The sequence below is a fragment of the Carex rostrata genome, chromosome 24 (genome assembly GCF_964058835.1).
Source record: "Carex rostrata chromosome 24, lpCarRost1.2, whole genome shotgun sequence".
Lineage (NCBI taxonomy): Eukaryota > Viridiplantae > Streptophyta > Magnoliopsida > Poales > Cyperaceae > Carex > Carex rostrata.
In genome coordinates this window covers 5,744,461-5,858,981 of record NC_135941.1, presented here as the reverse complement: position 1 = coordinate 5,858,981, position 114,521 = coordinate 5,744,461, and the positions used below count along the sequence as shown (strand labels likewise).

Sequence of the window (114,521 nt, the reverse complement as noted above, 5' to 3'; positions counted from 1 at the left end):
AGATTCTAGATCATTCGAAAATAGTGATTTTTTATCTATCTAAAAATATAGTAAAAGAAAGATCTACAAAATGTAAAATTTGGTCTTCGGGTAAATTTTTATGGAGATCATACAGAATGTTTCTAAATCGACTATTTAGATTTTGAAAATATATAAAGATATGAATTCACAGTACAGATCAAAGGATGCTATGCATAGTACCGTAGTCTCACTCTACATTTCTTATTGGATTAACCTTTTAAAGTATAAATAAGCTCTAATTTTCTAGTTTACCAAAAAAAAGTGCTGACATTACATAGAATTGATAGAATCTATACGGATCAAAGTATCTTTCGTCAAGTAATATAAAAATTTCACATCATTGCAATGGTGAAATTAGGAAATTAGATCAAGTAGTGTCGTTTCCTCGGAGAACAAGGCAGTCGGGTTGACGACAACATGTTCCAAACTATACTGTATATGTACATGTCTTGTTTAGTTTAGTGAGATATTAAATAATTTAAGATGAGAATTTAGACAAAGAAGAGAGAAAATATAAGATTATAAGAAAACATTTCATATATTATCCAAAATTTAGTCAGAAGAAAAAGACAGCATGCAATCTCTTTTTATAATACATCTTTCACATAATAAGTAACTTGAAAAAACTAAAAATCAAACTTAAAAACTAACAACACATAATAACTTACTATTGAAAACTCTAACAAAAATTCAGTTATACTAGATTTTCATCACGGATCTAGCAAAAATTCAGTTATACTAGATTTTCACAAAATCAACAAAAAGTTTGGTTTTTTGGTGGATTTGTTGCTTTGTCAGTATTTTCTGCATGAAATACTAACTTCCTATCCTAAGATAGATCGTAATTCGATATTTGAATTTTTGCATTGATGGAAATTTACTTGCTTATTATTCTTAAGTTTGTGCCATTAATTTTTTCTTTGTATACTTTTTAATAGTTTGTAAATGTGTCGAACCTCGTATTTATCAATATTGTAAGTAATTAGATGGACTGAAATATAAAAGGCCATCATCGAAAAACTATAAAATAGATTAGTAAATATGCTATTTAACACTAGTAGAGAGGCATTATAAAGGGCTGAAATGGCTTGATATATTGTTTGTTTTTTACAGCTTTGTAAAAGTATTTACTAAAGATAAAATTTCATTCGATGTCTGGTCAAAATTGTCTGATTTGTATTAAGATCTGTGTGTCAGTTTAGATCTATGGATTGAATTTTAAAATAAATCATCCATACAAATCATAAACCGAATCAAATAACTCTAATTGGATCAGTTCATTATGTTATTCATTTTGTTTAATAAGAATGTTTAAAAAAAAAAAAAAGAGCTGTTATTTTATTTAGTATATATATATATTTTGATATATTTCTTGAATTTCTAATTGGGTATGTATTTCTTTTGCGTGCCTCATAACTCATAATTAAGACATAACAATAGCGTGACTTGAGGGCACTTACTCGGAGATAGAATGAAGACCATACGTTAGCTGTTGCTTACCTGTATACAAAACACAAAAAACATTTATAAAATATCATAAACCGATGAGATTTATTTCGTGCAATATTAAATGCGATTTATAATCAATTATGTGATTTTTTTTATTATTAGATCCTGCAATATGTGGTACTTATTCTCAATTAATTTATATAACGTTTGTAAATTTGTAATAATTAAACCAAAAAAAAAATCTTTATTAGTTAGTAATAGCTGAGTCCGTGTTCCCCCAGGTATATGAGGTACAATCTAAAAAAATGGACGGTCCAGATTAATCTCAGCTGAGTCCAATTTGATCCGGTGCTTATGAAAATGGTACGAGTATGCTTTGAGATTCGTGCCACATAAAAAGAACGGTCTAGATTTAACACTTGCACCTCAGATACCTGGGCTGATTCGGATTCGTAATAGCTGGCCCATTAACGGCCCAAAAAAGTTGCTTCTCTTCTTCTCAGCAGCTTGTTTCTTCCTCGAATAGTGAAACCGACTCCTCACTATCCCAGACTCTCTCTTCCGATCATAAACCGCTCCGTCTCTGTTTAACAGTAGGGAGGTAGGGTTTTAGAGAAGCAATTTTTTTTTTTTGGGGGTGATTGTGAAAGACAACCACTTTTGATTAAAATCGTGCTTTTGTGATTTAGTCTTCGGGGCCTGTAGAGAAAATGGAATCAGGGGGCACATTTACATTGCACCAGCCTTCTTCTTTTTCTCAATCAGTGATTTTTAGAACTGGAAGGGATTCTGTTTTCTTGTTATAGATTAATTTGGATGAGTGTTGCAATATTGAGCTGAATTTAGTGGAAAGGAACACTAAATTCAGGTTTTTTACCAGTTCAATTTTGTGTTTACCCATCTAAAATCTGAAAATACCTGAGGACTGTTTATTTCTGAAGTTTTTTGAAATAGGCCAGATAGGTGATACTCCCAATGATTCCTGAGATATTCTCTTTTAGCTAGGGATATATATGAAAAAATTGGGCTTTTTGCTGGAGGGCAGAGGGTTATATAATTATTCTGATCATTACTTTCTTTTATTCTTTTCTGTAATATGTTATTTGAGATAATTACGCCTTTGATAAATTCAGTGGGAATTTGTAGGTCTGCAATGGGAAGGATAATAGATGACGATATGGGAGAGGACTTATGCTTTTCATGCAAAGATGGGGGGGACCTTCGTGTGTGCGATTTCAAGTTATATTCTCTTTTATTTCCCTTTTTTTTGGAATAAAATTGTCTTCAGTAAGTGTCATTTTCCATGTTAACTGGTTTTTGCACCAAATCAAATTGTGGGCTTATCATGTATTGAGACCTACGCCACAAAAATTCATGTTTTTAATAATTTGCTGTATCTTGTTAAAGTAATTTTGATTTTTAAAAAAGGTTTACCCCAAAAAGTTGATGATCAATGTTTATATTTTAATTTAATTTTCAGAAACTGTAGAAAGGCATACCATCCTAACTGCGTACAAAAGGACGAATCTTTCCTGGTGGATGATAATAAGTGGGAGTGTCGTGAGTAATTGTGTTAATTTCATTTTTTTTCAAGAAAAAAATGTGAAGTTTCGTCTTCTGAATTTGCTAGAAAGTTGGCCCTTCAAAAGAGAAAGATAAATATCAGAAGTACCCCTTAAAAGCATGGACAATATCTCTAGTAACCTCCTTGCTTGTTTTTAAAAGATGCCAAGACGCCCCTCCTTTCTCGTTCTTTTATGAAGAGAGGAGGGAGACTGGTTTGTTTGGGCATCTGTAGAGCAAGTTGGATTGGAAAGGCATGTGAAACATTTGTGGATACATTTGATATCTCTCTTTTTCAGGGGCATATTTATTTTGATAATTTTTTTTATTGAAACTTTAACAATGGTGTGCTCTCCTATTTGCCAACAGCCTGGCATTCATGTTCTATTTGCAACAAGGAGGCGGTTTTCCAGTGCTATTGCTGTCCCACCAGTTCTGTTTGCCGTACCTGTGTCAAAGAGGCTGAATTTGCACCAGTCAGAAACAATAACAAAGGTTTTTGCAGAATGTGTCTCAGACTCACCATTCTTATTGAAGAAATTACAGATAACAACTCTGATGGGGTAACCCTTTTTTTTTTTTTTTTTTTTTTTTATGTTTTGTATAATTGTTTACTTGAAGGTTGTAGAATTGTAGCGTAAGAATTACTCACAATGTAATGGTGGTGGTTTCCTTTGTTGATTTTTCTAACCTAGTGAAATTGAATGTATAATCAGTCAATTACTAAAGCAACTGCATTTACTGTGGCACTTCGGTCTGGTACACTCAAATTAGAGATTCCTATTTTTTGTTTTTTTGTGCTTCTCGTAGTTTTCTTGGACTTCGAGTGCTCATTTTTACTAACAAAAATAAATGTTTGACCTAAGGAAAAGATATGCCATCCTGAGCACCATTACATGCTCGCAAGGTTCACTTCTTCTATCGCTAACCTAGTTGTTGTTTACTTTCAGGAAAAAATTGATTTTGATGACCCAGAAAACCTCGCTGAGAACCTTTTTAGGGACTACTGGTACATCATCAAGGACAATGAGTTACTCACTCCGTCTGACCTCAAAGCAGCCAAAAGAAGATTCAATCAAACAGGCACTGAAAATAAAAGCATTTCTGAGGAGGATTATGATCCCACGCCAGAGCCTGATTCTAGTGCCTCCTTTTTGCCAGAAGAGGAATCCCGGAAACGAAAATCTAAACCCAAATTGAAGGTGGACTCTTCCTTGTCAAACAAGAAATGCAAGTCGAAGATGAGGAGTTTTACTAAGTGGGGCTCAGAAGAGCTAATTGGTTTTCTGGTATCTATTGGTAGGGAAGCCGAGGTGCCCTTGTCTCAAGGGGATGTTGAGACGGTGGTGAAGGAGTACACTCAGAGAAATAATCTGTATGAACCTGGGAAGAAGAAGAAGAAATTTGTTCTGTGTGATGAGAGGCTCAGAGCACTCTTTGGGAAAAGGAGAGTCAAGTTCAATAGGATTTACAAAATGCTGGATAAACATTTTCCAGGAGGCCAGGATGATGTAATACTATTTTCTGACAGCGATGAAGAACCGGAAGAGGAGTCTGTGTCTTTTAAGAAGAGGAAGGTCAATATGGGAGGGACTACTCGTTTGCAGCATGTCAGGTGTGTTGCTGTCCCAGTCTGGTATTTTGCATGATATGGGTTTCGTTTTGTTATATACTGTTTCTTTTAATTTTCTGGTTAGTTCTGTACCTGTAGTTGAGACTTGTGCTCACCTAGTCAGGTAAGATATCAATACTATAATATTATGGTAGGGGCGAAGCTATGGTACTATGCATAGCGCACTTGGTTCGTACTATGGATGCATATCTTCATTTTCAAAGTTCAAATAGATGATGTGTTCCGCTCACATAATCTACATATGAAAATGTTCTTGGATGCCAAATTTTACAATTTTTAGAATTTTTCTACTATTTTATTAGATAGGTAAAAAGTCACTTGATCTAAAGATTCCAGACCACCCGAAAGTAGTGATTTCTACATATCTAAAAAAATAGTAAAAAAAGTTCTAAAAAATGCAAAATTTGGTCACCAAGCACTTTATCATATGGAGATCATGATGAAAGGTTCGGATCGACTATTTAGACTTTGAAAATGAAGATATGAATTCGTAGTACGGACCAAAGTGCACTATGCATAGTATCATAGCCTCACTCCAGTGTTTCTTTTAATTTTCTGGTCAGTTCTGTACCTGTAGTTGAGAGTGGTGCTTTACCAGTCAGTAGGATATCAGTACTATAATATTATGGTAGATAGTAGCAAAATAAAATACAGCTGTTACTGTTCTGGTCTGGTAGGATATCTATACTAACCAGCTTGTATTACACTTCACTGGTCAGGTATAATCCCTTGAGTAGTGGCTTGTATAGGGATAGGAGTTTGCTGAAATGGAACAAAATGGTACAGAGCCAAGCCAATTGACCTAGTTTGATTTTTGATTCATACTGCTGCTAAAATTGTATATTTGTTATACCCTAGTTAAAAGGCCACTATGCATTGGCACTGCAAAACTCAAGGTCTAACTGGAATTATGTGGACTGTAGGGAACAAATTTCAGAAGATAAGAAAGCTTGTACAGCAACTCTTGTCAGAGGAAACATCAAGTTAATATACTTGAGACAGGCTTTAGTTCTACAATTTTTGAAAAATCCTGACACATTTGAACAAAAAATCATTGGATGCTTTGTGAGGGTCAAACATCACCCGAAGGAATTCTATGGAACCCCACCTAATCTGTATCAGATTGGCCAAGTGACTGGTAAACACACTTTTTAAATTATTCAGAAGTTTTGAAAGATATTGTGAGGCACTTATCCTCAAATCATTTAACGCTTCGTTTGACTAACGAAAAGAAAATAGAAAAAAAAAGCTCAGCTGTAATATATGTTGATTGAGGCTGGCCAGGCATTTAAGAGGAAAAAGACTATATATGACCAAAATATATTAAATGAGATGCTCTCAATTCTTAAATCAAGGAAGCTTTACAGCTATACTCAATGGTCATGCATTACAATGATGGAAGGGTCCTTTTATATAAACTAGGGTCTTGTCTGGACTCAATATATCTAAATCTCACCTAACTCTTGTGAGATATTATTTCCTAATAACTATATTATAATATTATAAATAAATAAAGCAAGCAACCAATTATTCTCTAGAAGATTCAACTAAATTTCGTCTTGATTATTCTTGATATGCCAAATATTCTCCAAACCTTTTGTGTTGCTTGGGGAAGAGGATTTGTGTGGTATCATATGTTGAGTAAATGGCACTCCTGAGTGAGAAGCCGGCGCAGTACCAAATATAAGACCTTAATGATTGGTCGAAACGAATCAACAATTTTGGTGTCAGTTAATTACAAGTCCTTTTCCGCTTTTTCTTCTTTTTATATATACATCACCCCCCAAAAGTTCAATTGCTTCCATATATAATAGTATTACTTTGTAGATGACCAGTTGATTCTTGTAATTATGTCAGATGTGAAAAAAGACACAGAGATGTACCAGGTTGGAGGCATGAGCACTGACATTGTAATACGTGTCTCCAATATTCATAAGGATATAAAATTATCGTCATTGGCTGATGACGATTTTGGTGATGTACTTATCTATCTATAGATTTTTATTTTATTATCGACCTCTTTGCACCATATTGATAAATAGTTTCAGTTCCATTCATTATAGATGTTCAGAGATCATTTGTAATTCTTGGTTTTGTTGGTGGCAAATAAAATATTGAGGATTTTTGATCTATATTGCTGTATGGTCCATCTTGGTATACTTAGCATCAAACTTTTATTGTCTTTATTGGCATAATGAATATGCAGAGAAGATTCAATGTAATAATTATTTGGTTGTTCATGTGCTGACATGGCAAAAACACACCCTTTGTTTCACAGGAAGATGTCGAAGATCTTCGGAAATTGGTTCAAAAGGGTCTCTACAAAATGCCTACTGTGGTAAGTTATTTTTGTGGATTTAATTTGACATATATTTTCTTATCTATTTACCAGGATTTATCCTTGAAAAGTATCCGTTATGTTTATGGTGAAGTTTTTTTTAGAATTTAATTTCATTTGTGGAGCTCATATACTGTCTGAACTACAAAACTATAATTTTTGTCTGGCATTTTTACATTCAAGAATTTAGTTCAGCTTATATACTGTCTAAACCTTAAAAGAAGCCCAAATTTTTTGCTCATCTTTCCAAAGTTGATAATCTGCTAGAATATCCAACTAGGGGTGTTCATTGGTTCTGGTTTAATCAGTTTTAATCCGAACTGAGAGAGTTTGGTTTAAACGGTTCGGTTTGGTTTGGTTTAGATATTTAAAATCGGTTAGATCGAATCAACCGAAATTTTTAAGCCCATCCTCCGTCTGAACCAAACATTTAAAAAAATTTAAAAATTACAGCATAATGTATAGTGCTTGGTTCGGTTTAAAACCGGTTAAACTGAACCAAACAAATATTTTAAATCCATTTTAAAAAAATTAACAAATTATGTTTATTTTTATGATTAATATCCTATTTCGGTTCAACCAAACAAACCGATATTTACTTCGGTTTGTTCGGTTCGGTTCTTATTCGGTTCTTATTCTATTTCGGTTCAGTTCGGTTTGATTTTTGAAAACCAAATAAAACTTTGGTTTGCCTATTTTAATTCAGTTTGGACCAAATCGAATCGATGAACACCCCTAAGTTGAACCTCCAACCATATATATTCATGGTTTGTCTTTCTCCTCAGCCTACACCTTTTGGCCTTAAAAAGAAGTTGACTTGTTTAAAAACTTGTTGTCTAGCATAGGTTGCACTATCTTTTGGCATGCCTTTTATAAAAGTTGAGTCCCTTTTGGCATTCCTCTTTGATTATTACAATGGTTTTTTTTGGCAGGGCGAAGTGGCTGAAAAGCTTAAATATGTACATGAAGACATCACAGGCTATGTAAGCATGAACAAATTTAAGATTCTTGTCTCTGTTTGTATTGAAATTATGAATGCCTTCCAGATCATATGTTAGTATCTAGGCTATCTATCTTGGATCCCTGTATGTGACATGACACATTCTCGCTAATACTTTGCAGTGGATAGAAAAGGAGCTAGCGAGGCTAACAAAATTGAAACAACTAGCAAGTGAGAAAGGGTGGCGCAGAGAATATCCTTTACTTCCTGATTTGTGATTAGCAAGACTGTTTATAAGTTGAGAAATCCGCAATTAAGCCAAATTTAATGCCTTATTTTTTTGTAACTCAGCTTCTGAATAGATGCTTGTTGAGCTATAATTCTGCCAAGTCCTTGTTGATTTCATTAGCTCAATTAATCCTTAAAAATGCAGTTATGCCTCGATTGAGGGTAAACTTAGCATCAATATATCTGTACAATTAGTGAACCTGCAACATATAGCTATAAAACATAATATCCTTGACTCTTTCATTTGTGCATTACAATGTTTGAATATATTAGTAGAATAGACTTGTTGCGAAAGCCAGAAGAACAGGAGCGACTTAAGAAAGAAATGCCACTTATACTTGCTGATTCTGAAGAAGAAAAAGATGAGAAGGAAGAGAAGGAAGAGGCAACTATCACCTCTTTATCCAATTCTCTGGCACAAAGTAAAGGCTAGTTTTATGGCCTTCAATGTTTAGCTTATTTTTTATTTCCAGTGTGAGATAGGTATTATGCCTTGTTTTTTTTGTCCTTGAACTTGATTACATTCTTAGAATAAGGTACGATAGATAGGGGCTCCCTTACAGAAAAAGTATTATTTTTTTATTCCCACTTATTGCCAGTCTGCTTTATCATTGTTTTTGTGTTTTGTTAGTTTCTTTTGTTCTTAGTTGTATCTTTATGAATGAGTTTACGAGTTGAATACAGAAATAGTGAACACAACAAACTGAAGTTAGCAAAAAAAGAAGTTTTTAAATTTTACTTGATGGATTGAAGGTATGGTAGATGTCAGTCAGTTCGTACTTTCATTTTTATGTTGGATATCTGGGTTAAGTTCACAAATAGAAAACTAGACAAACTGAAGTTAAGGAAAAGAAAATTCAAAATTTAATATTAATGTTGCACTAAGAAGGGTTTGTGACAGGCTGGTACTAGATCTGATTGTTGTTATAACTTGATTTCATTAGATGCAAAAACTGAAGCCAATCATCAAAAGCTAGCATTAGAAGGTAATTGTTTGATCAAATTTGATTTCTTTACAAGTTTTTTGCTTCCTCTTTAGGACCATGGACTGTGCTATTATACCAAACGTGATAGCATTTGGTCCTTATTGTATTAAATTTGGTTTTATATCCTGTAGCTCTTAGTTAGCATTGTTTGGCTGCAATATTATCTCATAATTTGCTTTCCTTTTTATTAAATTAATTCACACTGAAGTTTGTATCAAATTATAGTTTGCATAGCTGTTCCAAAAAGGGAAAAAGAATTGTACCTGCACCATACCGTAGCATATAGTTGCTGTTTTGTGAGCAGGAACCTATTATTTGCTCTAAAAGTTAAAATGCTCCAGGAGGTGAAAATGCATGGATTGCAGATAATGTTGGCATAGAACCTGAAACAAGTGGTAAATTTTCTTGGCAGTTACATTTTATACTTTATAATATTATCTTATGAAAGCTATCAGTGAAGGTTACAATGTAGATACATATAAGGACTTGTCTGGTGTATTGACAATTTCTTGTTTGAACCAGTTGCTTCTTGTTTTTTAGCTTGCTGCGATAGTTTGATTTTAGTGAACTACTGTTTTCACATGTGCATGTTTTTGGTGCCCATCATGACCATGCCCTTTTTTTCCAGTAATAATTCAACACTTAAATTCAGAACAAATAATAAGAATGTTCGTCTTGTTCTTTTGTAAAAGTAAACACACCAAACAAATAATAAGATTACACTTGCATTGCCTTTTGGCATCTCTAAATTAATTTAATATTTTCCTTAAAAGAAGAAACTTACCTTGCATTTGCTCTAAAAGTTGTTAAATGTTCCAGGAGGTGAAAATGCAAGGATTGCAGATAATGTTGGCATAGAACCTGAAACAAGTGGTAACTTTTCTTGACAGTTCTATTTTATACTTTGAAATATTATTTTATGGAATGCTATTGGTGAAGGTTACAATGTAGATTTATACAATGACCTGACTGGTGCATGACAATTTCTTGTTTGAACCAGTTGCTTCTTGTTTAAATTTGCTGCGACAGTTTGAATTTAGCGAACTACTGTTTCCACATGCGCATGTTTTTGGTGCCCATCATGACCATGTTCTTTATTTCCAGTAATAATTCAACACTTAAATTCAGAACAAATAATAAGAATGTTGATCTTGTTCCATCTTAAAAGTAAACACACCAAACAAATAATAAGATTACACACTTGCATTGCTTTTTGGTATCTCTAAATTAATTTATCTTTTTCTTAAAGAAGAAACTTACCTTGCATTTGATAGTGAAGTAAAAACAAAGTAGATACTAAGTCGCTTTAAATCATTCTTGTTTGGTAGTAATGAAGTATGTAGATACTAAGTTGCTTAAAGTGCACTAGTTTTTTTGTCTTTTTCCGGGAGATGAATACCTGGCAAGTCTAGAAGCAGTGCTTCTAGTTGCAATTCAAGTGCACTTTACCTTTGGTTTGTTCATGTGTTACTTGGTGTCTATGGCGTTTTGTATACATTCAAATCTTATAAACCTTTTTTTCACTATTGAATGCTATTTTTTGTAATCAACAGGCAATGGTGCCAGTGAAGTACCTGTGGAAGAGCTAGACTCTAAAGAAAGAATAGGTTTGTTTTGATCTTTTGCAACCTATTTTTTCTTTTTACCTTTGGCATTATTTTTACCTTTTAATCATTTTTGCTAGTATAGTGCACTTGTCATTAGCTGAATGGTCATCATGTTAATGATTATTCTAAAATATTGGGTAGGTATTGATGTTGTTGCACAATTTGAAAGTACGTGTTAGATGTTATTGCAATGATAGAAATATTGGGTGTTATTTGCAACTATGCTTAAAACATGATTATATTTTGCATTGGATAGCTCAGTTTGTTTTGTAAGGCTATGTTATAAATGGAAGAAATTGTATTTTAAGTAACGAGGTCTTGAATTCAATGATCATTTGGCTCTTGAGTAAAGTGCACTAGTTTTTTGTCTTTTTCTGGGAGATGAATGCCAAGCAAGTCGAGAAGCAGTGCCTCTAGTTCCAATTCAAGTGCACTTTACATCTACTTTTGGGAGGAGTTTTTTTTTGTTCATGTTAAAGAGGATTATACAGCAAACTTTCAAAGGGCTTTCGTTTTGTTTTTGGTCTGTTCATGTGTTACTTTGTGTCTGTGGTGTTTTGTATGACTAAATCCTAATATGATCAATTCTGATAGAAAATTTGGTGAACTTTCAAAGCTTATAAAACTTTTTTTTCTCACTATCAAATGTTATTTTTTGTAATCAACAGGCAATGGTGCTAGTGAAGTACCTGCGGAAGAGCTAGACTCCAAAGAAAAATTAGGTTTTTTTTATCTTTCTCAACCTATTTTTTCTTTTTACCTTTGTCATTATTTTTACCTTTTAATCATTTTTGCAATTATAGTGCACTTGTCATTAGCTGAATTTTCATCACGTTAATGATTATTCTAAAATATTGGGAAGGTGTTGATGTTATTGCACAATTTGAAAAATACGTTCTATATGTTATAGCATCGATAGAAATGTTGGGTGTTATTTGCAATTACACTTAAAACAAAATTATATTTTGCATTGGATAGCTCAGTGTGTTTGCAGGGGCGGACCCATGTGGAACCAGAGGGGGGCAGGCGCGCCCCCCCCCCCCCCCACCCCCGGATTTTGAGTTTTAGTGGTGATTTGTCGATTTCGATGGGCTCTGCCCCTCTCTGAAAATTTTTTTGCCCCTCTTTGGATGTTTAATTTCTAATTTGGGTTAAATATAGGGTTAAAATAAAAATAATTTTCTTAAATTATGATTGGTAATTAGAATTATAAGTTAGACGATCAGAAATTACAAGTCAGATTATTAGAAAATATAAGTCAAAGTATTATTTTTTATCAAGTACCCAATTAGTTAATGGATTTAAACCCGATTCGATAATTTTTTGCCCCCCCTTGATGAGAATTCTGGATCCGCCCAGTGTTTGTAAGGCTATACATGGCAGAAATTGTATTGTAAGTAATGAAGTCTTGAATTCCATGAGCATTTTGCTCTGAGTAAAGTGCACTTTTTTTTTGTCTTTTCCGGGAGATGAATACCAAGCAAGTGTAGTAGCAGTGCCTCTAGTTCCAATTCAAGTGCACTTTACCTCTACTTTTGAGAGGAGTTTTTTTGTTCATGTTAAAGAGGATTATACAGCAAAATTTCGAAGGGCTTTTATTTTGTTTTTGGTTCATGTGTTACTTCGTGTCTCTGGTGTTTTGTATACTTTCAAAGCTTATAAACCTTTTTTTCACTATTAAATGTTAGTTTTTGCAATCAACAGGCAACAGTGTAAGTGAAGTACCTGTGGAAGAGCTAGACTCTAAAGAAAAAATAGGTTTGTATTGATCTTGCTCAACCTATTTTTTTCTTTTTACCTTTGGCATTATGTTAAATTTTTAATCATTTTTGCAATTATAGTGTACTTGTCATTAGCTGAATTGTCATCACGTTAATGTTTATTCTAAAACATGGGGAAGGCGTTGATGTTATTGCACAATTTAAAAAAAAAAAAAAACCGTGTTAGATGTTATTGCAATGAGAGAAATATTGGGAGTTATTTGCAACTACGCTTAAAACATGACTATATTTTTACACAACTAATTGTTCTACACATCTATTTTGCATAATATTGATCTCATGTTCACACAATCACCTTGCAGAGGTTGGGTCACCGGGCTCGTTAAAATCTGATTCTAGCAGGGGCAACCATGCAATAGAACAACCTAACAATTGCTTTGAAACACCAATTCAACAACCTATCCAGCCAACCAAAGATGTGAAACCCAACACTGCTATGGCACCAGTTATTGACATTTCTGATTCAGACTCAGAGGATGCTGGGTCTGCACAGATGCCTTCTGAAAGTAAAACGGGATGGTACTACATGGACCCAGAGGGAAAGCAGCAAGGTCCCTTCTCCATGAACCTTCTGCGCGCTTGGGAACAAAAAGGCTTCTTTGATGAAAATTTCAAAGTCTGGCGGGTGGGGCAGTCGATTCAAGATGCCATATTGCTATCCGACATAACACAGTCTATATTTTACCCTGGTGTGCTATGAAGGGGTGGGAAGGCGGGGTGGTAATGGCAAGTTTGGTGGGACCGTCCCATGTTATAAGTGTGTTTGTGAGATATGTGGTTTTGTGATGGCGCTAGGTATTGGACATTTTGTTGCCCTTTCTTACTGCTTAGGCTCACAAGGTTGTGCTGGTTTTAAATCTCGTGCGCTACACTGTGTTGTGGGCCCTGTTTTACATTTTTGTCACAGCAGATGTTGATGGTAAGAGTACATAATATTTTTGGTAACTGTAAATTGGAGAGCTATAAACTTTCTCTGTAAACTTTGCTACTCAGCTAATTTAGTGCATACCAGTTAACCGATATCATTTTGATGGTATTTATATGTTTTGTTTGTAAGAATCTCTAAAAAGTAAGTGAATCCCTGCCTGAAATATCCTTCTGTTGAGTTCCTTCCAAATGGGTCCCCTAAAATAATCCTTTTTGAGTTTGGATCCCCTAAAGCATCCTTCTAAAAGTTAGTGGATCCCCTAAAGTAACTCAAAATTTGAGTTCGGATCCGGACCGTGGTGATAGAATTTGCGGGACCCTTTTAATATTTGTGCAGATACGGTTCGAATCCAAACTCAAACCATTTACTTTAGGGGATCCGAATTCGATGTTTGAGGTGGAGGCAAACAATGAGTCCAAAACTGTCTGTCTAATATGATGGTACCAGGGGCACTGTTCTAGTCATAGAACGCTGCAGGATATCCCGGTACCAGTCAGCGCTAGGTTGCTATTGTAGCGGGATAACAGAGGAAGAGTTGTGTGGTGTCATGATATTTTAATTTTCTACATTGTTATACTATCTTTCTCATTCACCTCATCTAGAGGCCTATAGAAATATTTTAATCCAAGAAAACTATTGGAGCTTCAACAAAATATGTTTAGCCTAATATCCAATTTATTATAAATGAGAAAACTTCCGTCATCAATTTATAGAAATATTTCGTATCTTTGCTTTACAAGATTATTAATTATGAAACTGATATATGCTAGATTTGGCCGAAATTTTTATCAATAGGAAATTAATTAAATAAATATCGACAATGGAGAACGAATCTGAGTTTTTTCGAGATATAGGAAAACTGTGATAGTTTATAATGTCCTTTGGATGCTATAGACTATCATGGTCAAGATTAACCGTAAATCTCCGCACTTACACTTAGTAATTAACTAAAAAAGCAAAAAAAAAAAAAAATCACTGGACGTGATTGTCCAGCAGGACTATGCATGATTTCTCATTTCATTCAAATTTTGAAGTGCAGCTGCTGGACGTGATTAATAATCACCTCCAGTGATTTTTTTTTAGTTAATTAATAAGTGTGTTAATTAGTTTATCACTAATTCTGACCGTGATAGTCTATAACGTCCAGAGAACGTTATACACTATCACGTTTTCCTTATATCTCGAAAAAACTCAGATTCGTTCTCCATTATCGATATTTATTTAATTAATTTCCTATTAATAAAAATTTCGGCTAGTTTTGGAGTTATTTATGAAAATACATAATGCTTATGATTATAGAGGATTCACGTATGCAACAATTTATATAATTTCTTTATTTAGGCTAGGTTATGCAAATTATTATTCATGCCATAATTATCTTATACACCCGTTATTTATTAATCTTAATAGATTAGACTAATTTTTAGTGATGAAGTGTAGAATACACAGAGAGATAAATTCTTAATTAATATAGATATAGATTTGGAAATACTTCCATTCGACCAATATTTGTTGACACCATAAATAAAATCTAAAAGTATTAAATTTTATCCCAATAAGATATCGGTGTGTAGATCACATTAAGATGACAATTCGGATCTTAAAATTCAATATTTGAACAATTGGATGCTAATCGCTAGGGATGCACAAAAAATTCGTAGTTTGTGATTCGATTCGAGTTTGATTCGAAAAAGTTCGATTCAAAATAATTCGAAATTAATTAAAACAAAATTCAAACTGGACCTGGTTCGTTAGAAATAGGTTCGCGAACTATTCTAGTTTGAATCTCAAATTAACGTGAACCGTTGATTTTCGCTGATGACTTAAAAGTTAAAACATTAGGTCGCTCAGCCATAAATCATAACTCGTAAGTCGTAACCCTCGTTGTCAGTTCTAAAATCCTAGACGACTTTCACCTTTCGCTTTTAGTGACTACGATCACTCTTCCTTGTCATAAAATAGTTCGTAAAATATTCGAAATTGAGTTCGTAAAAAATTCGATTCGAAATTAATTCAAACCAAACTTAGTTCGAAATTAATTCAAACCAAACTCAAACTATCATGATAGGTTTGGTTTGGTTCGATTCGTTTGTAGCCCTACTAATCGCACACAATTGCTTTTTTTTTTCTTTTTTTTTTCTGTGTATACAATGGTAGTTACGAAGCAAACTAGCACCAGTGTGTACACACTGGTAGTTGCAGAGCAATTGCGGCCATGTGCAGCGGATCATCAAAGAATCACGGCAGATCACGTACCATTCTAACCGTGACCTTCATTAATCATTGTAATTCTTACTAGTTAATGGGGCTTAATTTTTCCTTTCTATTATTTCAATCAAACCATCCAAAGAATGTCGTTAAGTAACTTCTTCACCACTAGAGGTTGGCAAAAACCCGGGTCAGGTATACCCGCCCGTACCCGCCGCCCGGGGTACCCGTGCCTGAGCCCAGGTATGGGTCGGGTACTCGGGTACGCGGGTACAGGCAAAAACCGGACCGGACCCGTTATTTTGGACCAATACCCGACCATACCCTACCCGAGTTTACCCGTACCCGACTAAACCCGTACCCGTATACCCGACCACTGTTCATCCCATTTCAAAATTAAAAAAATCTGATTTTTTTCCCTCCCAAACCAACAAAAAAAACCAGAAAAAAATAGAAAAAAACCAGAAAAAAACCAACAAAAAACCAACAAAAAAAAAAACAAAAAAACCAGCAAAAAAAAATACCCGTACCCGCCCCCGCTTTACCCGTCAAGGGTACACGGGTAAGGGTATAGGACGGGTAGGGTATGGGTTTTGAAAATTATACCCGCCATACCCGTACCCGAATACCCTTGTACCCGAGTATACCCGTACCCGAGACGGGTATACCCGGGGTACCCGTACCCGCCCGAGTTGCAACACACTATTCACCACTATGTGTTGTCACAAATTCCAAAGGATGATATTCTATATTCTCTGATAGCAGGTTTGACCGTTTATTCCGGTGCTCATGTTTCTTTATGATATAGATCTCAAGCAAAATGTTTAACAAATGGAAAAGAGCACGGAATGGCTTAATAAATTACAAAATTAAAAGTTAAAGAGGAAGGTGCCAAAGCAAATACGAACTTGAATATACATACTGAACAGAACATGAAGCCACACTCTGATAACCACAGAAAATCATGATTCTATTGGCGGTGTTATTATTTGCATTTCTCAGACCTTTCGGTGTAATGTTGGTGGCCATTATTTACGGAGTACATGTTCTCATGCCCTCTCAGACAAGTTCCAGTTGACTTATGCAAGAATCAAGTTATAATAATTAGCTTATCAAGTATATTAGTCAGATATTAGATACTAAGTTCATTTTTTAATAACACCAATTAATGTCATGTATGTATTTGTTGATATTAAATATGTTAATTTAATTTTTTTTAGTAAGTTTTTCTTTGAAAGAGTAAAATCATGTATGTATTTGTTGATATATATAGATACTAGCTAGTCTCAGCTTTGTAAAATAATATAGCAACCTAGCTTACTTTGCTGGACATATATCATCATTTTAAGAAATGCGAAAGCAGATATATAGCTTTAGTGACCTTTAAAAAAAAAGACATATAGCTTTAGTGTCTCTACATTCACCATTGCTCTTTAAATTTTCAAAGAAAACCACAAATTGGACCAACTTGAATTTTTTTTTTTTATAAATCTGTATTACTATCATCTCATAGGATTCATATGTACGATGAGTTATAGTTCGCAGAACATAAATTTATTGCTTCTATTATGCATGATCATCATTTTAGGGAAATAAAATGATTGTATGTAAATTTTCAAGAATATAATTGGGTTAATAGTTATTTGTTTATCCACTTGAGTGTATTATGAAGTAAAACATGATGATTCTAATACATGTCTCAAAAAGAAAGAGAAACAAAAAAAGAAAGAGGAAAAAAAGCAAAAAAAGAAGAGAAGGTTCAAGGTTGCAAATACAAAGATTGTAACAATTTTAAGAGCCCGGCCCAAATATTGTGTAGTTGGTAGGCCAGCCATTATAAGACATTGCATGTTTATGTGAAAAGAATCAATGGGAAGGAAATTAAAGAATAGCTAATTGACCTTAATTTATTGTCTTCATGATGATATTCTTTACCAATTCACATGGCCATTGATTTTTCTCATTTCTTTATTTGTAGAAGAGAAGATAGCGGTTTAGTCAGTTAGAACATCTTGCATGTATAAAATAGGTACTTGGTGCTAGTCTAAGGCATATCAACAAACATATTCATTCCTTGTTAAATTTAACTAATTGAGAAGAGATATGGAGAAGGCAATGAGATCAGCATTACTCCTGAGCTTGCTCCTTGCATTTGTTCAATGGAGAGGATCAATGGCTCAGTGGACATCAGCCACTGCCACCTTCTACGGCGGTGCCGATGCATCTGGGACCATGGGTCAGTATATATATATATATATTTTTTTTTTCTTTCTTCAATAAAACCAAAAACCATCAATTCATATACATCTATGATGCTCATGCCAAAGTTTTCTATTCTGGCAATATAATGCAGGTGGAGCATGTGGCTATGGTAACTTGTACAATGCCGGCTACGGTGTTATGACGACAGCCTTGAGCACGGCACTGTTCAATGATGGCGGTATGTGCGGGGCATGCTACCAAATTACATGCGATCAGAGCAAGTCTCAGTGGTGCAAGGCTGGCCAGTCAGTCACTGTCACCGCCACCAACTTCTGCCCACCAAATTACAACCTACCGAGTGACAACGGTGGCTGGTGTAATCCACCCAGGCAGCATTTTGATATGGCGCAGCCTGCTTGGGAAGTCATCGGAGTTTATAGTGCTGGAATCATCCCTGTTCAATACAGAAGGTACAAGCTCTGTTCCTATACACAGGCCCCTCACCTCCACCCCCAAAACAAAAACAAAAAACAGAAAATATGATTAATGTAAACAGTAATTATTAAATGGCAGGGTGTCTTGTCAACGGTCGGGAGGTATCAGGTTCACAGTTAACGGCAACTCGTACTTTGAGTTGGTGTCGATTAGCAATGTCGGCGGCAGTGGTGTTATTAGTGCAGTGTGGATTAAAGGCACCAACACAGACTGGATGCAAATGTCAAGAAATTGGGGCCAGAACTGGCAAAGCGGTGCGTACCTCAACGGCCAGAGTCTCTCCTTTCGCATCCAGACTGATGACTGGAAGACGGTGACCGCCTATGATGTGGCACCCAGTAATTGGTGGTTTAGTGGTACCTACAGTACCAGCTGGGTTAACTTCTAGCTTCTAATGTATATTGAAGTATTTATGTCAGGTGTTATGTTTGGTGCCGGGTCAAAATTTTGATCATTTTGTATAGTTATTTATGGTTAGTGTATTTCTTTACTTGGCGTTTGGAAAATATAGAATCTTTTTCCTTGACGGAGGAACTATTTTCTTATTCTTCCTTCATTGCGTTTTAAGCAAAATTTGAAGGCCAAGAAGAATTAAAGCAGAAATATACAGGGCCGTAGGATGGCAAACTGGCAAGCAGAAATATTTTGTTTTTGTTTTTATAATTATGACTATCATGTTTTCTAATTATGGATGCGGCTTAGATATCTGTTTATAATGGGCCCTCCTTGTAATTCAGCATGATTTTGTACCAACATTTGCAAGGGAAAAAAAAATTAAAGTTCACAGTACAATTTTTTACGCTTTCAAGATTGTTCTTCTAAAATAAAACAAATGTCCCTGCAAACTCAATATGATATTACTCTATCCTATTATAATTAGAAGAGAACTAGGGTGTTCTTTAAGTTCACCAAAATTCTTAATCAATTTAACTTTAAAATTTATATTGATTTTAAACGATGAATTCAAACCATTAAAACCAATCTATTTCACGAACAATACATTTAGATACAAAATTTATTAATTTTCGAATTAATTTAGTATAAAGTTAAGCGGTCAAAAAAGAAAATTTATAAGTTAATTTTAATACATTCATTTTTTTTTCTTTTTTTTTACAAACTAAATTAATTTGAAAATTTATAAATTTTGCATGAATGTATAGGTATCACTAGTATTGAAGTAGATCGGTTTCAATGATATATATTTGTTATTTAAAACCAATCTGATAAATTTTAGAATTAAGCTCATTAGTCATGTTTGGTTGTGGAGTAAGAGGTGGAGTAAACCCCTTACTCCACACTTAAGTAGCTAAATAAGGAGTAAAATAGAAGTAAGAAGTGACATAATCCGGAGTAACTTACTCCACCTATCTAGGTAGATTAACTTACTCCACTTATATGATCCACTATCACAAAAAAATAAAAACACATTTTCCAACATCTTACTCCACCAAATAGAGTAATTTTAAGTCATACCTTCAAATCTCCAACTATCAAACAAACTGTAAAATACGAAGAGTAACACAGAGTAAGCAATTTAATCTTCATTAATTTTACTCAACCAAATATGACCATTAAGTTAATCCGATATGTTTTGAAATATAAGTTCACCAAACCAATCTGATAGCTAAAATGATAACATATAATTAGATGGTTCCAAAGAAGTAATATGACACTTATTTTTGTAACACAATTCTTAGTTCTCGTTATGATTGTGACTAAATGAAAAAAATTGTTACTTCTCATTTATTGAAGTATTTTTTCATTTGACTTATAGTAGAATGGGTTTTTTAAAAAAAAAAAAAATAGAATCAATTTTAATTATTTTAACAGAACAAGCACCATTGAGTTGATTTTTATAAAAATTAGGTTCAGTGGAGGGAAGAATAGCTAGAAATAAACAATGCAGATTTCGTAGAACAAAAATTAAATTCTCCCTCCACCTAGAAATCGGTGGAGTTGCTTTTCATAAAAAAACAAATCAATAGTGTTTGTTTTATTAAAATAATTAAAATTGATTCTATTTTTTAAAAAATCGTCCAATGGTCTACAAAAATTATAAGTTCACACAAATTTATTTTGTAAATATAATAGAACACGCATTTAGATCCCTCACTATGAAAAATGTAGTTATTAAGTAATTTGAATGTATTTCTCAGTGTTCTAAATAGCGCGCTATAGCGTTTTTGGAGACCAAACGCTATGCTATGGCATTAAAACACGCTATTTGCGCTACAGACGCTATAGCGGTAATAGCGGTCCGCTATAGCATATAGCGTGTAGCGCAAATAGCGCGCGCTATGCAACATTTGCTCCTTTTTTTTCAATTTATATGAGTTTTAAAATAAATAAATTGTGAAGATATTGTTTAATTTTGATGAATATTACATTATATCAAATTCAAGTCCGCTATAATAATTTTTTCATTTTGCTCTTGGTTTTTTTTAACTGATGATAAATCAAATAAATAATTTCTAAATTATGAAAATTTTAGGGACTAACAAGAATTTCTTCAAGGATCATCTGTTTATTTTACTAGAAGTATGATTTTTTTTTTCTTTTCAATTTCTAGGTTATTTTGAAATTTAAATAGAAAAAAGATAAATTATGTTATGATGTTGAAGATATTTTAAATAGAAAAAGATCGATAGTTTATGATATTAGTATTACTATAGATATTTTGAGTTGCAATTTGGACTTTGTATTGGTTCAATATGAATATTATAATTTTTTAATCAATTTGATATTATTTATTGTTCTATGAGACTAAATAATGTTGATTTTAGTACAAATATATAATATAATTTTTATAAAAATAAAAAACGCTATTTGGAATAGCTTTCGCTATAGCGTCGCTATTCGCTATAGCTTTTTTTGGAGGCTCCCCGCTATGACGCGATAAACGCTATTTAGAACCTTGAGTATTACTATAGATATTTTGAGTCGCAATTTGGACTTTGTATTGGTTCAATATGAATATTATAATTTTTTAATCAATTTGATATTATTTATTGTTCTATGAGACTAAATAATGTTGATTTTAGTACAAATATATAATATAATTTTTATAAAAATAAAAAACGCTATTTGGAATAGCTTTCGCTATAGCGTCGCTATTCGCTATAGCTTTTTTTGGAGGCTCCCCGCTATGACGCGATAAACGCTATTTAGAACCTTGAGTATTACTATAGATATTTTGAGTCGCAATTTGGACTTTGTATTGGTTCAATATGAATATTATAATTTTTTAATCAATTTGATATTATTTATTGTTCTATGAGACTAAATAATGTTGATATTTAGTACAAATATATAATACAATTTTTATAAAAATAAAAAACCGCTATTTGGGATAGCTTTCGCTATAGCGTCGCTATTCGCTATAACTTTTTTTGGAGGCTCCCCGCTATGACGCGATAAACGCTATTTAGAACCTTGATTTCTATTTCTAATTAAAATTGATTTCATTTGATATGTCATATATGGAACTTTGAGAATTCGATGTTTCTGATTTAAGAAAAATAGATACGAATTAATTTTTGTTAAGATTCATTTACTTCGTTGTATAAAACTATAATTTCGAAACAAAAGTATGTCAGTAACTTATTGTGAAAGACCGAATAAATGAGCCGAAACAATACGAAATCCCACCTCAATTTATTTATATTCAGATGCCAGGGAACAAACAATAATAAAACAAACATATCGAATCGGGTTTAAATAGTTAATCAGATTTAAATCCATTAACTAATTGGGTACTTGATAAAAAAACAATGATGACTTGTATTTTCTAATGCTATGACTTGTAATTTCTAACGTTTTAACTTATAATTTTAATTAACAATCATAATTTATGAAATTTATTTTGATTTTAACACTAAATTTAACCCGAATTACAAATTAAACATGCAGAGGGGGGCAAAGTCGATCAATACCAATAGATCATTACTAAAACTCAATTTCCTATTTCAACTTATTTTGCTATCAATTAAAACAAAAAAGAGATTGACAGTAGAGAGTGTTAGGAGAAGAGCGAGCTCCAAGATAGATATCTAATAATATCCATTCTGAAGCTCCCTCTTCTCCCTGCTTTTTTTTACTGTTAATCTCCTTCAAACTTCTAGGGTAGAATCTTATATATAAAAATCTCTAATGCTTTTACTTATTCCTTAGTCCAGAATCCGGAATTCGGAATCCGGACATCAACATTTTTTTTATATAATTTGAGATGATTACGAATCTTAAATCTCAATTTTTTTTAATTATGATACAATTAATAAAAAATATAATACAATTTTTTTTTACGTAACGTAACATGATTAAAATAAAAAAAAATTATATCAAATGAATAATAACATCACGTGTGCTTATATGATCACATATTATGTGATTAAATATAATAAAATTGACACATTTAATTATTTTCCCAATATAAAGTTATTTATTAAAAAATTAGAAAATATGAACAAATTAAGAAATTAAAATAAAAAATAATGTTGAAGAAAATAATATCACGATATCTCAGGTAACATGATCAAATCAATTTACATAACGTACCATATCGTTATTTTTAATTGAACGAAAATTAGGGGCGGAGACAGAAATTCATGGAATGGGATCAAAAAATTTTTTTTAATAAGAATGATGAGTAAGAAAGATAATATAAAATAAAAAGTGCCATATGTGAGGTTTTGATATATATTTTTTCATTAAAGAAAGTTTTAAAATGCTAGAAATTTCTCAAATTATACACAATTTTTTTTTTTTAAAAGAATGGAAGTCAATAGTATAAAATTTCAAAAAAATATGGGGGTCAATTTCTTATACCCCTAGCATTTTACTATAATTTATATAAGAGAAGTATATTTTTAATAATAGTTTTTGAAAAAAAAATAGAGGTCAATCCATTTTGTATAGTAGGTCCGCCCTTAATGGAAACACATCACGCGATACATGTGTCATTTTACAGAGCCAGAGCCGCTCAAGGGCTTTTTCTCGAAAAGAAAAAACAAAACATAAATAATTTCCTTCACCGTAAATGGGCCGAATAAGAGCGTCTACATCCCAACAACTCAAATGAATTTTTAAATAACTATTAACTACTTTTTATAAATTATAGTCTCCAAATTTTCTAACTCTCGCATCCCTAAAATTAATTTTAAAGTTTTTATTAAGTCATGTCAGCAATAAAATTAAAAAGAGAAATAATTTCAACAAATTATTTAGCTAGCATAGAGTTTATAAATAGTTTCTTAATAAAAAACTCTCATACATAGTTTCTAAATAAGAAATTCTTCCACATCTCTAAAACTGAATTAAAAACCGCCACGTCACATTAAAAACTTTGTACTAGGCTCGGAGGAGCTGTTACAGCTCTATCCTTTTAAAGCGTGTAATATCTCGAATCCGTATCTCCGCATATTAGGATGCAATTAGAAAATCTTAACCTTTCTCGAAAAAAGAAAGAATGGGAACCGTTCTCTAACTCTGGCACGAATTTCAAATCGATCCTTTATAAAGTTCTTTGACCCTCGGAGAGTAAATCCAGACCGTTCCTTCGTAGTGTAGCCTCATGTACGGTACATGATGTACCTGAAGAATACAAATCCTAATATATTTATATGGATCCGTATCCTCCCAGGTACCTGAGTCAACACAATTGAAACGGACCGTTAAGATTTACTCTCAGCCGGTCAGGATTCGGGATAACAGAGGGGGCAGGATTATTTATGCTTTGAGATGCGTGCCAATCCATTTTCGGACCGTCCGATTCAATTCTGCTCAATCAGGTAACCTGAGGGGATACGAATTCTATTATATATCCCCATACACACTACAACACTTCAGTGTTTCTCAGATTGTCCCTCGAGTCTCTCGAATCTTTGTACATCGAAACCCTTCTCTCTTGCGGGAACAGCGATGTCACAAGAGAGAGAGATAACGCACGGTAAATTCTCTATCATCTGTCACAGAATTGTATGTGATTGTCCATTTAGAGACTCATGAAAGGCAAATTTAGACGAATTGTTTGCATTAGGCGAAGCAATTTAGGTTTCTGTGACTAATTTCGTTGATTTGGGTCAATTTGGTGGTTTGCCTGTCTGTTTGTTCTCACGATATCGATTTATTTCCATGATCGGTTATTAGATAGGTTTGCTTAAATTTGTTTTCAAAATTTTCTAGGTAAAATAGTCAATTTTAGGGTTGATTGATTGTGTCCATGGTTTCGTGAAGGTGGTGTAATGCCCTGTATGGATTTTGCTTATGATCAAAATTCAAGTGCACTTTACATCTACTTTTGGGAGGAGTTTTTTGTTCATGTTAAAGAGGGTTACACATTAAATTTTTTCTAAGGGCTTTTGTTTTGTCTATGGTGTTTTGTATACTTTGAAAGCTTATAGACCTTTTTCTCACTATTAATTGTTAGTTGTTGTAATCAACAGGCAACTGTGTTAGTGAAGTACCTGTGGAAAAGCTAGACTCTAAAGAAAGAATAGGATTGTTTTGATCTTTCTCAAACTATTTTTTCTTTTTACCTTTGGTATTATTTTTACCTTTTAATCATTTTTGCAATTATAATGCACTTGTCACTAGCTAAATTTCATCGTGTCAATGTTTATTTTAAAATGTCAGGAAGGTGTTGATGTTATTGCACAATTTAATAAATAAAACGTGTTAGATGTTATTGCAATGATAGAAATATTGGGTGTTATTTGCAATTACACTTAAAACATGATTATATTTTGCAAATTATAATAGATAATTTAAGAAGTTGACATAATATTGATCTCATGTTCTCACAATAACCTTGCAGAGGTTAGGTCACCGGGCTCGTTAAAATCTAACTCTGGTAGCAGACCTATGCAGCCAAACAAAGCTGTGAAACGGGTTACTGCTATGATACCAGTTATCGACATCTCTGACTCCGACTCCGACTCCGACTCAGAGGATGCTGGGTCTCCACAGATGCCTTCTGAAAATATAAGGGAATGGTACTATTTGGACCCAATGGGAATGCAACATGGTCCCTTCTCCATGAAACTTCTGCGCACTTGGGAACAAAAAGGCTTCTTTGATAAAAATTTCGAAGTCTGGCGGGTGGGGCAGTCGATTCGAGATGCCATATTGCTATCCGAAGCCAGTCGTAACACAATGTAAGTTTACCCTGGTGCTGTGAAGGGGTGGGAAGGCGGGGTGGTAATGGCGAGTTTTTGGTGGAACCGTCGCATGTTGTAAGTGTGCTTGTGTGATATGTGGTTTTCTGATGGTGCTAGGTATTTGACATTTTGTTGTCCTTTCTTACTATTTAGGCTCACAAGGTTGTGCGGGTTTTTGAATCATGTATGCTACACTATGTTGTGATATGTGGTTTCTACTAATGATATTGATAGTAAGAGTACATTATGCTTTGGTAACTTTAAATTAGAGTGCTATAAACTTTCTCTGTGAATTTTGCAACTTGCTAATTTAGTGCATATCAGTTAACCAATATCATGTTGATGGTGTATATATGTTTTGTTTGTAAGAATGAGGTGGAGGCAAACAATGAGTTCAAATGACCAAGTCAAAATCAACCTCTATCACCCCCAATTCTATTCCCGTTCCTGACACCAAAACTGTCTGTCTAAGATGATGGTACCCCCGTGCAGTATTCTGGAAGCGTATCCTATGCGGAGTTTTTCCGTGCGGAGCTTTTAATCTGGTCCGTTCGTTTCGAATCGGACGGATCAGATCAGATCTTGCCCGAATTTAAAAAAAAAAAAAAAAATTTCTCAAAATTTGCGGAATTTTTAATCCAATCCATCCGATCCGAAACGAACGGACCAAATTAAAAGCTCCGCACGGAAAAACTCCACAGAGGATATCATTTTGCAGTATTCTAGCATAGTGTCTTTGGTTTAGTCAGCAGTGAGCACTGCGGGATATCCCGGTAGGTACTAGTCGGTGCTAGGTTGTTATTGTTGCGGGATATGAGAGGACAAGTTGTGTGGTGTCATGATAGTTGAACTTTACTCTTAAGGTTGTACTCCAGAAGCGAGAGAGAAAACCCCCATTAAAGAAAAGGAAGGGGATTGATTGGAGGTGGCTTCACCTCCGAGCAGTGTTTTTACATCCCGATTTGAGGTGATAAAATTTGGAGAAAAACAACACTTTACAACCTTCTTCTTCTCTCCGAACAGTAAGTCTTCACCTCCTTTCCCTCTTCTGTTCACCTCTTCTGGAGCAGGAGAAATTATAGGGTAGCTACGGTCTGGAATGAGATTCTCCTCCGCACAGTACTTTTTCCTTTCTCTCTCTTCGCGTAATTGGAGCACAGCCTAATAGTTATACTCTCTTTCTTATTCACCTCGACTAGAGAGGCCTATAGTCTTTTTTTTTTTTGAGAAAATCATGGTAGATGCTACCAGATGCAGAGGCCTATAGTCATTATTTCAACAAGATGGAAAATAATATACATAGCGCTTTCTGAGTCTTGATATAAATCTGTTACGTGTTACATTTTTTAAGCCAGAATCGATCCAATTAGTAAAACGGAATTAATTTCTTGTGTCATGGCACAGAAGCAAGCTGAAGAAAGCTACGAGTGTCGAATGAATTCTATTGAAATTGACATTATTTCCGTTTAAATTCTAAAGCATTTCAACGGGAGAAGCAAGTCAAAAGGAAAAGTTGGATCAGAAGCGACCCAACTAATAAAAGAGTAAAACGACATAATACTTATTTATGATAGTTCCAAAAAAAAAAAAATAAGCAAAAGAATCAGGAGATCTTGTCCATCTGTTAGTTCTTTTGCGTTTTTGAATTTTTTTTCTCACAAATGGTGTCTTAATTTCTCCAGTTTGAATTTTTTCACGTATGAAATGACAATCCACCTCAGCTTTTTCATGAAATACTTGATTTGAGGTAATGTGTCGTGCAACTTTATTATCGCAGTGCATTTGCATCATTCCTTCACATGAGATCTTCTTGTCGCATAGCAATTGCTTGAGCCATATTACCGATTTTTTTTAATATCCAACATTAAATAAAAAAATATCAAATACATCCACCTTTGTTGAGTATTTTTAAAAATATTCAGATCGGTCATTTCTTGGATGTATTTGATATTTTTTATTTAATGTTGGATATTAAAAAAAAATTGGGCCATACTAGCTCACTTGTATAGCATCTGCGCTTGACTTGCGATTACATTTTGCTTCTTATTTTTTTTTTCATGTCACGAGATTTTCGCCTACAAATGTATAATATTATGTGGTTGATTTTCGATAAATATTTTTCAGTTCAATTTGCATAGAGTATGCGAGAATGTTATTAGCATTATTTTTATTCATCCATATTTCTTGTCCAGAAGATACCTTTACGTACATAATGAATCTATATGAGTAGTTCTTGGTGCATATATGAATATTTGACTTACAATCGGAGGCGGATTCAGAATTTTTGTCAGGGTATGACACTAATCGGGTTCAAACCTATTAACTTATCGGGTACACAATTGCGACCCAATCCCTATAACTATGTGTATTAAAAATATGTTATAATTATGAAATCGATTGACACCGTATTGAAATATTTTTTCTATGCTAATTAAAAATTCGTTTAGCACAGTTTAAAGTAGAACTATTCTTAGCAAATTAGCAAATCGAAGTTAAAACTTAGATAAAAATCTAACCGAAATATATGTATTGAATAATAAAATGTTCAAAAAGTTCTGCCAACCCATTTTCTTAGAATTGTAATGATAGTTTTCACCGTCAGACATTTCTTGTTCTCTTCTTCTCCCTCATTATATTTACAAAATAGAGCATGACAATCATAAAAAAAATATATGCAAAATCGAGCAAAGCACGCAAAGGAATCGGTTCAAGAATCAGACTAGCTCAGGCCAGAAGTAGGCACACTGAACAATTAGTACTAGATTGAAAATAAAAATTCAAATTCAGAAGTAGACACTTGCCTACCCCAATTCCTTCATGGGTCCGCCCATGCTTAATTACAATACCAATCTTTGATATTGCCATGTCTTTTAAAAGTTCACTACTTTATGTTATGGTTCAAAGTTTGTTGTTGGTACCCATAGGTATTAGTATAATTTAAGTTTACATGTCTTCTTTGACCTGTGTATTTTCTCGAGAGAAACAAAGCTTCATTTGAGTGAGCAATTACAAAAATACTTAAAAAAAATTCCTAGTCTTTAATATCAAATATTTCTTTTAAATATTTGTTTATAATGTTGATTATTCTTTATTATTGTCGGAAATCAATTGCACTCTTAACAAATTGTAGAAGTAAAAGAGAGTAGTTGAATTTTGTGTACCATGTTTGAGGAGGAAATTGTTTAAGTTCATAAATTGATTTATTAAACTTGAATAATTAGGTGGTAGGATCATACACGTTTTTTCTTAAAAATATATATATTTTTTTTCAAAACAAGAAAGTAATAATAATAATAATGAATTTAACTAATTTGTATTATAAAAAATTTAGTAGAATACAAAACTTTATTGTGTCATGTATTATCTTCATACAAATATATATCTATATATATAATTTTATTTTTAAAAATTATCTTATAGGATAATGGGTGAGATAATGAAAAAAAAACCTTCATTCGCAAGCATAGCATTAGTTGATATAGATGTCTAATCATGATTGATTTGAGTTCTCTGGAAGTAGGAGAAGATTTGTTGGAAACTGAGGCGTGCAAGGCTCACATTTCTTATGTGTTTACGCTTTTCATAGAAGCAAAATTAATTTATAATTATTTTTTCACCATATCTGATATCTCCCCCAACAAAATTTATTCCAAGACTCTCGCTCTGTATATATTCGCTAGGAAAACGAATTGAATATTTAATTACTAGATTATTAGTTATTAACATTTTTAAAGCCCGTTAATTTAGACAACTAAATTTTCAAGGGTTGAGATCATTATCTTTTGTTAAAAATAACATTATATTAAAAAAAATCATATTGAAATGTAAGCCATATTAAATCTATAACGTACGTTAAGAATTTGAAGGCGTGACCTCCATCTGATGTCCATATTAATTATATACCAATTTAATTTTTTTTAATTTTTTTTCTTTATTTTCTTTCTTTTAGTTCATTTATTTTTGTAAAATTGACACTTCTGATATCCATTTTAATGAAATTTGCAAACGTGACCTCCATCTTCTCTCAAAAAATATATATCATACGTCAAGCATAATAAAACTTGTATGAGGAGTTAGGCTGGGGTGCTATGGATAGCATAGAGGCCTCTATGCTACGGCTCAATATTCGAGTTTTCAAAATCCAAACGGTCGATCCGAACCGTTCATCTTATTCTCCATATTAATATCTGCTTGGAGACCAAATTTTACATTTTTCTGAATTTTTTTACTATTTATTAAGCCACTTTGAAAATCGCTAATCCAACGGTTTTACTGTTTTGTGCAGCCACCGTTGGATCAACAATTTTGTAAAATATTTAATAAATAGTAAAAAAATTCAGAAAAATGTAAAATTTGGTCTCCAAGCAGATATTAATATGGAGAATAAGATGAACGGTTCGGATCGACCGTTTGGATTTTGAAAACTCGAATATTGAGCTGTAGCATAGAGACCTCTATGCTATCCATAGCACCCCAGCCTAACTCCTTGTATGAGTATTATTGTTCGTCGAATACCTTGAAACTTGCAACAAGTTAATTATGTTTAATAACTTTTAATGAAATATCAAATACTACTATAATTTAAAAAATTATCATGTACAACCAACCTATAATGCTAATAACATGCTGAAAATATTTGTTTTTTTTGTTTGAAAAATACTATGAAATAAATATTGTCGAATTTTATTTAGAAACCATAAATAAAAAAATAGATTTTATCAAACCAATTTGGTTGCTTTAGTTTTTACAAAAATCATAAGAACCGAGATGTCATTTCGGTTCGAAATATTTTTTTTTTCAGACCGAATTGTCATTTTGGTTCGAGCTGTTTTCACAGATTTCGAAAAAAAAATGATGTTATAAAACTTGTGTAAATACCTTGGACTAAATTGCCATTTCGGTCCCGAAAAGAAAAAAGGTTCGGACCGAAATACCATTTCAGTTCTTATGATTTTTGTAAAAAAAAAAAAAGTGATCATGTTGGTTTCATAACAAAAAGAAAAAATTATGGTTTATAAAAAAAGTTCAATATTGTCAGATGAATCTCAGGCCCGAGTGGATTAAGGTCAGTACACATCAAAACGAAAATCATCCCTGATCAGCTGTATCTAAATTATAAATATTTAATAAGAAGATTTCATGTGAAAATTCTGCATTTTATATACGCAATCAAATGAAAAAATAGGCAAGACAACAATCCACGATGTTTATTTCCGTGATAATATTTTTGTATAATAGATATATTAACTGTAATGGAAAAGTTTAGAAACTACCTGTTAGCTAGCTTTGCTCATTATTATTTTTTAGGTTTGTTTTTTACCGGGCTCGCATCAAATTAGGCGCGCTATTTTCCAATAGTATATTGGGTGAGATTTTTTACATTGTGAGGATTGCTAAAAATTGTCTCTACCGAGCTTTAAAAAAAAAATTGCTAAAAAATTTCGCGAGAAAATCATTCGGTGATCATCGATATACCAAAAAGTCACGCGCTTTTTTATAATAAGAAAAAAAAAATTGGCACATTTGAATTTGTACATGTTTTTTTCGACAAATTAAAATTTACGTTAACAAACGTAATGCATCAATACTGGTGCCAGCGCCTGATTGAACGCTAGACTATTGTTTCTGAATTCAGATCCAGTGCAAAACCTGACCGTGTAGAATGAGATCTGAGTCGTCTGTTTTAATTTGGTATGAATATCAAAGCATACCTATATTTCAAATAGATACCGAATTAATTTTGACCTAACTGTAAGTTTTCTACAATTATATATATTTGTTTCTTCTGAATTTACTTGCGTTTTTTGTACATCAATTTATTGTAGATATTCTAGAAATAAATCTGTTGTTATTCTGATGGAATGTCAGGAACCTGTTATTTCGATCCCAACCGTTGAAATTTTTTCATGCACAAATCTTAATGAAAATCGACGGTTGGGATATGAATAACAGGTTCCTGTTATTCCTTGGGAATAACAGCAGATTTATTTCCAGACCCGTAGGTCAAGGTTGTATATATATATATACCCTATATATGATATACAATATGTACAACAGAGCAAAACATAGCAACTAGGAAAGTTAGAATGAAGATTGTTTCTTTGCTCTCTTCCTATTTCTAATCTCCATTATCTTTCTTGTATTTCTCATACTGCCTCTTCTCTCAATCGAAAAATCAACAAAATTGGTTTTTCTAAACTTGTAAGTACTTGGTACTACTTTTATCAGATATTATTTTCCTATTTTGCTTCTCTATTTTCCGATTGCAAAAATATCTATTTTTTTATCATCAAATTAGGATAAAACCTATTTTAAACCTTGTCTCCAATCTCCAACTATAGAATTCCTTTGATAAACAATTACTCCATTCTATAGTTTCCTTCAAGTCACAGAAACCAACTTCTCCAAATTTCAAAAAACATCAAGAAATGTCGAAAATGGCAATGATCCTCGTAGTAGCTTTTCTCTGTCTCTCATACATCAATCCAGTTTATCCATATAACGACAATATAACAGTTTATGAGATGTTAGAGAAATATAATTTCCCGAAAGGAATACTCCCGACCGGTGTTGATTCCTACAGGCTGAGTCCAAATGGGGAATTTGAGGTTCTACTGAAATCAGATTGCAAATTCAACGTCGGAGGTTATTTGCTGAACTACAAGAACAGAATATCTGGAAAGGTGGAATTTGGAGCATTGAAGAACTTAAATGGTGCCAGCGTGAGAATTTTCTTCATTTGGATTGAGATAAATGAGGTGGTAAGAAACAATGCTGATTTGAATTTCTATGTGGGCCCGTTGTCAGCGTCATTTTCCGCATCCAGTTTTGAGGAGAGTCCTCGGTGTAACTCGCAGTTTGTTGATGGTAATGGTGGTGTGATACAGACTATTTAATTTGATGCTTTAGTTGATATTTACTTCATTAATTAGTTCTTAGTTCATTTGTGTATGATAAACTTCATTAATTAGTTTTTAGTTCATTTCTGTATGATAAACTCGAGGGTATGTTTGGTTGGATTGAGAATTGGCTATTTTGGCATTAGACTATTCGGAATAGCCTATTTGGTGTTTGGTTGGATTATAATAGCTAGAATAGTAAATCCAAACTTTTTGTCTTATTAGAATAGACTATTCCTAAGAGTTTTGAAATTTGGCTATTCTAATAAGACAAACAATAAATTTTTTTAATTTGACTATTCTAACTATTCTTATTTTTGAACCAAACATACTCTCTAAGCTTTTGTTTTCCTTTATTCCTCTTCAATTTCCTTATACTTTATGCATATGGTTTGTGGTTTTTTATTCTAAAGGGGTAGTAGCTGTCATGTCCCGTGAAGACCATGACTTAAAATTTAGTTTACGCCTACTCCTAATTGAAAAGTGATAGAAGGAAATTTAGCTAAATTGCAGAATAATTGAGAACAGTAGAGTAAAAACGATAAAACTAAGAAGGAAGACAATACATTGACTCCTTTATCCATTCTCCTTGTATAAGAATATAAGAAACAACTTCAAAACTTGATTTCAAAACAGCCCATTCAATATCTATTTTAGCACAAAGTATTGAATTTGAGATCATGACAGTAGCCTTTGAGGAGTTGCTTCTCTTAATTGGCTGTGTTAAAAGTTAAAACCATAAACAGATATGGAATAAAAGGAAGATGTTTCCTTCAAATGAAAAGAAAATTCACAAAATGAATAAGAAGTTACACAAAACAGAACTTTCATAGAAGCATCCCATCATGGATTAGAGCATGTAGAAGTACTACAATGTAACAATTTAAAAGGGACAACTTGGGTGACCAATTAAGAGCATTAAATAGGCATAAAAGAACAAATACATGAATTGAACAATTTCTAGCACAAGCTTCTTTCTTAGGTTAACTTCAAACGTTCACACATCTCATCAATTTTCAAAAAATTGCAATACTTTACAAAATCTAGCAAAAGAAGAAAAAATATTGACGGCTGACATCATAATGCTATACAAAACTCCATTCATTTTTTTTTCCTTTTTACAAGGGAAATAACTCGAGGAACAAATTGCCTGAATGACCACTAGGTTATATATCTAGAAGCATCAAGAAGATGTTATGAATTAATCGGTAAAGAGACTCATAATTACACTAAACTTCTTAACAGCATGAAAAAGATCATTCAAAATGGATATAGCATTGGAGATCAACCCCTCCTTTGTCGCTGGTTTCTGAAGTAGCTTAAGAGAGCTTGCGCCTACATACATCATTTAAAAATAATATCAAAACAAAAGTTTAAAATTACAATTTAAGACAAAAATGTGGTTAAGTACCGCTTAGAAGAGGACTGCTTTCTTGGGTCCCAGTACCACAAACCAATTGGGTACAGTAGCACTATGTATCAGAGTCTAATAACAGCTATGAGCTGTGCCAGGATGCATCAGTCAGTTATGGTACAATTATATGCAAGGCCATGTGCGATCCCAGTATAACCACTAAAAAAATCCTAATTCATTCAACAAAACAAATCTCCAGTACAGAACTGGTAAATCCCAAACCATGAAAAAACCACAACACACACATACCTTCTCTTTTGCTCGTGGCGTACCGGACTGAGAGAGTGCAACCAGAGGTGGTACAGCTCCTTCCTGTAGCACCTGGCTACAAAACCGGTTACTGTTGGTACAAAGATGCAAGAGAGCTGCAGCTGCATTCTCCTTCCCTCTTGCTGACCCCAACTCCACCACCTCAACCAGCAGAGGTATGCCATCATTCTGGCCTATAGCATTACGCCCCTCTGGTATGGTTGCGAGGTTGGCAAGCACAGCCACTGCCTTGTCAACCATACCGGCAGCAGGATCCATCAAATCCACCAAGTGTTTCACTGCACCAGCTTGTACAATTCTCGCCTTATTCTCATGAAAAATCGAGAGGTTAAACAAAGCTGTGGCTGCATCTTTTTTGCCACGTGGTGTACCAGTTCCCAGAAGTTCAACCAAAGGTGCAACTGCGCCAGAACGGCCAATCCGTACCTTGTTTTCTTCAATAACAGAGAGACTAAATAGAGTCGCAGCTGAGTTCTCTTTTGCTTCGGAGCTCCCGGTTTGTAGCACATGAATTAAGGGTTCGATTGCATCAGCACTGGCAATGGCAATTTTGTTGTTATCATTAATTGACAGGTTGAGGAGTGCAGTCACAGCATGTTCTTGAGTGCCTGGATCGGAGGATTGAAGCAGCCCCACAAGGGGAGCTATCGCACCACAGTTGGCAATCACAATCCGGTTCTCCATATTGTGCTTGGCAAGGAGTCGCAGCTCCATTGAAGCAGCACGTTGAATATCCAGTGAGTCGGATTTCAACTCCTCAATTAGTTTTCGCACCTTGGCCTCAACCTCTGCCAGATCAGGCCGTGATTCAGATGACGGGGATGGTACGATGCGCGGTACCAGTCTGTCAGATGGGCGGGGCCACATGATGTGGCCTCTAGAAGAACCTGATGTTCCAGTACCAGCTGCCACACTGCTACCTTGCTGTGTTTGTACTGGAGGTGTTGCAGTTTGAGTTGAGTTTGTTCTTTCTTGGCTTGCTTCTGATGAGACATCACTATCGGTTGAGACCCGAGATACTGAGTTGACCCCACTACCTGATTCCAAGAGGCCATTATCATTTCTTGAAGCCAAATTGGCTGCATTGTTACTTGAACTTTGACCAGTCGAACCCTTGTCTTCATGGGTTGATGATGAATTGGATTCTGTTCCATTTACTGGTATGCTGTTATTGTTATTCTCACCCTTGGGGGAATTGGGCTTAGGGTTTGAATTTGAAGAAGGGGGAATAAAGATTTGAGGGAAATTCTGGGTCAAAAGAACATTAGGGTCTGGCAATTTAATGTCATTGGACTCGCACCAATTCGCAATCAGCTGTTTCACTGTGTAATTAGGGATCAAATTGGTGTGGGCAAGGGTGTTACGGGTCTTGGGACAGACTGTGTACCCCAAATCAAGCCATTTTCTAATAAAGACTCGTTCGTAGGTCTGACCTGATGAGACTATAACTGGGTCTGACATGAGGTTTAAAGAGAGGGGGCAACAGAAGTCGGCTGGTATGGGTATACCTCTTAGACTATGGGGTTGCGTTGACTTAATTAGTGTTTCATGCATTTGCTCAATTAGAGATATCACTGGGGCAATTTGATCAAAGTCTGATTTTGACTTGAGTTTCTCTAGGGCAACAGCCTCCATGAAGAGTTCAAGATTTGTCGAGAGATTCAGGGAGGTGGAGGTTGCTGCCAGAACTTCAGGGTTTGGAGCTATTTTTGATTCTACTTGTTTTGATGCTTCTTTGATGGAGTTCTTAATATGGTTGTACTTCACTTGCTCTAGTTTCTGTGGGCAACCAACACAAGAAAAACAATTTTCAAGGAGGATAACTAAAAAAATTAAAGGTAAAATTCATACAAGCTTCCTGCAAAGAAGTTTGTCTGGTTGAAAGCATGTTTAAAATAGTAAAAAATGACCTTGATTATGTTATTTAGAAGTATAATTAGAGGAACGTTCGCATCTTACAAGTGCAGTTGGTAACAACAACAACAGTGTATCTCGGTGTAAAACTTTCCTTGTCATGCACATGTCTATGTAATTGCAACTGTGTGTTGTTTATTTAACATTTAACAAAGAAGAAAGCTCTAGATGTTATTTTCGACCAAATCTTCAGTACAATAGTTATCTATGCAGGTGCGCATTAGGAAAAATGAAGTTTTATGCAAGTATAGGATTGCATAAATGGTGAAACAACAGATGAATATAAATTTATTACCTCAATTGAAAGAAAAGTATCGCTGGTAGCCGAGGATTCAGGTAATGATGCAATTGCTTGGCACAACTTGACTGAATATGTGTGAATATTTTCTACTAGTGGTTCAATTTGGAAAGCCTGCAAAAGCACAATATAATTTTTTCAATAAATGAAATGTATTGTATGTTTAGAATTTACATTATCAAGCTAGAAATAAGCTTTTCATAAAGAGAATTTCATCCAACACAAGATTTAAATTTTGGAGAACAATTTCTTACTGGGGCCAACTTCCCCCTAGCTCACCCACTAGCAGTTTACAAATTCTATTGTTGCTATTATTTCATATTCATGCATAATTTTGAAGAAACCAAAAGTAAAGATGGAAATTCATTTTGTCAGAACTTACAAAATAAATCTTGCTCATCAGAGAATTCCAGCTGCCAATAAGTTCTCTGGCCTCACTAACTACAGCTTGGAGCATTGCCACCTCTTCATTCAGCTTTTCATCAGGAGAAATTTCTGGGTCGATTTTGTCCAAAACAGGTTTCAAAATAGACAAAATATCACTTATTTCTAAGCAATATTTTTGAATAAGGTCAGTCCTTGCATTTTCACTAGAGCATAAGGATTCCAATTTTGAAATGGAGTCTTGTAGTTTGTAAAGTGCAGACAGCTCCATCCTGTTTGGTAAAGCCAAATGAGAAGTTTCTTTTAGTATATTTTCTTAGATGCTATTTTCTATAATTCTCCAACCTAAAATTAACAGAACATTGGATCTCATGACTGAAACACACCGCTCTACTAATGCTATGTACTGAAGCAGATGAACTAATGGTGGGTTTTCATTCATGCATATATTCATTTTATCTTTCTTTCTTGCTTTCTTCCACGCGGCTTAATTAGTTGGTTGGCATGCAATTTTAGCACAATCTAAAATTCTTTTTCCAGTGGTAATCCAAGATGTTTATGAATAGATGGTTCACAAGCATTGCTGGTACGGAACATGTAGTATTGGCAGGAATTGACGAATTGTCCGGTTATCATTATATGGTTCAGAAAGAATAAACAAATCCAAACTCAAATAATATAAGGGCAAAGTTCAAGACCATCCAATTTTGATAATGATGATCTGGCCTGAATAATGGTGCATTTCCCTATCAGTAGACTAATTGTAGTGATCAGGTACATGTATGCTATGGAGTATGGAATGAAGCATATAAAATTCAATTTTAAATAGAACTATTAGGGAAAATAAAAAAAGTTCGGTTATTGAAATCAAACATAAATCTCTACTTCTGGATATGTGCAACTTTGGCTCTTAGTTGAAACCAGAAACTAATCAGAACAATGGTGTGCAGAGATGGAGCGAGAGCCCCCCCTCTTCTCCCCCATTCCCCATTGTATAGTTTATTAAGTACCATACTTAAAGTTATGACCTTATAGCATTGGCATGCAATAGTCCATTGTTGCGTAGATACCATGGTTTGGAAAATCTATCCAAATTGCTAAACTGACTGGCCACATTTTGGGCGAAAGAACGCTTGATTCGGAAGAGACTCGCTGTCCGAGTTATGCTGATTCTTCCTTCTGGTTTTGTTTGTGACTAAACGATTCCTCGGATTTTGCTTTCTTTACCGATTCGAAGTATGTGTCGTTAATTAAAAGGAGAAAGAAAATGGGTTTGGGTTTGTCTGGTGGGATCCCGTGATTTCTTAACCATTTTTGCTTTTAATTGAACATTGAGGTATAGATTGAATTCAGTTAACGAAAAGAACAATTGAATTGAGCTAATACCTCATGCCTTGAAGAACCACCAGTAGAAAGCCAACTCAGCGCGATCGAAAGAGAAAGGTCAATGGGAGAGAAAGTTGTTGAGAAATTTGAGAAAAGAGTTGGGGTCAATAGTGTAAATGAGATCTAATTGGTTTATCGATTTTCCAAGGTTTCAAAACCCTAGACGAGGAAGAGAGGGATCCGGTTGGTTGGTGAGACCAGAGAGAGAGAGAGGGGGGGAGACAGAGACAGAGTCAGACTATTCGTTGGACTTGGTGCACCAGCTGTGGTACTACAGAAAATAGAGATGGCTTCAAAAATCATTTTTATTGTAGTTTGAAATTTTGAATAACTGTCTCAGTCAGCAAACAGATCATTTATTACTTTTGTTGCTAATATCGAAATACAGTTTGTAATATATGGATGTCATAAGAGGCGGAACTAAAAAAAATTAATAAAAAGAGGCTAAAAATTAAAATACATAATATAGCTTGTGAATAAAGCTCTAACCACTATACTATAATTAAATATTTAATTATTATTGAGAGAGCTATACTATATAGAAAGTTCTAAAAAAATAAAATATAAGAGTGACTTAGCCACCTTTCCAATACAGTACTGAGATTTATCCATAGATGTCATTTATTTTTAGTTAGCAATAAGACGTGTGAATAGAATATATAGGAGACAAATAACAAATAATCATCCTTCTGTGTTTATAACATTGTAAACTTATGTAGAACATGTTGTCCCCGCATTTGTTTACAACTTTACTCAGAAAAACTAGAAAGTTTTGATTCTTTTTCTTCTTCCTTTTTTTCAGAAGGAAGTTTTTTTTTTCTTCTATTTCCGCTTTTGTTCCTAGTTCTTTTTTCAAGTAATTATTTCTCGACATTTTATGTATATCTTAAAAGAGTTTCAAAATTTATGAAGTTGAATTTTTAAAGATATCCAATTAAAAAATTAAGAAGTACACTAAACTAATAAAGAATTAATTTTCACTTGATTATAATATACATATAACATACTTATGTATGAAACATATGCGAACAACCTAGCCAAATGTATATCACGTTTTAAAATACTACTTCTCACATAGTTAAAAGAATAATTAATATTTTTCAACAAATTTGACTTTATTATGTCAATCAATATTGCCTCGTAATTTCCAAGTATTATCTAATTGAGCGAATCCGTCAAGTAATGTGTTTACATGTTACATAGTACTTGAAATTTGAACTCATTGATTCTTCAAAATATATTCATATAAATTTATTATCTCTAAGTACATGTTGTAATTCGTCAACCGTTTTAATTAAAAGATAAAATTTTGTCCTTCGATCAAATATTTTATTCTATGCATCTTTTTTTTATGTGTAGAAGTCTAAATATGTACTCGTCACGCATACTCTCTACATACAAATTGTATCATATTTCTGATTGATCATGATAATTGATTGGTTATGTCTTCATTTCTCAATTGTTTTATTAATAACATTAAAATCAATCAAATTAAAGAAAATAACATCACTATTTGAAAAAAAAATCCAAATATGATATTTCTGTTGGATTATCCAGCATAATTAATGGCCAATTCTGTTGAATTATTCAGCGGAATTACATGGGCCCAATTCCGCTGGATTATTTAGCTAAATTAGTTTTTTTTTACCTAATTCTACTAGATTATGCAGCGAAATTAGGGATTTTTTTTGTACTAATTACCTTGGATTCCTACTCTTAAAAAAAAACTAGTTCCATTGTATTATGCATCGGAAATGTTGTTTCTGGAAATTCCAAAAAAGTGATATTATTTTTAAAATTTTATTGATTTTAATGTTATTAATAAAAAGTTCAGCTTCATTCTTTTGATTTTTTATATCATTTAAAAAATATTATTTGTCATTTAATATTTAATATGTAATTTTGTTTGAGATTTTTTTATAAAAATATGTCAAAAAAAAGCTATGTCATTTAATAAATATTATTTACGTGTAGATGTCATTTAAAAAATATTATTTCTCATTTAATCTAAATTTTTATAAGAATATATCATTTTATATGAGATTTTTTTTATTCTCTTATAATGCCAATTTTTTTAATTAAGGTAATATTTTATTTGTTGAATACTTAGAATTAGATTTCTATGAGTTGCATTAAGAATTATATAGGTCTTACTTTTCAGAGAAAAGACAAATTTAGCGAAGCTTTTATATGTTGTAAAAAAAAAATACAACGAAACTTAGAATAAATACACATTTAATTAATGAAAACCAATTGATAATCATTCTTTGTAAAATATCATTTGATTTGTACTTTATTTTATGGTATTTTTAAATAAAATTAATATATACAAACTAAGTTTAACGTCCATTTTAGTTTATAAAGTTTTATGGTTGACCACATACTTCTATTTAAAAAAATTTATATCTTAAAATACCATTACAAGACATTGACTTTATTAGATAAAATTCATGCCTTCGCTCTTGATGAAACTTTATAAAAAGAGGGTTTCGTATTCTCTTGACAAGCTACATTTCATATATAAAATGCATGTCATTATGTTCAGGGGCGGATTTAGAGTAGAACAGAGGAGCAGTCGCCTTCCTAGATTTTGAGTTTTAGTAGTGATCTATCGGTACCGATCGACTTTATCATTTTCTGTAAATTTTTTTGACCCCCTCTGGATGTATGATTTGTAATTCGGGTTAAATTTAGTATTAAAATCAAAATAAAATTTTTAAATTATAATTGATAATTAGAATTATAAATCATAGCATTGAAAAATATAAGTCAAAGTATATATATTTTTTTATCAAGTACTTTAAGTTTAAATCTGATAAATTATTTAAATTTGATTTAATATTTATTTGCCCGACGAAAATCGTGAATGTGCTCCTGATCTTGTTATAGAGTTAGGCTAATATGACATTGGTGTTATTTGAAACTAAATAACACCAAATCTTAAACCCTTAGATCTGCTTTAAGATTCGTACAAAATAAAGTGCTTGAACAGTAAAAGCGGATATTACGAATCTTAAAGCAGATCTAAGGGTTTAAGATTTGGTGTTATTTAGTTTCAAATAACATCAATGTCATATTAGCCTAACTCCTTGTTATATATGGATAATGATAATAACAACTTAACAAGGCTTTCATATTAAAAGCACCGGAAAGAGCGCTCACTAGTTTTCGGAATAACAAATTCACGACCAATTCAAAAAAATGAAAACCATAAACGGACCAAGTCCAGTAGTTTTGTACGGCGGCACGGCTCAAGAGGGAGAACGCATATAAATATTCTCTCTGGATTTGGAGCATAAAATAATATATAGACCGCTGACTCCTCTGGCTGGCTAAGTCCGCTTTAAACTAACGATAACAACTGGATTTTACATTTGTATAATAGTATGGATCATTGGCAATTCAGCACGTGTTTCGCTCAAATACTTTACTGGTCTTAACGGCAGTATAGATCCGGTAATTTTTTTTTCTAAAAAATGCAAAAAAAACCCATTTCATTGCTGAAATATAATAATTATAAATATTAGTTTTTATCTATCCAGCATAATGAGTTCCTTACAAAATAAAAATTGAGTAACATACAATATAACCACCAAAACTTGCTATTAGCAAGGTACAAAACATATGCTAAATTTGCTAAAACTAAGCTACAAAGTATTGGCTAAGGCTAAGTATAACTATACGACAAAATTGGTGAAGCATCTTCATTTTCCACTATGCAATATAGATCCGGTAATGTACGATTAAAATACTACGATTTAGATTAGATTAGATAATTTGTTTTTGAAAGGAGAAAAAATGTTATTTCCCCCCAACATTATTTGTCAGATTCATCCTCGTATATTTTTTAGAATCAATATCTGCTGTTTTTTTCAAAGAAAAAGCAAGAATCTACTGTTATTTTTACTCTTTATCTCTCACTTCAAAAATGAGGGAAGAAAATAGAGAGAAAAGCAGGGAATAATTAGAATTTGAAGAGCAGTTGATTTCATTTTTATTTTTTAACCAACGTCCTTATTTTTGACGATCCTTTGTCTTTATATTTGTTTGACACTTCTTCTTTTTTTAACGGACGTCTTCTTGCCTTTCTACCATTATTTTTAATTTTTTTTAACAAAATACTAAAATTTTAGCTAGTATAAACATCTGGCATTACAAGTACAAACAGAGGCGGATCCAAAATTTTCGTTAGGGCAAAAAATATTGAATCAGGTTTATACCCGTTAACTATTAGATACTCAATAAAAAATAATGCTTTAACTTGTACTTTCTAATACTTTAACTGCTAATTTCTGATTCTCTAACATATAACTCTAATTATCAATCATAATTAAAAAAATATATTTTAATTTTAACTCTAAATTAAACCCGAATTACAAATCAAACATTCAGATAGGGCAGAGAAACTTTCAAGAAGAGACAAAGTCGATCGAAACATCCAGATCTATACTACTTGAGTCCGCCCGTGAGTATAAACACCTATTTTATAATACAAGCATCGTTTCTGTAAGCATATACCCATATTTTATATGTTAGTATAAACACCTGTTTTTTTTAACATGCACAAATTTTTTTTTTACATGAAAAGATGTTTGTCTAGTACAAATACACATCTTTTTAAGAGAACGGATTTAAGAGAGATGAGAGTTGGACAATATATTGTTCGACGATATATTCTTTAGCCTTTTAATTTAATCCTCTAACATTTATAGTCGCTTAAAACATATGATCCTAAGTATAGATCAAGGCTATTTTTTTGCACAAATCTTAATTCCTTCCGGGAACCGAATCTCCTGCCCCCAGAGTTACTGCGGGGTGAGACCAGTTACTGTTAAAGAGTTTAATTATTGTTACTGTTTTTAAATTTGGGCCCACCCGCAGTGACTCTGGGGACAGACGATTCGGTCTCTTCCTTCCGTAAGGCGCTTCTGTGCTTGAATTAAAAGCCTCTTTAATTTATACTTGTAAAATAAGAAATTTAGATCCTCTAAAGCAACTCAAAGTTTGAGTTTGGATTCGGACCGTCTAGATCAGCTTTGACATAAATATTAAAGAGGCTCCGTGAATTTTAACTTTAACCTGATTAATTCGGATTCTGATCAAAGTCTGAATTCAAATATAAATTTTGAATTACTTTAGTGGATTTGGGACCTAAAATAAAGCTATCGGACCTTAAAACATCTTTGACTTTACATTAAGCCTTTTTTTTTTTCCCTTAACGGTCGTCAGCCAATAATTATATTAGAACATAAAAAATTGTACATTACCACATCCTAGTTCTTATGGGCGGATCTAAAGATTAGTCAGAAATAACTAAGGTACCTCTATAATTTCAATTTTCTAATTATATTTATTGAAATTTAAATGAATTTTATTTTCCTAAAGCTTTTCATCTAGTCTAGCCTTTTTCATATAAAATGTTAAATATTTACTTGTAATCTAGTGGTTAGAGTTCAATTTTATGAGTGTGAGAACTTGAATTCAAATCTCACATACCGCATATTACTTGTAATCGGATCTAACTAAAATTGTTTTCTTACTCTGTTACACCAAAAGATATAGTACAAAGTTTCAGTACAACAAGCTGTACTTTTTAACCTTAAATACGCTTTCGATTCGAATTGCAAGTGCACAATCCTATCATGTAGTATATCGTCGGGTATCGATCACAGGGACGGTTCAAGTCTAAACCAGACTCTACTTAAATCAATTAAAGACTAGAAGTGAGAAAATGTTGGTTTTGGTATTTAAGTTTCCTAAACAGTTCAATAACAGTAATTAAATAAAAGGAAGTAAATTAACATGGTTTAAATCAATAATAAAAGGCGTTTCCAGGGATTTCAGACTCATCTCAGTTCTGCCTCTTAGTCCTTGATACGGGCCGTGTAGTTTTCTACACGGGTCGTGTCAAGTTACACGGACCGGATACTTTCGTACACGGGTCCGTGTGGACTTCGAGTTAATGCACCAGTTACTGTTTCTTTGTATTGTTCCTTTGTATAGGGTTCTACTGACCAGACCTAATGTTCCTAAACCTCAACTTTCGTATATTGGTTCATAAAACTTGGTATGGAGTTGCAATATTTACCCTCGTAGGGTTCTAGACCACAACTTTCATGTTGGTCCGAATTACCTAGTTGCTTGTTTGATATTCTAAAGGTATTCTCTTATCTGTCGATAAGAGGAAATGTTCACCTTTTGGATCACTAAACCTACCTCATGTACTTAGCTTTGGTTGACATATTATAAAGGGGGAATGCGCTTTAGATGTAATCATGCATCTAGTGACAAACCAATAAAAATCAAACAACTTAATCTAAGCAATTAAAATCAAACACAATCAAACAAACACAAAAATCCAATAACTATCATGCAAAACAAAACATTCGATTACATCTTAACCCTAGAAACAAAAAGATCTAAAGTAACATAGATAAAGAGAAAACAAAACAAATAGAGAGATGAAAGAAATGATAAAACTCAAAGAAGACAAGCTCCAAGACAAGCCTCCTCTTTCCAAGCCCTCGAACCAAAGTGGAGAAGAATGGTGGTCTCTCAGAGATGGCCTCCCCAAAGGGGAGATCCCCTAAAAGGAAAGATATCCCCCTCCTCCTGCTGCATCCCTCTCTTTTATAGCTATTTTGTGATTTGGGGAGCAAGCAACCAAGGATGGAAGATGAATTGTCACACCCCGCGGCCACGGGATGCGGCAGTCCCCCGCCGTAAGCATACAACACCGTGTATACTTACAAGGCTTATTCAATTTATACTCAACAATTCAAAACAATTCAATATAAACTAAGTTTATATATATATACACAAATCAGAGTTCACAGTCTGGTCAGAATATAATACAACAAAGGTATCTCATCCGGATACCAACCATGAGGCCTACCCTAAAACTATACTCCAAAACATATCTAGGGTCATGAGATGGTAAGCTACTATGGCCTACTACTCGCGTGCCTCTCCAGAATCCATCGCACCCGTACCTGTAAAAATAACCCGGAGGGGTGGGGGTGAGAATAAATTCTCAGTGCGAATTTGCCACAGTTCAGACTATTGGACTTGCAATCAGACTCTATATTCAAAAATAAAACCCAAACAATAACAGTTCAAACAGATATATATATAATCATAAATAACAGAATGCCAATGCTCGACAACAATTTAATCAACCTGAAACACATTTTACGGAATTTCCAAGATGAATTTCAAACACAACATATATTTGGCTTAATTCGGATCATTAGGGCTTGTAGCAATTACAGATGTTCTTTCGAGCTGGACCTTTATCAAACCCACATCTGTAGGGTTACAGACGCCTACAGATGGCCAACCACTGGACCCTTTATCTGACACCCATCTGCAATCGCTTGGCTTAACAGTTTATTACGGTCTGGTTCAAATCATATAAAGAAAATCCTCTTTGGAATCATTCCAATAGTCGTAATATTCAATTGACCTTCAAAATGCATTAACCCGTAGGAGAATGCTACTGAGTCACAGACGTTACACATGTCACCCACGAGTTCCATTCACATCTCATAACATAATCACCTTTCCTCGTCCCAACCGGTACTGGGAATATCGAGGGCCGTTCACCTAAGGTCATTTAGGATCCTGGGAATCCAAGTCAGCATACAGCCCGACTTGGCAAATTCATTGGATCCAAGTGCTTAACTTCGTAAATCCATTCACATACATATCAAATCAAATCGTGGTGACTTTCAATCAAATCAGATCATAATAGATTGACACAACCTACAACCATACCAGCATGCAAATCACTCAAGTCACATCAATTCGAGTTTAATTTGATTGGGCTATGCAAATGCTATACACAATTCAATGATGCAATCAATGATATTCAACATGACAAACGAATACACAGTTTAATTCCTGAAAATAAAGTATCAAACAAGTCCAAGAATCCCGCACCTTAGTATGACGAGCGTACCGCTTAATTTAAGGATCGGACGTCTCCTATTGTCTCGCAAGTTCTTGCTCGACCGAGCCTACACCTATATTATACGTATACTTGGTTTAACATTGGTTCACTATTGGAAACATTTCCTCGAGTTACATCAGGCTTACACCTTAATCAATTTCCTATCCTTTGGTACCAATCCGTTCAATTCCTGATTTCTTACTTACAACCTTTCAAATCACACCATTTACCTCGGGTTCCTTCAAACCCTACACAATTATAATTAGGTAACCATTCAGTCACAGGTTCACTACTTTGGTTCTCGGTTCAATTCAATTCACCGTTTGGTTAATCCTAATTTGGTCAAAATCTCAAATTAACCGTTAAACGTTCTAAAAATTCAAGATCAGGAAGCAACCCTACCGATTACAAGTCTAATTGGTCGGGTTAAATAAATCAAATCACGATTATGCCAACTTTCAATTTTGGCACGAAACCCTAGAAATCAGATTTCACAAATCGGAAGAAATCGGGAAAAAGATTGACAAACAAACTAGTAAGGAGTGTAGAGGAACTAGTCCTCGAGCAATTTGAACACAAATCTCGAGTTTAAAACGAGAATCCGAGAAAATCGAGAAATCCGAGATTTTAGAGAGAAATGGGAAGAGAAAGAAATACCGAACAGGAGAGCTAGGAGAGATTCACGGCCGCTGACTCGGTTCCAGTTTTGATTTCTCGCAACAATCGGGGGTTTAAGTTAGACGGGAAACTCTCTCTTTCTTTTTCCTTCTCTTGGGACGAAAATGACTTAAAAATGGGGATGTGAGAGAGAGAGAGAGAAGCTTCAATTTGAGTTTTAGGGTTAAAATTACTCTGAATGCGGATGCACCCATCCGCACTGCGGGTGGCTTGACCCGCACTCAACACTTGGTCGTTTTTGAGAAGTGGAATTTAACACAGAAATCATACGCAGTGCGGGTCACTCACCCGCACTCGAGACTTAGTCAAGAGGTCAGGAAAAGTCCGAGCGTAGTGCGGATGAACTCCACCCGCAGTGCGGGTCAACCTCATCCGCACTCAGTACTTAGCCGATTTCAGGAAATTCAGTTCAATACAAGAATTCATGAGTGCGGATGAACCCATCCGCAGTGCGGGTCACTCACCCGCAATTCAGCACTTAGTCAATTTTCTACACAATTTCATAACAAGTCTAAGCCTAATGCGGATGCCTTCCACCCGCAGTGCGGGTCATCCATCCACACTCAGCACTTAAGAACATTCAAACCAACACAGAATTGTATGAGTGCGGATGCACCCACCCGCAGTGCGGGTCAATCCCATCCGCACTCAGCCTATAAAGTTCCAAAATCTCGAAATTTCAACGCGGTTTCGATTCACACTTAACTTACTTATTTAGGGGAACCTTAATTAAGGTTTAAACTTCCATTTTATTAGCACACTTTTCGATTCTTGCTTTTAAATCCTTTGACTTTAATTATTTAAAATTTTGTAACGTAACATGAATCAATCAAGATCTCGTGAGATATGGCAATAAATTTTAGCTGATGTCTTTCTAAAAAGGTTCTCGCGACTTGCACATTACAAATTCTGATTTATAACCTTCCTAGAATTGTAGATCTCATTGTCCTCTTTTCAGCAAGTCTTTATTTGCCTAAATCAGAGTTCGTATGACCAAGATATGGCTAAAATACGAAAAGATATCAAAATCTGGAATTTTCATATTCGCTCTGTCGGCTTTTTGTACGGTCTGTGTGGAGTCTGCACGGTCCGTGTACTGCCTCTTCTGTGAACCAGACTTCAAATGAGCATAACTCATTATCCGTAACTCCGTTTTCAGTGTTCTACTACTTTTCGAAAAGCTTGCGAGAAGATCTATAATTTGATCTATTTCCTGAAATTTAAATAGACTTGGGCAGTAACTTGATTCTTGGTATAATTCTAAACTAAATTAAACTAAATTAAACTAAATTAAACTAAATGCATGGAAATTTGTCAAGTTATTGATATAAAATCCTAGTCAAAAGTATACATAATTGGTGCTCATCATACTCCAAAAGAATATTTTTCCACCTCCAATTTGAAGTGTTTAAGTAAAATTGTTACTTCTTTTCTTCCATTTTCATTATTTTTCTTTTCTTTATTGAGTTGTTTCTCGAATACAACCTAAACCTAAACAATTTAATATGAATTCGCAATCGCAAATTAAAATTTAATTCCAGTTTCGTTGCCGAACAGACCCATCACGATTTGAAGAAAGTTGATTTATCAAATAATTTACGCGGCGTACTATATATAATTATGGAAAAATTTTTAGTGTGTCCATGGAAACTTTCAAAATAGCCAATTTTTCCATGAAAACACCATAATAGTCAATATCCCCATACAAACTTAACATTATTTCTTTTATCCCCTTTTATTTTTCTAACCTTTTATTTAGCTATTTAAAATATAAAATTGACAAATATACCCTCCTCCCTCTCCCCTTATCCTCCACTTTTGCTCTGCCATAAACTCTTCCAATATGATGGATGTTCTCTAATTTTTATTTCTTTTGCATATATGGATTTCACTTTTAAAATGGGTTGCATGTACACCTTCTCGCATACATATTTGGATGTAGCCTTGTGCACTAGTATTTCTGTATTAAATTTTGTTAGACATGAAATTATTGAAGATAACAGATCTTAATCTCGAAACAACAATAAATATTCAATGAATTATAAAAAGTGTGCCAAAGAAGTAAATGATCAAAAACTATCAAACTACAAACTCGATCTATACTCCAGATTCCCGTAAAGAAAACAAGTGTTCATATTGAGCAATTTCCTTTTGCACAAGAATTTAAGCCCAAAAAAAAAAAAAAAAACATGACATCAATCTAAATAGACACACTAAACTTAGAGATGGATAATATTGAATAGGTAAGTATTCTTATGTCTGTAATTCATTTGTTCACACCTGGTAGAGTGTCAAGAAAACAAATAAAATTTAGAGAGCTGTCATAGTGTCATGTCCGAAGATTTTGTTTTTTTTGTTTTTTTTAAGGTTCATAATCAAAGATTTTAAAAACAGAGGAAAAGTGAAGGAGAAGAGAGAGTAGAGAAGAGGGTATATTTGTCAATTTCGTTTTTATAACAAAATATAGTGTTAAATAAATGAAAGGAGATAAAAGAAAAAATATTAAATTTGTATGAAAATATTAGATATTATTGTGTTTTTATGGATACACTGGAAATTTTTCCTATAATTAACTTAATTATCTTGGTTTCATAACTACAATAGCAGATTTGAACTCATCTATCCAGTATGGATGTGCGGTCTACAAGCTCGTCTTTTATTATTCTGTTAAAAAGGGTACGACAAATTTAGTATACTCGCCTGAATCAACGGATCCACTTTAATACATGACTGAACAAAATTATTCAATAAATTCTTAAAGTTATTTATGAGGTTCAAATACTTTTATTTTTTGTGTCTTTATCATGCCTCTATTTTTAAAAACTTTAATAACTCAAAATTTAAATCTTAAACTTCATTTTGTGAAACCGTTGGATATGAATTACATCATTTTATCTATGCACGTTTAAAAAATTATGACATTTCAACTTTGTTTTGGTTGTCATCTTGAGCTTGTAAAAACGTATACTAATGACGATAATTTCTAGATGCTGACTTTTTAACTTATTGATTTATATAAAAGCAAAATTAAAATGTAATAATTTTTTATTGATACAGAGAGAAAATAACATATATCACATCTAACGGTTTTATTTTGACATTTAAGTTTTAAACTTTAATCTATTTAAGTTTTTAAAAAAAAGAGGCACAACAAATAAAATAAAGGCATTTGAACCCTTTCATCTGAACAATGAAAAAGAAAATTATGTTCAAACACACGTGGTCTTTCTAAATCCGATTATCCACGCGTCTAAAGTTTGAAAATTATTCTGGGGACGATTTTTTATAATTGGTTGTAACTAAGGCCCGTTCTCCGTTATTAGATAACTTATAGGCTTATAGCTTTCCAAGGAGGGCCCCTCAAAGTTCTTTCTAGAAGAGGGAACGGGGAACCAACAAAAATGGGGTAAAGATATTTAACTAAACAGTTTTCGTTTCAGGCAATTTTTGTATATATATACATAGAGGTTGGCTAAGATCAAAGTGGTAGTTCCTGAGTTTTAGTGCTACCAATTCGTTTTTTTAATTTTAAAGTTTAAAACGTCGATCCGAACCGTTCAAGTTGTTCTCCATATTAAATTATGCTTGGACACCAAATTTTACATTTTTCTGAATTTTTTTTACTATTTATTAAGCCACTTTGAAAATCGCTGATCCAACGGTGGCTTAACAAAACAGTAAAATCAGAAGCCACCGTTGGATCAGCTGTTTTCAAAGTGACTTAATAAATAGTAAAGAAATTCAGAAAAATGTAAAATTTGGTCTCCAAGCACAATTTATTATGGAGAACAACTTGAACAGTTCGGATCGACGTTTTAAACTTTGAAAATTGAAAAATGAATTGGTAGCACCAAAGCTCTGGAACTACCACTTTGATCTTAGCCAACCTCTATATATATATACTAGTAACTTGTCCCTGCGTTGCAACGGAAATATATTATAAGATTGAATATAATATAAAGAGACATTTTTGTTTGACATTCACACAAAATTAAGAAAAATATATTTAAATGAAAATAAAAGACACAAATGAGAAAAAATAGATATCAAAATAATAAAGAAACGACAACAAATGAAAAAAATAACAGATTAAATATAATATGAAAAAAAAAATTGAAGTATCGTTGCGATTTAATATCTAATTTTCTCCACAAGCAAGATATGATTTAAATAATGATTTTCTCTACATATAGATATGATTGTTTCCATCAGCACAAGATTTGTTATTCATCTATTCACAAAGATATATTAGCCCCAAACAAAATCCGAAAAGATATGATAGTTTCCATTTTTATTTTCGAAACTATGGAGGAAGAAGAAAAATGAAATGGAGAAAATAGAGAAATAATGAAATAATTTAATTGCAAGAATTTGAGAGGATACAAATTTTAATAGCTACAATTTTAATTTTCGCATATCTGAGGTGAGAGAATTTTTATTTTTGGACCAAACTATCTTTTCGTCAAAAAGGAAACAATAGAGAATTGGATTTCAAATCTTTTAAATTAGAAAGTTATCTTGGTGTGGACCCATGCACAGTGCACCCACATTTGTTCTTTGATTTTACTGTTAGGCTCATTTAGCTATACTATAGATATGATATATTTGATTAAGCATTCTATCGGAACAATTTTAAATTGATACATGTTACATCCAACCAGCCTAGCAAACACAAAGAGAATAAATAATTGATTTGCTTAGTGAAATGAGGTCAAATTTGAATAAGCAACTTTTGCTCAGTGTTATCGAATATCTCAATTTATGCTTTGAAAAGTTGTACAAACAATGTGAAAATATCAAAAATATGACTTTTGAATACTACAAACAATATGAAAAGTTGTACAAACTATTTGCACGGGAAATTTTGAGACAACGATGGATCTTCTATGTGCCCATAACATGATGAACTTCACAAACTCAATATTACATATGGATTTGGTTCATCTGCGATGAAGAACTGATAGAACACTTTTAGATACTTCACCAACCGACGCGGCTAATTATGTGGATAGTGAAATGCTGAGTTTACTTAATGAGTTTCAATTCAAGTATCGACAATAACCTATTCACAAAAGGAAGCTGCTAAAGAACTTATTACATGCCAACTCCTTTATCACCAATTATGAGTTGATACTCGAACTAAAAGTTTCATGCAACAAGTGTAGGCTTCAACGACAAAAAAAAACAAAGAGCATTAAGTTCTACCAAACGATATCCTTAGAAATTTAAATTTGTGAAAACATAAAAAAAAACACAAGTCATGTATAAACAATCAAATACTATGCTTAATTTAAATGATTTTTTTTTAAGTTTTTAGTTATTGTTAGAAGAATAATAAATTGTCTATCAAACACATTATTATTCGAATTTATGTTGTTAAAATTGTGTCTTTAGGAGTAGAGTTTTTAATTTTAGATCGCAAGCTTTTAAATATTTGTTTTTTTTTGTTTTTTTTATCTTTTTTATGTTTTGTTTGTTAAGTTGTTAATTTTATAGTTTGAATTTATATGAATTTTGATGAATTGATTATGTTATAGTTGTATGAATTTTTTTTATACTATCAAACAGGTAGTATTTTTTTATTTATTATAGTTGTGATTCTTAATTTGTTTATTTGAATTACATGTGATAATTATTGTTATTTTGTCTATTTAAAATATAACTTTTTTTCTAACTAACGTCAGCAGGTCCAAATAACTTCATAATGTTTTTGGAATTCAATTCTAAGTCAACGATCTGAATTGTTTTAGCAAGCAAATTTTTTATTCGGATCTAGTTATTTTTTATTTGAAATCCAATTCTATTAAAAAAATCCGAATAGAAAATTTGTTAGTCTTTTAAAGATTTGAAATCCAATTCTATTATTTCCTATTTTACTGTTTCCTTCTCCACCGAAGGATAATTTGGTCCAAAAATTATTTTTGTCTCACCTCATATCTGTGGGAATTAAAATTGTAGATGTTATAAAATCTGCAGCCAATTAAAGCTAGTTGTAACGAGAAATAAGGAAACGAATCGTTAGGGATTCATTCAATTTTAATAGTGACGAACTATGTAGCAGTTTTAGTGGCGAGTTTGTTTTAAACTAAATTTAGACTTCTACACATAAAATAGATGTATTTAATCAAAAGAAGATAGATTATGTGATTGAAGGGTTGATATTCAATTTGAAAGTTCATATTTAAATCTCAGCCGTTGGCGGATCAGGACAACTACGTGCATAATATAAGAATGGAGATATAGGAACATGCTAGCATGCTATGCATAGCATAGAACCCCCTATGCAACGGCTCAGATTTCGAGTTTTCAAAATTCTAACGGTCGATCCGAACCGTTCATCTTGTTCTCCATATTAATATGTATTTGGAGACCAAATTTTACATTTTTTGGAATTTTTTTACTATTTCTTTAGATTTATTGAAAATCGCTGTTTTTTTATGGTCCAGATTTGCTGAAAACATCGATTTTCAATAAATCTAAAAAAATAGTAAAAAAATTTCAAAAAATGTAAAATTTGGTCTCCAAACACATATTAATATAGAGAACAAGATGAACGGTTTGGATCAACCGTTAGGATTTTAAAAAGTCGAATATTGAGCCGTTACACGGAGGGGAGGTATGCTACGCGTAGCATGCTAGCATGTTCATATATATATATATATATATATATATATATATATCATGCATACGTAATGTATATATGCTAAAATTTAGACCTTTCTCAATTATATAGATATTACAGTCCTCATTGCATTATCAATTATAATATTACATAAAGTTTTATAGTCAATTACATTATGTTTAAAAATAGAAAAACGTTGGTGTGCTACATATAGCATAGTGACAGCCGTGCTACCTTTTCAAAAATTTATTGAATAGATTTCAATTGACAAATTTAAACCGTTGGAACCAATCTATTTCGCGAGTGATATATTTATATATAAAATTTATAAATTTTTGTATTTGTTTAGTGCAAAATCAAGCGAAATAATGAAAAAAAAAGAATGTATTTAAATTAACTATAAATCTTTATTTTTGACCGCTTGACTAATAGTGTTGTCAGATTTTGATACTCCGGAAAGGACAAGCTACCAATACTCTTTTCAAACTTTATTATTAATTATTGTTTTTTTGAATGAGAGTGTTAGAGGTCAAGCCATCAAACACTCTTTTCAAACTTCTATTATTATAACATAGGATTTTTTCCATTCAGATTTCAATCTTATGATTTCTTTCATGAGAGGACATGTATCTTTACCATTAGACCAGATAGTGGTTCTTATTATTAATTATTAATCGTGCATCAGAGGACATGTATCTTTAATTTGCATAGTTATTTAGGTAATTCTATTTTTGGTAGATAATTAAATGGTCTAATGTAGCGTAAGTTAATTATTGTTTAGTTGTTTAACAATGATTTGACAATTAATTAATACCTATTCATAGAGATGAATATATATATATATATATATATAGAGGTAGGCTAATATACAATCGATTGTTCCTGAGGTCCCGTACAACTAAGTCATTTTCTGATTTTTAAAGTCCAAATGATCAATCCAAACCGTTCATCTTGTTCTCCATATTAATATGTGTTTGGAGACCAAATTTTACATTTTTCTAAATTTTTTTACTATTTATTAAGCCACTTTGAAAACCGCTGATCCAACGGTGGCTTAACAAAACAGTAAAACCAGAAGCTACAGTTGGATGAGCGATTTTCAAAGTGGCTTAATAAATAGTAAAAAAATTTAAAAAAATGTAAAATTTGGTCTCCAAGCACATATTAATATGGAGAATAAGATGAACGGTTTGAATCGATCATTTGGACTTTAAAAATTAGAAAATGACTTGGTTGTACGGGACCTCAGGAACAATCGATTGTATATTAGCCTACCTCTATATATATATATATAGAGAGAGAGAGAGAGAGAGAGAGAGAGAGAGAGAGGTTGGCTAAGATCAAAGTGGTAGTTCCTAAGGTTTGATGATGCCAATTCGTTTTTCAATTTTCAAAGTTCAAAACGTCGATCCGAACCGTTCAAGTTGATCTCTATATTAAAATGTGCTTGGAGACCAAATTTTACATTTTTCTAAATTTTTTTACTATTTATTAAACCACTTTGAAAACCGCTGATCCAATGGTGGTTTAACAAAACATTAAAATTAGAAGCCACCGTTGGATCAGCGATTTTCAAAGTGGCTTAATAAATAACAAAAAAATTCAGAAAAATGTAAAATTTGGTCGCCAAGCACATATTAATATGGAGAACAAGATGAACGGTTCGGATCGATGTTTTGAACTTTAAAAATTGAAAAACAAATTGATAGCACCAAACCTCAGGAACTACTACTTTGATCTTAGCCAACCTCTATATATATATATATAGAAGGGAGCTGACACGGCAGGATAACTTTATTTAGAAAAAAGAGACATGAAGAGAACATTATAAATTAATTGTTCTTAATTAATTATATATTCAATCAAATTGACATTTAAAAATCACCAACTGATTTGTTCTAAAAATTTTGAACAAAGCAATTAAAGCAAGATCATGAAGATTGTTTTCATGAAGGTTGCTCTTCTACTTCTCTCTTTTTACACTCTTCCGGTATGTTGTTAATTATATATTACAGTGCCTTTTAACTAGGAAAATGAGAGCAAGTATCAAAGCAATCTTCAATCTTCAACAAAAATGTGCGACATTGTAATTAAGGATATGGCGACACCATGCCGTATCGAATGTTTCAACATGTGTTATTTATTCAGATGTCTACGCCGCTGCCGAAATTTTTATTTATACCATAATAAAAATAAAAATAAAATCAAAACACTATCCTTTCAAGAACTAGCCTTTGATTTAGTGGCAAAGACACATGATCTCTATATGAGAGGTAATGGGTTCGAAACCCAGGTGGAGAAAATCCTTTGTTGTATTACAAAGGTATTAAATAGTTTGGTGGTTTGACCTCCAACCTTTACTTAAAAAAAAAACACTCTAATTTTGAGAGAATTCTATATCTACGCGGGTCGCCAAGTTCATCTGCAGCCTCATTCTTGTGGGATCGCAGATTGGCTTGGCGGCCCTCAAAAGTAAACAAATGTACTGTAATATTAAATATATTTAGGTTTTGAGGGGTTTCCAAACTAATATGCGGTCTTCCAAGAATGAAGCCGCAAATTGGTTTGGAGGTCCTGGTACTTAGATATGAAATTCCCCATAATTTGAGGTGTTTTGGTTTTTTTTTTCTTGGAAGGTATAAATAAAAATATTGGATGGTGCTGAAAGTACTTGTTACGACTAGTGTTATAAAAAACGTTCGTTTATGCTGATTAATCGGTCTATTAATTATTTGGCGGTACCCTTCCCGTCACGGATATTCCCAGCTGATCGACCGATTATTTTTTATTATTCTCAATTAATTGCTGCGGTATCCTTCCCGTCCGACGAGTGCATACCGTTATTTACAACACTGGTTATTACAATGCATGTCATTGCCGTTTTCCTAACCGCAGTATTAAATAATTTTCTTTATATAAATCGACCATGATATATTAATAACGATTGAAATCAAATATAAGTATTAGTTTTTCTTTAATAAATTTTCTTTGTTGTCGAGCATTCCAACCTATAATCAGTACTATCAGTACTACTATATAATATCACCTTGAAAATTTTAGAACCCAAGCATCTATCTGTCCAAACAAAATCTGAACCGTACTTCAGTATCAGTACTACTATATAATATCACCTTGAAAATTTTAGAACCCAAGCATCTATCTGTCCAAACAAAATCTGAACCGTCCATTTAATAAATCTGAGCCTTTCATCAAGATATATTTCAATCTCAGCCTTTAATTACTAATCTCGATTTATGCATCTGTTTCATAGTATCAAATGTGTAGAAGTCAAAATTTAATTAAAAACATATCCGTTTCAATGCAACACATAATCTGAGCCATTATACTCGCCACATTATTTTCATTTTTCTTTCTTGGTTGTTGTGCGCATGACGCGCTTTCCTTCTTCACTTCCCGACGCAGATTGGAGCAATCTAAACTAACAATTAATTGGAGCAGTGGAGTAATGAGACACAGGAGAGAAGAGTGCGTATCCTCTGAGATATCTCAACTTTTGCGTGACCGACGTGTCCAGTGCCTATTCGGTGATAGCGCGGGGGGCCTGTATTGCTTTTGCTTTGAGATTCGTGCAGAACTTATTTAAACGGTTCAAATTGTCAGTAAAGTCACGCAAAGTTTGAGATATCTCAGAGGATGCGAATTCCAGGAGAGAAGGGGTCAGCCGGTCAGCTGTGTTATGCTCATTCGCTTTTCTAGACCGAGTGTTTGTGAGCCGCGTACAAGAGTGAACACAGGCGTTTGTGGGCCAAGAGTTCAGTCAAGAAGATGGAATTTCACTGGCTTGGGGGCCAAGAGCCGCACGCGCACTGAGCTGCCTGTCAAAATTTTCTGATTTTTCATTTCAATTTTTTTTTCTTTTCTATTATTTGCTCAGATAAAATAAATATTAAAATCATTAAAATTTTGATTTAAAATTATAATTATATTAAAAATGTATTTGTACTTATTTTTAACTATTAATCAGTTTTTGCTTATAAAGATAAATTGGATGTGTTCTCTAATTACTAGCAGAGTATGTAAACAAATTTAAATTAATTAAATTATTTTGGTCAAGAATCAAATTTATTGATTCGTAAGCCATTCTTGATGCATTTAATTAATTTGTTCGCAAGATATATATTTCATGAATGCTACATAAAAATTGTATTTAATTATTTGAGGATTTTTATTCATGTCAATAGTAATTTTGAAGGGAGGAGGCAATTGGTACTCTTATTAAAAATATGTCATATAATACTTCATTAGTGTCATAGTAGAAAGATTTGATTTATTAGTTTGGAGTTATTAATAACTAATTATCTTTAATAAAATTAATTACTGACAATGAAGACAAATAATATATTATCAAGCTCTAAGACTATCGTTTGCTCTCATTATATACTAATATATTATGAAGAAATCAAATAAAAATTAATCACATACAAAGAAAGTGATCAAAATAATATTTCAATTTCTGTTGCAATGCACGGACACTTAACTAGTTCTCTTAACATATTTCATGAGGTACGTTTACTTAATTAGTATATGAGTAATTATTTTTTTTGGGTTTCTCAATTGCAGAATACTCAAGAAATTAATAAAATAAATTCATTGATAAAACAATTGCAGAATATTGTACTTATAGATATGAAGTACTCACATTGATAAATCTCACGAGAGCAATATCACATATTTTATATGAAAATGAATCTTATAACATGTGTGTTTGTTTTCTTCATCAATCTTTATGTTTTGTATATCTTGAAATCAAAATCTAGAGAGAAGCCTACTCAAAAAGGCCCAATTTTTTTAATCTAATTGGAAAAGGGTCCAAAGAAGTATACCTAAAAGTTCCTGATATGATAAATAGGCCCATATTGACCCAACCCAAGAGCCTCTTATTACTGTTTTAATTAATTTGAATGTTATTTATTTTTTAGGAGGGTTCAAATGCCTCCATGTTTTTGTGCCTCCATCATGCCTCCATCTCTCTCCATCATTTTCAAAGTTCAAACAGTCGATCCGAACCGCTCAACCTAACCTCCATATTAAAATATGTTTGGAGACCAAATTTTATATTTTTAGGAATTTTTTTACTATTTTTTTAGACAGGTACAAAATCAGTAAATCTGAACCATCTAAAAACAGTATTTTTGTACCTATCTAAAAAAATAGTAAAAAAATTCCTAAAAATATAAAATTTGGTCTCCAAACATATTTTAGTATGGAGGTTAGATTGAGTGGTTCGGATCGACTGTTTGAACTTTGAAAATGATGAAAAGAGATGGAGGCATGATGGAGGCATTTGAACCCTCCTCTTTATTTTTTTATTTTGCTAAATGCATTTGTCATGCACTGCCTCAGAGAAGCTAATTCGAATTTGTCATGTATCTGGTATGACTATTATGTTGTAATTTGGTTATGTATAATTTTTTTTTATGTGATGTGATATAATATGATTAAAATAATGGAGAACAATCACGTTACATAAATGCTCATATCACGTGTGATTATGACATGATCAACGCAACGTAAATGATCACATTTAATTATTATATTTAGCAATAAAGTAGACGAGAAAAAAAATTCTTTTTAGAATTAAAATAGTTGCTACGTGAATAAAATAAAAAAGGTTGTCTATAAAATATTAGATGAGAAGATACACATAAAATTTAAGTTGAAATTGTTCTATAAAATAAAACGAAATTAGATTTTAAAAAAATACGAAATTACATCACGTGAATACATGATTTTTCAAAATTATTATTGAAAAATAAATTCAAACCGTTGCAAATGAAAGCTTGACTAATAATAATAGTAAATTACTAAGACAAAAAATTTGAAGGGTTCAAAGTCCAAGTTGTAATTAAGCATAGCTCGTGGGGATTACGATGGCCGAGAAAAAATATGCTGTCTATATTATAATATAATATCCATTTCTGCAAGACAAATTTTTAGGTTATGGATGGATGAAATGAGAATAACTAGAATAGAGGGCTATTTTAGAATAGGGGCTATTCAGAATAGCAATGTGTATTCAAATAATATTTTTGTTATTTGGAATAATTAAAATAGCTACTATTATTTATTTCTTGGAAATGTTGGAATAACTACTATTCGAGAGGAAAAAAATACTTTCTCTTCGGATTTCGACTAACACAGTCTCGAAATTATAAAATTAACATCACTTATGTTATCTCCACGTCGTGATAATTCATTTGAGACCCTACTTGCCTATCTTTTCTCTTAATTAGCACCTTATTAACACTATTTTTTTATCGGTTACAGCTATTCACTATTCCAAATATACAATCCAAATAACATTTTTACTGATCCGAATAGCACCATTTTTATACTAATCTGAAAATCACTATTTTTTTTTCTATTCTCATTTGCCATTTTTAAATTTCACCATTCTAGTTATTCTAACTTTCATCCAAACGTATAAGAGAAAGTAATTAATTAGGAAGATTCTTTGACTTTTTTTTTTTTTTTGAAAATTTGGTAGTAACCACCAAAGATTTATTAATAGCTTTGATTAGATTCTTTGACTTAATGGGACAATTTTGCTCATGACTCACTATTATTAAGAGTGTGTTAATTAGGTAATCATATGTGTCATATAGGTCGTGGCTCTCACTTTGTGGCAGGTTTATTTTTGCAAGCCTCATCTATGTAGAAGAATTTGTTTTTATTTAGAGAGAATAAAATGCTTCTTACGGGAAATATAATTATAAAGGTGGTTTTTCGAAAAAAATATCTTTACCGTACTATCAGTACAGTTGGAGATGGAAATGAGATTTTTTACTGTGTTAATTGCAGTGTTGTAAATAATGGTATGCGGTTGTCGAACTGACAGGGTATCGTTAAACGATTAATCGAGAATAATCGGAAATAATCGGTCGATTAGTCAAAAAAAATCTATGACGGTTTGATCACCGCCAATGACTAATCGGCTGATTAATCAGTCAAAACGGATGTTTTTTACAACACTGGTTAATTGTACGGTGGAGAATTTTTTCATCCAATCACAACTTCAGCACAATATTAATAGTTGAGTAAGAAACAGCTCTCTAATCTCACATCGCCAAAAAAAAAAAAAAAAAATTTAAGCCGGATAATAAAAATCAGTGATAATAAATTTTTTATTTGAATTTCGAACCTCTCACCAGCGATAGCCAACTTGAAGCTAAGGCCTAAGCTATTTATCAGCAGGGTTATGTGCTCCCAATAATTTTAAGAAAATTTATTGCACGACTACTAAGACATATTTTAAAATATGAGGACGGTTCAAATACCTCCATGTTTTTGTGTCTCCATCATGCCTCCATCTCTCTCCATCATTTTTAAAGTTCAAACAGTCGATCCGAACCGCTCAATCTAACCTCCATACTAAAATATGTTTGGAGACCAAATTTTATATTTTTAGGAATTTTTTTACTATTTTTTTAGATAGGTACAAAATCAGTAAATCTGAACCATCTAAAAACAATATTTTTGTATCTATCTAAAAAAATAGTAAAAAAAATCCTAAAAATATAAAATTTGGTCTCCAAACATATTTTAGTATGAAGGTTAGGTTGAGCGGTTCGAATCGACTGTTTGAACTTTGAAAATGATAGAGAAAGATAGAGGCACAAAAACATGGAGGCATTTGAACCCTCCTCTTTTAAAATATTATCTAGTGAAAGTTTCTCACGAAAGATGGCCTACCAATCGGAATATTTCAAGAAGTTTGCTGCAACAGTGTATGGGCTGCTGGAGAGTTGCTGAGTAGGTGGAGGAGAAATTTGTTATGTTTTGAAGACAAAATTAATGGGTCAAAACCATTGGCCTTTTGCTATCGGTTTGAGTTTGACCAATGCTACTTGGTGAATTTTCTATCGGCAGGAAGATCAAAAGAGTGTTCGGCAAGTTGGATTGGCTTAAACTTTAAGCTCCACTGAGGAAAAGGTGTTTGACAAATTTTTTTTTAAGAAAGTGAGTCTTTAGCTTTCTTAAGGAGGCTCAATTGCTTAAGTCATGTAGAATCGTGATTTAAAAATTGGAGGAAGTTTAAGAAAGTGGGCAGAAGGAGGCTTAAGAAAGTTATTTTAAGCTTTGCAAAGGAGCAAGTGTTTAGCAAGCTTAAGACTCCTTAGTCTCTTAAGAAGCTCTAAGGAGGGTGCGCCGAACACTACCCAATTGGTGCTTTGTATCTTTTCCATCGGTAAGAAGTCCAAGCCGACGGTGTTTCAATATAATTAAGAGGCTGTCGAAACTTCTCAGTCTTGGGTCAATTTGTGAGCTGCTTTCTTCTCTATCTCCAAACTTTGTTCTAGAGTTTGCTCTCTTGTAACAATCTAACAATTTATTGTATACACTTGATAATTTCTTTGATTAGTGTATGAGATTGTAAAAAAGTGTGAGAGAGAATGTTAATGGCTTGATTATCTCGTTGTATTTGTAAAGACTCTTTGATATAGTGAAGTTGCACTGTGTGCTTCCGTAGTTTTATATCGAAAGGGTGTCCACATAAAATCTTGTGTCTCTCTTTTATTTTCTTGTGCTTGATTGCTTATTTGTGTTGGCTTTTTAGTTTGACTTTCATATTTCTCCATTTGGTTTGGTATTGATGTATGCCTGCAAGGTGTTCGATAAAATTACTCCTTGATATAGTGAAGTTACCCCGCTGCCGTGGTTTTTTTTTCCGAAAGAGTTTTCACGTAAAATCTTGTATATCTCTATTTTTTGTGCTTGATTGTTTGTTTGTGTTAGCTTCTTGTTTGACTTTCATAATATTAATATTATGTTGAATGGTTCATATCGATTGTTTAAATTTTATAAACAAAATATTAATTCATAGGAGTAGAACTAGGGTGTTCCTAAGTTCACTGAGATATTTTGTGAACTCAACTGTAAACTATATCGAATTGACTTCAAACGAGAAATCTAAACCGTTGAAATCCTTCTACTTTATGAGTGATGTGTCTACATGTGAAATTTTTCAAATTTCAAATTAATTTTGTATTGTCGTGTGGTCAAAATTAAAAGGTTTATAAATTAATTTTAATGCATTCATTTTTTGGACGTCTTTTGACCACTTGACTATATACAAAATTAATTCAAAATTTTAAATTTTTTGTATGTAGACGCATCGCTCGTAAGGTAAAAGAATTTTAACGGTTTAGATTCGTCGTTTGAAACAAATCCAATAGATTTAAGAGTTGAGTTCACAAAAAGACTTGATGAACTTAGGAACACCCTAGTTCTACTCAATTCATAGCAGAAACATATGAGTAAAGCTATGGTATGATGTGCTCACCAAGAGAGTTTGGTGCACACAACTCCAAAAGTATATCAGATCGACGTTAAATGTCGAATCCAAACCGTTAAAATCCATGTACTTCATGAGTGATGCATATACATGCAAAATTTTGAAAGTTTCGAGTTTATTTGCTACAAGGTCAAGCGGTCAAAGAAATAATAAAAATTGAATATATAAAATAACTTATAAATTAACTTATAAAATGTTTATTTCTTTGACCACTTGACCGTGTAGCAAATAAACTGGAAACTTTCAAAATTTTGCATGTATATGCATCACTCATGAAGTACATGAATTTCAACGGTTTGAATTTGACGTATAGAGTCGATCCGATGAAGTTTTAGAGTTGTGCTCACTAAACTCTCTTGATGAGCACATCACACCCTAGCTTTACTCGAAACATATATAATTATGGCGTTCAAGTATTATATTAAAATGATTGTTACAGTAATCTGATACCAGATATGATGGAAAATTATTGGAAGTTGAAGTATAACATCAACGCGTAGGTGTCAGTCTTTGTAGATTACTTGATAATCCAGCTCTCATGATGGAGTATTGCTGTATTGGGACTTAGGAGTGCCAGTATACGTGGAGGTCGCTAGATAGCTACTGTTTATGATTGGAGAGGGAGGATTTATTTTAATAAATAAAAAAATGGAGAGTTCGGTGCTGTAATTTTTTTAACATTGTGTTTATTAGCACCCACATTTTACATATTAATTTTATTTTTAGCCACTTTTCTTAAGTAGAAATTAAAGGTAAAATTATCAAATTAATTTAATGAAGCACTAAGATGTCAAAAGATTAAAAAAAAAAAAATACTAAATTAGATGCATTATAGGTAGGGATGCATAGTAAATTAGTAATCAAGACCATGACCCGATGTAAATGATTAATGGATCAACAAAAAATGATGCAGGTAAGGTTTATTTATATATCTGGAAATCTTCGTGCTGTACTAGATATATATATATCGTATCTCGCAATTTACCAAAATATTGCGAAAACATAAAAATGATAAAGAATGCATAAACAAAAAAGAGGAGGGTTCTAATGCACCCAAAATTTTCTACTCCCATTTGCTCCCAATCCTGAACCGTACATCTCGTTCAAGACTAACGATCCAGATTAAAACGGAAATAGACCTTTCGTTTCTTTTACTAGCGCGCTCCATTATTTCCTGTCCTCTCCAGTGAAGGAAATTGGTGATCCCCTTCAGTTGGCTCTATTTCGCTCTCTCTCCCCATCCTCTCCGATTACCTCCTGTGGAGAAAGTTGCCATGTTCGCTTTTTCTCATTTTTTCGCTTCTCCTTCCTACAATGAAGAAGTGCCATTTTCTGTTTTCCCAGTGAACAAAGTCATGGCTCCATGCTTTGTCGAGCCGTCATCTCCACCATTTGAAGTGACCAACTTAAATTACTTCCTTTAAATTTCTGTTAAGTTTCTTTCAATTTGTCTTGAAAACTCATACTGGAAGAGCGATATGCTTTATTGTGAATGGTTCAATCTTATAATTAGTCACACCATTAAATAAAATAGCTGATAAAATCACTGCCATGTACCAATACAACTGCAATTCTGTATTGAACTCCCTCAAGTTGATTTTTTTTAATAACCAAAACTTGACAACTTGTAGCAATTATTTTTATTTGAGTTCTATACAGTATGTTATATCTCTTTATTGGTGAAATTTAGTTCCAAACTTTCCCTGACTGGTAACTATAGACTGAGTTTTCTACAATTGGTGAAGCTTTTTTTATTCAGTTACGAAATAATTTTCAGAATTTCTCTTTTTTTAAAAGGACGAGTTAATAAAACACTAACTTTTAAATTGATAAAACTGCAACATGCAAGAAGTTTGAAATTGATGGAAAGGCAAGAAGTTTGCGTCACTTGCGTCACAAGTATGCTATTTTGGAGGGATATATGGTATGGATAAGTTGGACCGTTAAATTTGACGTAGAGATAGAATTTGTTACTGTCAGTATGTATGCTCTACTTGTGGGCGAAGAAAATAGAATGATTTCTTTGGAGAATACACCAATTGATCAAGAGCCCTAGAGTGGGTACTGTTGGTATAAACAGCATAGATAGTATAGATAGGGTACTTTTCATATGCTCTTCAACTTTTGGCATTTTTAAGCAGTAATGGAAAGTGTATTTTTGTTAACTGAATTGGATGCCTAAATATAATTTATATGTTATTTGTTTGCTGCTGGGTTCAGTGTCCTTTTCAGTTTTATTCTAAATTGGAGATGAATGTAATGATATTTCTTATACTTGTGTTTTATGTTTCAAACATCAAGCATTCCATGATTTTCTAAGCATTTTAAAAGAAAATATAATAAGAAATAATAATAGGGACTTAGTTGCAGTTTTTGCACATTTTGTTCCGAGAAATGAAACTTTGCAATTTTAATCATTGGGAATCAATTTTCTAAATACCAGTTCCTTTGATTTCAAATTTTGATTGAATTTCTAATCAAAACAAACATATGTTCTAATCTAAACAAATCTTGTTGCCTATGGTACTGGTACCATTTAGTAATCATTTAGTAATTGATATTCGATAACTTAAAATGGTATTGGCCTTGACGAGACATACAAATTGAAATGAAAATTGGAACCATTTAGTAATCTGATACGCAATTTGGATCCATTTAGAAATTTGAAATGCAAATTAACATACACATATATAAGATAACTTGGAAACAAAAATTGCCTTCGAACAAGAAAAATCAATAAAATCAAACTAAGAAGCAAAGTCTTTCATCAATCACCCGATATGACATGATTTCACTATTCTTGAAATGTACAGCGTTACAAGATTTCATAACTACAAACATTCATATACAGCTTTTGCAATTTGCGTAAGTTGAGATTAAATTAGGTTAAATTAAGAATAGTGCCTCCCTACAACATCAGTACCAGCATTGTGATCAGCCGCATAATCAGTCTTTGTCAATCCAGCTTGGCACCAGCCGAGTTTAGCCCCATTCATTCAAGTTGAGTCTTTGTGAATCCAAGCTTAACCCAATTTGCTGATAGAGCTTGGTCAGTTCCTCAAATTAATGACCATTTTGCCTCTATGTTGGGTTATTTTCATTTGCATTAAACACAAATTGAAACTTTTAAAGGTGTCGAAGAGATTGATTGGTTAGTATAGTTACTAACATTATGGTTATTTTACTTTTAGAATTTAATAAATAAGATGTAAAAAAAATTGCATTATACACTACAAATAAGATGGATGTGTGTTAAGTGTAAGTATCTTCTAATTTGCACATTCATAATTTTCCCGTATGGCTCAAAATATCTCTCAATGTCACAGACCCTTGTGTAAACTGGGTCAAAGTGAATGACAAACAGGTTTTTCGTTGGCCTTGTGTTTGGTGGCAGTTAATCACATGCAGGGTCATCATCTCCTTGCTTATCTAAGAACAAAATTTCAAAATAGCTCCCAAAAATTTACAAATGCCTCTTAAAATAATAACAAAGCATATCCAATTTATCTAAAAATTTCAGTTTGAAATGTTCGGTATATCTTAAATTCTAGAATTGCATGCTTTCTTCGATTCTGAAAATTCTCAAGCACAAAGATAGGAGGGAGGAAGAGAGACTTACATGGTACTCTTTTGATGCCTTGCAGAGCAGAAGAGAGACAACCACCGAAACGTGCTGCGGTGAGGCTGACACGAGAGCGAGGGAGAGAGGTCTGATAGGAGAGATAGCAACGAAGATTGTGTGTGTGATCGACGGAGAGCGTGTGAGAGAGAGAGAGAAAGCGGTGAAGGGTGGTCCGAGCGCTGATGGGTTGGGAGGGAGCGACGAATGCGTTATTTTTGAAAGGAGATGGATCGCTCATCGCTGAGAGAGGGAGGGTAACAGGAGATGTCCAGTACTGGACATGAATTTTTTGCGCTCATCAGCGTTCTAATATACACTATTTTTGACGCAAATCTGATGGTGTAGATTTGGGAGCAAATGGGAGTAGAAAATTTTGGGTGTATTTGAACCCTCCAAAAAATAGTGATAATATATAGTCCGGTTAATATGTACAATATTATAACGAGTTAATTTTTGCAATTTAAGGCCCTATTCGGCGAAACCGATGGAATGGAAATAGGAACAGGAAAAGTTTGAACTGAAAATTATTGTTCAGGTGGGAAAAAAAAAATTCAGTCTGAGTGAATTTTTTTTTTCCCATGTGAACAGTAATTTCGTTGTTGCAGCTGAACAGGCCCTAAAAGTTCGAACAGTCGATTCAAACTGCTCAATATGATCTTCATATTAAAATGTGTATAGAAATCAAATTTTATATATATTTTTTTAATTTTTTTAGTACATTCTAAATAGATACAATATTAATTTTTGGATGGTTCATAATTATCTGAAAAGAATTTGGATTATTCATCCATTGTAGAATTCATATCCTCTGCATTAACTCAAAAGGGAATCTTTTGAGTTAATAAATATCAACCGTATGATTTATTTTAAAATTCGTGCAAATTATATCCGCACTAATATTAAAGAGCTCCATGTTATAGACACGATACGAATTAACTCAATTTATAATCAAACCAAACTGTTGATATTTATTAACTCAAAAATTCCTTTTTGAGTTAATGCAGAGGACACGCATTCTCCATTGTATGGGTACAGGTGTCATGTTGAAGTCCGATTCGTATCCGAGCCTTTTTTAATGGTCGAATAGATTGGATACTGACATAAATTGTTTCTCTGTTTCAGGTCAGGTCGGCTATGGAACCTGGCCTTATTTATGGAATTATGATTTGTTGAATTAAATTTGAAAAAATTAAGATTTATCATATAAGAAAAATAAACATGTTATACAAATACAGTCGGTTAATCCATGATCCGTTTGGATCAGATGTAAATCATATTAAATAATGCCAATTATCCTTTGACACCTGCTCCTATTTTTTAAGGTTGAATGGTTGATTGATTAGCTTGGAAAAACAATAATAGAAACTGGTACGACCAATATGCATATATTACAATTTTAATATGAGATTGTCATAATTTTTATTTTGAGATTTAAGTTATTATGATGAAATTATAAATGAGAATGATTTAGGGGTGTAAACGGTCAGATATGAATCGGCTAGTGGTCTTACCATATCTGTATTCGTTATAATTTTTTGGATACAGATACGGATCGGATATCGGACGGATACAAATATTTTTCATAATTAGATTGCTGGTTACGAAATATATTTTATATTATTAAAATATTAGTCACTAATTATGTCATAGTGTTATATTGTTCATCAAAATATATATATCTATATGCAATTTAATAAATTATTGGTACAATACAATTTAAGAACATATAGCACATTTGTTGTGGTTTAAAAGTTTAAATGGTCGGTTACGGAGAGTTAAAAGTCTTATCATATCCTTATCCGTTATAATTTTTTGGATACGGATACAGATACGAATACGAATACGGATTAGATAATTTAAGTAATTTTTCGAATTCAGATCCAGATAAAATCGGATAATATCTGATCCGTTTACAACCCTAGAATAATTGAAATGCCCTCAATTTTTTGTGCCACATTCAAGTGCCTTATCCTGTTCTTTGACCATAAAGGATATGCTTTCATGACTCATGAGAATGATTGAAATGCCTCCATTCTAAAAGAGATTGTCCCGAATGAAAGTATGTTTTTAACAAAAATATTAATCATTTTTTAACATTTTTTTTTGTCAACACTTAATAACTTTCTTTAGCATCTTTTGTTTAAATTGATACTTGTATATTTATAATGAGGAGAGATCCAATTACATCTATTTTGATGATATTGAATTATACTCTCCATTTATAAAGTTTTCAAAGTTCAAATAGTCGATCCAAACCGTTCAACATAATAGATATATTAAAATGCGCTTGCAGATCAAATTTTACATTTTTTCAAACTTTTTTTTACTATTTATTAAGTATTTAACAAAATCGCTATATTCAGACAATTAAATTTTTGTACCCATCTTAATAAAATCGCTATATTCAGACCATTAATCATTTTTAACAAAAAAAATTTGTCAACACTTAATAACTTTCTTTAGCATCTTTTGTTTCAATTGATACTTGTATATTTATAATTCCAAGATGTTTGAGAGTGCAATAATAACTATTTATGTGATTTCCGTACTATCAACAAATGTGTCATGAAATCATAATTATTTGTGTTAATAGAAACTAAAAAAGAATAGAAAAAAATGTAAGCGTTTATAAGAATAATATTTTTTTACAAAATAATTCTTTAATATTTTATAATATGCAAATTTTCCATGATTATAATTATAAGTAATTATTTTTTGTTAAAATCAGTTACCCAAATGTTTTTCATATACATAACATGAGGAGGGTTCAAATACCTCCATTTTGTGTGCCTCCATCATGCCTCTATTTATAAGAACTTTAATAACTCAAAATTTATAACTTAAAAATCAAAATAAAACCGTTAGATATGATCTACATCATTTTATCCATGCAAGTGTTAAAAATTATGACATTTCAACTTTGGTTTGATTGTCATTAAGGGCTTGTAGAGCATTAAAAAATACACAGAATTGACACAAATTTCAATTTATTTGGATTTTTCTACAATTAGTTATGAATTTTCAAAGTTCATCTTTTGAAAAAACTTTAAACAACCATAATTTCGGCTAGGAAAGTCGGATTTGCATGTATGACCACTTTTAAAAAAAACATCGTTTAGTGCCTCAAAAATTCAGTTTAATTTTTTGTTCGACGGTAGACATGCAACGATCGGTATTTTGTTTAATATAATTTAGGTTTTTGTAGTGTAATTATTAATTGTAGAATTTTTTATTTTGCATACAGAGTAACTTTTTGCATGTAGTATAAATTAATTATTGAATGATTTAATTTTCTAGTGGAATTTAAGTTTATGTAGTGTAATTATTAATTGTATAATTTTTTAGTTTGCATGTAGAGTAATTTAGCTTTTGACATGTAGTATAAATCAATTGTTGAATGATTTAATTTTTTTTAGTGTAATTTAGATTTTTGTAGTGTAATTGTAGAATAATGTAGAGTAATATAATAAATGTTAATATTTAATTGGATTTGTATGTTAATATATTTTTGGAGGGAGAAGAAGGGTATTAAAAAAAAATTATGGAGATCGAATTTCCAATTCGGTCTGGGGTTATTCAGATCTTCTGTGGCCACATCCACGAAAAAGGTAAAAAAACAGGGAGACCGAATTGGGGATTCGGTCCCAGAAAATGTAAAATGGGGAGACCGAATTCCCAATTCGGTCTTTATGGTTTTTGAAAAAAAAAAATAATCATACTGCTTTGCTAAATTTGATTTAATAAATTATGGTTTATAAAAAAAAAATTCTTTAAAACCTCCGTATATACATGAAAAAAAAAAAAAAAAAAAATGAATACGACAAAGGATAGACTTAAGGCGAACACCTGCCGGAATCATTTCATAGCTCACAAGGGAAAAGGAATTTAACTTTAGGTGGAAGTGTGGAACCGTGTCAGAAGCTTATCCTATGGTACTAGGATAATCTCATGAAAGCATATCCTTTTTTCCTCAAAAAAAAAGAAAGCATATCCGTTATGGTCAAAGAACAAGATAAGGCATTTGAATTCTATGATTCTATCCTTTGTCAACTATTAATCAATTGAAAATTACAGCACTTTATTACAATAAATGAAAGGAAGATAAAAACCATACATTACTTATGTGTTTTCATAATAGATGAAAGAATTTTTTTAAATAAACTATTTTAAAATTGGTAGCTGCTACCAAAGTTTCAAAAAAAAGATAGGGGTTGGCTGCTATTGTTGTTCCAAGATACCATTTTCAAATAATTGCAGGGTTTCACCTAGAATCCGCATCACTCCAGGTATCTGAGGTGCAAGTAGTGAATCTGAACCGTTCATTTCACCTGACACGAATCTCAAAGTAGACCCCCTACAGCCTCAACATACACCGGATTGAGATTGATATGAATGAAATTAATCTGGACCATCCGTTGTTTTCAATTGCACCTCTGGTAGCTGGGGGGATACAGACTCTTTCACCTATCAGGAGCTCTACATCATTTTCTGGTCCAATAGGAATTTAAATCCTTTAACTTATAATTAATATCACCAATCATAATTCAAGAAATTTATTTTGTTTTTAACACTAAATTTAACCCGAATTACAAATCAAACATTCACAGGGAGACAATTTTTTTTCCAGAGAGAGGCAAAGTTGATCGGTACCAATAGATCATTACTAAAACTCGAAATCTAAGGGGGGGGGGGGGGGGGCTGCCCCCCCTCTGTGCTACAGTAGATTCACCCATGTGTGGTGGAATAAATTAATCACGCTTCATTTATTTGATTAAATAAGGAGATAATGTAACTTATAATGCATATATGAAACATACAAATCAGATTAAAATCACTTTTGAAAATCATCTCTTCTATTTTTTTCCTATTGAATTGAAGTAAGATTTCTTTCATTTTGTTCCTATTAGAAGATTATTAAGTTAATTACTTTCTTGCAATTATTGTTTTGTGGTGATAATTCTTGGTTTAAGAAACATTATCCATTTATTAATTAAACCATCCATCTCATACAACTGTATTCAGAAATCTGTTTATTTGGAAATGTAGGCACCCATTAATTGTCCATTAGCTCAAAATCAATTGATTTGGAATTAGAACTTGGAAATTCCTAAACAACGGGAATAAATCAACAGTACATGCCAGAACTAAGAATTTTTTTTAGAAACCATAAATAAAAAAATAAATTTTACCAAACTAACTAGATTGTTTTTTTTTTTTTAAAAACATAAGAACCGAGATGCCATTTCGGTCCCTTTTTTTTTGAGATCGAATTGTCATTTCGATCCCAGCCGTTTTCATAGATTTCGAAAAAAAAATACGTTGAAAAATTATAAAAATGCCTGAGACCGAATTACCATTTCAGTCTCAAAAAAAAAAAAAAAAATCCAATTTTTAAAATTTTTGTAAAAAAAAATAATTATGTTGGTTTATAAATTTTTTTTTCTAATTATGATTTATAAAAAAAAATTTGCAGACCTATCCACTTTCCATCTCATTCTCACGTGTCAATTAACACCATTCAACGAATGACTTGAACATTTTCATTGTGTTCCCACACTTTCCAATCCTATGTCCTCAAATTTGTAACCTACTATATGACTAGTATATGACCAATGTAAGAAATGAAGGATGTTTCAATTTGCATTTTATAAAACGTGGCAAAATTAAATTGACAGTTTGACACCAAGTCACCACACGTGTAACTAAATTATTATGAACATATGTTAGGTAAACTGTAATAAATAAATAAACAAGTAGGGTAAATTTCACTGTAAGTCATTAAACTTTTTTTTTTGTCACAAATTGATTATTCAAGTTTAATTTATTTCTTTATAGTTACTGAATTTTTAATTTGTTTCAATTAAGTTATTCTGTAATTTTTCTATAAAAAAATTAATAAAATATAACTTTACCACTAGTATCTTAGACTGAATGAGTATATTTCGTTAAAATTTTGGACGGAGTGAGCATATTCAGTTAGTATTTGAATGGAATGAGTATATTCTGTTAATATTTTAGATGGAAAAGTTACAAAGTAACTTGTTTGAGACAAATGAAAAGTTTAGTGACTACAAATGGACAAATTAAAATTGAGTGATCAATTCGTGATAAAAGACAAAGTTTAGTACCTCTTGCTAAATTTACCCAAATAAATAGATACATAATTAATTAAATTATGAACTTATATGCTCTGAAAACAAACTGTAAAAACATTGAAATAAATATAATATATGAAATGTACAATACACATGATATATTTAACATCTTAATTAAAGTGTTCTTTTGAATAAATGAGTGTGGATTTCATATCACGGCTTGAAGCTTCTGTTTCATAACTCAAAAAGGAAAAGGAATTTAACTTTAGGTGGAACAGTGTTACAAGCTTATCCTTTGGTACTAGGATAATCTCATGAAAGCATAACATTTATGGTCAAAGAACAAGATAAGGCATTTGAGTTCTATCCTTTGTCAACTATTAATCAATTGAAAATTACATCACTTTATTACAATAAATGAAAGGAAGATAAAAAAAACCATACATTACTGATGTATTTTCGCAATAAATGAAAGATTTTTTGTTTTTCAAATTTCTTCATTTTTTGTGCCTCCACTATGCTTCCATATTTTAAGACTTTAATAACTAAAAATTTTAAATTTAAAAGTCAAAATAAAACTGTTAGATGTGATATATATTATTTTCTCTATGTGCTTATAATTATCACATTTCAATTTTTTTTTTTTTGTGAATCAATAAGTTGAAAAATGAACGTCTAGGAATTATCCACATTAGTACGTTTTTTAAAGCTCTTGATGACAACAAAAATAAAATTGAAATGTCATAATTTTTTACACATGCATAGATAAAATGATGTAGATCATATCCAACAGTTTTATTTTGACTTTTAAGTTTAACATTTTGAATTATTGGAGTTTTTTAAAAATGAAGACATGACGTAGACAAAAAATTGGAGGCATTTGGACCCTCCTCATTTTAAAATGATAGGGGACGGCTGCCAGTTTTTTTATTTATATAAAAAAAATTAAAATTTTTAAAAATAACCAGTTTGGTACTGGATTTCGAAAAGTACCCAAACCGCAAATTTTTTTTGCTGATTAAGAACCTAAAATCGCAAAATTTTTTTGCGGTTTTTCCAAAAACCAACGTTTTTTTTTTTAAAAAAAAACCGCAAAATTTTTTTGCGACTCCAACTCTTTTCCATTTTTTCAGATTTTATTTTTATTTAAATAGAAATATTTATAATTTATTTATTTTTTGTATTGAAATATTAGAAATATTTAATACATTTCTTTGAAAATAGATGAAATACTATATAATTTGATTTATTAGAAAGATTGCTATAAATAACTCGGATCAATAACTCAGAATTCAGTCATTTTTATTTATTTTTCCAATAACTCATAAAGAAATATATTAATTTTTCTTACAACCGCAAAAAATCCGGCATGAAAAATATTGATCCGGATTATTTGTAGCAGTCTTTCTAATAAATCCAATTATATAGTATTCCATCTATTTTCAAAGAAATATATTAAATATTTCTAATATTTCAATACAAAAAATAAATAAATTATAAATATTTATATTTAAATAAAAATAAAATCTGAAAAAATGGAAAGAGTTGGAGCCGCAAATTTTTTTTGCGGGTTTTTTTTTTAAAAGTTGGTTTTTGGAAAAACTGCAAAATTTTTTTGCGGTTTTAAAATGAATTACTACAAATTTTTTTTACGGTTTGGATAGATTTCGAAATCCAGTGCCAAACTGGTTATTTTTTAAAATAATTTTTTTTTTTGATATAAATAAAAAAATCGGGACGGCTGCTATTGTTGTTCTCAGATACCCTTTTCAAATAATTGTGGGGTTGCACCTATCAGGAGCACTACATCCTTTTCTGGTCCAATAGGAATTTAACTAATCTATTCTAAATGATATTTGATTTGATTTATGATATGACTTGTGACAATAAATATGATTAATTTGATTAAATCTCTTAATTTCTAGATTCCTTTCAATCTGATTATATTAACCATGATATGACTATTCCAGTTTGTCGTTTTAAACTTCAATTCATGGGTGGTGGAATAAAAGAAATGCAGCTTCATTTATTTGATTAAATAAGGAGATAATGTAACTTATAATGCATATCACACGCAAATCAGTATATCCGGTTAATGGTTTCCCGGATACAACTTTAAAATTTGAAATTAAACCATTTATCTCATACAACTTTATTGAGAAACTTGTTTATTTGAAATTGTAGGCGCCCATTAATTGTCCATTGACTAAAAATCAATTGATTTGGAATTAGAACTTGGTAATTCCTAAACAACAGGAATAAATCTAACAGTACATGCCAGAACCTAATGCCTATCCACTTTCCATCTCATTCTCACGTGTCAACTAACACCATTCAACGAATGACTTAAAACATTTTCATTGTGTTCCCACACTTTACTAACCTACTATATGACCAATGTAATAAATGATGAATGTTTCAACATTTCATAAAACGTGGCAATTTTATTTTTTGGATGGTTTGAGACCAAGTCAGCACACGTGTAACTAAATTATTATGAACATATGTTGTGTTAGGTAAACCGTAATAAATAAATAGGATGAATTTCGCTAGAAGTCATTAAACTTTGTCATTTGTCATAAATTGGTCACTGAATTTTTAATTTGTTTCAATTAAGTTAATCTATAACTTTTTCAACTAAAAAATTAATTAAATATAACTTTTCCGCTAGTATCTTGTACGGAATGAGCATATTCCGTTAAAAGTTTTGAATGAAATGAGCATATTCCGTTAAAAGTTTTGAATGAAATGAGCATATTCTATTAGTATTTTGAATGAAATGAGCATATTCCGTTAATATTTTAGATGAAAAAGTTACAAGATAACTTGATTGAGACAAATTAAAAGTTTAGTGACTACAAAGGGACAAATTAAAATTGAGTGGCCAATTCGTGACAAAAAACAAAGTTTAGTGACCTCCAGCTAAATTTTCCCAAATAAATAGATAGATAATTAATTAAATTATGAATTTATATGCTCTAAAACAAACTCTAAAAATATTGAAATAAATATAATATATGAAATGTACAATACACGTGATATATTTAACATCTTAATTAAATTGTTCTTTTGAATAAATGAGTGTGCATTTCATATCACGGCTTGAAGCTTCTTTTTTTACATTTTTTGAAAAAGATTGCATTAGTAATTAAAATTAAAAATACCATATTTAGTGTAATTTTTTTTTTCTATGATATGTTTATGTATTCTATTATATTTTGTATACAATAGCAGGTTAGGTCATGTTTCAAAAAGAGAGAGAGAGAAGATAAAAGAAAGTAACAATGTAAAGAGTTTACTTCATCTACATTCCGATTTGAAAATTACAAACTTTAAATCATTTGTGTATCGAGTTTATCTTTTCCGCCTTCAAAGTAATTTAAATAGTTTATACAGAATTCATCCTGTAGCAAATAAAATAATTTTTTACAAAATAATGAAATAGCACATTACAACATCACCAACACTTGTAACACCGTGATTTTTATTTGTAAGAAAATGAAAAAATAAAATATTAAAAATAAGAATGAATCGGAGGAAATTTCAAAAACAAGAAGGAATACATGGCTTATGGCGTCCCTGAGGGACGCCATTCCAAACTCACGTCCGACAAAAAAAAAAAAAAAAAAAAATGAAAACCCAGGGACGCCATGCTATTTGTAGTCCCCATGGGACGCCATGGCTTGGGTGAGGTCCGCGGAAAAAAAAAAAAAAAAATGAAAAACGCTGGGACGCCATGCGCTAACTTGGTCCGCTTAATAAAAACGCATCTCGTCTCTCCGCTCCACACAATTTGTTTTCTCCGAACTCCAACAGCGACAGAAGAGAATAAAAAAAAGAAAAAAAAGAAGCGACAACCCGTTGTTGCCGTTGATGGTCCCGATCTCCTTCGTCTAGGATTGTGGCGTCCCACTTCCTCCGCTGGTCCCCTGGTGCTGCTATTACTGTGGCGTCCCAAATATTACAAGTAAGTTTTTTTTTTTCATAATTATGCCGAATTAGTTAAAATTAGATAGTTTACTAAATAATTTAGTTCGATTTTATTTGTATGATTAAAATAGATTTGTATTTATTATATTAATAATTAGGTTAATTAATTTTAAAATGTGCTTAAGCATTGTATTTTAGGCATGTCAATTATAGTTAGAACAACTAGATAATTTATTATACAAAAGAAGTCTTTATTATTTAAGCAAAATAGATTAATTTAGTTATGAATGTCAATTATATGTCAATTTTTTTTTTAGGTATGTTATAAAATATATTAATTTAGTGAGCATGCATTGTTTTTTATGTTCATTTAGGGTTGGATTATGGATGTAAATAATATAGTGAGTACAATAATGAAATCTGTTGTATTTTATGTTATATTTTATTTTGGTTAGATTGTCCTCATTTAGGGTTAGATTAGTTGTACTATATAAATTATTTAAATGAATATATGCATGTTCGATATGATGATAAATTAATGAAAATATTATGCATGCAGGATGTCAGCCCCTCGTGGTGAGTATGGTTATCAAAACACTAATGATGTGTTTGAAGAAGATGTAGTGACTCAAACTCAATCATCAAATCATTTTAGTTCGTTATTGTGGATGCCACATCAACAACATCGGAGTTCATTAATTTCTACCGATGTAAGTCACTAAATTTTTTGTTTAACTTGTACTTTTTTTAATTCATGGTTTCATTGCTTTTTAAGTTAATTTTTATAACTATGGCAGCCTAACAATGGAGTGAGGGCTCGAGGGCACAAGCACATTATTCCGTACCATTGGCAATGTGAAAACATTTTAAAGAGTCTCGGCTTATATCAGGTATCTCAAATGAAGGTTGCAAACGTTGATTCTTCGCTTCTCAGTGGTCTCTTAGAGCGTTGGCGACCAGAGACTCATACATTTCATCTCCCTGTAGGTGAGATGACCATTACTTTAGAGGATGTTTCTTGTTTGTGGGCTTTGCCAATTACGGGGATACCGGTGACTGGTATGTCAGATGGTAATTGGGAGGGTTTAGTAAATGAGTGTCTTGGAGTTGGGGCATGGGATGAATTAATGAAACCGAAGAAAAGGCCTTCTGAGATTAAAAAATCTGGGTATGCCATAAACTTAAAAAGATTGCGAAATCGGTTTAAAGCCATGCCTTCGGGTCAGGGTGAGCCTACACCGGAGCAGATACATCAATATACAAGAGCTTACATACTCGATTTGTTTGGGTCTTTACTTTTTACCGATTCTTCTGGAGATTCAGTACCGGTGATGTATTTGCAATTCCTTAGGGATCTCAATACTCCTGGGCAATACAATTGGGGTGGGGCTGTTTTAGCATTGTTGTACAGGAATCTATGTTGGGGCGCCACCCGGAAAGCTAAAATGGTGAAAACGCTAGCGGGTCCAGTGGTACTTTTACAGCATTGGGCATGGTCGCGGTTGCAGACCGGACGTCCGTGTCCATACAAAGGTTGGGCTCCTGATTGGGGGAGACCGGATTCCCAGTCTTGCCCTGCATTTGGAGCTAAGTGGTGTGGTGCCATTGAATATAAACAACCTCATGGGAAGGCTGGAGTGAAATACTTTCGCAATCAGTTACAAGATTTGCGGGAGGGTAACATAGATTGGGAGCCATACAAACAGCTGTGGAGCCGTATGCCATCCCGAGTTCATCAAGATGCTGAGTTTTTTCGTGCCCGTGTGCCATTGGTACACTTCTGGATTATTGAACATCACTATCCTGATCGAGTGATGCGCCAGTTCGGGTATAGACAGGCCATTCCAGTACTCGAGCCACTCCCAGAGGATGATGTACGTAAATTACACAAGTATGTTCATAGTAGTATGTGTACTACTAATTGGTCGGTCGAGCATGAGACATACGTGACTCAGTCATCGGACCACAGTAGCAATATTGTCGCACCAGATGAACATTTTTCTTGCAATCAGATTGAGTCATATCAACGGTGGTTCCATCAAAATTGCATGTACAATATCTTTGAGGTACCTCAGGTGCTCGATGGTGTTATGTCGATGGATCTTGACGAAAATGATAACAATGAATATGGATACATAGCTAACGGGCCAAGAAATACACGTGAGGTACATATACTTGACTTAGACTCTTCATTATTAAATATACAAATGAGCTTATGTTTATATTTACTTGTTTAATATTTTATAGGCACATGCAGCTCTCGAGTTAGGAAAAAATGCCATCAATATGATTGCGAAAGGGATGAGAAAAGCAGGAAAGAAGCTCATTGAAGGGATTATTGTTTGTGTCAGAGACAATGGGATGGAACCCCGACTTCAAATGATGCTCGAGCAAGCTCACTTGCCAACAAACTATGAGGAGATCACATCGAATGAAAGTGAGGAGCACTTGGCCAATCATCAAGCAACCGTCGGTCCTCACTACACGTACACTGATTTTGTCAATACGGTATATTTTTTCTGTACCAACTTGAAGTCACAGAATTTAACCTATTTACTTGCAAAATTTCATAATTTTTGGGGTTCTTTTACTGTACCAAACATTACGTATAAATTTACCTTCAAATGTTATTCGTAGGGATTGGAGTCACAGAATGTTCCTAATTGGAGTGGCTCAGAGCCGCACGCAGAACCGAGTTATGTGAATCAGGTAAACAAGATATAACTTGAAGGGAGATTTGAGACTTAGTTGGGGTTAGGGGTTAAGTTTATTTAATTACATGTTATTCGTAGGGATTGGAGTCACAGAATGTGCCTAATTGGAGTGGCTCAGAGCTGCACGCAGAACCGAGTTATGTGAATCAGGTAAACAAGAAATAACTTCAAGGGATATTTGAGATTTAGTTAGGGTTAGGGGCTAAGTTTACTTAATTACATGTTTTCTGTAGGGATTGGAGTCGCAGAATGCGTTTAACAACTGGAGTGGCTCGCAGAATGCTTTTAACAGATTTGTAGGAGAGGTATATTTGAAACAACTTAAAAGTATAATTGAATATATATTTGAATGTATTTTTCACGGAAATTACTATTTTTTTGTAGGAGTTGGTGACTCACATATTTGATGCACCATTAAACACAGCCGATGTGGTCACACCACCAATAATGCCTACGCAATTTGATGACTCACAGACTTTTTCACATCTATTTGAGACACCACATCAGCAGCCATCTGATACTGAAATTCAGCGTGATGCGGTTGTTGAGAATCAGTTGCCCGTTGCCACTCCGAGTAGTAGAACGGGTTTGGTCTACCGAAGATGTAAAAGAGTCCGTAGGAAACCAGATAAATTTACCCCTAATTAAGTTTGGACTTGTGTGATGTAATTCAAACTTGTTATGTATTAAATTTTTAATTATGTTAGACAACCTTTTGTTATGCTATGTTCAACACTTCTCGGAATTTCTATAGTTGGTTTGCTTCTTATACTGTGATTTATGTTTTAATTTGTGAATTTTTTAAAATGTTGTGATTTTAGTTTTATCTATATGCATCTCTTGACCTGACTACGTTGCAATTTTAGTTTTATCTATATGCTATGTTCAACGCCATATTTCTTGACCGTCCATGAGTTTCTTCAAAAAGTAGCAATTAGATTACAAAACCAATAATAAATGCATTGACACGTACCAGCATCAAAATGTAAACATGCATTGAAAAGCTTACAAAAACAATAATAAATAAAACTTACAAAATAACCAATAAGAAAAGCTTACAAAACCACATCAGCAGAAAGAAACAATAGTAATAAAAAAAAGGATACAACACCATAATAAATAAAAAGGATAAATTACATTATAATAAATTTGTCTAAGTTTTGATACGATACAACACAATAATAAATTTGTCTACGTTGCAATTCCTCATCTTCCGCTCCTACTAGAAGATGCCCCTGTAAATGATAGCAAAATATAAAAATGTGCAAATTTAAAAAAATAATATATTGAAATAAATTTGTTGGAGTATAAACAACCTGTTGCATCTCTTGCATTCCTTGCATTTCTTGCATTTCTTTCAACAGTAGAACGTCTGGCTTGGTGTCCTGAACTCCTTCCTTGCATTTCGTCCATAGTCATTTTAATACGATTGTGTCTTCTCCGTCCCTTACTGATTAAATCTTTATCAGGAACAATAGTTGGTCCTGTGTATCTCGGCCATTCTGATTGATTTTTAAACCCATGGAATTGACCACTCCAAGTTTCGAGAAGCTTGTTCATGGAATAATAGTTGTTAATAAAGCAGTTTACGTTGAAATTCCTCTCCCGGCAAACAGCTAGTACATGAGCACAGGGTATACCTGTCAACTGCGGTTTTCGACATGTGCATTCTACTTTATTATCATCTCTCGTGATAACTGTGTATTTGAAGGTTTCAGTATCGATGAATTTAATCTGTCCCGTTACCTCATCGTACCAATGAACTTTTTCGTTTTTGGTCATGACATCGTACTCGCCCCGTGGCTCACCATAAGATATGGCAGTCATTGCAAGACAACGTTTTCCGCGTCTTACCAACAATGCTTCGACCCGCGCTGACCATTCATGTCTCTCCTTTATGCGAGTCATAGCTTTCTGCTTCCTTTCCCTAAACCAATCGACTAGTTTATAAAATGTATCTTCAACTAGTGCGACGACCGGTAGTCTTCGACTTCTCTGGAACACATTGTTCAATGATTCAGACCCATTAGTTGTCATAATCCCCCAACGGGAACCATTGTCAAATGTTTGAAATACCCTCCATGGTTTAGGAGCCTCAGTTTCATCGTTGTCCCGGTATTTACCGACTTTATCCAAGTACGGAATTGCTGCTGGACATTTTAGACGTAGAATTTGCATCCACTCTGCATACGCTCTTGGCTTCCTTTTCCTGACAAGTATTTTAAATATATCACAAACATCTTTATCATGGACCTTTTTCATTAAATTCTCAGCAACGTGTTGTGTACACAATGTCTGAATACACTCTTCGCCATCCTCCCACCACCCACCATGTCTATCTTTAAAAACCTTCCTTATTCCCAAGTGTCTATCTGAAACAACACACATGAACCTCCCAAAACCAATTACCTCTTGTCGCAACCACCTCATGAACCATCCCCAGTTCTCGAAACTCTCTTCCTGAACCAATCCGAAAGCCAGAGGTAGCAATTGATTCTCAGCATCATAACCGCAAGCTATAAGCAATCTCCCCTTGTACCTACCAGACAGGAAGCATGCATCAATGCTAATGATAGGCCTCAGATGAGGCACTGCCGCAATACATGGACCATAAGCCCACGCTGCTGCCTTAAACAACCGCTCTGTCTCTTTCGCGGTGGGTTCTGATCTAACTGTCCATTTTGTCCCTGGATTTTCTCTTGTTATTGCTTGTAAAAGTGGACTCAGGATTGCATATGAGTCCTTCCAACTACCAAACATTTGTTCAATTGCCAGCTCTCGGCCACGCCATAACCTGTTATATTTGGGAACAATTCCTTTGAAATGAGCACGAACTATCGATTTGAGGTCACTAATGCTTTTTGTAATATCTTCTCTAATATCATCCCTTATAACATTGGCAATCACTGCGGCTGTTAATTGTGCATGATCAGTACGATTAGTCGGGGCACAACATGTATGCGGTGTATTTAATGTTTTAATTGTCCACCGAGCTCCAAAATAAGAAGACGTGGCGTACAATCTCCAATTGCACCTGGTGTCTTTGCACTCAACTACAATTTTGGTTTTGCTACTTTCTTTCCAAAATACTTCAATATTCTTGCGTATGTGGAACTCCTTTATGGTTCTATTCATAACAACTTTTGACGAGAATACTTGCTCCACCGCAAGAGATTGATCATCAAAACGTGGGGTTGTACCGAAAAAACTTACATCTGCTTCCCGAAATCCTGATGTGTCATTGAAACTCGCTACAGGGTGACGGTCACTACGACCAGAAATGGGAAAATACTGAGTCTGCACAGCAGGTGTATGGGACTCTAACAAGACATCATCTTCAGAATCATCATCATCACATTCATCATCATCACAATAGTCTAGATCATTTTCATCATCACTTTGTGGTAAGTCGTCATCATCGGGACAAGGATCAACAAAAGTTGGCATATAAGGTGTATTGTTAGGATTATCATATTGTGTCCAATTCACCTCTGCTTGGACGGCTGGTGAAAACTCATTCATATTTGGAAAAGGTTCAGAATAAATATTTTGGGGCGGTGTATGTTCTCTCTGATGGGGTTGGACCCGACTGGAACCCGCATGTGGGTCACAATACCGGGATTGATGAGGTTCTGGCTGGGTCTCAGGTACCATACTATCAAAGTTCAACTGGAGTTGCGTTGTGCCCACAATTGGAACAAACTCAATGAAAAAATCAATGACACGGTATTCTCTTCCGGAATTTATTAATTGTTCAAAAATTATCATCCAACCACCATTGCAAATAAGTTCCACAACCTCATAATAACGACCAGTTGGCGTACCAACATTACATCGAGCATAAATTATTAGATTGTATTCACTCTCGGAATATCCAAAATGACCATAAATCATACCTTTCAAATCGTCAAAATTTTGATTAACGGTCGCACGAAATGAATACCGATGGCTAATACTATACTCCGCGCCCCTCGGACCGTATCGAATTTCACCACCGATAAACACATTTACTAAAACCATGATTGATTGTTTCCAAAAAAAATAACCTACATAATAGATATAAATTACAAAATGTAAATACTTTTTGTTTACAATAATAAATAAGTTCAACAGTATTGTAAATAAATTAACTAAAAAATTATTACCTGACAGATCTCAGAGCTCATCAGTTTTTAGAGATCTCAGAGCTCATCAGTTTTTAGAAATGATAATGAAACGAGCTGAGAGAAACATATGTGTCTGCATCTTTTTATGAGACGATGGTTGTCGTAATATGCCATGGCGTCCAACTTTTATTTTATTTAAATTTTTATGTTAGTCCGCATGGAAATTTTTTTTTTCTCACGGAATGGACATTTGTATGGCGTCCCAAGGGCCAAACTATGGCATGGCGTCCCAGCATTTTTCAATTTTTTTTTTTTTTTTTTTTTTTTTTTTTTTTCCGTCGGACCTCATCCAAGCCATGGCGTCCCTGGGTTTTCATTTTTTTTTTTTTTTTCTGACGGATATAAGTTTCAAATGGCGTCCCTCAGGGACGCCATAAGCCATGTACTCCTTCTTGTTTTTAAAATTTTCACCGATTCATTCTTATTTTTAATATTTTATTTTTCCATTTTCTTATATATAAAAATCACGGCTTGTAACATAATCATCATCCCATATAATTCCTTAAAATATGTTCTCTAAATTTAGTTTGTATGTGTAAACAAGTTGGATGGTGTTCTCGAACAATATTTTAAAAAATAATACATTACAACACCACTAACACTTATAACGTAATCATCATCCCATAAAGTATTGGTGCTATAAAATCAATGGCATGACACCACACAAAGGAACTAAAAGAACTGAAATGATGGCCACAGAAGATCTGGTCATACATTCCAAAGTTTATACCTAACTGAACTCATCGAGTCATCCTTATCCACGTCTTTTATTAATTTAATAAAGCAATTAAACCTGCCAGTAATAATTGTGTTTATTTCAGATAAAGAAAATAGCCTTTATACATTGAGTTCTTAGGCCTCTACGTGTCGAATTATAAACGGACAGTCGACCTTTCTGGTGGGACCCACTAGTGGTCCCAACTTCCCGAAACGGCACACCTGTCCACGTAAGCCACCATCCTTTGGGGCCCACAAATGGCTTCACCAGGTGGCAGCCGACGTGCAAGTACGTCCAAAAATAATGACGTAAGCAATGACTGCATTGGCGCAGCCACAACGACCCGTTGGATCTGCTCCACGTTTGATAGTCAAAGTTAACTTCAGTCGGTTACTGACCCATGTGTGACTCTCGAATGTGCCAGAATTTTCTAAAATAGACTTGGTGTACATTTAATAGATGTAACCAACAAATTACCATTACATTCAGTAATAATATCACAAATTATGTGCCTCACTTAGTTAGTAGTAATTTTTATATGATCTAGTGGATTGTATTTTCCGTATGAACCTTTTTTTTTTGTCGAATTGAGTTTTTCACTTTATTTTTTTTTCCTGCGATGCATTGAAGTTAAAGAGTGAAATATCACATCATTATTTTGTTAACGATGCAGTAATAATTTGATATGTCGATTGTTACTTGCTTAGCTGGTCTACATATTTATTGGTGAACTAATACCAACGAAGAATTGATATCTTTCTTTAACCGTAACGTGTCGAAATCTCAGAGCTCTATAAATCGCGAACTCCTCTCCGTTCCCAAGTTTTAAGCTTCTCCATTCTTGTATACCCCATAGAGAATAGAGATTAAAAACCAAAGATCTCTTGAGGAAGCTTTTGGAAAATTATATTTAAAAGAAGAAAATCGATCAAAGAGGAAAAGAGCATCAGAGAGACAATCAGCAGTATATCAGACGGTTGATATCAGAGATAAGAAAATGAGCGGCCACGATTTGAAGTTGCCACCTGGCTTCCGTTTCCATCCCACCGATGAAGAGCTGGTGACTCACTATCTCTGCCGAAAGTGCGCGTCTATGTCGATTTCTGTGCCGATTATAGCTGAGATTGATTTGTACAAGTTTGATCCATGGCAGTTACCTGGTATGTACTGATCTCTAGTCTTTACTGTGATCATATTTTCATCCAACTCCTGTTTAATTCTTAATCTTCCTATTTTTAATTGGTCGATGACTCTACTTTGCCTTTTGCTTGTTTAATTTTCCTGTTTAATATTGAGGGTTTAGTCTTAAAATAAGTCTGTACCTGAACCATGTTGATTTGGTACCAGATTTAATACTGATTGAATCCTTGAAGGTATTGAGATTAATCAGCTCTTGCTACAGTCCATGATTTATTTTGCATTATTTACTCATGGTCTATTATTTAATACAGAGCATATGGAAATGATATATATACAACTGGAATAACTAATAAAGGAATTGTGATATGTGTTCACAGAATTGGCATTGTATGGAGAAAAAGAGTGGTACTTCTTCTCACCAAGAGACCGAAAGTATCCAAATGGGTCGAGACCGAACCGGGCTGCCGGGTCTGGTTACTGGAAGGCAACTGGGGCAGACAAGCCAGTCGGTTCACCCAGACCAGTTGCCATTAAAAAGGCATTGGTTTTCTATGCTGGTAAGGCGCCAAAAGGAGAGAAAACTAATTGGATCATGCATGAGTATAGACTCGCCGACGTCGATCGATCCGCTCGAAAGAAGAATTCTCTAAGGGTATGTTCATCTTTTGTACTTGTTATTGTTTTATTATCATTTGTTGCCAGACTTGAAAAGTAGAAATATTTAGTTAAAAAAACTTTCTCAAGTTTGTGAGCTCTACAAAAGCAAAGAAAAAACGGAGCACAACCTCAACAATTAGCATTAATGTTAAACCATCAAATATTAGAAATTGCATGTACCTCCAATTGTTGCTATGTTTAAACAAATCATAATTTCATATTGAAAAACTTGTTCTTTTAATTAGACACCAGCTTTTGCTGATAACAGATAAGATATATCTTATTTTTTGTACATATCTAATTGATAGTCCATTCAAGGAAAAAAAAAAAAAACATTTTTAAGGATGGGTACGAACTACTATATATTGACAAGAGATAGATTATAATACTCGTCTGAATGTCTATTAAGAGGTCTGGGGGGGTTATAATTTTTAAGTGACTTATTCTTCTATCTGAAAAGATTTCCGATTATATTTTATTCAAGTGTCTTCATCTTGCATGCTGCATGAGCTCATATCTATGACCATTGCTGAAATTAATGAAGCAAAGAGAACATCTAACATTTCCAAAGATAAAATGTAAAATTCTGGGAACATATTAGTAAAAAAAATCAACTTTTTATATTTTATCTACAAATTTAACAAATAAACTTCTCATCTATATCAGTGTTGTAAAAAATGTCCGTTTAGGCCGATTAGTAGTTGGCGGTAATCAAACTGTCACAGATTTTTTCAATTAATCGGCTGATTATTCCCGATTGATCGCTTGGCGGTACCATGTCTGTCCGATAACCGCATACCGTTATTTACAACACTGTTCTATATAGCTGTGCACTATCAATCATCATTTGTACACTTTTTAGCCGTGTTGTAAAAAACGTCTGTTTAAGTCGATAAATCGGTTAATTAGTCGTTGGCGGTGATCAAACCGTGTTGTAAAAAACATCTGTTTATTTCTGATTATGCCTGATTATTCCTGATTAATCGTCTGTCCGTCCGACAACCGCGTACCGTTATTTACATCACTTTATTTTAGTGTTAAAACAAAATATTTAATTCTTGAGGATATTCATCAAAGTATCAACTAGTACCCAAAAAGTGGGCTCCACAGTAGCAAATCAGTGGGCCTTGGTAGGCCCAGAAAGGGATACATCAATGTGCCGACTTGTTGTTTTCAAATCTCGTCTCATTATTGGTTTGCTATTATGATATTTTATAATAATTTAGTGGGCCCAAGTGCCTAACTTAGAAAGTTCTTCGCGCGTTTTTTATTGGTACCACTAGTATCTTACGGCTTTAATTTACCCACTTGACCACTTGGTATAAATTATTACAACCTTTGCGGCTACTTTTACAAGAATAAATTAATAAATAATTGCACCTAATTATTTTTGTGGTACCCGTAATGCACTTGATATTATTTCTGTAACTACTTTCTTCTAATTCTTGAGGCTACTTTTTATAAAAATAAATTTAAAACGATATGTTTTGAGACTTTTTTTTTTCTCTGCATGACTATATCATTGAAAAAAAAATCTTTATATGCACATAAAATTTTCAAATAGAAATATATAAGTAAATTACTTTTTACTATTAAATGGGGAAAAAAAAGATTTTGCACTAGAAACTCAAAAATGAGGTGCATATATATATTTTTTCCATTGAAAGTCAGTAGACGATACAAACTAGTTGCTATACAAGATTAGACAATGAGTGTCTGTGAAAACATACCGCGGTAATCAAATAAAAACGTACATGATAAGTGCATTATGTGGGTACACAATTAGATTATCTTTCTTTGATTGGAGTGATAGGAGCTCAGCGATTGTTACCTAGCTGTAAATCTGTAATCAAATAAAATGAGGTGCATGCTGGTGTATCTGGGAGAAAGGAAGCTTCGTAATAAACAATTATTTTTTATATAAAAAAAAGGTTGCTGTCGATTGTGTGAACGCATTTGATTCTCACACTTCCTTTCAAGTACTTGTCGTTATGGGCGCTTGAAAATGGCCTTTAGGAGTCATTATTGGCAAATAGGGCTTTTATTATATTTTAGTTACTTTCCTTATCTCATCATCAGCATCGACATAAAGTAGAGAAAGTGATGTATATGTAATATCCACTTTATTATGGTAGTTCGTTGTATCAATTCCTAATCTTGATCATTGAGACCAATAAAATGCTTGTTTGTATTCCCCCCCAAACTGTAGAACAACTTGCTCTATATTTATTTGGATTTTAAATATTGCTCAAAACTGGATTTAATTTTTAAATTAATTGAGCTCTGTATTTATTTCAACCTCTCATATATTTGGAAACCTAACCCATGTTTTTATTACTTTTTTTTCTGTACAGCTGGATGACTGGGTACTATGCCGAATCTACAACAAGAAAGGCGGATCTGACAAACCCGAAAAATTTCAAGACCGAAAACCAGTAGGTCTTACACCAATGATGAACCAATCATGCCTGTCGCCTCCTGAGCAAAAACCCATTTTGCCCCTACACATGAAACACACACAACCTAACATGCCAAACAGAGCCGATTTCACATCCTTCGAGCCGCAATCCGATTCAATACCAAGACTCAACACCGACTCGAGCTGCTCAGAGCACGTGTTGTCTCCTGAGTTCACGTGCGAGAGAGAGGTGCAGAGTCAGCCCAGTAGGATGACGGATTGGGAGAGAACATTTGAAGACCCTCTTGTATCTGCTCCGATGTTGAATTCGCTTGAACCGACTAGTTCATTCGGGTTGGGTTCGAATGGGTTTGGTAATAATGACCCAATGTTGCAGGATATTTTGATGTATTTGGGGAAGCCCTTTTGAAGGATGTTTGTGTTCGGAACAGCTTGATCGACTTGGTGGGACCCGATGAGCCACAAATTGGTTGGAGAAAATTGGAGGGTATTGAGTATTGGAGAGAAGGAATATAACTGGATGGATATTACAAGAAATTTTTTTTTGAGATGATTACAAGAAGATAATTGGTCCAGTGCTCATGTGGGTTGATTAATGATATAGGAAGATATTATCATCACTGCCTTGTTGATGAAACTATGATATATCATTATTGTTGGTGACGATGATATCGGGTTGACGGGAGATGGTGGCGATGATATCGGGTTGGGCTGAGTCAGATCAGGTAGAGAAGTCGGTGTAAATATAACCGGTATATATTTTAGAAAAAATGTAGTAATTAAGGGAGAAAATTGGGGAAAAAAAAGAAGACATTTTGGTATATTTCTTTTGATGCAAATTACCAATGTTGGTAATTAATATATAAAAAGGTCGGTTGTTGGTTTGGTTTAGCCAATGTAGAAATACAAAGGTTCAATGCTACTATCATATTTATTTAGAAAAAAATGTTGTTTTTGTTTAGTCTTTGATCCTTTTCTTAAAAAATTTTGTTCTAGTTTTTCGGTGTATTTTGGAAAAGAATGGTCATTTTATTGTTTAATGGTTGTTGAATTTGGAATGTAAACATGTTGTTCAGATTTCAGTGAGATTGTTAATTCGATTTATTATAGTCGGTTATAAAATTTTTAATCTATATTTAATTAATTAAGATAAAATCATTCAATTTGAAATTTTGTGAAAAAAATCTTCAATAGAGATAAAATTTGGTTATGTACATAATTTCAATATGTAGATCAAATTTAGCTATTTGAATCAACCATTTAAATCTTCAAAAATTGATAGTATAAACTGTACAATACCGACAGAAAAGTGCTATATATAGTACTACAACCTCATTCTATAAATATATAATATAGTATATATATGAAAATTTCTATTCTTAAATTAGTATATTCCGGGATATCTTTTCTATCATTAGTATTCTTCGTTCATTTGTTCAAATAAAAGAGTTTTGAGATTATTTAGCTCATTGAAAATATCCCCAAAACAACCACACCCACTTTTTTGGCTTTGAACCACAAATTTGTTCTTCAAATTAGTTATTTTTTGTGTACTTAAACTTAGCTACATATAATTCATTTCACAAATAGAGAAAAATAGATCACCATAAAAATTTACTTTCTATACACTCCAATTTGAGGGTAACGACCATTAAAAATTACTGAGTAATTTGTTCAGCGACATCACCTCTTCTTTGTTCCTCTTCCATTTTGTTACTTTTTTTTTTTGTGAAAGAACTGATAGAGGCTATCAGTTGCATTTTGTTACTTTTTTAGTTTTCTCTTCTGAAACAAATAAACATATCTCATCAGATATGACCTCGTCACTTCTTCCCTTCCCTCCCCTTCTTTTTTAATACAAGCAAGATCAAACTATCCAATTTTTTTTTGTATTTTGTATTTTTACTTTTTACTGTTGAGAATGTCAAAATAATTAGATTGCATACATCATTAGAAATTGTCCAAATAAAAGATTCAAGTTGTGGATGTATTTGTCATCATACAAGAAACAAGATGTATCAAATTTGATTCGCTTCGGTAATTATTTGATTATTGAAGACTGTTGATAGTAAATAAATCTGATCAAATTTAATACATATCCGATATAAATGGTGAAATAATGTCTATATTTGATTCTTTTGATTTGGAAGCATTGTGATGTAGCTTACAAAGGAAATACATTTTATCGCATCAGATCCTGAAGCAAATTGGGTTTAAAATAATATTTTCTTATATAAATCCCTAACGAAGTTCTTTGTCAGTAATATCCTAGAGATACTTTTCCCCTGTTGGATGCGGTGACTTATTAGTTATTACATGTACTACATATGCATCAGAAATTCTCCGTAATTCAGTATAGATTGTGATTAAATTTTTGTCTCTGGCTCTCATATTAAAGATCTACAAATTTGAAAATTTAAACGAACAAATATATGCTTCTATTGACATTGAATAAGATGCAATGTTTTGATCTGTTCTTTGTAACAGTAAGCATTGTATGCAGTTTTTTTTTTGGTTTTTTACAATTTATGGAATACACCCACTTCAATTCCAGATAGGGATGGCCCATTCGGCCCGACGGCCCGGTAGTGCCTGCCTTGCCTGCCCATTACCTGGTCAGCCCGGCACTATAATGGGCCGGGTAAGGTCAGGCTTCGAAACAGGCCAGGCGAGGTTTGGAATTTTATCAAAGCCCAAAGGCTGCCTGATGGGCCTCTTTTTTATAATATGTATTCCAAATTTTTTAGCGCAGCCCAACCCGTTACAAAGGCATATATTTTCTCTGCTTTCCGAAAAAAAACCTAGCCGCTCTCAGTCAGCTTTCTCTCTTTCCGAAAATCAAAAGCCATCTCTAATTCTAAACCTAGCCGCTCTTCCTCGTTTTCTCCACGGCTCCACGCCTCCACCACAATCGATCAAAAACCACCGATCAAAAACTACCGATCTGAGCGGCTGCGCCTTTCTCCGAGAAGAACATTTGGAGATAAAGTGCCATCTTCAATACGAGCCCTCTTTGCTTTTACACTTGGAGATCTGAGCGGCTGCGCCTTTCTCCGAGAAGAGTAAAAAATGCTTTGCGGAGGTCAGAACGTTTGACTGTTTTTGGCTTTGCTCAGAACGTTTGACTATTTGAGGCATAATTAAATGAAACTTGAGGCTTAAAAGGATAAGTGAGCATAATCGTCCAAGTCACAACAATTCAGGTTGGTTTTTTAGCTTTGTTATTTTTTTTTTATTTTTTTATTTTTCAAGTCTGTTCAATTGATTACTGATACCATGTTACCAATATTTATCTGCAGAACCTGATATTGTTCAACTTAGTCTAACAGTAGTTCTCTTAGTCTAATTTTATGTTTTCTTAATAATTTGATTTTAAGCAGAGCTCTCTGTTATGAATGTAGTGGCTAGATAAGCATAAAAACGTGGTGATTCCTATTCTGGCAAGATCATACCAATCTTAACTCTTGAGATTGCTGCTGGTAATTTTTATTCTTTATCTTCTTTAAATAAAACATTTTTTACTATGTCAAGTATTGTCTAGCTATTACCTTGCTGTCACTGAGATGGAACTTGCTCACTTGAACTCTTGATTTACATTTTTTTTTCTATTGTTGTCAAGACAGTAGCTGTAAGACAACTATTAGCATGAACTCATCTTAGCATGAAGCAAATAGCTTAATAGTCTGGAAGAGCACCTGATACTTTCCGTAGGTATTATATTGTCTTAACCTTTATTTTAGTTGCAATGGTGGATGCTATTTGCATAGAGGGTACAGATCTGATGTTCAAATGAAAGAACACCAAAATTTGCTATTCTAGTTAGTTATGTAAAATAACTTGATATAATAAATGGTGCATACCCAAAGTCCAAAACGATGAGTCGGTCTTAACAGGAGAAGACAGATCATGCTGAAATCACAACCAAAACAATACAAGAGTGAAGGAATTACCTACACTTAGAACAAACTACAGAAACAAAAATTGACTTGAATTATGAAGATACTTTGTTACCCAGCTCACATGCAAGGGACTATAAAATATAGTAACGTAGTCTTGAGTTTGGTCTAGTACCGGTACCAAATTTGCATGCACAGCTCAGTAAGGACAGGCATAACTTGCTTTCTCTTACTTTTTCGTCTATTTCAAACTTTATTTTGTGGTTACAATTTTATCACTGGAGCCCTAGTGATTCAACCTGAGATTTTGTCCACTATATTTATAGAAAAGCTGGTATTATCAAAGTACCTATCAGGTCAGATGCAAATACCACGAGGTACATTACATATAGTTGCATACTAAGTTTCAAATTCAGTAAACTGACACGGCTGAAGCATTAAACCAAAAATTATATATTGTTGAAAGGACCAGATAAGGTAGGGTGGCACGAGTGACACTCTTAGTTATGGCAAGCAAAAAACTTTCCGTTTTGCACAAGCATATACTTCTTATGCTGTGTGCTTTACTGGGCTGCATATCAAATATTCTATAAAACTAAGGATCGCAAGTTCTTTGTATGCAAATTGTTGGTGTTGGTGATCATGTTGTATAATAAATTGAAAACGTGAAGTGCATTTCACAATTTACATACATTGAGGTAAGGAGGATTTCCTTTTATGCCAAGTTCTATATGCTTCGACTGGATCTTACAATAGAAGAGCTTCTTTGGTACATTCTGGGGAAGATCTATGTACATGTCCACCTCTTCTAGGGTTTGGTCCCATTCAAACACCTTCTGACCTGAATGAGCAAACAATGTACCATTTTTAGGTTAATGGCTGGTACTGGATCAACGCAACAACAAATAGTTATAAGGTTTGGTCTTATCCAAATAGTTATGCTACTTAACCAATTTATGTTGTCTATTGGCTCGTATGTTAAGCATAAATTACTCCTTGAACCCTAATAAATAATTGCAACCCCCCTCCCCCCCTCAAAACCAAAATAAATAAATAACTTGAGGAAAAACAAAATAGAGAGAGTAATCCTGTAACCCTCATTCTTTCCAATATATTTCTCCCTCTGTAATTACCCCAATTTTTTTAATGAACCTTCTGATCTCCAGTTCTCTCTATTATTGATCCAACTCTTTTAGTTCTTTGGCATTGAATTAAGATCTGTTTTTACCGTTGTGCACGAATTTATGCCTCTTCTCTGGTGCTAGCTTCTCCGCTAAACCTGTAATTACCCTCATTCTTTCCTGCTCTTTGGCTCTGATCAGAAGCTAAACCTGTAAGAATTGAATCAATTTTAGTAAAATAGAATAGATTGAAGTTGATTTAGAATCGACTTAATTTGATCGGAAACAGTGTTGCGAGAAGAATAAATCTTTTTAGATAAAAAAAAATATATATCTATTTACTACCGTTGCCTTGAAATGTTTATTAGGGTTTGACGGTTACAGTTAAAATGAAAATGATTTTTGAATGTTAAAATCGGAAAGAGAGGACTGCAAGCACCTTGTCGGAGAGGAGAAGAGCTGAACAAAGACGGGGGCAGAAGGGTCTTTCGCCGCCTCCAACTCCAACTCTCCAAGTTCAATTCTCGTCCGTACGAAATCTCTTTTGATCAGGCGAGCAGCGTCAATCTCTTTTTCTGTTTAGCGTTTGTGCCAAAAAAAATCTTGATCAGACTGTTGTAAAAAACATTACAAGATAACTCGCAAATGCAAATGCAAATGCAATAGACGAGAATATTTTTGTTTCATTAAGAAAGTAGTGCATTGGGTCTAGTCGTGTAGACCATTTAGGGATGACAATAGGCCGCGTCCACAGGTATTTTACTTATCCCATACCCGGCTTGCCTGATAAAAATCTATACCTGATCTCTTACCCGGCCTGGCCCGACCATGCCTGATCTCTGCCACAGCTCATGGGCTGCCTTACCCGACCTGGCCCGACCATGCCTGGTCTCATTTAATATCCCCAAATATCCTCAAATATTCCCAACAACAATTTAACATTTAAATATTCACAACAACAATTTAACAATCGATTATAACAGCCAATTCAACAAATATAACAGCTAATTCAGCCAATATAACAAATATAACAACCAATTCAGCAAATATAACATTCAAATTACAAAATATAGCAAATATAACAAATATAGCAGCCACAAATCAGCAACCAATTCAGCAGCAAATCAGCAACCTTCACTTCAAGAGTTGATAGCCTCTAACTGCAATTGATCAATTGATAATCCATTACAAAATTACAAAATCATACTATTTCAAAATTTGCAATAGTTGGGTTCGTAAAGCTAACCTTATTTCACAAATGTTTGAAAAATAATGGTTGGCTGTTGTGTATTTTCTCTCCGAAAATAATTCTGTTGTAGTGTAAAAAATCTTTAATTTTTCAAATATATTCCTGGCATTCTCCCAATCAGCCTCAGAAGGCACGGTTTTGTATTGCGTATCACGTATTTTCACATGAGAGAAAACATTCTTATATGTTAAAGCTATTTGTAACATATTATAGGTTGAATTCCATCGTGTTTTCACATCATAACACAATTTTTTGGTATTGGTAATACGCAATTGCCGCGTCGTCTCTTCAAATTTTTCAATTTTTTTAGGAGTAGATGACCAATATACACAATTACCACGAATTTTTTCTTAACTTGGAGCAATTACAACTAATCCATCCTTTACGATTAAGTTCAAGATATGCGCGCAACAACGCATGTGCAAAACTGACCCACCTAGCAAGAGTTGTGCAACGTCTAGTTTATGGACTAAACTTTCAATAACTCCATCATTAGTACTACAATTATCTACAGTTATTGTAGACAACTTACTATCTATATTCCAATTTAAAAAAACATTCATCAATTGTTCCGCAAATACATCCATGGTGTGGGGAGAAAGTAAATGTTGGAACCTACAATTAAATTTCAGCACATAAATTCAGCACCTAACTATGCATAACACGAATTCAGATTTCAGCAAGGGTCCATTCACTATATGATTCAACAGCTAGTATAACATAAAATTTACTATCTAACTTCAGCAGCTTACAGTTCAGCACCTAACAATTCAGCACCTAATTTAGCACCTAACAATTCAGCAGCCAATTCAGCAAATTTAAAACAACTTAATTTCAGTACCTTAAAAGTCGTTGTTGTAGATTCCATGAATCATCTACAAAATGTGCCGTCACCGCCATATAGGACTTCTTTTGATTGTTTGCCGTCCACATGTCGGATGTAATAGCCACTCTCCCTTGATTGCTCTCCGATAGGGTCATAGTCTTCTTCATTCGTTCCTTGTATAGTTTTAAAACATCGCTTCTCACAGTACTACGGGTTGGACAATTGAATAATAGCTGCAAGGTGTTGACAAAAGCCTTGAATCCCCCTTGGTCAACAATTGAGAGAGGGTGCTCGTGCAACACTACCATCTCCACAAGTGTTCTTCTATATGCTTCTTGATCAAAAGTGTAATTTGCTATAGTAGTTTTCCCCTCTAGTTTTTTAGTAACTAATATTTTTTGGAAAGTTACTGGGAATATTTGCTATTTTTTTCTTAAACAAGATTCTATGTGGAATTCTATGTGTAATGGGCTCGGCCCATTGCCATCCCTAAATGTTCTAGACGACTAGACTCAGTCCACCACTATTAATGGAACAAAAATATTCTCATCTTGTGCATTTGCATTTGCGGGTTATCTTGTAGTGTTTCTTACAATAGTCTGATTAAGGGTTTTTTTGGCGCAAACGCTAAACAGAAGAAGAGATTGACGCTGCTCGCCTGATCGGAAGAGATTTCGTACGGACGAGAATTGAACTTGGAGAGTTGGAGTTGGAGGCGGCGAAAGATCCTTCTGCCCCCGTCTTCGTTCAGTTCTTCTCCTCTCCGACAAGGTGCTTGCAGTCCTCTCTTTCCGATTTTAACATTCAGAAATCATCTTCATTTTAACTGTAGCCGTGAAATCCTAATAAACATTTCACGTCAATGGTAGTAAATAGATATATATTTTTTTTTATCTAAAAGAATTTTTTCTTCTCTCAACACTGTTTGCGATCAAATTAAATCAATTCTAAATAACTCCATTCTATTCTATTTTACTGAAATCGATTCAATTCTTACAGGTTTAGCTTCTGATCAGAGCCAAAGAGCAGGAAACAATGGCGGAGAAGCTAGCACCAGAGAAGAGGCATAAATTCGTGCACAACGGTAAAAACAGATCTTAATTCAATGCCAAAGAACTAAAAGAGTCTGGATCAATAATAGAGAGAACTGGAGACTGGAGGGTTCATAAAAAAAATTGGGGTAATTACAGAGGGAGATATATATTGGAAAGAATGAGGGTTACAGGATTACTCTCTCTATTTTGTTTTTCCTCTTGTTATTTATTAATTTTAGTTTTTGGGGGGAGGGGTTGCAATTATTTCTGGTTTCTTTTGCCCTTGAACAATGTTTATTATGGTTCAGGGAGTAATTTATGCTTAACATACGAGCCAATAGACAACATAAATTGGTTCAGTAGCATAACTATTTGGATAAGACCAAACCTTATAACTATTTGTTGTTGCGTTGATCCAGTACCAACCATTAACCTAAAAATGGTACATTGTTTGCTCATTCAGGTCAGAAGGTGTTTGAATGGGACCAAACCCTAGAAGAGGTGGACATGTACATAGATCTTCCCCAGAATGTACCAAAGAAGCTCTTCTATTGTAAGATCCAGTCGAAGCATATAGAACTTGGCATAAAAGGAAATCCTCCTTACCTCAATGTATGTAAATTGTGAATTGCACTTCACGTTTTCAATTTATTATACAACATGATCACCAACACCAACAATTTGCATACAAAGAACTTGCGATCCTTTGCTTTATAGGCAATTTGATATGCAGCCCAGTAAAGCACACAGCATAAGAAGTATTTGCTTGTGCAAAACGGGAAGTTTTTTGCTTGCCATAACTAAGAGTGTCACTCGTGCCATCCTACCTTATCTGGTCCTTTCAACAATATATAATTTTTGGTTTAATGCTTCAGCCGTGTCAGTTTACTAAATTTGAAACTTAGTATGCAACTATATGTAATGTACCTCGTGGTATTTGCATCTGACCTGATGGGTACTTTGATAATACCATGTTTTCTATAAATATAGTGGGCAAAATCTCAGGTTGAATCACTAGGGCTCCAGTGATAAAATTGTAACCACAAAATAAAGTTTGAAATAGACGGAAAAGTAAGAGAAAGCAAGTTATGCCTGTCCTTAGTGAGCTGTGCATGCAGATTTGGTACCGGTACTAGACCAAACTCAAGACTACGTGACTATATATTTTATAGTCCCTTGCATGTGAGCTGGGTAACAAAGTATCTCCATAATTCAAGTTGATTTTTGTTTCTGTAGTTTGTTCTAAGTGTAGGTAATTCCTTCACTCTTGTATTGTTTTGGTTGTGATTTCAGCATGATCTGTCTTCTCCTGTGAAGACCGACTCATCGTTTTGGACTTTGGGTATGCACCATTTATTATATGAAGTTATTTTATATAACTAACTAGAATAGCAAATTTCGGTGTTCTTTCATTTGAACATCAGATCTGTACCCTCTATGCAAATAGCATCCACCATTGCCGATATTTCTGTTATTTGCAAACATTGCAACTAAAATAAAGGTTAAGACTATAATACCTACGGAAAGTATCAGGTGCTCTTCCAGATGAGATGAGTTCATGCTAACTGGTGTATCTTTTTGTGCATTAAAGAGGATGATATAATGCACGTGACACTCCAGAAAAGAGACAAGGGGCAAACATGGGCATCACCAATTCCAGGGCAAGGTGACCTAGACGCATATTCAGCAGATGTTGAACAGAAGCGCCTTATGCTTCAGAGATTTCAAGAAGAGGTTTGCACATAGAATTAGGCTAAATTCTCAAATTTTGGTAATGCAATATGTCAGTCAGGTTCATCACTGACAAGATTTTTGTGTATCAGTTCGGGTCGCTGGACCTACTGATTGGATTATAGTATGCAAAGATACAGTGATGATGTTAAAAAAAAATATATATAATATATGACTTGTAGCCCCACCCAAAAATTTTCCATTGTACCAATGCCTGAATTACCCCCTCATTTCTCTGTACTACAAATGAGGATGAAAAGGGGTAGTTTGTGTAGTTTTGAATAAATTAGCTGCTGAACAAAATTGATTAGTTTTTCCCAGCTTTAAAGGGGGCAATGTAAGTACTTATATTATAATAGGGTTATGGGGAATTTTTGATGTGCTGTATGGTACAATAAGGTTTCCTCACATTCGGTTTAAGGAACTCTTACCGTTAGCATTATTTTAGCTTATTCTCTCCTTTTGTGATGATGTGCAGAACCCAGGATTTGACTTTTCTCAAGCTCAATTCACTGGAGGTTGTCCTGATCCTAGAACTTTCATGGGCGGAATTCGTAATGATTGACACGTCTTCTTGTAATTTGTGACACCCTCTTGATAATATGCAAATTAACATCCCAATAGTTAAAGCAGAGAAAAACAAAATTTTAAAAAAGAGGAGAGTGCTAAAGGAGGGTTGCTATCCAATTGTTGTATTGTTTAGCCAAGTGTAGTTTGTATAACATACTAGATTGCTTGGAATTTACCTGAACTCTCAAGAAACTCAGTTCTCTTATAATCGATTTTTTTTTCTTCTACTCATAAGGTATCCAAAAATGTAAGCATTACTTAAAATGTAATGCTGTATTGTTATACAATATTTTATCACTATCAGATGTAATATTAAGCATATATTAAAAACTGCATTCAAAATTGTCATACAGCAGCATATAATTAGCTACGATCAGACACTAATAAGTGAGTTGTGACAACTTATTAGAGAGTCAAGACCATTAATAATAATATAAAATATGGTTTATAGGGTCGTAATTAATCATGTATCAGGTTGGGACTATCCTTTTATAAGATGATGAATTTTAAAGGTTCGTCTTGTTCTTTCTGTGGAATTGTGCAAACAGCCTTCGAAATGAAAGAAATTTCAGTTGCAAGTCCTTTTTTATAGAAGACGTTGGTCTTCTTTCAAAAGAAAGATGGTTCCATTCCAAATTTACCCAGCGAATGCTGGATCCGTACACAATTGAAACGGACGGTTTAGATTTATTCTCAGTCGGTGCTTATTGGGGATGGTGCAGGGGGTAATATTATTTGTGCTTTGAGATTCATGCCAAGTTGAAAGACGGATCTTGGACTGTCCGTTTCAATTGTACTCAGTCAGGTAACCTGAGGGAATGTGAATTCACGAATGCCAGTATAAGCAGCAGTTTAACAAAAAGAGAGGTGCGGTAGTGAGCTGAATTGCTTTTAGTTAGGAAGTGTAATGCAACCAACATTTGTAAAAGAAGGCAACCCGGTTTTAATCAGTCTGTGGCCCGACTAAGTCCAAGTAAGACAAGACTTGCCAAGATCGCTTAGCATCATGCCACTTGCAGTGAATTTGTTGTAAGTGATGTCTCGGCGCCAGGCATTTAGTCAGCCAGAAATTGCACCTGTCGTGTGCTAATAAGTCACACAGTATAGAGATTGGACACCACACGGATATCAACACAGCACAGGATGATATATCGTGTTTTAGAGTATCTAAAAGTGTTAGAACGTATATTTTTTATTTGGAATTTCTGTTAAATGTTTTTCAAAGTGTTTAGAAAGAGGAGGGTTCAAATGCCTTCATTTTTTGTGTCTTTACCGTGTTTCTATTTTTACAAGCGTTAATAAATCAAAATTTAAATCATAAACATTAAAATAAAACCGTTAGATGTGATCTATGTTATTTTCTCTGCGTTCATAAAAAAATATCACATTTCAATTTTGTTTTTATGTGAATGAATCATTTGAAAAATCAAAGTCTAGAAATTATCCACATTAGTACGTTTTTATAAGCTCTTGATGACAACCAAAACAAAGTTGAAATGTCATAATTTTTTACACGTGCATAAATAAAATGATAAATATCATATCCAACGGTTTTATTTTAATTTTTAAGTTTTAAATTTTGAGTTATTAAAGTTTTTAAAAATAGAGGCATGATGGAGGCACAAAAAATGGAGGCATTTGAATCCTCGTTTAAAAAAAGTTTAAATAATTTAAAAAAATATGGAAAAATGTTCAAACAATTGGGAATAAAGTAAGTTTCTATTTTGGTAATCTCCATTTTTTTCTTTCTTTGCGCTGTGCTTTTTTGGTTTAGTTTTTACATTTTATGTGTTATTTTCGGTTTTTTAAAAATTTCGTTACATGTATTAATTAAATAGAAAAAATATGAAACATTGTGTCAGAATAGGGAACTTACTCAAAAAATATATTGCTAATATTCATTTTTTTCCAGGCTTCGGAACGGTTCCGTTTAACATCATAGGTAAAGTTAAAAAAATGAAAATTAGTTATTATATTGCTTTCAAAACTTATAAATTGGCTACAAGTTATAATTACAACATAAACTTCCCTATGCAAATAATTTGGTAATTTTTTTAGAATTATTAGAATTATAATTCCCTCCCAAAAAAAAAACTAATTGACGGCTAAGATTAAACGCACAAAACACAAATAATGCAATACGCGGCAAATAGTTGGAGTTCACTCAGAGATGTCATGCGGCAAGAGTATTGTGTCCTCTCAGGAACCAAACTTAAGTACAATACTCCCATCCGGGCCAAAAGAAATAAGGTGCTTCTAATTGGCCAGTTTTGAAATAAAGAGAACTTGAGAAACGGGCATTTAATTTGGTAGCACAGAAGCGAGGCCTTGCATGGTCCAATCAAAAGGCTTTCGATTTACAAATTAAGAAACCACATGGAGCGAGGGATTGAACATCAAAAATAAAAATAAAAAAAAACCGTGCCGTGTTTCATATTATCCCTTGCCACTGGTGTTAATTTGCACTGTATTGACAAGTCTTGTTTGTACCATGTTAAACCGTACCGATTTTATCATTTTCCAGAACATCCTTACAAATACAACACAGACACATTCAGACACAACACGTCTAACACCACATATCGTGTTTAGCCATGTCCTTGCGTGGGCACGACCGTCATGCCCCATTCAGATGTTAAGTGTTTACAATTCACAATGCACCAACATGTTCGAAGGGACCACACAACCCCCAGAAAGTATTTTTAAAGAAACCCAATACGTTTCGTTCATGTTCTCTCAAGAACCACACCAAGTGTCTCATTTACATGAATAGATCAATTAACACGAGATAAAAAAAAAAAAAAACTAATCCCAATATGTCGCATACCAATCTCAAACTCTCCCAACAAACAAAGGTTTATCATGAAGGTACAAAGGATGATTACATGTACAAATGCCTATAGCTTTTGGAGGCCCAACAAAAAAAACTGCAGCTCTCCAAAGGTGCAATTTTATACATAAACACACAAAACCAAGTTGGCAGCTGCAAATAGCTTTTCTATTAAAAAAAGTTACCCAGGAAAAGCGCCCCCTCTCAACTTATTAGCAACATGCAAAAGATGGTCCATATTTGACAGAGGATAATTCTGTAGAAGTTTCAAATTTGCAGTGAAATCACCTGCCAAGAGGCGCCTTCTGACGAGTATCAGCATTGCACAACAAATTCGTAACAATGTTTCCTTCACAATTAAAAACAAAAGGAGAACAATGAGCAGATGACTAAGCAGCCGATAATTCAGTTATTGTAAAGGTATGTTAAACACTGTATATACTCAAAATTTCCCCACTTTTTTGTTTCATATATTTAGAAGAAATAAAAAAGGTTTGATTATACAATTCAGAAAAAAATAACATATATACCTTGGTTACATGAACTCAAATTGAAGTCTCGATCAATACAATTGAGATTTTAATATTACATGAGGCTAAGATTCCATAATTGAAGGAATTGGTGATGGATAAAAAAAAAGTGCGATTAATTGGTTGTAGCAAACAAATTGACTTCTAAAAGTGAAATCACTGTGACATCCACAATTTGAAGCCTTTCCTTTTTGACTTCTAAAAAGTTAATGCCAAACTAGTCTTAACAGTCCAAATAATCACCGTGACATCCACAAGACCAGAAGGAATCCAAAAGGACAATTAAACAAACCTGAGGTCCCTCAGGGTCTCCTAAAAGAGTGTCCCAGATACGCAGGCACTCGATGAAATCAAATTCCTGTGTTAAAAGCAATGTAATCCATCGAAATGCATAGAACTGAGGGTTCACCTGGAAGTACAACAGAACAAGATAACAAGAAAGCAATTACACCAACTTCAATATAATACATGCAGGTATGTCCACTAAACTCGTCTAGTTCTTATTTTAGATAAGTTGAAGCTCAGTACAAATGAGATTTAATTGAGAGCTTTGGTAATTTTCCAGCCAGAAAAAAATAACTCCCTAGTTTTGCTATTTCAGACTTTGCTAGGGGAATGAGGAATGCAAGGAATAAAATAACCTTTCCATCCCCGTAAGTTTGACAAGGGTATAGGTATTAAATTTTATATGAGAATTTCATCCTTTAAAATCAGAGAGGATACAGACATGAGAAAGACCGAATGAGAAAGAAACATCCACTATAAACAAGGTAATCAAAATTTTTTTAATTAATCGGCTGATTATTCCCGATTGATCGCTTGGCGGTACCATGTCTGTCCGATAACCGCATACCGTTATTTACAACATTGTTCTATATAGTTGTGCACTATCAATCATCATTTGTACACTTTTAAGCGTGTTGTAAAAAACGTCTGTTTAAGTCAATTAATTGGTTAATTAGTCGTTGGCGGTGATCAAACCGTGTTGTAAAAAACATTTGTTTATTTCTGATTATGCCTGATTATTCCTGATTAATCGCCTGTCCGTCCGACAACCGCGTACCTTTATTTACATCACTGTTTTTTAGTGTTAAAACAAAATATTTAATTCTTGAGGATATTCATCTAAGTATCAACTAGTACCCAAAAAGTGGGCTCCACAGTAGCAAATCAGTGGGCCTTGTTAGGCCCAGAAAGGGATACATCAATGTGCCGACTTGTTGTTTTCAAATTGCGTCAAGTGGGGCCAGGGACCCACTAATATATATCGTCTCATTATTGGTTTGCTATTATGATATTTTATAATAATTTAGTGGGCCCAAGTGCCTAACTTAGAAAGTTCTTCGCGTTTTATCACTGTATTTTATTGGTACCACTAGTATCTTACGGCTTTAATTTACCCACTTGACCACTTGGTATAAATTATTACAACCTTTGCGGCTACTTTTACAAGAATAAATTAATAAATAATTGCACCTAATTATTTTTGTGGTACCCGTAATGCACTTGATATTATTTCTGTAACTACTTTCTACTAATTCTTGAGGCTACTTTTTAGAAAAATAAATTTAAAACGATATGTTTTGAGACTTTTTTTTCTCTGCATGACTATATCATTGAAAAAAAAATCTTTATATGCACATAAAATTTTCAAATAGAAATATATAAGTAAATTACTTTTTACTATTAAATGGGGAAAAAAAAGATTTTGCACTAGAAACTCAAAAATGAGGTGCATATATATATTTTTTCCATTGAAAGTCAATAGACGATACAAACTAGTTGCTATACAAGATTAGACAATCAGTGTCTGTGAAAACATACAGCGGTAATCAAATAAAAACGTACATGATAAGTGCATTATGTGGGTACACAATTAGATTATCTTTCTTTGATTGGAGTGATAGGAGCTCAGCGATTGTTACCTAGCTGTAAATCTGTAATCAAATAAAATGAGGTGCATGCTGGTGTATCTGGGAGAAAGGAAGCTTCGTAATAAACAATTATTTTTTATATAAAAAAAAGGTTGCTGTCGATTGTGTGAACGCATTTGATTCTCACACCTCCTTTCAAGTACTTGTCGTTATGGGCTCTTGAAAATGGCCTTTAGGAGTCATTATTGGCAAATAGGGCTTTTATTATATTTTAGTTACTTTCCTTATCTCATCATCAGCATCGACATAAAGTAGAGAAAGTGATGTATATGTAATATCCACTTTATTATGGTAGTTCGTTGTATCAATTCCTAATCTTGATCATTGAGACCAATAAAATGCTTGTTTGTATTCCCCCCCAAACTGTAGAACAACTTGCTCTATATTTATTTGGATTTTAAATATTGCTCAAAACTGGATTTAATTTTTAAATTAATTGAGCTCTGTATTTATTTCAACCTCTCATATATTTGGAAACCTAACCCATGTTTTTATTACTTTTTTTCTGTACAGCTGGATGACTGGGTACTATGCCGAATCTACAACAAGAAAGGCGGATCTGACAAACCCGAAAAATTTCAAGACCGAAAACCAGTAGGTCTTACACCAATGATGAACCAATCATGCCTGTCGCCTCCTGAGCAAAAACCCATTTTGCCCCTACACATGAAACACACACAACCTAACATGCCAAACAGAGCCGATTTCACATCCTTCGAGCCGCAATCCGATTCAATACCAAGACTCAACACCGACTCGAGCTGCTCAGAGCACGTGTTGTCTCCTGAGTTCACGTGCGAGAGAGAGGTGCAGAGTCAGCCCAGTAGGATGACGGATTGGGAGAGAACATTTGAAGACCCTCTTGTATCTGCTCCGATGTTGAATTCGCTTGAACCGACTAGTTCATTCGGGTTGGGTTCGAATGGGTTTGGTAATAATGACCCAATGTTGCAGGATATTTTGATGTATTTGGGGAAGCCCTTTTGAAGGATGTTTGTGTTCGGAACAGCTTGATCGACTTGGTGGGACCCGATGAGCCACAAATTGGTTGGAGAAAATTGGAGGGTATTGAGTATTGGAGAGAAGGAATATAACTGGATGGATATTACAAGAAATTTTTTTTTGAGATGATTACAAGAAGATAATTGGTCCAGTGCTCATGTGGGTTGATTAATGATATAGCAAGATATTATCATCACTGCCTTGTTGATGAAACTATGATATATCATTATTGTTGGTGACGATGATATCGGGTTGACGGGAGATGGTGGCGATGATATCGGGTTGGGCTGAGTCAGATCAGGTAGAGAAGTCGGTGTAAATATAACCGGTATATATTTTAGAAAAAATGTAGTAATTAAGGGAGAAAATTGGGGGAAAAAAAGAAGAAGACATTTTGGTATATGTCTTTTGATGCAAATTACCAATGTTGGTAATTAATATATAAAAAGGTCGGTTGTTGGTTTGGTTTATTAGCCAATGTAGAAATACAAAGGTTCAATGCTACTATCATATTTATTTAGAAAAAAATGTTGTTTTTGTTTAGTCTTTGATCCTTTTCTTAAAAATTTTTGTTCTAGTTTTTCGGTGTATTTTGGAAAAGAATGGTCATTTTATTGTTTAATGGTTGTTGAATTTGGAATGTAAACATGTTGTTCAGATTTCAGTGAGATTGTTAATTCGATTTATTATAGTCGGTTATAAAATTTTTAATCTATATTTAATTAATTAAGATAAAATCATTCAATTTGAAATTTTGTGAAAAAATCTTCAATAGAGATAAAATTTGGTTATGTACATAATTTCAATATGTCGATCAAATTTAGCTATTTGAATCAACCATTTAAATCTTCAAAAATTGATAGTATAAACTTTGAACCATAAAAGTTCGCGAACCCATTTTGATCGAACCAGGCTAGGTTTGAGTTTAGTTTGAATTAATTTCGAACCGAACCTGGTTTGGTTCGTTTCAATTCGAACCCATTTCGAATCGAATTAAACTCGAATCAAACCCGAATCGAATCACAAACTACGAATTTTTTTGCCGGTCCTAATAATTTGGTGCATGTTTTTACAATTGTAAGTTCGTGAAAAGTAAAAAAAATATTACCAAAATAAATAAAATTAAAATTGTGAAAACTTTTTTAATAATATATTTACATTATACATAAATACGGTGCAATTTTTTTAAAAAAAAAGTTGTTATAATCAGGTGGGTTTCAAGGATTAAAGGTTTTGTTTGGGATATATATTTGATCTTCTTCTTTTCTTCTTCTTTTAATGATGGTTTTTCTCACCGTATTGGACAAAAGTTGAATCTAATAATTTATCACTTGAGCTATTAAAATATACGATGAAGTAACTTTTAAATTGCAACAAAACTTAATATACAATATATCTAAACTATAGATAACATATTTATAATTTTATTTCTTTTATTTTGATAACTGTTGTGCCATTTTCAATTAGATATTATTGTCAAAGGTTAAATGGAGCTCTCCGTTGCCTTTTAAATTTTAATTAAGAAGATACAGGGTGGTACGACCTCCACGGAATAATGGAGGCGCGAGGCAAATTAATCAATGACTAAAGACCAATTGAGCCGATTTTTCTATTAATAGGAAAATAAATAAAAAATAACGAGAAGGATGAATGATTTTGGAGAAATTTTGAAATTTAAGAACACTGTATGATTTATAATGGTAATCTTCCCGACATCGCTAATTTAAAAAAGAAAAAAAACGGATGCTATGATCCATAATATCCAACACTAGCAAAAAAATTTCTCATTTCACATATTGTAACTGTTTGAAAATGTGAAATTATGAAGTTTGTTTTTTTATGTCGGACATTTGTATTGTATAACTTAAAAATATGAAGCTCAATTGTAAATCAGTATTTGAGACAAATGAAAAGATTTCGTTAGTTTTTTCTAGTTCTCAAATGTATTCTTTGATTGTAAATTTAGAGAGTGCAGAGACTATTTTTTTATTGTAAATAAATAAAATTAAAGCTGTGTATGTATTAAAATCTATAGAGAGCAGGCACTCTTGGTTTGAAATGTAATACGATAAAAATAAAAAAAATAAAAAAATGTCTATGTATTAAAATCTATATATAGATGTCCACTCTAAAATATATTGGTGTGGTTTCAAACGATAAATTCTAACTGTTGAAATCCTTTAACTTACGAATGATGAGTTTACATGCAAACAAAAAAAAAATTAAATTATTTTTTTATAGAGTCAAGTGGTCAAAATTAGAAGGTGTATAAATTCATTTTTTAAACGCCTTTTTAACCACTTGACTCTATAATTTTTTTTTTTTTTAAGTTATACATTACAAATGTCCGACATAAAAAACAAACTTCATAACTTCACATTTTCAAACAGTTACAATATGCGAAATGAGAATTTTTTTTTGCTAGTGTTGGACATTATGGATCATAACGTCCATTTTTTTTTAAAAAATTAGCGATGTTGAGAAGATTACAAGTTAGATTATAAAGACGTTATAGTCCATAACATCCCGCAGAAATTATAAATCATAATATTTCAGAAATATTTTGTTACCTTAGAGGATATAGATTCTATGTGACTATACAGAGTGCATATTGAAGTACTATGAATTAATATGTTCATTTTTAAAGTTCAAACAATTGATTTGAACTGTTTAACATGATTTTCATATGGAATGTACTTGCTGATTAAAGTTTATATATTTTTTAGAATTTTTTGCTATTTTTTATGACTGATAGAAAATCACTACTTTTAATGGTCTATTAATTTTCTTTAGATTAAGTGGTTTTCGAACTATCTAAAAAATAGTAAAAAATTTCTAAAAAATGTAAAATTTGATTACAGGTACATTTTCATATGGAGATTATGTTAAATGGTACAAACCGACTATTTGAACTTTGAAAATAAAGATATTGCATTTATAATACTGATTAATTTTGTGCTATGCATAGGTTATACTGTAGCCTCACACCATACTTGTATATATCAAATTGAGAAAAAATTAATTATAAATATTATCTACAAAATATACACAATTAAAATTATTGTCTAATCGATTGTATTGCGCACTGAACTTAAAGTACTATGGTTCTCTCGTGATGCAAATTTAGAGATGAGATGATCAATTGATCAATCTGGTTCTGCCACGGTTGGATTCTACGAAACATCTTTGCTAGCATGCAATTGTATGTTGAAAACTAATCTCTCAAATTAAGATAATTCTACTATACCTATAACTTTTATAGAACCCATTAATTTAATACTCTGAAAAATATTGCATAATAATAATATTAGAAGTGTCATGCAATTTGATTTGGGAAAAAGTAGTTGAAAAAAAAAATCTTGAATAGAGATAAAATTTGGTTACGTAGGTACATAATTTCAATATGTAGATCAAATTTAGCTATTTGAATCAACTATTTAAATCTTCAAAAATTGATAGTATAAACTGTACAATACCAATACCGACAGAAAAGTGATATATATAGTACTACAACCTCATTCTATAAATATATAATATAGTATATATATGAAATTTTTTATTCTTAAATTAGTATATTCCGAGATACCTTTTCTATTGTTAGTATTCTTTGTTCATTTTTTTTTCAAATAAAAGAGTTTTGAGATTATTTAGTTCATTGAATACCCCCCCCCCCCCCCCCCCCCCCCCCCCCCCCCCCACACACACACACACACACACACTTATTGATTATGATCTCTTTCTATGTGCCCACTCTTTGGCTCTGAACCACAAGTTTGTTCTCCAAATTAATCATTTTTTTATGTATTTAGACTTAGCTACATATAACTCATTGCACAAATAGAGAAAAAAAAAAATCACCATAAAAATTTACTTTTTATACACTCCGATTTGAGAGTGACGACCATAAAAAATTACCGAGTAATATGTTCAGCGACATCACCTCTTCTTCATTCCTCTCCCATTCTGTTACTTTTTTATTTTTCTCTTTTGGAACAAATAAACATATCTCATCAGGTATGACCTCGTCACTTCTTCCCTTCCCTCCCCTCCCCTTTTTTTTTTTTAATACAAGCAAGACCAAACTATTCAATTTCTTTTCACAATTTTTTTTGTATTTTTGTATTTTTACTTTTTACTGTTGAGAATGTCAAAATAATTTGATTGCATACAACAATAGAAATTGTCATAATAAAAGATTCAAGTTGTGGATGTATTTGTCATCATGTAAGATGTATCAAATTTGATTCGCTTCGGAAATTATTTGATTATTGAAGACTGTTATTGCTAGTAAATAAATCTGATCAAATTTAATACATATTCAATATAAATTGTGAAATAACGTCTATATTTGTTTCTTTTGATTTGGAAGCATTGTGATGTAGCTTACAAAGGAAATACTTTTTATCGTATCAGATCCTGAAGAAAATTGGGTTTAAAATAATATTTTCTTATATAAATCCCTAACAAAGTTCTTTGTCAGTAATATCCTAGAGATACTTTTCCCCTGTTGCATCAGAAATTCTTCGTAATTCAGCATAGATTGTGATTAAATTTTTGTCTCTGGCTCTCATATTAAAGAACTACAAATTTGAAAATTTAAAAGAACAAATATATGCTTCTATTGACATTGAATAAGATGCAATGTTTTGATCAGTTCTTTGTAACAGTAAGCATTGTATGCAGGGGTTGTTCTTTTTTTTTTTTTTACAATTTATGGAATACGCCCACTTCAGTTCCAGACCAATATAATAATATTTTTTTGGATTGAAACTTTCTAATTAACTCCTAAAATAGTTCCTAAAATAGTGGCAGGTTAAAGGTACAACGGCACCTTCAGTTATCGTTGCGAATTTTCCAAGACCATTCAGTTCTCATCTGAGTTCCTACTTGCACGAGTAGATGTCGATTGCACAACTCGACTTGTAATTTTTCATAAAATGACTGAATCTCAACTTAAGGAAGCAATTACTTCTGATGATGATATTATTAGCAGTCTTCCTGAATACATTAGAGAGAAATTTCTTGTTCACTTACCAGTAAAAGAAGCTGTGAGAACATGCATCTTATCCAAAGATTGGAGGTACACTTGGTCAACAATTCCGGATTTGGTTGTAGATGTTGGTAGAAGCTCAAATTCTGATCAATTGATAGCCGACGATGAGAATACAAAGATAATTAGATTTGTCGATCAGCTTCTCGCACGTCATAATGGTAATATACGCAAATTCAAGATCTATGGAATAACATATAGTCATATGGTTTTCGAAAACTGGATGTTTACCTTGTCAAAAAAGTACATCAGTGAAATAATTGTGCAGGGTGTTAATGAGAAGGAAACCCATATATTGCCTTATCATTTTTCCACTTGTTCAAACTTGAAATTTGTGGCATTGAGTTGTTGTCTAATCCTTGTGGACAAGGGGATGAACTTCAATGGATTTAAATTTCTACGTACTCTCGAGTTGAGGGATTGTATGATATTTGAAGATGAGCTAGCTGAACTCATCTCCAGCTGTCCTATGTTAGAGGAACTAACATTTTTTCAATCTAAACCTTATTATTGGGATATTATAATTTGTGCACCCAACCTCCGAGAACTGACAATTTGTAGCTGCATTGAACATATCTCTTTGCTAACTCCCAAGTTGATGAAAGCGAATTTTACTGTACCGTGCAGTCTGGAAGGGGTTACCACCAGTAATCTTATACAGTCACTTGGTTCGATATCTCATGTTCAGTCTCTTGGTATACACTGTGATTTTTTTTGGGTAAGATTGCATTAACTCGGACCCCTTTCTTATTTAGATCATTTTTTAAAATTGGTTGACAATCACAAATTATTATTTTCTTTGTACAAAACAAAAGTTTACCTAAAAAATTTACATTAGTGAGCCAAATAACAATAATTTTTCTAGCATGATGTCATTCTTGGATTTCTAGTATCAAGTCATTAAAAATCATTCTCTGCTTCTTTTTTTTCTTCCAATAATGGTGATCACCTGTTTCATTAATGCTGAAACACCTTGTTACCTTTAAAATTTACATCATTTATCTTAGAAACCGTAAACAAAAGTTCATTTTGCAAACACTGCTATCATATTTGGATTATAAAAATATGGAGAAATATCTTACTGTTATTTTTTTTGGTAATATAGGAGTCATGGACTGGGAAGTATCCACCAGCACCGAAATTTTACCACCTAATGATAATTGTCATGATTTTAGACCCGTTGAAGCGGCACTTGAATACTATGCTTTACTTGTTTCAGAATGTTCCAAAACTACGCAAACTCATAGTATTTGTTAGTCAAATTTAAACTTTTTCAATTTTTAATTTTTATCCTTCTTCATATATATATATACATATATATATGAGGAAGGTTCAAATGCCTCCATGTTTTTGTGCCTCCATCATGCCTCCATCTCTCTTCATCATTTTCAAAGTTCAAACAGTCGATCCGAACCGCTCAACCTAACCTCCATACTAAAATATGTTTGGAGACTAAAAGATGGGTATCAGAAAAGATGGGTATCAGAAAAGAAACTGAAGAAATCAAATTCGATTCTGAAAAGTTAGGTGCTTCATGGGCTGGGCCAGTGAATAAGGAAAACACTGAATTCAGGTTTTTTGTTTTTGGATAAAAGTGGGCATAACCCACCAATTTTATTATTGAAATCAGAAAATAGCTATAAAATACTTATTTTAGTAGAATTGTTCTTACAAGATCTATAGGAAAAAAAAAAAGAGAAATGTTCCTGTACCCTGAGCCATCAAACCCATCTATAGGAAAAAAAAACACTTGATTTCAGATGTTAACAAATTTCACTATTTTTTGATGGGATGATGAAATATGCAAACTTGAAAAATCAGTTTCTATTTTTAGAACAAAAAACCATTAATGAAAAATATCTTTATTTTTGAACACACTCATTTTTACACAGTTCTTGATATAAATATGCATACCAATTTTATTAATATAATAAACAAAATATATACAGTTATTATATAATGTTATTTCACCATTCATCATTTCATGTAATTGACTAGAAAAAAACAATAAATGCAAAATTTAAAAGAAAATGTTTTACATTAGAGAAGAAACACTTTTACTTTTCTTGTTTATAAAGGGAAATAATCAAAAATCGATAATTAAAAATTTAAATGCAAAACCTATTAACAAAAATTGAATATCAAATAAGCTTTTTCAAAATAATATACGACTAGTTAACAACAAGAGCTTACCCTACTCAAAAACTAAATGTCATGTTGATTAAAACTTTAAAACTTAATATTTTCTTAATTTTTATAATTAATTAATGGGGTTGGGCTTAGATTTTTTTAGTTTATTTTATTTATCTTATTTTGGATTAATTTTGGAGAACCATATAATTCAAATGTCCACTCAAAAATATTTTAAAAAGTTTAGCAATTTTAATCAGTCATATTTTGTTATTATTCTCTAATATCTTGTTGTTAAGTAAGCTTGAAGTAAATATTTTTCAATTTGTGTTTTTGTTTACTGATTTTTTTAATTATTTATAGGCCAAAAGATAATACTAGCCAAAATTTCATATGTATATATTATATGGTTATAATATTCTGTATGTGGATTTTTATATTTGTAACTCATAACTTATGTATGAGCTCCTCACATAAAACTCTCCATAAAGACATGCATTTGAAATGAGTCTTTAAGTAATACATGGACAATACAAGTGTACGTATTTAAAACGATAATAAAATAATATTGTACATATATAATATATTAACAAGCTTAATGACGGTAAATATTATAAAAAAAGAGTAAAAATGTTATAAATAATAATTTTTTGCAACAATTAAATTGTGAAGTAATGGTTATACAATAAGTCATCAATTTTTTTTTCTCTACGGAAAATGAAAATAATGGACTTAACTATAAAAAATAATAAAAACTATAAAAATTGCTCGCATCGGTTAATGCTTAGTGAAACAAATGCATTTTTTTGCATTACTTGATATAATTAATTTCTCTATGTAAATAGTACAATTTTCTATATATTACTTTGAGTTGATACTCCATGAAATGTAAAACAGGTTGGGCAATTGAGACTAACGCCTAGAGTATTAGTTGGCCACAGCTTTGGTGGAAAAGATACTTCAATATTTGAATACACATATCCAATTGCCTTTTAGTACATCCAAAACCAAAGCATACAGGAGCGTAGTATTTGATAAACAGGAAAAGCAAAAAATTAGAACACCTATTTTTAGTACATGCAAACAACATTAATATTTGAAATTTTTTAAAAACAAAATACTCATATCCAGTAATTTTGTGCAAAAATTTGTCACAGCACACTTGGACCTGCACTACTGAACTAAAACACTACTTGGACCTGCACTTATGAGTCCCTTCATGGTTTCTACAGCACGTCCAATTTTGTTAACCTCACTCTCAAACTCATCAATCAAAGCCTTTTTTTTATTTTTCACCTTTGAGTACTTGTCAATTAGTTTGGAGCAGTTTGCATTCGCTTTGTTGAGTTGTTTTATGTAGTAACTAACATCATTATTGAGCTTAGATTTTTTTAGTTTATTTTATTTATCTTATTTTGGATTAGTTTTGAAGAACCATATAATTCAAATGTCCACTCAAAAATATTTTAAAAAGTTTAGCAATTTTAATCTAGTCATATTTTTTGATTATCCTCTAATATCTTGTTGTTAAGTAAGCTTGAAATAAATATTTTTCAATTTGTGTTTTTGTTTACTGATTTTTTTTATTATTTATACGGCAAAAGATAATACTAGCCAAAATTTCATATGTATATATTATATGGTTATAATATTATGTATGTGGATTTTTATATTTTTAACTCATAACTTATGTATGAGCTCCTCACATAAAACTCTTCATATGTGGATCATGTCTATGAAAGACATGCATTTGAAATGAATCTTAAGTAATACATGGACAATACAAGTGTACGTATTTAAAACAATAATAAAATAATATTGTACATATATAATATATTGAACAAGCTTAATGACGGTAAATATTAAAAAAAAGAAGTAAAAATGTTATAAATAATAATTTTTTGCAACAATTAAATTGACAAGGTAATTGCTTCACAGAAAATTGCTTGATAGTCAATACGCCATAGAGAAATCACACTGGAACATGAAATGTTGCACATCCCCAACACAATTGCCATAGGTCTGACATATAGGATCTCCCCTCCCAATTCTTGAAGTCAATATACCCGATAGAGGAAGGGCATTATTGGGAACTTTCCAAAGAAAAATTCTAAGTCTAGGTAATACCTCACCTTTGTGCCAAACATCCCGCCACAGTTGTACTGCAGATTGTGAAGATCCCTGATTTCTTAAGCAGAGATAGGCCTTCTTGACAAGGTAATTTTCATTTATGGAGGGGGAGAAAATTAGAGCATCCTTACTAGTAAACCCTTGCTTATTTACTTATTCTATTTCTTGAAATGAGTTGATTTACACTTTTCATACAAGTAATGTATTATCCCTCAATTATTCACTGTTGATCCAGGGGTACAACCATACAAAGGGTATGTAAACTGATACTGGTTCTAAATTGTCTCTCTCTTCTTCTTTTT

The 114,521-nt window shown here is 32.9% G+C and overlaps 9 protein-coding genes and 2 long non-coding RNA genes across 32 annotated transcripts; 7 read left to right on the top strand and 4 right to left on the bottom strand.

Moving 5' to 3' along the window:
• Positions 1–1,953: 1,953 nt before the first annotated feature.
• LOC144575390 (uncharacterized protein At5g08430-like) lies at positions 1,954–25,858 on the top strand. 20 transcript variants are annotated; one of them, XM_078325510.1, is made up of 18 exons: positions 1,954–2,071; positions 2,617–2,709; positions 2,951–3,030; positions 3,403–3,596; positions 3,984–4,648; positions 5,590–5,804; positions 6,524–6,645; positions 6,945–7,004; positions 7,937–7,987; positions 8,127–8,198; positions 8,489–8,660; positions 9,174–9,218; positions 9,560–9,613; positions 10,038–10,091; positions 10,772–10,825; positions 11,494–11,547; positions 12,530–12,583; positions 12,909–13,631. In XM_078325510.1, the coding sequence occupies exons 2-18, from the start codon at positions 2,624–2,626 to the stop codon at positions 13,304–13,306; spliced, it is 2,430 nt and encodes an 809-aa protein (XP_078181636.1). In that variant the 5' UTR covers positions 1,954–2,071; positions 2,617–2,623; the 3' UTR covers positions 13,307–13,631. The 20 variants fall into 20 exon arrangements, with proteins under 20 accessions (XP_078181636.1, XP_078181635.1, XP_078181639.1 ...); XM_078325509.1 differs by lacking the exons at positions 1,954–2,071; positions 12,909–13,631 and adding an exon at positions 25,251–25,858 and having other exon boundaries at positions 2,177–2,709; XM_078325521.1 differs by lacking the exons at positions 1,954–2,071; positions 12,909–13,631 and adding an exon at positions 25,251–25,303 and having other exon boundaries at positions 2,181–2,709; positions 12,514–12,583.
• Positions 17,834–18,827, top strand: LOC144575392 (expansin-A33-like). Its single transcript, XM_078325525.1, has 3 exons — positions 17,834–17,978; positions 18,096–18,414; positions 18,518–18,827. The coding sequence occupies exons 1-3, from the start codon at positions 17,846–17,848 to the stop codon at positions 18,825–18,827; spliced, it is 762 nt and encodes a 253-aa protein (XP_078181651.1). The 5' UTR covers positions 17,834–17,845.
• A 6,172-nt stretch (positions 25,859–32,030) lies between the features above and the next one.
• LOC144575295 (uncharacterized) lies at positions 32,031–32,489 on the top strand. The gene has a single exon (XM_078325385.1). It carries the CDS (start codon positions 32,031–32,033, stop codon positions 32,487–32,489), a length of 459 nt encoding a protein of 152 aa, XP_078181511.1.
• Positions 32,490–33,466: 977 nt separating this feature from the next.
• Positions 33,467–38,359, bottom strand: LOC144575388 (U-box domain-containing protein 4-like). The gene is made up of 5 exons (XM_078325501.1): positions 38,159–38,359; positions 36,771–37,044; positions 36,386–36,502; positions 34,156–35,955; positions 33,467–33,827 (listed from the first exon to the last, which is right to left on the bottom strand). The coding sequence occupies exons 1-5, from the start codon at positions 38,161–38,163 to the stop codon at positions 33,777–33,779; spliced, it is 2,247 nt and encodes a 748-aa protein (XP_078181627.1). The 5' UTR covers positions 38,164–38,359; the 3' UTR covers positions 33,467–33,776.
• A 27,079-nt stretch (positions 38,360–65,438) lies between these two features.
• On the bottom strand, positions 65,439–66,613 carry LOC144575824 (uncharacterized). The gene is made up of 2 exons (XR_013518536.1): positions 66,345–66,613; positions 65,439–66,154 (listed from the first exon to the last, which is right to left on the bottom strand). It is a non-coding gene; the product is annotated as an uncharacterized LOC144575824 (long non-coding RNA).
• Positions 66,614–84,797: 18,184 nt separating this feature from the next.
• On the top strand, positions 84,798–89,153 carry LOC144575481 (NAC domain-containing protein 48-like). 2 transcript variants are annotated; one of them, XR_013518453.1, is made up of 4 exons: positions 84,801–85,130; positions 85,488–85,762; positions 88,122–88,958; positions 88,997–89,153. XR_013518453.1 is itself a non-coding variant. In XM_078325640.1 (3 exons), exons 1-3 carry the CDS (start codon positions 84,968–84,970, stop codon positions 88,593–88,595), a joined length of 912 nt encoding a protein of 303 aa, XP_078181766.1. In that variant the 5' UTR covers positions 84,798–84,967; the 3' UTR covers positions 88,596–89,153. The 2 variants fall into 2 exon arrangements, 1 of the variants encoding a protein (XP_078181766.1); XM_078325640.1 differs by having other exon boundaries at positions 84,798–85,130; positions 88,122–89,153.
• Positions 89,154–91,009: 1,856 nt separating this feature from the next.
• On the top strand, positions 91,010–98,932 carry LOC144575670 (uncharacterized). Its single transcript, XM_078325885.1, has 8 exons — positions 91,010–91,389; positions 91,588–91,665; positions 95,914–96,028; positions 96,284–96,362; positions 96,776–96,924; positions 97,606–97,654; positions 97,904–98,046; positions 98,522–98,932. The coding sequence occupies exons 4-8, from the start codon at positions 96,314–96,316 to the stop codon at positions 98,606–98,608; spliced, it is 477 nt and encodes a 158-aa protein (XP_078182011.1). The 5' UTR covers positions 91,010–91,389; positions 91,588–91,665; positions 95,914–96,028; positions 96,284–96,313; the 3' UTR covers positions 98,609–98,932.
• Positions 91,905–95,878, bottom strand: LOC144575671 (protein BOBBER 1-like). 2 transcript variants are annotated; one of them, XR_013518490.1, is made up of 4 exons: positions 95,294–95,878; positions 93,311–95,067; positions 92,775–92,923; positions 91,905–92,095 (listed from the first exon to the last, which is right to left on the bottom strand). XR_013518490.1 is itself a non-coding variant. In XM_078325886.1 (3 exons), the coding sequence occupies exons 1-3, from the start codon at positions 93,375–93,377 to the stop codon at positions 92,006–92,008; spliced, it is 306 nt and encodes a 101-aa protein (XP_078182012.1). In that variant the 5' UTR covers positions 93,378–93,600; the 3' UTR covers positions 91,905–92,005. The 2 variants fall into 2 exon arrangements, 1 of the variants encoding a protein (XP_078182012.1); XM_078325886.1 differs by lacking the exon at positions 95,294–95,878 and having other exon boundaries at positions 93,311–93,600.
• A 2,405-nt stretch (positions 98,933–101,337) lies between the features above and the next one.
• On the bottom strand, positions 101,338–102,402 carry LOC144575581 (uncharacterized). Its single transcript, XR_013518472.1, has 2 exons — positions 102,266–102,402; positions 101,338–101,792 (listed from the first exon to the last, which is right to left on the bottom strand). It is a non-coding gene; the product is annotated as an uncharacterized LOC144575581 (long non-coding RNA).
• Positions 102,403–102,441: 39 nt separating this feature from the next.
• Positions 102,442–104,894, top strand: LOC144575294 (NAC domain-containing protein 48-like). Its single transcript, XM_078325384.1, has 2 exons — positions 102,442–102,447; positions 104,421–104,894. Exons 1-2 carry the CDS (start codon positions 102,442–102,444, stop codon positions 104,892–104,894), a joined length of 480 nt encoding a protein of 159 aa, XP_078181510.1.
• A 4,952-nt stretch (positions 104,895–109,846) lies between these two features.
• On the top strand, positions 109,847–111,226 carry LOC144575292 (F-box/FBD/LRR-repeat protein At1g13570-like). The gene is made up of 2 exons (XM_078325383.1): positions 109,847–110,677; positions 111,065–111,226. The coding sequence occupies exons 1-2, from the start codon at positions 109,847–109,849 to the stop codon at positions 111,224–111,226; spliced, it is 993 nt and encodes a 330-aa protein (XP_078181509.1).
• The last annotated feature ends 3,295 nt before the right edge of the window (positions 111,227–114,521 follow it).

What these genes read in the sequence shown, in the direction of transcription:
- LOC144575670 (XM_078325885.1), top strand. Translation starts at nt 96,314, where the DNA reads ATGGCGGAGAAGCTAGCACCAGAGAAGAGGCATAAATTCGTGCACAAC. An exon ending in GCATAAATTCGTGCACAACG is followed by an intron (nt 96,363 to 96,775) that starts GTAAAAACAGAT and finishes TTGCTCATTCAG; the next exon opens with GTCAGAAGGTGTTTGAATGG. An exon ending in GAAATCCTCCTTACCTCAAT is followed by an intron (nt 96,925 to 97,605) that starts GTATGTAAATTG and finishes TTGTGATTTCAG; the next exon opens with CATGATCTGTCTTCTCCTGT.
- LOC144575481 (XM_078325640.1), top strand. Translation starts at nt 84,968, where the DNA reads ATGAGCGGCCACGATTTGAAGTTGCCACCTGGCTTCCGTTTCCATCCC. An exon ending in TGATCCATGGCAGTTACCTG is followed by an intron (nt 85,131 to 85,487) that starts GTATGTACTGAT and finishes ATGTGTTCACAG; the next exon opens with AATTGGCATTGTATGGAGAA. An exon ending in GAAAGAAGAATTCTCTAAGG is followed by an intron (nt 85,763 to 88,121) that starts GTATGTTCATCT and finishes TTTTCTGTACAG; the next exon opens with CTGGATGACTGGGTACTATG.
- LOC144575671 (XM_078325886.1), bottom strand. Translation starts at nt 93,377, where the DNA reads ATGAGGGTAATTACAGGTTTAGCGGAGAAGCTAGCACCAGAGAAGAGG. An exon ending in GCATAAATTCGTGCACAACG is followed by an intron (nt 92,924 to 93,310) that starts GTAAAAACAGAT and finishes TTGCTCATTCAG; the next exon opens with GTCAGAAGGTGTTTGAATGG. An exon ending in GAAATCCTCCTTACCTCAAT is followed by an intron (nt 92,096 to 92,774) that starts GTATGTAAATTG and finishes TTGTGATTTCAG; the next exon opens with CATGATCTGTCTTCTCCTGT.
- LOC144575295 (XM_078325385.1), top strand. Translation starts at nt 32,031, where the DNA reads ATGGCAATGATCCTCGTAGTAGCTTTTCTCTGTCTCTCATACATCAAT.
- LOC144575388 (XM_078325501.1), bottom strand. An exon ending in ATACTTTTCTTTCAATTGAG is followed by an intron (nt 35,956 to 36,385) that starts GTAATAAATTTA and finishes GGTTGCCCACAG; the next exon opens with AAACTAGAGCAAGTGAAGTA. An exon ending in CGCCACGAGCAAAAGAGAAG is followed by an intron (nt 33,828 to 34,155) that starts GTATGTGTGTGT and finishes TGATGTATGTAG; the next exon opens with GCGCAAGCTCTCTTAAGCTA.
- LOC144575390 (XM_078325504.1), top strand. Translation starts at nt 2,567, where the DNA reads ATGTTATTTGAGATAATTACGCCTTTGATAAATTCAGTGGGAATTTGT. An exon ending in CTTCGTGTGTGCGATTTCAA is followed by an intron (nt 2,710 to 2,950) that starts GTTATATTCTCT and finishes TTTAATTTTCAG; the next exon opens with AAACTGTAGAAAGGCATACC. An exon ending in TCAAAAGCTAGCATTAGAAG is followed by an intron (nt 9,219 to 9,559) that starts GTAATTGTTTGA and finishes AAAATGCTCCAG; the next exon opens with GAGGTGAAAATGCATGGATT.
- LOC144575292 (XM_078325383.1), top strand. Translation starts at nt 109,847, where the DNA reads ATGACTGAATCTCAACTTAAGGAAGCAATTACTTCTGATGATGATATT. An exon ending in TACACTGTGATTTTTTTTGG is followed by an intron (nt 110,678 to 111,064) that starts GTAAGATTGCAT and finishes TTGGTAATATAG; the next exon opens with GAGTCATGGACTGGGAAGTA.
- LOC144575392 (XM_078325525.1), top strand. Translation starts at nt 17,846, where the DNA reads ATGGAGAAGGCAATGAGATCAGCATTACTCCTGAGCTTGCTCCTTGCA. An exon ending in CGATGCATCTGGGACCATGG is followed by an intron (nt 17,979 to 18,095) that starts GTCAGTATATAT and finishes AATATAATGCAG; the next exon opens with GTGGAGCATGTGGCTATGGT. An exon ending in ATCCCTGTTCAATACAGAAG is followed by an intron (nt 18,415 to 18,517) that starts GTACAAGCTCTG and finishes ATTAAATGGCAG; the next exon opens with GGTGTCTTGTCAACGGTCGG.